Genomic DNA, 144,179 nt, shown 5'->3' with positions numbered 1-144,179 from the left:
TTATCCATATGCCCTATGGGTGACAGTACCTTTAAAGTCCAGCAAGCGATTAATTGTCCCTTCCACCCTGATGAAGTAAATATAGAAAATTATGCCCAGGGCAACTGAACAATGCATTATTATGGTCTTCGCCTACAACCCAATTTCCTAGAAAATTTAAATAATAATAAAAAAAGTAGAAAAGCAGATCAGGCAAATGGGACCAAACAGTAATAACCTGGAAGGCAGCATAGGCATCATTTTGGTGACATACGCCACTACAGCAAGGGAAGCAGAGATCAGGCTGGGAACCATCTTAGCACAGGGCTTCGTAAATATTTTCGACTTTCAGCCCTTTGGTTTCCAGAAGTTTTTATATGACTCCAGGTATGTAGATATAAAAATAAGCATAAAAAAACAAACATCTACTAATAATAACTTTATATTAAAACAATTCTTTGGTGAATCATATATATGTATATATTTATGATTTTCTAGTTTACTATAGATTAGGTGAGTTTGCATTCACAAAGTTGGATTTGCTTATTTTTACAAAAATGCTTAAATATTGGCTGAACATTCACTACTGCCGGACACAGATCATCTTCAATGCTTTCCAGGGTTAATTGATACTTTCATTTTATATTCACTGTGATGGTTTGAATATGCGTGGCCCAGTGAGTGCCACTAGTAGGAGGTAAGGAGTTGCTGGAGTAGTTGGAAGAAGTGTGTCACCGTGTGGGTGGGATTGGAGACGCTCCTCTGAGCTGCCTGGAAGCTAGTCTTCTCCCATTTGCCTTTCAGTGAAGATGTAGAACTCTCAACTCCTCCAGCCGCACATCTGTCCATATGCTGCCATGCTCCTGCCTTGATGATAACAGACTTAACCTCTGAACCTCTAAGCCAGCCCTCATTAAATGTTCCTTATAAGAGTTGTCTTGGTCATGGTGTCTGTTCACAGCAGTGAAACCCTAACTAACATTCATCACCCCTGAGAACTTCTCATTGCATAAACACAGTAGGAAATGGCAGGGATGTATTTAGGACCATTTCAGACATTCCTGAAAATTATGTCCTAATCCCAAATGAAAATTCATTTAATATTAGTTAACTATAGTTGTTTTGGTGAGATTTTTAAAGATTATCATGTATACATACTGTATTTATATCATTTATCCTTTCTTCTTCCCCCTCCAACACTACCTATATCCCCATCACCCTTTTCAAATCCATGATATCATCTTAATTATTTTTGTTACAATTATATATAAAGTACATATAATGTAAAGGATCTACTATGATCCCTTAAGTGGTGCTCATTTGCACCTGTATCTAGGGTTGATCACTTGGGACCAGATAACCTATCACAGGCTCATCTCTGGAGAAAATGGATACTCTCTCTCTCTCTCTCTCTCTCTCTCTCTCTCTCTCTCTCTCTCTCTCTCTCTCTCTCCCTGAAGCCATTGATCACCTGCAGCTTTTCATTTAGGAGTGAGGCTTGTAAGATTCTCCCATCCATGTTAGCATGTCAGTTATTGTTATTATTATGCAGATCTCGTTTAGGCAATCACAGTGTCTAGATGTCATGGATGTAGCTTCACTTTCATACATGGAAGTCACTATCTCAGAGCAGATACCCTGGTCCTCTGTCCCTTACAATCTCTCCGTGCTATCTTTCAGAGATGTTCCCTAAGCCTTAGGTGTAGGGGTTGTGTTGAAGATGCACCAAGGATAAGGATTCAGTCAGTTGTCTGCGTTTTTTTTTTACCAGTTCTGAGTTTCTCTGATACCCTTTATCTATATGCAGCAGCTCAAACAGCAGTTTTTAAAATCAAACATTCTATCGCAGTTCGGAAGATCCATTTGATGCATACTGATAGCAGAAAATGTTAAAAGTTTGGTGTCTGTAACTAAACTATATGCTTTTGTAAGACAGAAAACTTTCTGTATAAAAAAAGCATTCCGATTTATAACATTCAATACTGTCAAATCTGAGCAAAGATATTCCAGGCAGTGTTCTGTGGTGCTGTGTAGAGTAGTATGAAGTTCAGAATCAGGGCCACAGTGAAGGCACACATCGTAACTCAGGTGAACAATGCCAGAACCACCTCAGACTCATTGCATGCTTGAATGTCAATTAATTTTCATCATTGCCAAAATTTTTGCAAGCCTCACATTCAATGACAGGACCCTATTGAGACCCACAGTGTTAAGACACTAGCTAATAATGGCCAACTCAACTGCCTTTGTTTTATGCTGAAGAAAAGCAACACACGAAATGCAAATGGCTTTCCCAAATGCTGAGATGCACTATTGTGTGAAATCCAAAGTGTTTGTCTTGCTTCCTTTAATGTAAGCCTCTTAAAAACAAAACTAATTACTCCTGGGATAGTTTGAATGATAAATGTCCTTTATAGGCCTGTGTATTCAAAACCTTGGTCTCCAGTCGGTACTCTGTGAGGAAGTTCTAGAACCTTTGGAAGGCAGAGCCTTTCTGGGAGAACAACATCACTTAGTTGGCCATTGGGGGTTTTTAGTCCTGCCCAGTTTCCTTTTCCCTCTCATTTCCGGTGTGAAGATGGAGTGTATTCAGTCAAGATTCTTGTTCCTGTCACTATGGCATGCTATCTCTACCATGATGGGCTCTGGAACCATAAGCCAGAATAAACCCTTTCTTTCTTAAACTGCTTTTGGCCAGAGTGCTTTATCACAGCAAAAGAAAAGTAACGAATACAGAGGCTATACGAGGAGAGTGAGGCTGTTCCTATATAAAACCCTATCACACCGTTTCTGAGGCAATGTGGACAACTTTGGAAGTCTGCACTGGAAAAGCCATTGAATGCTGTAAGCCGGGCTTAACAGACCATTCTCATAGCAGCCTGGGAGACTGTGGAGCTGAGGATGATGCTGGCAGAGGAGACTGAGTATAAGGAGCACAGGAGCACTCTCAGATAAGCACTGGGAAACACGATTAAACATGTAGGGTTGTCTGTTCAAATGAGGAGATGTGTAAGGTCACAGAAACCACCTCACAGCCCAGCTCATAATGTTTCAGAGGGGAATAAGTACTCTATTAACAACTGGGCTAGATGACATTCCTGTGGTATTTTAGCTGAGACTCTGGCTGTGTTCTGTCCATGTCCTGGGAACCTACATGAATAAATTAAAGGGCAATGAACCAATTTCTTTGGTGGATGAAATTTCAGCATAACACTGAATGGGAGCCTACATGGTGGTGGAAACCCCAAGATGTTGAAAGTGCCAGAGTAATGAAGTATCTGACACAGAGAGCTATTAGGAGTAGAACCAGCCAAAGACAGAGGTTTTTGTCTATTCTATTCTATTCTATTCTATTCTATTCTATTCTATTCTATTCTATTCTATTCTATTCTATTCTATAGGGGATCCCAGTTAATATACTTACTGTGTTGAGTCTCAAAAGAGACTTGGACAATTGAGAGTGCCAAAGACCATGAGGACCATTAATTCTGCCTTATGAGGTATCCCTATGCCTATAATCCAGGGTCAGAATACTGTGTTTGCAGAATATCTCGAAAGTCTCATGTATTTGAACACTTGGTCCCCAGTTGTGGTCTGGCTTGATGAGGCTATAGAACCCTTAGGAAGTGGAGCCTCACCATTAGAGAGACTTGAGAGTTTCCCACTTCTTTTCTCCCTCTGCTTCCTAGCTATGGGTAAAGATATGAGCAGTTAGCTTCCTGCTCCTGCCATTGATGGATTCTATACCTCTTAAAATGTAAGCCAAAATAAATTTTTTCTTCCATATCATATAGGACAGCAGGCCAAAACCACCAGCCCTGGTTGGTATATCTCTTTTTAAAAAAATGGTTATTTAAATCATGTTCTATATAGAAACAGAACAACTACTTAGAGTATATCATTAATAAAAAATAGAATAAAAATACATGAAATAATGTGTTTGTGTTTTAAAAGTACATGTGAAGAAACTAAAATTGAGAATTAAAAGTTATTGTCTTTGAAGAAAGATCTTTAAGAGCTTTAAATTTTCCTTTCTTAAAACTACTTTGTATTATTTTATATTATCCTGACATGCACATTTACAAATTCTATTTATCATTCTGTAAAAGAATAAAAACCTTACATTATTGCACAATGATAGCTGGCGTTATCAGGAATGTGTAGAAACAGCAGGCACATATGCTCTATTTAGAATATTTAGCATAATTTACAAGTACAATTTCATAGAAGAACACAAAGTTTAGCAATCATTCTTCTGAGAAGTGACTGAAGATCTCAGAGATGTGCAAGCATTGTGAACATTTGAGCTCTAGAAAACAATGAGATGTATAAACCACATATTTCACAACAACCGCAGCAGAGTCTGGTCAATAACTTATAAGCAAATCCTTTGATGTTTTTGTGGCACCCACATGAAATGTCAGAGCAGCTGGGCTCCCTGGAAATTACCAGTAACTGATTTATTAAGTCACAAAGTAGTGAAATATGGGAAAGAAAATGCTGAAATGAAAGGAGGGAGAAACTACAACCAAGGTAAATTCTGTCCTTGAAAAAAGTCAAATATTTTCAGCAAAACAAAACAACACATACAGCAATCGTGACCACAATGACATAGAAGGCATTCACAGGACTTGATTTTATCAGAAAAGGCAGCATCCAGTGAGCATGTGCCCAACACATGCGAGGAGAAAAGACCAGAAGGTAACTATACATACGGGAACATACAACCAAGCAGGTTGCACATATCTATTTACACACGCACACACACATGCACACACACACACGCACACACACACACATCACCACCACCACCAACAACAACAACAAGAATTGAAGGAAAAGAGGCCTCACATGTGGGAGAGAGCAAGAATCACATATGGGAAGGGATGAAGGGAAAAGAGGGAAAGGGAGAGATCATGTAGTTATCTTAGAATTTCAAAAACTAAAAAACACAAATGCAAGTATATTAGAAGGAAAACAGTAAGAATAAGGGATCAATGATTCAAAACATAAAAACAGGGAAACTCCAATGTAATAAAGAGGTCAAGCTCTGAGACAAGGAAATACGATCAACCACTCTAGACATAATGACAGAGAAACGAAAAGGTCATGATAAGGCTACAGATAACTCCACAGACAAACTTGACTCATACATCAAAGACTGGTTAATTAAGACCACAATCTTCAACTCACCCCATAACAAAATGACATATCGAAAACATTCTGCACATGCCTTTAATCCTAGCTTAGAGACAGGCAATCTCTGTGAGTTTGAGAACAGGCAAGGAGGGATGCATAGTGAGTTCAGGATAGCCAGGGGTACATGGAGAAACCCAGTCTCAAAGAAAGGAAGAGGGAGAGAGAGAGAGAGAGAGAGAGAGAGAGAGAGAGAGAGAGAGAGGGGAGGGAGGGAGGGAGGGAGGGGAAAGGTAGTAGAGATAAAGAGGAAAAAGAAAATAGATGAGAGGCAAAAACACTATTGAATTAATAATTTTATCCCCACATCTCAAATATATCTCCACCCTCACAAGGTTCCATTATATAATACTATCCATCAGTTGGGGAACTAGTATCCACTATAGGGAAGCAAACCAACTCAAACTAAAAGAAAAAAAATCTGTCAGGATAAAAAGGAGGTTGTAACTTTATTTTCATGAAGTTGGTAGTACTGTGGTACAAAAAGAGGCAAAGTTCAAAAAAGGAAAAAGCAAAAAAAAAAAAAAAAAAACTGTGGCCAATGTATCTCAACATAGAAGAAAAATATCCTCAACAGCCAGGTGCGGCGCTACACACCTTTAGTCCCAGTACTTGGGAGACAGAGGCAGGTGGATCTCTGTGAATGTGAGTCCAGCCTGGTCTACACAGAGAGTTTCAGGATAGCCAGGACTATGTAGAGAGGCCTTGTCTCAAACAGACAGATAGATGATGGATGGATGGATGGATGGATGGATGGATAGATAGATAGATAGATAGATAGATAGATAGATAGATAGATAGGCAGGCAGGCAGGCAGGCAGGCAGACAGACAGACAGACAGACAGACAGACAGACAGATCTTTAACAAAATATTAACAAATACAAGTAACACATAGGCCTGGGGTGTATCTCATCAATAGACTGATTACTGAACATACAGCAAGGCCCTCCAAACTATAAAAAGAAAAAGAGGAGGAAAGGAAGGCAAAGAGAAGGAAAACGAGGAAAATGAGAAAGAGAAAGAAGAAGAGAAGGAGTAAGGAGAAGAGAAACAGTACAAGAGTTATATAACAGCTACAAACAGGGATGCAAGGTTCAGAATCACCAATGCAATCCTATAAATTTTCAGATTAAAGGAGGAAAAAAATCCTCATGAATCAGTTTATAAAAAAAAGCACTTAATTAAATGTAATACCAATTCAAAATTTGAGCAAAACCTCTTAGGGATAAAAGAACATAGTTTAGTTATTTCTTAAACTAATACTCTTACATCTAACAGGATATCTAATAGTAAAAGTCTACATTCCTTACATATAGCTCAGATCAAGCCAGAATGCCTGCTCTCGCATTCAGCATGGTGCTGGGAGTCCCAGTCAGTGTCATCACATAACACAGAATGAAGGAAAGTATTCCGAGAACTTTTGCCCTGTGGAGGACCACGCAATGTCTACCCAGCTCCTTTTAAGGTCCCAGTGACAAACTGAAGTTCAGTTCCACCAGAGTTTACCTGGGGCACCAATGACTTTATTATGCTTACCTATACAGCAAGGGGTTTTGGGTAGGAGTGTAGATAATCTTGAAGTGATCAAACCACTAAGTCTGCACCCAGGCACCACAAGCGACTTAACTAGAAGCAGCTGTACACTCTGCTGAGGGTCCAGGGCCCACCCACACACCTCCTTTTCTGTGAGAAAATCAACAGCCCACAAGCCCAGCTATGGGCACAAGTGGATGAAGATGATGGTGATTTGGCCCAAAGAGTCGTTCTGTAACAGAGGAACACTTGCAAATGTTCTGGAGATTGTTCCCCTGCTGTCCACTCAACCTAAGGAATCCTCCCCAAGATCACAGAGACACAAAAGATTAGGGCTGCATGGTACTGACAGCTAGGTTCCATAGCAACCGTGTGCCCTTCTTGGTGGAGTGTCCCAAGCATCAGCCTCCTCCCTTTCTCTCTGAGAAATCACAAATTGTGTGCCGTTTTCCCTCTTCAAGAAAATATACTTACCCCGAGGCACATGCCTGAGTGAATTTCCTGCTTTTATTTGTCCTTTTCTTTTTTTCATGTTTTAAGACCCATTGGGACTTTTATAATGGCGTGTGTATACATGCAGGGGCCACTGTATCTGGGTCTCCCCCTCCCACTCTGGTAGGTGTTGCGGGTAATGATAGCATTTTCCAAATCTATAAGCAGATATGTTTCTGACTGAATTCACACTGTTAGCTTGTGACATTTGATTTGCTGGGTTCCGCACAAAATGGTGTACAGACATTTATTTTATGCAAAAAGCTTATATGCCATGGAAGTTAGGACTACCCGCCATTGTCCACAATTCCAGAAGAGAATTCTCCAGCACTCTCAGGGGTGCATCTCTGTCCCACATGTTTTAGGAGCAGTAAGAGAAGAGCTTTGGATGCAACATATAGATAGATAGATAGATAGATAGATAGATAGATAGATAGATAGATAGATAGATAGATAGATAGATAGATAGATAGATTTATAACATATAGGATGGAAGGGCACTCAGATACATCCCATCATCTTTCAAAACAGTCTGATTTCAGCTCTGAAACTGAGTGTATTATTGATATGCTCTAAAATGAAAAATGAAGGAATTCAATCTGAATGCCATAGTGCATACCTGTAACTCTGAAACTTTGGAGCTGGGGCCAGTTAGGATCAAATAGAGACAGGGCAGGGAGAGGCTGGATAGAGGGAGGGAGGGAATTAATCCGTTATCCTAGAGCAATGCAAAAGCATCATAGTGGGTTACACTGGAACAAAGGACTTGGTCTTGGTCTAAATCTTCAAAGACCAAAACCAGAGAACCAAAAAGAAGATTCAAGTCAACTAATTTGAAATTCTCCTTTTATAAAGGAAAAAAATGTAAAGCCATTGAGGTTTAAATGATTTTATCAAAGCTATAGTCAGTGTCTGGGTCAACAAAGCCAGAGTGGATACTCACGTTACAAACCCTTTAGGATTTCCTTCAGGCTATATATTAGGTAACACTGCCAAACTAGCGTCTTTGTTTACAGAAGATATCTGATCAGGTATTATAGTCCAAATACAGAAGACACTGATACGTTACCAGCCTCCCCAACCTACTTTACCATTATGAAAAGGAAGCAATTTCCTTCAAAACAGATTCTCTTCTAAATAAAATTTCACACCCATAAGAAAAAAGTAAAACTTGCAATGTAGACTGCAGCTCATTAAAGCTAGGGAAGGACTTGAGCATTCATGGAGAAGAAAGAAGAAGGAAGGGAAGGAGGGAGGGAGGGAGGGAGGGAGGGAGGGAGGGAGGGAGGAAGGGAGCCTGAATTGGTCCTTTCCATCTGGAGGTGCTGATGTCCTCTCTGACTAACAGTAAGTCCTGTGACTCTGATCTGCAGGCAGTGAAAGGATTTGCCAAGCAAGGTAGAAAAAGGCAGAAGTAGAGAATTTATTAGCTACATGGCAATACAGGTGACGTGGGCAAGACTATCGAAATCATCTGCACAGGGGAAGTTTAAGGGCTGCTTTTATGGAGGGACATGGGGTAGACAGTCAAGTTTGTTGACGTCATCTGCCCTGAAATGACTGCAGTTGGGACTAGTGATGTGTCACTCCGCTGAGATGATGGTAATGCTCGGAGACAGACAGAAGCCCCGACACCAGCCTGCACCAAGGCAAAGCAGCCATTTTGTAAGGTGTGAACAGCCCGGCAAAGCCATTCATCCTAAAACCATGTCCATCCTAATGAGCTGGGTTAACACCGGCTATGCCATGCATCCACACAGCGGCATCTGGGTTACCTGAGGCTCGTTCTCCGAGTCCCTCCGAAATTAAGAAACGTTCTTTTAAATTACAGGCACTTGTGATGTTTCCAACACAACTAGATAAATTGGCAAGACGCGGTTATCTCTCTCATTAGGATGCAGACGGGATTTTACGGGAACATGTATAAACCTCATGCACAGATCTATGCCACCACCATTCCCCACTCCTGAATTCAGACCGTTATCCTCTGATAAGCACCTTACATTAGTGCGGCTTAAGCCAGCCAGCCTTATAACCTCAGTTGCCACGGCCAATTTCTGTTGAAGAGATGCATCGTTACAACTGGTATTTTTCCAGGCAGGGATTAAAAATTTCACGGGGAATTGCTGGGCACGCCACCCACATTCTCTTTCACTGCCAACTGGAAGTGAGTCAACCTCAGTACTTAAGTATCATTTCAGCACCCCATAAAGTACAATTAGTCCTCAGCCTCACACTGCTCGCCGGCCATATGTTCACAGAATATTAAAGATGATTTCTTCTGTTTAATCCTGGTAATCTGACCCTGTCCCACTTGACAGATATTCTTCCCTTTTTACTTCCAGCACATGTGAATTGTATGTACCCGATACTGCTTTCGAATTAGACAGCCCATACGTAACCATTGCTGTGACACAGGGTGCAATTACATGTGTCAAGGCTGCAGCTGGCTTCCTCCTCTTCCTTTTAACTGGAGAAAAAATTATCACAGGGTAATACCAGTGAGGTAAGTCTCTGCCAAGGCTTCTTGGAGAGGAAGTCTGAACTACATGCAAATGAGGCGTGCATTACAATTTTGTAAAGCAAATTGTTAGACAACTTGTGAGTTAGGCCCATTTTATTATCCACATATGTCGTGATGGTTTTATTATATTCTAGAATGCTTTACTCAGAAGTCACCTACCAGCTTAAAACTTAAAGGGAAACTCAGGTATGGTAGTATAATCCTAGCCCTCAGTGAGCTGAGGCAGAAAGATCTGGAGATCAAGGCTAGCCTGGGCTATTTAATAAGACTTATCTCAAAAAGCAGGGAAAAGAGAAACATAAATCTAAAGATAAAACCCTGTCAATAAGCTGATGTGGAAATTTGAAAATATCAACCATATTTAAAGTATCATATTCTAACAAGCGTCTATTAGTAAGATAGGCTTTCTTTACACACTACGTTCTAAAGCTTATCTTCCTGCTATATGATTTGTAAATCTTCTAATCTTTTAGATGCATTACTTTTCTTTTTAATTATTTTACTTCTTGACATTTCAAGTGTTGTCCCCCACCAGCCCCATCCCTCCTTCCCTTTGCCTCTAAGAGAATGCTCCCCCACCCACCCACCCACTCCTGCCTCACCCCTCTAGCATCCCCCTTCTCTGAGGGCATCAAGCCTACACAGGAGCAAGCACCTCCCTTCCCACTGAGGCCAGACAAGGCCATCCTCTGCTACACATGTCGTGGGGACCACGGACCAGCCCATGTAATTTTTGAACCACAGAACAAATCAGTGAGTAGATGGTGGGAGGGACATGCTGCAGATGAGGGAAAAAGAACCCAGCACGTGGCCCAGAATGAACTTCAACAATGACTCTGCACATCAATATGTGCTCTTCGGAAGCAAGATGAGCCTAGACCCAAGAGTTCTGCCTCCCGTCTAATATTGTCTATGATTATATATAGCGCACAGGCAATAGTCAACTCTGATAATGTTGTGTCAACTAACCATAGCAGACCACATGCAGGAGAACTGGGATGCAACTAGCTCTCTGCCATCTACAGCAGTTTCATGTAGGGGAATGAGGTAGGTTCTCTCCCTCGCAGTAGCACAAGCCTAGAACAATAATTAACAGAAAATAAAATCCCCACAGCAAGCACTCCCAGGCTCCCCGTATCTGTTTGGTTTGCTTCTTATAAACTGTCATTATGAGAATTTCAGTTATCCACAAAAGTTGAGGTAGACAATATTAAATAAGCGAATGCCTCTGGGCTGACATTTTCTACAGACATTGTGTTGGGAGGGTCTAGAGTCTCCTGACTTCAAGGTCTCTACAAGGTGGAGGAACCACAGAGGAAACGTGGCTCTCGTCCTGGCATCACCCACTTAATGCATAAATAACTTCACATCCCGGCCCATACATATACAGCCACCCAATTACACAAGATGGATGAAGCAAAGAAGTGCAGACCGACAGGAGCCGGATGTAGATCGCTCCTGAGAGACACAGCCAGAATACAGCAAATACAGAGGCGAATGCCAGCAGCAAACCACTGAACTGAGAATAGGTCCCCCATTGAAGGAATCAGAGAAAGAACTGGAAGAGCTTGAAGGTGCTCGAGACCCCAAAAGTACAACAATGTCAAGCAACCAGAGCTTCCAGGGACTAAGCCACTACCTAAAGACTATACATGGACTGACCCTGGACTCTGACCCCATAGGTAGCAATGAATATCCTAGTAAGAGCACCAGTGGAAGGGGAAGCCCTGGGTCCTGCTAAGACTGAACCCCCAGTGAACTAGACTATGGGGGGAGGGCGGCAATGGGGGGAGGGTTGGGAGGGGAACACCCATAAGGAAGGGGAGGGGGGAGGGGGATGTTTGTCCGGAAACCGGGAAAGGGAATAACACTTGAAATGTATATAAGAAATACTCAAGTTAATAAAAAAAAAAGAAATATGCTATAAAAAAAATAACTTCACATCCCAAGAACCAAATGTCATATTTAATGTTGTCTATTGCTGCAATGAAACACCACAACCAAAAAGCAAACCAGAGAGGAAGGGATTATTACCACATCACTGTTCATCTCCAAGTCAGGAGAGTAACTGAAGCAGAGCGGGAACCTGGAGCTGGGAGCTGATGCACAGGCCATGGAGGAGTGCTGCTCTTCATGGGTTGTTCATTCTGCTTCCTTGTAGAACCCAGGAGCCTCAGCCCAGGGATGGCACCACCGCCATGAGCTGAGTCCTCCTCCAAGGATCACTAATTGAGAAAATGTCTTATAGCTGGGTCTCATGGAGACATTTCCTCAACTTAGGTTCCTTCCTCTCCGATGACTCTAGCTTGTGTCAAGTTGACATAAAAGCCATCCAGCACACGGAAGGCATTTAGAAAAAGAGGTAGCTGGATTGCCTGACTAATCCTGATTCAGTTATTGACTGGTCAGGCCCAAGCATGTTCTAATGTGAAAAGATCTTCTTCCACTCAAAAGACAAATCATCCACGTCTGAACTCTGCCACGTCTGAATTCTCCATCCCTTTTGTATTACCGTACTCTGCTTTATACGGCATTGACTTCTGAATGAGTACTTATCTGTATGCACCTTAGGGAGTATTTGTACATTCTTCTCAAACTTGGGTCCTTCAAAGTGTTTAGGAAATATTGATTGAACCTACCATTTTGATCATTTATTATTTTCCTTATCAAATCCAAAAATCTACCTCAAGTTACAATAAAATTGTGGTTACACTGAATATATATTACATAAAAGAACCAGGGAGAAAAGTATCTTGGAGGAACACAGCTCCAAGAGAGAAGATCCAACCCATCACACACTGGCGTAGTAAGTGTCCAGCCTAAATCCTTAGCATATAAATAAAATCAGTGCTCAGGCCTGTTTTTGTCCCTCTCCAAACTTTACATTCTCATTGAAACATAAAATGGTTGTTACATAAATATTACATAAATGACAAGCATTGGCATATAAAGTTGAAGTGGGACTTACATTCCACATGTATTCCAAGATCATTTTACTCAGCAGGTGAAACTAATTCCCATACTACCATGGTTCCTTAAAAGACATTGGGGAAAAGAGACTCCATTGCCTCAAACTTTAGAACGGCATTAAGGAAGACACTGAGGCTAAATCTCAACTGGGTTTACAGAGGAAATCAAAATCAGTGGGCCCCTAAGGGCCAGCTTCTAGGATCAGTCCCACAGACAGTTGACAAACCTTTGCCACATCCATACTATCAAATAAATACAAGGATGAACAATACTCTGGTCTATACTTGAGGGGAGTGTTGGCGTTGGTCTGGTGCTGCTATAAATTCAAATGCTAAATTCTGCACCCCAAGATCTGGCTACCCCAAGATGAGCAAATTCCCAAATATGCTAGCTTTTGTTGTGATAACCTTGCTTCCCAAGGTAATTGGTTGTAGTCATTTTTATTTAACTAATGGTTTTAAATTGGGGGGGGGAGGTTTGCACAACAAAGGCTGGTGTGCATGAGAACTTGCTCATCTTGGGGCACAGAATTTAGCATTTGAATACATAGTTTCACCAGACAAACCCCAACAGGAGGGGATGTTGTCATGATTAATAACTAATGTAGACACACTGTTGCTGAGCAGGTGATCCTATATAATGTATACTATATATTTCTATATATTAGAAAGCTACATACAGAGACCCGCACTCCTGGTTTGCACCTGTGCCCAGAGCAGAGCCTCTGCTCTGGATCCCCATCCACTCAGCCCACACCCCAGTTGCAGCTCCATCCCCCCCCGGGTGTCCTGACACATCCAGGGACTCAGGTAAAACCCCTCAAACTCCACCCCAATACCTTGCATACCCTACCCAGCCAGAGACCCTCACTCCTTCCAGTTTTCACCTGTGCCCAGAACGAAGACTCTGCTCCATATCCTCACTCACTCAGCCCACGCCCAAAAGCAACATGACCCCCCCGGAGTTCTGACACATCCAGCATCACAGAATCACAGACTCACAGGAGGGACACGCTCCAGTCAGAAAAAAAGCAAGGCCAGTTAACACTAGAGATAGCCAGATGGTGAGAGGCAAGCGCAAGAACCTAAACAACAGAAACCAAGAACACTTGGCATCATCAGAACCCTGTTCTCCCGCCACAGCAAGTCCTCAATACCCCAACACTCTGGAAAAGCAAGATTCGGATTAAATTCTCATCTCATGAAGATTATAGGGAACTTTAAGAAGGACATAAATAACTCCCTTAAAGAAATACAGGAGAATACAGGTAAATAGGTAGAAGCCCTTAAAAAGAAAACACATAAATCCCTTAAAGAAATATAGGCAAACACAATCAAACAGGAGGTGAAGGAATTGAAAAAAAGCTAGGTACAGTTTCTGCTTCATGTCCATGCCCTGACATCTCTCAACAATGGACAGTGGCCTGGAACTGTTACGGAACAGGATGTAGCCATGGGTAGAGTGATTGCCTAGCCTGTGAAAGGCACTGAGGTAACTTTCACTGCTATTGGGAAAGCTTATTGAGAGGCAACACAGGGCTAAGGTAAGGCTATTTCACTGAGGTATAGTCGAAGCTTGCCTAATCAACTGAATCTTTAAAATGACCAGGCTATGGATGACAGGTTTCAGAGCACAGAACTGCTGTTCTGGTGACTCTGTTGTGAGACTCCATAGTGGCCCCACCTCAGGAGCACAACCACAGAACACAGACTGACAAAGTGACCACTGCAATAGCATGAGGTTTTTTAATCCACATACCTGGGGTTGCTCATCCACGCAGGGAGAGGAAACCCCGAACCCAAAAAGCACACAACTTTTATTCATTACAGAGGGCAGACTTTAGCAACAGGGTTAGCTGGCCTATTCTCATTGGTGGTACACAGGACAAAGGATCTGGTCAGGTACTGGCTGGCCTGCTCAAGGAGCTGTTCTTGGCTCAATTAGTCACTTTCCTCATCCAGCCCTACACCTGGCCTTGGTAAATCACTGGGAAAGGGCTAAGTGGACACATCCCTTAGAGGCAGGGGAGGGGGTGTGTAAACTGGGTTGTCAGGCAGGGTCAGGATGACATCTTGAAGGATGACATCTGTCCTCAGAATTTACCACAGGGAGGGGTAGGGGGTCTTTCTGAAAACAGATTTTTTTGTTTTGTGTTAATTAGCTTAGTCAGAATCTTGATAACCAAAACTTATTTCATATCACTGGGCATCATGACGTCAGATGTATTTCTCAAAACCTTGTTTTTACAACTTTGTTTCTCATATCTATGAAACTATGAAACTTTATTTCTTCAACTCCATGTTGCCTTTTCACCCAGAGTCCCTCATCTGTTGCTTTCTATTTTGTCTATCTGCCTTCCAAATAGGAAGCCATGCCTCAAGTAGGCACAGGTAGAGACTGCTGTGTGTATACACATGTTTCACTAACCTACTTACATCCTTTTCTGATTCTCACAAAGATATAACAGCCATTGTTAAATCTCTCATTCAAAACAAAAATGTAATTACAAATATATCAAGTACTTTAATGTGTATCAGTTCCCGTTTCAAGTACATTGTGTTGCTATGTTCATACATTCTATATACTCCAAAGCATATTTTTATCTTGCTTTAAAAGATGAAGAAAGCAGACACTTTTGGGAAGCCAGAAGAAACTACTCTCTGCCCACATTTCTGACTCTGGAGGAAAATGCCTAGTGCCATCTGGGCCCCCTGTGCACAGGGACCCAGGAGAAGGTGGGGCAGGCCCTTCTGGTTGCTGCCCTCACGGAGAGCTGAAGCTGAGCCCCGAGGAGCAACTTCAGGCCTGAGACCAGAGGTAAGACCAACTTCTCTGCTCCAGGTGACCTGCCTGGTGGACTCAGAACACACGCCCACAGGAACAGCTGAAGACCAGTAGACAGGAACGACTACACACCTGAAAGCAGAAGACTCTGTTCCCATAACTTGCTGAAAAAAAAAAAAACAGAAAAGCAAGTCTACAGCACTCCTGACACACAGGCGTATAGGACAGTCTAGCCACTGTCAGAAATAGCAGAACAAGGTAACACCAGAGACAACCTGATGGTGAGAGGCAAGTGCAGGAACCCAAGCAACAGAAACCAAGACTACATGGCATCATCGGAGCCCAATTCTCCCACCAAAGCAAACACTGAATATCCAAACACACCAGAAAAGCAAGATCTAGATTTAAAATCACATTTGATCATGATTATGGAGGACTTCAAGAAAGACATAAAGAACTCCCTTAGAGAAACACAGGAAAACACAAATAAACAAGTAGAAGCCTATAGAGAGGAAACACAAAAACCCCTGAAAGAATTCCGGGAAAACACAATCAAACAGGTGAAGGAATTAAAAATGAAAATAGAAGCAATAAAGAAAGCACAAAGGGAAACAACCCTGGATACAGAAAACCAAAGGAAGAAACAGGGAGCCATAGATACAAGCATCACCATCAGAATATAAGAGATAGAAGAGAGAATCTCAGGAGCAGAAATTTCCATAGAAATCATCGACACAACTGTCAAAGATAATGGAAAGTGGAAAAAGCTACTGGCCCAAAACATACAGGAAATCCAGGACTCAATGAGAAGACCAAACCTAAGGATAATAGGTATAGAAGAGAACAAAGATTCCCAACTGAAAGGACCAGTAAATATCTTCAACAAAATCACAGAAGAAAACTTCCCTAACCTAAAGAAAGAGATGTCCATGAACATACAAGAAGCCTACAGAACTCCAAATAGATTGGATCAGAAAAGAAACTCCTCCCATCACATAATAGCCAAAACACCAAATGCACAAAACAAAGAAAAAATATTAAAAGCAGTAAGGGAAAAAGGTCAAGTAACATATAAATGCAGACCTATCAGAATTATGCCAGACTTCTCAACAGAGACTATGAAAGCTAGAAGATCCTGAGCATATGTCATACAGACCCTAAGAGAACACAAATGCCAGACCAGCAAAGCTCTCAATTACCATAGATGGAGAAACCAAGATATTCCATGACAAAACCAAATCTACACAATATTGTTCCACAAATCCAGCCCTACAAAAGATAATAGTTGGAAATCTCAACAAACTCAAAAGAAGATATCCACACAAAGTTAATTCTTACCACTAACAACAAAAATAACAGGAAACAACTGTCACTATTTCTTAATATCTCTTAACATCAATGGACTCAATTCCCCAATAAAAAGACATAGACTAACAGGCTGAATATGCAAACAGAACCCAGCATTTTGCTGCATACAGGAAATGCACCTCAGTGACAAAGACAGACACTAACTACTACCTCAAAGGCTGGGAAAAATTTTTCCAAATAAATGTTCACAAGAAACAAGAAACAAGCTTGAATAGCCATTCTAATATTGAATAAAGTCAATATTCAATCAAAAGTTATCAAAAAAGGTAAAGAAGTACCCTTCATACTCATCAAAGGAAAAATCTACAAAGATGAACTCTCAATTCTGAATATCTATGCTCCAAATGCGAGAGTGCACACATTCATAAAAGAAACATTACTAAAGCTCAAAGCATACATTGTACAACAAAAAATAATAGTAGGAGCCTTTAACAGACCACTATCATCAATAGACACATCATGGAAATAGAAACAAAACAGAGACACAGTGAAACTAACAGATGTTATGAACTAAATGGATTTAACAGATAATAATAGAACATTTCATTAATAGAACACTTCATCCTAAAACAAAAGAATATACCTTCTTCTCAGCACCTCATAATACCTTCTCCAAAACTGACCAAATAATTGTTCACAAAACAGGCCTCAATAGATACAAAAAGATTAAGATCATCTGATGCATTCTATCAGACCACCATGGACTAAGGCTGATCTTCAATAACAACAAAAACAACAGAAAGCCAATATAGACATGGAAGTTAAACAATGATCTACTCAATAATAATTTGGACAAGGAAGAAATAAAGAAAGAAATACAAGACTTTTTAGAATTTAATGAAAATCAAGGCACAACATACCAAAACTTATAGGACACAATGAAAGTAGTGCTAAGAGGAAAATGCATAGCTCTGAGTGCCTCAAAAAGGAAATGGAGAGAGCATACACTAGTAGCTTGAGAGCACACCTAAAAGCTCCAGAACAAAAAGAAACAAATATATCCAAGAGGAGTACTTAGCAGGAAACAATCAAATTCAGGGCTGAAATCTGCAAAGTAGTAAGAAAAAGAAATATAGAAAGAATCAATAATACCAGGAACTGGTTCTTTGAGAAAAATCAACAAGATAAAACTTAGTTAGAATAACAAGAGGGCACAGAGACAGTCTCCAAATTAACAAAATCAAAAATGAAAAGGGAGACATAACAACAGAAACAGGACATTCAATAATCATCAGATCCTACTACAAAAGCCTATACCCAACAAAACTGGAAAGTATGGGGGAAATGGACAATTTTCTAGAAAGATACCAGCTACCAAAGTTAAATCAGGATTAGATAAACCATCTAAACACTCCCATAACTCCAAAAGTAATAGAAGTATCCATTAAAAGTTTCCCAACCAAAAAAAGACCAGGGTTTAGTGCAGAATTCTATCAGATCTTAAAAGAAGACCTAAAACCAATACTCTTCAAACTATTCCACAAAACAGAAACAGAAGGAACACTACCCAATTTGTTCTTTGAAGTCAAAGTTACACTTACATCTAAACCACACAAATAGCCTACAAAGAAAGAGAATTTCGGACCAATTTCCCTCATGGCTATCAATGCAAAAATACTCAATAAAATACTTGCAAACTAAATCTAAGAACATACCAAAATTATTATTCACCATGATCAAGTAGGCTTCATCCCAGGGATGCAAGGATGGTTCAGTATACGGAAATCTATTAATGTAATCCACTACATAAACAAACTCTAAGAAAAAGAACCACATGATCAAATTATTCGATGCTGAGAAAACATTTGACAAAATTCAACACTCCTTCATGAAAAAAGTCTTGGAAAGATCAGTAATTCAAGGCCCATACCTAAGCATATTAAAAACAATACACAGCAAACCAGTAACCAACATCAAACTAATTGGAGAGACACTTGAAGCAATCCCACCAAAATTAGGGGCTAGACAAGGCTGCCCACTCTCTCCCTACCTATGCGATATAGTACCTGAAGTACTAACCAGAGTAATTAGAAAACAAATGGAGGTCAAAGAAATACAAATTACAAAGGAAGAAGTGAAAATAGATGACCCCAAAACTCCACCAGAGAGCTCCTACAGCTGATAAACATCTTCAGCAAAGTGACTGGATACAAAATTAACTCAAACAAATCAGTAGTCTTCCTCTATTCAAAGAATAAACAGGCTGAGAAAGAAATTAGGGAAACAACACACTTCCCAATAGCCACAAATAATATAAAATACCTTGGTGTGACTCTAATCATGCAAGTGAAAGATCTGTATGAAAAGAACTTCAAGTCTCTGAAGAAGAAATCTAAGAAGATCTCAGAAGATGGAAAGATCTCCCATGTTCATGGACTGGCAGGATTAATACAGTAAAAATGGCTAGCTTGCTGAAAGCAATCTACAGATTGAATGAAATCCCCATCAAAATTCCAACTCAATTCTTCATAGAGTTAGAAAGAGCAACTTGCAAATTTTTTTGGAATAACAAAAAAAAAAAAAAACACCCAGGATAACAAAAACTATTCTCAACAATAAAAGAACTTCTGAAGGAATCACCATCCCTGACCTCAAGCAGTATTACAGAGCAATCATGATTAAAAAAAAAAAACTGCATGGTATTGGTACATAGACAGGCAGGTATGTCAGTGGAATATAATTGAAGACCTAGAAATGAACCCACACACCTCTTGACACTTGGTCTTTGACGAAGAAGCTAAAACTATCCATTGAGGGAAAGACAGCATTTTTAACAAATGGTGCTAGTTGAACCAGAGGTCAGCATGTAGAAGAATGCAAATTGACCCATTCTTATCTTCTTGAACAAAGCTCAAGTCCAAGTGGATCAAAGACCTCCACATAAAACCAGATACACTGAAACTAATAGAAAAGAAAGTGGGGAAGAGCCTCCAACACATGGACACTGGGGAAACTTTCCTGAACAAAATACCAATGGCGGGGTTGGGGATTTAGCTCAGTGGTAGAGCGCTTGCCTGGGAAGCGCAAGGCCCTGAGTTCGGTCCCCAGCTCCGAAAAAAAGAACCAAAAAAAAAAAAAAAAAAAAAAAAAAACACCAATGGCTTATGCTCTAAGATCAAGAATCAACACATGGGACCTCATAAAATTTCAAAGCTTCTGGAACGCAAAGCACATTGTCATTAGGACAAAATGGCAAGCAACACATGGGGGAAAGATCTTTACCAATCCTACATCGGAGAGGATATCTAATATCTAGTATATACAAAAAGTCAAGACTCCAGAGAATCAAATAACCCTATTAAAAAATGGAGTAGAGACACCCGCGGATCCCGGCCCGCAGCAGCTCTCTGCTCCCAGACCCGGTGAGAGAGAGACCCAACCGCCTGGTCAGGTGGGCACTCCTGAGGCTGCAGAGCGGAAGAGACCACCAACACTGCTCACCCCTGCCCACATCCCTGGCCCAAGAGGAAACTGTATAAGGCCTCTGGGCACCCGTGGGGGAGCGGCAGGACCCCTGCCAGAGACACCGCCGGACCCTGAAGGAAACAGACCAAATAAACAGTTCTCTGCACCCAAATCCAGTGGGAGGGAGAGCTAAACCTTCAGAGAGGCAGACAAGCCTGGGAAACCAGAAGAGACTGCTCCCTGCACACACATCTCGGACGCCAGAGGAAAAATCCAAAGACCATCTGGAACCCTGGTGCACTGAAGCTCCCGGAAGGGGCGGCACAGGTCTTCCTGGTTGCTGCCACTGCAGAGAGCCCCTGGGCAGCACCCCACGAGCAAACCTGAGCCTCGGGACCACAGGTAAGACCAAATTTTCTGCTGCAAGAAAGCTGCCTGGTGAACTCAAGACACAGGCCCACAGGAACAGCTGAAGACCTGTAGAGAGGAAAAACTACACGCCCGAAAGCAGAACACTCTGTCCCCATAACTGACTGAAAGAGAGGAAAACAGGTCTACAGCACTCCTGACACACAGGCTTATAGGACAGTCTAGCCACTGTCAGAAATAGCAGAACAAAGTAACACTAGAGATAATCTGATGGCGAGAGGCAAGCGCAGGAACCCAAGCAACAGAAACCAAGACTACATGCCATCATCGGAGCCCAATTCTCCCACCAAAACAAACATGGAATATCCAAACACACCAGAAAAGCAAGATCTAGTTTCAAAATCATATTTGATCATGATGCTGGAGGACTTCAAGAAAGACATGAACACACTTAGGGAAGCACAGGAAAACATTAATAAACAAGTAAAAGCCTACAGAGAGGAATCGCAAAAATCCCTGAAAGAATTCCAGGAAAACACAATCAAACAGTTGAAGGAATTAAAAATGGAAATAGAAGCAATCAAGAAAGAACACATGGAAACAACCCTGGACATAGAAAACCAAAAGAAGAGACAAGGAGCTGTAGATACAAGCTTCACCAACAGAATACAAGAGATGGAAGAGAGAATCTCAGGAGCAGAAGATTCCATAAAAATCATTGACTCAACTGTCAAAGATAATGTAAAGCGGAAAAAGCTACTGGTCCAAAACATACAGGAAATCCAGGACTCAATGAGAAGATCAAACCTAAGGATAATAGGTATAGAAGAGAGTGAAGACTCCCAGCTCAAAGGACCAGTAAATATCTTCAACAAAATCATAGAAGAAAACTTCCCTAACCTAAAAAAAGAGATACCCATAGACATACAAGAAGCCTACAGAATTCCAAATAGATTGGACCAGAAAAGAAACACCTCCCGTCACATAATTGTCAAAACACCAAACGCACAAAATAAAGAAAGAATATTAAAAGCAGTAAGGGAAAAAGGTCAAGTAACATATAAAGGGAGACCTATCAGAATCACACCAGACTTCTCACCAGAAACTATGAAGGCCAGAAGATCCTGGACTGATGTCATACAGACCTTAAGAGAACACAAATGCCAGCCCAGGTTACTGTATCCAGCAAAACTCTCAATTAACATTGATGGAGAAACCAAGATATTCCATGACAAAACCAAATTTACACAATATCTTTCTACAAATCCAGCACTACAAAGGATAATAAATGGTAAAGCCCAACATAAGGAGGCAAGCTATACCCTAGAAGAAGCAAGAAACTAATCGTCTTGGCAACAAAACAAAGAGAATGAAAGCACACAAACATAACCTCACATCCAAATATGAATATAACGGGAAGCAATAATCACTATTCCTTAATATCTCTCAACATCAATGGCCTCAACTCCCCAATAAAAAGACATAGATTAACAAACTGGATACGCAACGAGGACCCTGCATTCTGCTGCCTACAGGAAACACACCTCAGAGACAAAGACAGACAGTACCTCAGAGTGAAAGGCTGGAAAACAACCTTCCAAGCAAATGGTCAGAAGAAGCAAGCTGGAGTAGCCATTCTAATATCAAATAAAATCAATTTCCAACTAAAAGTCATCAAAAAAGATAAGGAAGGACACTTCATATTCATCAAAGGAAAAATCAACCAAGATGAACTCTCAATCCTAAATATCTATGCCCCAAATACAAGGGCACCTACATACCTAAAAGAAACCTTACTAAAGCTCAAAACACACATTCCACCTCACACAATAATAGTGGGAGATTTCAACACCCCACTCTCATCAATGGACAGATCATGGAAACAGAAATTAAACAGTGATGTAGACAGACTAAGAGATTCATGAGCCAAATGGACTTAACGGATATTTATAGAACATTCTATCCTAAAGCAAAAGGATATACCTTCTTCTCAGCTCCTCATGGTACTTTCTCCAAAATTGACCATATAATTGGTCAAAAAACGGGCCTCAACAGGTACAGAAAGATAGAAATAATCCCATGCGTGCTATCGGACCACCACGGCCTAAAACTGGTCTTCAATAACAATAAGGGAAGAATGCCCACATATACGTGGAAATTGAACAATGCTCTACTCAATGATAACCTGGTCAAGGAAGAAATAAAGAAAGAAATTAAAAACTTTTTAGAATTTAATGAAAATGAAGATACAACATACTCAAACTTATGGGACACAATGAAAGCTGTGCTAAGAGGAAAACTCATAGCGCTGAGTGCCTGCAGAAAGAAACAGGAAAGAGCATATGTCAGCAGCTTGACAGCACACCTAAAAGCTCTAGAACAAAAAGAAGCAAATACACCCAGGAGGAGTAGAAGGCAGGAAATAATCAAACTCAGAGCTGAAATCAACCAAGTAGAAACAAAAAGGACCATAGAAAGAATCAACAGAACCAAAAGTTGGTTCTTTGAGAAAATCAACAAGATAGATAAACCCTTAGCCAGACTAACGAGAGGACACAGAGAGTATGTCCAAATTAACAAAATCAGAAATGAAAAGGGAGACATAACTACAGATTCGGAGGAAATTCAAAAAATCATCAGATCTTACTATAAAAACCTATATTCAACAAAATTTGAAAATCTTCAGGAAATGGACAATTTCCTAGACAGATACCAGGTATCGAAGTTAAATCAGGAACAGATAAACCAGTTAAACAACCCCATAACTCCTAAGGAAATAGAAGCAGTCATTAAAGGTCTCCCAACCAAAAAGAGCCCAGGTCCAGACGGGTTTAGTGCAGAATTCTATCAAACCTTCATAGAAGACCTCATACCAATATTATCCAAACTATTCCACAAAATTGAAACAGATGGAGCCCTACCGAATTCCTTCTACGAAGCCACAATTACTCTTATACCTAAACCACACAAAGACACAACAAAGAAAGAGAACTTCAGACCAATTTCCCTTATGAATATCGACGCAAAAATACTCAATAAAATTCTGGCAAACCGAATTCAAGAGCACATCAAAACAATCATCCACCATGATCAAGTAGGCTTCATCCCAGGCATGCAGGGATGGTTTAATATACGGAAAACCATCAACGTGATCCATTATATAAACAAACTGAAAGAACAGAACCACATGATCATTTCATTAGATGCTGAGAAAGCATTTGACAAAATTCAACACCCCTTCATGATAAAAGTTCTGGAAAGAATAGGAATTCAAGGCCCATACCTAAACATAGTAAAAGCCATATACAGCAAACCAGTTGCTAACATTAAACTAAATGGAGAGAAACTTGAAGCAATCCCACTAAAATCAGGGACTAGACAAGGCTGCCCACTCTCTCCCTACTTATTCAATATAGTTCTTGAAGTTCTAGCCAGAGCAATCAGACAACAAAAGGAGATCAAAGGGATACAGATCGGAAAAGAAGAGGTCAAAATATCACTATTTGCAGATGACATGATAGTATATTTAAGTGATCCCAAAAGTTCCACCAGAGAACTACTAAAGCTGATAAACAACTTCAGCAAAGTGGCTGGGTATAAAATTAACTCAAATAAATCAGTTGCCTTCCTCTATACAAAAGAGAAACAAGCCGAGAAAGAAATTAGGGAAACGACACCCTTCATAATAGACCCAAATAATATAAAGTACCTCGGTGTGACTTTAACCAAGCAAGTAAAAGATCTGTACAATAAGAACTTCAAGACACTGAGGAAAGAAATTGAAGAAGACCTCAGAAGATGGAAAGATCTCCCATGCTCATGGATTGGCAGGATTAATATAGTAAAAATGGCCATTTTACCAAAAGCAATCTACAGATTCAATGCAATCCCCATCAAAATACCAATCCAATTCTTCAAAGAGTTAGACAGAACAATTTGCAAATTCATCTGGAATAACAAAAAACCCAGGATAACTAAAGCTATCCTCAACAGTAAAAGGACTTCAGGGGGAATCACTATCCCTGAACTCAAGCAGTATTACAGAGCAATAGTGATAAAAACTGCATGGTATTGGTACAGAGACAGACAGATAGACCAATGGAATAGAATTGAAGACCCAGAAATGAACCCACACACCTATGGTCACTTGATTTTTGACAAAGGAGCCAAAACCATCCAATGGAAAAAAGATAGCATTTTCAGCAAATGGTGCTGGTTCAACTGGAGGGCAACATGTAGAAGAATGCAGATCGATCCATGCTTATCACCCTGTACAAAGCTTAAGTCCAAGTGGATCAAGGACCTCCACATCAAACCAGACACACTCAAACTAATAGAAGAAAAACTAGGGAAGCATCTGGAACACATGGGCACTGGAAAAAATTTCCTGAACAAAACACCAATGGCTTATGCTCTAAGATCAAGAATCGACAAATGGGATCTCATAAAACTGCAAAGCTTCTGTAAGGCAAAGGACACTGTGGTTAGGACAAAACGGCAACCAACAGATTGGGAAAAGATCTTTACCAATCCTACAACAGATAGAGGCCTTATATCCAAAATATACAAAGAACTCAAGAAGTTAGACCGCAGGGAAACAAATAACCCTATTAAAAAATGGGGTTCAGAGCTAAACAAAGAATTCACAGCTGAGGAATGCCGAATAGCTGAGAAACACCTAAAGAAATGTTCAACATCTTTAGTCATAAGGGAAATGCAAATCAAAACAACCCTGAGATTTCACCTCACACCAGTGCGATTGGCTAAGATCAAAAACTCAGGTGACAGCAGATGCTGGCGAGGATGTGGAGAAAGAGGAACACTCCTCCATTGTTGGTGGGATTGCAGACTGGTAAAACCATTCTGGAAATCAGTCTGGAGGTTCCTCAGAAAATTGGACATTGAACTGCCTGAGGATCCAGCTATACCTCTCTTGGGCATATACCCAAAAGATGCCTCAACATATAAAAGAGACACGTGCTCCACTATGTTCATCGCAGCCTTATTTATAATAGCCAGAAAATGGAAAGAACCCAGATGCCCTTCAACAGAGGAATGGATACAGAAAATGTGGTACATCTACACAATGGAATATTACTCAGCTATCAAAAACAACGAGTTTATGAAATTCGTAGGCAAATGGTTGGAACTGGAAAATATCATCCTGAGTGAGCTAACCCAATCACAGAAAGACATACATGGTATGCACTCATTGATAAGTGGCTATTAGCCCAAATGCTTGAATTACCCTAGATCCCTAGAACAAACGAAACTCAAGACGGATGATCAAAATGTGAATGCTTCACTCCTTCTTTAAATGAGGAAAAAGAATACCCTTGGCAGGGAAGGGAGAGGCAAAGATTAAAACAGAGACTGAAGGAACACCCATTCAGAGCCTGCCCCACATGTGGCCCATACATATACAGCCACCCAATTAGACAAGATGGATGAAGCAAAGAAGTGCAGACCGACAGGAGCCGGATGTAGATCGCTCCTGAGAGACACAGCCAGAATACAGCAAATACAGAGGCGAATGCCAGCAGCAAACCACTGAACTGAGAATAGGTCCCCTATTGAAGGAATCAGAGAAAGAACTGGAAGAGCTTGAAGGGGCTTGAGACCCCAAAAGTACAACAATGCCAAGCAACCAGAGCTTCCAGGGACTAAGCCACTACCTAAAGACTATACATGGACTGACCCTGGACTCTGACCCCATAGGTAGCAATGAATATCCTAGTAAGAGCACCAGTGGAAGGGGAAGCCCTGGGTCCTGCTAAGACTGAACCCCCAGTGAACTAGTCTATGGGGGGAGGGCGGCAATGGGGGGAGGGTTGGGAGGGGAACACCCATAAGGAAGGGGAGGGGGGAGGGGGATGTTTGCCCGGAAACCGGGAAAGGGAATAACACTCGAAATGTATATAAGAAATACTCAAGTTAATAAAAAAAAAAAAAAATGGAGTAGAGAGCTAAACAAAGAATTCTCAACTGAGGGATACCAAATGGCTGAGAAGCACCTAAAGAAATGTTCAACATCCTTATTCATCAGGGAAATGCAAATCAAAACAACCCTAAGATTCCACCTCACACAAGTCAGAATGGCTAAGATCAAAACTCAGGTGACAACAGATGCCGATGAGCATGTGGAGAAATAGAGACACTCCTCTACTGTTGGGATTGCAAGCTGGTACAACCACTCTGAAAATCAGTCTGGAGGTTCTCCAGAAAATTTGGACATTGTACTCCCTGAGGACCTGACTATACCACATCTGGACTAAATACCCAAAAGATACTCCAACATATAACAAGGACACATGCTCCACTATGTTCATAGCAGCCTTACTTATAATAGCCAGAAGCTGGAAAGAACCCAGATATCCTTCAACAGAAGAATGGATACAGAAAATTTGGTACATTTACACAATGGCGTACTACTCAGCTATTAAAAAACAATGACTACATGAAAGTCATAGGCAAATGGATGGAACTAGAAAATATCATCCTGAGTGAGGTAACCCAGTCACAGAAAAACACCCATGGTATGCACTCACTGATAAGTGGATATTAGCCCAAAAGCTTGGAATATCTAAGAAAAAAACTTCACAGATCATATGAAGCTTAAGAAGAAGTAAGACCAAACTGTGGCTGTTTCATTCCTTTTTAAAAGGGAGAAAAAATACTAATGGGAGGAAGTACAGGGACGAAGAGTAGAGCAGTGACTCAAAAAAAGATCATCCAGACACTGCCCCACCTGGGAATCCACCCCATATGCAGCCACCAAACCCAGTCACTATTGTTGATGCCAAGAAATGCTTGCTGACAGAAGCCAGATATGGGTGTCTCCTGAGAGGTTCTGCCAGAGCCCTACTGACACAGATGAGGATATTGCAGCTAAGCATCAGACTGAGCATGGGAGGAGTTAAAGAAAAAACTGATGGAGCTGAAGGAGTTTGCAATATAGGACAATATCAACCAACCAGACCCCACCAGAGCTCCCAGGGACTAAACACACCAACCAAAGAGTATATGGAGGGGCGCATGGCTCAAGCCATATATGTAACAGAGGATGGCATTGTCTAGCATCATTAGGAAGAAAAGCCCCTTGGTCCTGAGAAGGTTCATTTCTCCAATGTAGGGTAATGCCAGGGTGTTGAGGTGGGAGTGGGTGGGTGGGAGTGGGAGCATCTTCATAGAAGCAGGGGGATGGGGAAAGGGTAAGGGAGAGGGGGAGAAATGGGATAACATTTGAAATGTAAATATATAAAATATCCAAGAAAAATAAAATTAAAAAAATAAAAATAAATAAAATAAAATAACTCAATGTCCGTCTCTCAGCTTAAGACTCTTTATACATGAATCTCTGAATATCTTCAGATGCCCTGCTCAGTGATGACTGGTTAAACACTGCTTATCCTGATGGGTAAATGCATTCCTTAATTCAAAACAAATTAGAAGAGTATAAATTAGGGCCTTACTAATGCCTACTCTATAAAGTAAGAGGAGGTGATACTTTACATCTCCAAGACAGCATTCTTTCACCAGCGTGAAGATGGTTGTCCCGTTTTGTTGTTGTTACTGTTGTTGTTTTGTTTTGGCTTTTTCTTTACCAGATTAAATAATTATATTGATTTATCCTCACCCAAATACATCTTTGGGCAGACTTTTAAATTTTTCTTTTCAATGTATTTTTTCTTCTGATGCATTTACAAGGTCCTTCTCATTTGTAAGACCTCAAACCTATAAATAAAATTATAACAATAATCTAACAATGGTTCTACAACAATGACTGCCCTTTCCTCCATCCATTGCTAACACAGTTCAGTAACTTGTATGACCATATAAAACCCTGTGATGGATTACTATTTAGAATGTCAGCAGTTACAAGTTTTTTTTTTCCCATTTTCCAAGCACAGCTAATGCATACTACTCGGTGAGGGTGGACATGTGTTCTTTGTTTATGGTCCTGGGCCTCTCCCTCCATCTGGACTTTTGTTTGGTTTTACTTTTTAACAGTTCTGTCTAATGAATGCTATCAGCAAATTCAATGCATGTGTGCTGGGTATACTTGGCGATCCTTCAGATGACTGATAAAGGCATTAAGAAAGAGTATCTGCTCATCGATCACACTGACATAACTATGCACTCAAGTCTAAAACACCATCCATGTCTACTAATGCGTGGGAGCGCACCCAGTGCTCAACTGCTGATGTGACTGTATAAAAATCTAAGGAGTAAGTTCTCGTCATTAAGACAAAATAGAAAACACAACACTGTTTTAAAAATGCCATAAAACCTCTCAATAAATAGAATAAACTCAGATTTGCTCAAGATATTTCACAAAAGAGTGTGATAAAAGTTTCACAAGGAACATGGGCCTGGAAGAAGAGTCTATAGGAAAAGTCAGAAAGAGGTAGGTAAATAGGAACTTCATTGATAAACTCCAGAAGTAGAACTAAAGGGAAGGCATGCCCTACCCCCAGTGCCCAGGATGCTGTGACATGCCAGTGACCCTGGGTAGCGAAGCAGAGGCAGGACTGGTGTTTTACTGAAACTCACCAGGTCTCATTTACAACTCTCTTTTACATAAGGCTTGAGGATTTTTTTTCCTTCTGGAAAGTTCTACCAGCCAGGGATATACCACATAGAGAGCATGCTATATATTGAAAAAAACAAAAAGGATTATCTTTCCAGACAACAATCGAAGAGTGTCTGGAGACTCTTCCCTCCCAAGGGAAAAGGCCTAAAAATACTTTCAGTCTCTAGAAACTGCCAGACTAGATCACAGAACCCACAGAAAGCCATGATAAGGGCGACCATCACTGCCGTATTGACAAAGCAGCCAGCAAACTTGGCCAGCAGCCAAAGTCACAAGGCAATTTAAAGAGGGTCTCTAATGTGAAAGGCAGAAGGCCAAAAACAAAAAAAGAATATATATAAAGGCTACAAAGGGACCAAATTCCATCACCAACATCTGCCAAAAATGGAGTGAAATAAAGACAGTCACCACAGTGAAACCTAACAGTTATTGGTTATTCAATACCAAATGGCCAGCCCTTGAAAAAGTAGTAGGCCATGTTAATCTTGAAATGTTCTTAAATTATTCATTAATTTTCTCCTGGGAGAGGCCCTTGGTCCTGTCAAGGCTCGATGCCCCAGTGTAGGGGAATGTCACGGTGGGGAGGTGGGACAGAGTAGGGAGGTGGGTGGGGGAGCACCCTTATAGAAGCAGGGGGAGGGGAGATGGGATAGCAGTTTTCTGGAGGAGAAACTGGGAAATGTCAATTAAAATATCCAATAAAGAAACAAAGAAAAAGATTAATTTTTACCTGTTATTTTTATGTTTTGCCTTCTTGGACTCTTATGCATAGCAGGCATAGAGAAACAGTAACAGCAACAGTTAGCAGAGAGGAGTGTGGTTCATTTAATTCAGAAAATAAAAGACAGTCCTTGGAAACACAAAAGTATGATTGCTGAACTGAAATTTCTGAGAGCAGTTGGAAGATGAGTTAGAAGACATTTTCCCGGGGTTGGGGATTTGGCTCAGTGGCAGAGCGCTTGCCTAGGAAGCGCAAGGCCCTGGGTTCGGTCCCCAGCTCCAAAAAAAAGAACCAAAAAAAAAAAAAAAAAAAGAAGACATTTTCCCAAAGTGTATTAAAGAGACAAAGAGTAGTAAACAAAATAAAAAGAGGGAAGATAAAATGAAACAAATACGTTTAAAAATCAGCATTCAAATAATATGAATCCATGGAAGCAAAACACAAAAACAACTGGAAAAATTATTAATGAATAATTTAAAACATGACCTACTAAGCTTTCAGGTGTGGCCAAGTGGTCTTGACCACTTGAGGATCTTTCTTTTCCCTAGAGAAGACTGTTCTCTCATTCAGCATTCTTTAGGTACCTGTAGTTCTTGGTGGAGGGGTTGAGGCTTCATATGCTGCCTCCACCCACACTGACATGTCCACTGGTTCATCCTTGGTCACCTCAAGTTTGACTTGCCATGCTGGTGACACATCATGATTGTGGCTTTTGACATTGCTAAGAGACACAATCTCACAGAAAGCTCCCTTATTCTCTGGCTCTTAAAATCTCTCCTCCCCCCTTTCAGGATAATCCTGAGTCTTAAGTACAGGGTGTTTGTAGATGTTGGGAAGAAGGAGAAGAAATGGGGGAAATCATGTAATTATATTATAGTCTCAAAATGAAAGAAAAAAATCATATTGGAAAACTGGCTTGAAAGTTCTCGGCACGATGGAACAGGTAACATGGCACAAAAGTTCAAACTCCCCAAGAAAACAGAAAACAATCAAAACGATTCCCTCCCAGATGTCCTATTTAAGGATACAGTACATGGGGGACATCATTACATTATGATCAAGGTAAGAGATGAATTGTAAAATAATGAGACTCATTTTTAAAACATGTGAGAGAATGTGTATTTTCCAAGTGCCTTGCCATTTTTCATATATGTTGGTTCCCCTGCTTAGAATCTGGGATCTTGGTCTTGTCAATACCCTCGATGCTGATAATCTGTAAGCCTTGAGGGTGAATTGTGTGGTTTTTCAGTTGGATTTCTGCAGGTAACAGGTCATCTAAATAGAAAGTTATTCATTATATTAATAGTCTATTCATTGGAGACAGGCACATCCACTGATGTACTCCACAGCTATAATAAAGATGAATCCAAAAACCACATAATAATATGAAGTAATTGCCAATTTATTTTCAATAAAATGAAGTAAATTGAGGAATTGTACGTGAGCATATCACTGTTGGGAAATGCAGGAGTGGTGAACACGTGTGTATTAAGTGAAGATAGTGTTGGAAGCAGAAGCCAAGCATGGGAAAGTTTCATCTCGTCAGAGAATCACAAGAAGAAATTACTGCTAAAAGGAAAGAAAACCTGATTGGATGAAATTAAAATTGTTTGAAGGTCAATTCAAGTCTAAATAATGCAGTAGAGAAGCCACACCGGACAGTGCTTATGGAGGAGTTGGAGAAAATTAAAAATGAGGATGATGTTATTATGAAATCAGAGCAATTCTTCGTGCAGCAACTAAAAGCTATTTGGCTTGTTAGATGGGTAGCACATACTTTATTTCGAAGAACGTGTTAGGATTCATTTCCCCTCACAGCACTGGGAATCCAATGCAGAGCCACCTCAGTTGAAACGGACGTCTTCTGTGGTTCTGCAGCCAGGCACAACCCCACAGGAAAGCTGCTTGAAGTTGCTGTTGGCTGACAGCCACGATTCCAAACTAGTCCAGGGCATCCAGCAGGCCCAGAACTTCTATTATCTACTTCGTTTATCTTTTAGGAGTTGAAGTTCAATTCAGAACCACATCCAAGATCAGTCATGCCCAGTGCCAGTGTTTGCGGGGAAGTATCACGGAAACAGTGCCGGGGGAGGACAGGAGATCACCACATCTCAGAAACTAATGTGGTGTGAGAGAAAGACCATGCACAGCTGACAGAGGGGACAGGCTGCATCCAGTCGTAGGACATGTGCACAGAATCATCTCCCTGGCCCAGTGCACTCTATTTCTTTCCACTGTGACTATTTGTTGCGTGTTTGATGCATGTGTCTGACATGTCTAGACACGCGCACTGTGAATGGACGTCTCCAAACATAAACATGTATGTCTGAAGCATCCGGGGTTTGCTCTTAGCAGCAAGGAAGTAAAATATGCCATTTGACATGGTTGATGTGAGAATCTATAATTGTCATTGAGACAAAATACACAGAGCATTAGTGGAGACAAAACCACAGCAATGGCCAGCCCCTTCTGATTTCACAGACAGAATGCCCTTTCAAACAGCAAACTGTCAAATGTATAAACCATGCAATGCATAAAAACCGGTATGCAGCTAATAGTAAACCACGATCGAAGTTTAACTGTTAAAAGAATAAACCTGCTAAATGAATAATAGCAACGGCCAAGCCGGGTATGATTTCATACTTTTCCATTGTAAACTGAAGGAATCCGTCCACATATAACAATTCCAGAGGGGAAATTCCACAGTTTTAAGATATCGTGGAGTAACAAGACAGCTTCTCCAGAGTCCTCCCCATCTAAAAGACAAACAAAGCCTGTTGATACACCATGCTCATCAGAGAAGGAGAGATCAATCTCCCCCCAAGAATTACTAAGATTTAGGTAATTAGCTGCATCCTCAAGGTACCTGCTCCACGCAGAAGCAAAACGTGGCCATGCAAGGAGACGTAAAAGGCTGAGAAGATTCCCCAGTGGGTAAAGTGTTGGCTATGCAAGCACAAGGGCCTGAGTCAGATCCGAGAACCCATGGGAAAGCCATATGTCCTTGACATATGACAGGCCTCTACCTGTCATCTCAGCATCAATCGGCTCCCTGGACAGAGAGTAGTGTAGTCAAAATACTAAGCTCCAGGCACAAGCGGACACTCTGATAGTACAATAAGATAGAGAGGGACAGGATGATACTTGGCAGTTGATCTCTACACAGACATGCATAGGCAAACACGCCCTCACCCACGCATATGCTTTCTCGAAAAAAAAGGTACACGATAACTATTTTAAATCATAAGTCAGCCAGCACATCCACTCACAAGGCAGTCAGCGAACTCTTCTACTGCTTTTGTGCCTTAAACTGCACACACTCCCTCGACAAGGCAAAATGGATACAGAACGTTGTTCCTTATGTTTTGACTCTAACGATAATAGAGCTCAACTTATGTTTAGCAGAAATTACCAATCAGGACAATAATAGAGCTCAACTTATGTTTAGCAGAAATTACCAACCAGGAGCAGTCTCACCTTCCTCCCTAGTGCTCAGTGGCATACTCCTACTATGATTTTTGAAGTTTCTTTTATGATATAAGAGTTTATTCCTATGTCCAATGTAACTTGTGCCAAAAGAGTGTGACAGAAGTTATAATGCCCTCTTCCAAACCTACATGTCAGGAAGCCTTAAATCCTGTTTCCATTTTACACCTTACGGTATCTTCCATCATCCCAAGAACTTGCTATGGGGAGCAACCGTTCTACTAGGAAGACAGTAAGAGCCATACAGAGTAGAGTGACCTCTAGCCAGTGTGGACAGATAAGAAGTAACCAAGAACAGCAAAACTGTCCAGCTGAGTTCAGCCCAGATAAATTGACTTGAAGACTTATGAAAATAATATTTTCATTGTTTACCATTTTTCTGCTCTCTAACTGGCATAGTTTGTTACATAGTAATACTTACTTGATACATTCTATCCACACTGTCTTTTCTCCTTTCCATTGGAATATTCCTCACCACCATATTGTAAGTTCATAAGCTACAAGGGTCTGCTACCAATAGAGGCTCTCCCTAAATTAAAATTTCTAGTTTTACCTAAAAATTTAAAACTTCTACTCCCTACAATTCAAGTCCTGTGTCTAAGGCTCAGGATTCATTCCAGATGATGGAGAAGAAAGGCTGTAAGAACCATGGATCAGGGAGTTTGCTGTGAGTTTGTATCTCCTACTCAAGTCAGAAGCTGTTTCTAAAAAGTCTCATCAGTATGTCTGCCTAAACATGATCATAACAAGAATAATACCAATAAGCATGTTGTCTTAGTCAGTGTTTCATTACTGTGGAGAGACACCATGACTACAGCAACTCTTTTTTTTTTCTTTTTCTTTTTTTCGGAGCTGGGGACCGAACCTAGGGCCTTGCGCTTGCTAGGCAAGCGCTCTACCACTGAGCTAAATCCCCAACCCCTACAGCAACTCTTATAAAGGAGAACATGTAACTGGGGCTGGCTTACACTTTCAGAAGTGTAGTGCACTATCCTCATGGCTAGAAGCATGGCAGCAAACAAGCTGACATGGTAGTAGGGAAAGAGTCAAGAGTTCTCCATCTTGAGCCACAGGCAGCAGGGAGAGATTGTGTGCCATACTGAGTGTAGCCTGAGCATATGTGAGACCTCAGAGACCACCTACACAGTGATACACTTCCTCCACAAGGTCACGTCCCCTAACCCTTCCAAATAGTGCTACTTCTTAGTGATCAACGATTCAAATCTATGAGCCTGTGGGTGCCATTCTTACTCAAACCACCACACATGCCAAAGTGGACAGGGCAAGTATCATGAGGGCTTAACCCTAAACAAAGAATTATAGGCAAATAAAGAATGATAAGAACAGGAGAAACAGCAGTGTTCCCCAAAAAGAGCATACCAATTGGTTATCAGATACCGAATGGTCAGTCATAACACTAACATGAGCAGGTTGTACTTATATATTTAGGAATTATATGTATAGGTATATTTAGAAATTACACATATACATATATATTTATAACAATTAATGAAAAAGAAGTCCATGAATTTGAAAGTTAAAAGAGAGAAGCATGGGAGGGCTTAGAGGGAAAGAAGAGAAGGAGGATATAATACAATTACATTAGAGTCTCAAAAAAACAAAAGAAATAGGGGTTGGGGATTTAGCTCAGTGGTAGAGCGCTTGCCTAGCAAGCACAAGGCCCTGAGTTCGGTCCCCAGCTCCGAAAAAAAGAAACAAAAGAAACAAAAGAAATAACTTTTAAAAACAAAATATAATCCAGTTTCTCCTTGCCTAATTGCTTCTTCAATCAAGTATATTGTCACAAAGGCACATGGCAACAAGATTACATTATCAGATGTTCTGTATATTCTTACTGCATGGCGCTGCACTGTAAGTCTTTGAACACATCCTCCACATGTCAGTTGTCTAAGTGGACTGAGTATCTTAGGAAAACAACTGCACTTTACATGGACTTCCAGCAGCGACCAGAAAAGTCAACCAATCCATTAGAAGAGAACTCTCAAAGGCTGAAAGAATGAGTGAAAAATAGAAACTTATACTGACCAAGAACAAAAAGAAGGGGGTTGGGGATTTAGCTCAGTGGTAGAGCAAGCACAAGGCCCTGGGTTCGGTCCCCAGCTCTGAAAAAAAAAAAGAAAAAAAAAAAAGAAGACCAATGTATCTATGTGCACATAAGGCTATTGTGGGGGAATGCACATGTATTAGTCTCATATGATAACAACAAGGAAACGTTTTCCCCTTCTAGTACACACAAATTTACCCAAGAGTTCTAGACCATGTTCTTGCTTTTCTTGCTTATAGAGGACATACTGTGAATGGCTTGTTCTCGACCATTACGCCCCAGGTCTGTGTGACAGCAATAATTAAAATATGAACAATAGTGGATCCTTGGGAGGAGTCATCAGCCACTACGGAGCCTCAGCAGGTCTGTGATGTCCTGCATGTGACCAGTCTACTCTCACTCCCAATATAATGTTCAAACTTGTCCCATATTGGTTAACCTTTTTTTTTTCTAGTTCTAAAGATTGAGCCCATAGCCTCATGCCTGCTATACAGACCCTCTAGCACTGAGCTGCACTCCCAATCCATTCAACTCTTACACTTCAGACACTTCCCATAATGTCTATTGGGTATAAATCTACCACTTAATTCTGGGATATTCAGAGAATTTATGTCCCCTGCTCGAGCTTGGGTCAGCTTCCTAATAAAAAACTAAAGCCAAGGAACTGAGACCCAGAGATTTTAGTAAATTACGTGTGGAAAGCTTTCCAATAAAAAACATAGACTAAAAGCATAATAAAGCAGGAATTCTATAAAGTTTATTAGTTTTAATACTTCCTATTAGGAATCTGAGTTTTCAGGAGATTGGACCAAATACATGATGAGAATGCACTTGCTGCACTTAAAACTTTGCTGTTTATTATTCATTTCATAACCATTTGTAAATAGTAATAATCAAGTCATATAGGCATCCTTCAAAACTCAAGTTGTACTTACTCTGGGCTAGTTACTGGTGCATAAAACTATAACATTGTAGTATTTTTAGGTATAGTAATCTCTAATCGACTGTTAAATTTTTAATTTGTCATTTTATGTATGATGATGGGGCATGTGTGCATACCGTGTATGAGGTCAGAGAGTCACTGGGTGGAGTTGCCTCTTGTTTTCCACTTTTTAAAAAGATCTATTTATTTTTATGTACATTGGTATTCTGCCTGCATGTCTGTGTGAAGGTGCCAGGTCCTCTGGAGCTGGAGTTACAGATCACTGTGAGCTGCCATGTGGGCATGGGGAATTGTACTGGGGACCTCTGGAAGAGTAGACATTGCTCTTAACCACTGAGTCATCTCTCTAGACCCTTGCCTTCCACTTTTAAGTTGGTTCCGGGTTTGAGCTCAGGCTAAAAGGCTAGTGCTTAGGCAATAAGACCCTTTACCCACTGAGCCATCTTGACAATATCTCTACTCTACTTTTGTTTAGGGAATGCAATGGACAAACTATCCTGTTACACTTCTCTAAGACTGATGACCTATTAGTGCATCTACTAGAAGTGTATTTTTCTAAGACAGTTCAGAGACCTAGAAAAACTCGATGTTCTTACCACTATCCAACACAAAATCTTAGAGCTCAAAAATTCTTGCCCATCCTAGTTGAATATAGACTGAAATTATGAACGCTGGAAGTGAGTAATTCTCCTAGACTTAGGCAAATATATAAAATAAGGAAAATTGTGGTTTTCCAAAGTAATCTTTTTCTCACTCTTCTGTCCTCATTTGATTTTTTTATGGCCTTATTATAGACTCTTCTTGGTTGAATTCATTCATGGTCCAATTAAGACAACTATCTATAATCTACATTCTCAGAACTTACATCAATACTTAATGTTCATTCAGGGCTTAGTTGTGACAAGCAACTACATGTAAGGCACAGAGGACATCACAGAAAAGAGGGCAGAAGAAGGAAGGAAGGAAGGAAGGAAGGAAGGAAGGAAGGAAGGAAGGAAGGAAGGAAGGAAGGAAGGATTATAATAGCCAGAGGTCCAGGAGGACTGAGGCAAAACACTGTCTTCTGGACATGACAGTTCAGTCATGAACTCAGTGATGTGGTTACCAGCACTGGACCTGCACAAGATCAAGCCAGTCAACATTCCAGAATGGAGGCAGGGAGGGGAATTCATGAGGCCTAAGTCCCAGCTAAGTGGCTATTGATGGTTGATGGCAGCTAGTAGGAAAGTCTGTTTTCTTTAAGGATATGGTCCTTAGTAGGTCCACCATCCTCCAGTGGATGCCCCCATAGTGTTGCATAAATGGACAGTATTCATAGGTTATTTTATAAAAAGAAGGGAACATGATTTTTAGGAAGGAGACATCAGGGTATTCTGGGAGAATCTGGAAAAGGGTGGCAATGCTAGGTGTGACCAAAATACATTGTGTGCACATAGGAAGGTCTCAAAGACTAAATTTTAAAGATAAAAATAATGACTCCTACAATCAAGAGAAATGAAAATAGTCAGAATTGTGTCTTTTGTCCAAAGACAGTATAAATTATTGAGAGTGGTTTTTCGCTATGTCTTAGGGAGTCCGGAATGATTGGAGCTCCTTTGCAGTAAACAGGATGAACAAGATATACTTCGACATTGAGAGCCTGCGAGGGTTAGAACTCATCCAAATAGACATTTCTCCCGGTGACATTACACAATGTCACAGCAGTGCCTCTTCAGTAAAATCAACTCACAACCATTCATACACTATGCCAATTGACATTTCATTTCATACAACATATATGGCCTAGCCACTCCAATCACAATCCAAAGTACCTATGATACGCTCACTACATGACAATCATCACTAAATAATGAGTACTCGTGACTTTTCCCCAAGAAACATTTAACGATTTGTACACGTCCACAGAGGATTTCAACTTCAAAACTGGAGAGAAATCTCAGGAACAAGAGAAATATCTAAACGGCATCAGAAGAAACCCAAAGCAACATCAGGTCCCAGCTCCCTCTGTTCCCTGAATTGCTCAGTCTGTCCAAGATAGGCAAAGGCAAACAAACAAATCTCCAGCTTTGTCCCTGAGAAGGAGAGCACCCATTCACCGCCAAATCTCCTACTCAAAAGAATTTAGCAATCGTTTGGTATGATGAGGATAAGCGTGCTGCTGGCTGGACCTCGGCTCCCCTAATACCTCTGCCCCTTCACTTTTGGCTCACCCAGACTTTATTCTTGGCCACATCAGAGCCTTTGGTCTGGCTTCTCACAGTGGGTGCACAATTCTGGAAGAAGGAGAGAAAATTCCAATAAAGATATGGTCAAAGCAAGATTACACTGCTTTCCCCATCCAGCTGTCATGCTGTCCCAATCCAGCATCTGTGAACAGCTGGAGGACTCTCTGAACCTTGATGTAATTTCAAATTAGAACTTGATGGGGGGTGGGAAACTTTATTGTGAAAATATGTGAGTGTCCAGACGAGTAACTATGAAGCTGACTTTAGCTCACATAGTTTACAATGTTTCCCCGGATACAAACCATTTCCCCGACTCTTGCTCTAGGGACCTCACTTGGCTTGAAAGAAAGCTACCATTCCATCTTCATGAGTTTCTTTCTAAGTTATAAATGCTTGTTACTTTCCACTCCAAACAAACAATGCCCTCACAAGCTAGTAATTATATGACTCGACACACACTTCTTTACCTCAATTCCCTTCCTCCTGGCAGACTCTTTACACGTTCCTTAAGACCTGGCCAAACGTGTGCTTTGCCTTCAGAACTCAAGGCAGCTGACTCCTTTGCCTCTGTGATTTCCTTTGCTCTATCCCTACAGCATCCCACCATGCTTAGTTTGTCTGTTTCCCTTACTTTGGTGTCTCGAAGGCAGAGATCCGATCTTACTCATCTTTGTAATCCTGGTGCTTGGGATGTTATCTCAGTAAATTCTGTTGAATATATAAAGAAGTAAGCAAATGGTTCTGCATCTATGTTAATATTCTAGAGAATTTCTTGAGGAAAGAATTTGGAAACAGTTGTACAACCACTATGGTGTTGCAACCATGAAATGGAGACCCTAGATTTAGGTCAGGCACTGGAAACGCAAACTCAGTTCTACCAGTTGCAAGTCTTATTTCCAACCACCAAGAGAATACTCAGCTGGGTTATGTGTTCTTACAGCTCACCAATAAAGCATCCATGAAACCTGAAGGGAAATCCCAAGGACCACAAGGAGCCGAGTGGTGCTGCAGACCAAATAGATGACGCACATATTCCAGAACTTAAGCATTAGCCCATATCTGAGTATATTTCTTGACACAATAGCGCAGTGACCCACAATCATTTTTCTTTTTATGCCAGCTGTTCGATCAGAAGACAAGCAAACGACAAGAAGGGGAAAATATGAACATCCGTGTATTCTGTATCTCCCCACAGGCTTTGAATCATCCCCTTCACACAGGAGGAGCTCATTAAAGGTTGAGTCATTCCCTAGCTCTTGTTCTCTCTGCCAGACCTGAGCTGACATAAAGTCCTTGGTGTGCTCCCCCTTTCACACAGTGCAGAGCAGTTCTCTCTACCTGCAATGAACCTGTAGCATCTCAGTGAATGAAGGGTATTTCCAGTGTTGAGGAAGAAACATGTGTAGACTCAGATTTGCAAAGCCCTACAAACTCAATGGCTATCACTTAACCCAGGCTTGGAGATGGAGGCCATTAAGAATTCTTTCACTCAGTTGAGATGTCCCTGAAATGTTAGCCAATGGCCTACAGAAACTATCATTCATTCCTCTCAGAACCAGAAGTATTTCCACATTTCAGAAGAAGCCTCCCAAACTAAGCGTCAGACTCATGCAAACTACAATGCTACCATTGCTGATGCCTGAGGCCTAACAGGATTTTTCTATAAAGGCCATTGAGAAAGTAAGACGTAATTTTAAACAAATAAAAAGACATCATCTTCAGTATAGTTCTGATCCATGTACAACTTTAAGAGTGTGCACTCAAATGTTATAATACTGAACATGTATTTCTAGAAATAAGTTCAAGAGGTCTATTGCACAGCATGGTGGCACGATTAGTAACAGTGGACTGCTGTCTTGACAATTTCTAAAGTTAGATATTTTTAAGTATCCACCCAATAGAAAAATGTAAATGTAGGGTATGTGAATGTTAATAAACTTCATTGTGCCACAGTGTGTTAGTGATAACTATATATGACTTTCTTTGTAAATTTAAATTAGTTTTTCTGATCATATCTTCTTCCAAATTTTATGTCCTTTGAATAAAAAAATCATAGCTGACAATTTTCTGAATTGGAAAGCTTTAACAGAGCAAACACTGGAACTTGGGTATAAATATGTAGTGCTGGGAGTATGGGAAGAGTTGATGACTTACTGTGCATGGAACAGGGAGGGATATTAATTGCGTATCTTCGTGTCAGGCGGTCCAGAAACCTAGAGCACATAGCACCCATGCTCACCTTTGAGGATGGATCAGTTACTTCTCAGACCTGTGAAATGAAGGAATGCATTTGTGCAAATGTGGCCCAGGTTCCAGCCATTGCTTATCTTCAAGCACGTTAGCTTACAGCATAGCTTGCATACATATTCTTGCTTTTATAAAACAAAGAGGAAACAAAACTCCCAACCCGACAGAGGCAGGGTGGACCCTGCAAGCAAAGGCCTGGGTGCCCTGTTTCAGTAGACATGACCGGGTAAAGCAGTCCATCCGGTTGCAGCAGAAAGTCAGAAGATTCGCAGGCCTCAGTCTCATTGATGATGATGACGGAGCTTCATTGTAATGGCACATTGCTCTCCTGCTGCCGCCTTTGTCTACTTCTCTACTGGTTCAGAATGCACACACATTGGAAAAAAAATGTATTATCTCTCCTTAACCCCAGAAACCACCAGTGTTTAAGGAAGGTATGCGTGGCCCCGCTGTTGAGCAGTGTATAAAGTGGTGTCATGGAAACCAAGAGAATGAGTTGCAAGGAGTTTCTGGGTAACCATCAAGTGCCAGGAGGACCTTCATTTCACAAGGATGACAAATGCCCGGTTTCTGTGGGAGTGAAGATGTAGAGAGTCAGACCAAAATTCACCTTTGCTAACATGGATAGCTGGCAGCATCTACCCTCTAGATCCCAGGCAAGAAGAACAAATGAAGACAGGTGCTATGAAGCAAGACACCATAAAGAATATGTAAGACTCACCCAACTTAATCCTGTTGCCAAGTGATGGTGGTTTACTAATAGAGTTGATGTACCACCTTTTAACTAAGCAGTCCCAAGGAAGTGGTCTTGTAAGCGACACAGAGACATATAATGGTGGAGAGTCAGACCTTCGGCTATCCTTACCACAGCAGGGAAAGTTCAGCTGTTGCTAACTCCACATTGCATACTGATTTATGTCGTGGAAAAGACAGAGTCAGAGAAAATGTAGCATCAATTAATACAATAAATATAAAAAAAATCATATGGCCCTATCTACCTTCTGCTAATTATTCCTTTAATATTCCCATGCTGGGAAACAGGGCTTTTCTCCAAATCATAAAAACTCACCCCTGAAAGGTATTTTTCCTCCTACTGCCATGCCTGATACTCTCTCTGCAGTCCCCTAACTTAATGTATTTACTTTCTATTAAAAGAACTCATCCCATATTATAGAAACAGTAATAGTCTGGGTCTACGGCTCCCCTCTCTGGAGATTTATAAAGGGCCAATACGAGGCTCTGGCTGTGCACAAAATTCAAAGAGGATGCATTTGTAATAGCCTTGTTCATTACTTTTTAAACAAAAACAAAACAAGAAAGTAATTCTTTCAAGAACTTAGTGGGGGGGTGGCTAAAAGGGATGGTAGGGTGGACCTGTGTGACAATGGAGAGAGAGCAGCAGATGAGGAAGTCTGAGGAGATCTGAATGCAGTACAGCACACAGCAGTGGAGAACTGATGAATGGGCTCATAGTTGGGACGTTTAGCATAGGCATCTCCTTAACAATTCTTACACCAAATTCCCACCAAACTATCTACAAAGCTACAGTCGAACATATTATAGCAGTGAAGCACAAGGAAAACTGCAGAGGCTGAGAAAAGATCTCTGGCCATGTAGGAGCTGGTGCAGCAAGACTCAGAAGCAAGCCAAGTATGGTGGCTCATGCCTGTCATCTTGGTATGCATGTGGTAGAGGCAAGAGGAGCAAGACTGAAGTTATTCTCAACTCTGTGGTACGTTAGAAAGAAGCCTGGGTTACATGAGATCCTGTGTCAGTCACCCCCTCCCTCCCTCCTAACCCTCCCAGAGGCCCAGTGATTCAACACAGTCTTGAAACCACCACACACCTGTTTGCACAAGAAGTTAGAGTAAATCCTTGTTCACAATGGACAGTAATATCAAATATCCAAAAATGATTGGTATTGATTGAAAACAAGATGATAAGGCATCTGCTGGAGAATATTGGATTTCAAGTACATACACTTCAGCTTCCTTATCCACTTGTGTGCCAGTCAACGTTGGGGTGGTTTCCTAGTTTGGTTAGAATGGATAATTTCAGAATCAACATGAAAGCATAGTGTATGTTCCAGGTACTAATTTCATTTCTCTTTTATATTTCACTTTATGTATGTGTATGTTACATATACATGTGTGCACACGGTCATGCTTGGGGACCAAATTCAAGTCTCCATGTGTGGTGGCAAGTGCCTTTATCCATTGAGCCATCTCTTCAGCACCTAATGTCAATTTTTCAGACATATACCCAGGAATAGAATCGTTGAGTATTCTTTTTTATTAATTAATTATTTTATTTATTTTCATCCCAAATGTTGTCCCCATCCTGATCCCTACTTAAAGAATTCTTCCCCCATCCCTTTTCTTTTTGCTTCTGGGAGGGTGCCTCTCTGAGCATCGCCCCTTCCTGGGGCATCAAATCTCTACAGTATTAGGTATATCCTCTCCCACTGAGGCCAGACAAGGCTGTTCTCTGCTACATATATGCCAGGGAGCCTTGGACTGGCCCATGTATGCTCTTTGGTTAGTGGCTTAGTCTCTGGAAACTCTCAAGGGTCCAGAGTAAGTTGACACTGTTGGTCTTCCTATGGGGTTGCCATCACCTTCAGTTCCTTCAATCCTTCCCCCAACTCTTCCATACGGGTCCCCTACCTCAGTCCAGTGCTTAGCTGTGAGTATCTGCATCTGTTGGCTACTGGTAGAGCCTCTCTTAAGGTCAGCCATGCTAGGCTCCTGTCTGCAAACACAACATAGTATCAGTAATAGTGTCAGGGATTGGGACTCACCGATGGGATGGATCCCAAGTTGGGCCTGTTACCACTGATAGGATAGAACCCAAGTTGGGCCAATCACTGGTCATCCATTCCTTCATTCTCTGCTCCATTTTTGTCCCTGCATTTCTTTTAAATGGGAACAATTTTCGGTAGAAAATTTTGTAGGTGTGTAGGTGTCCCCATCCCTCTGCTGAGGGTCCTGTCGAACTAAAGGAGGTGGTCTCTTCTGCTAAGGTCACCTAAATTGAGTCCTGAGAGCCTCCCTGATCCCAGGTGTTATAGGGTTTTATTGCTATGAACAGACACTATGACCAAGTCAACTCTTCTAAGGACAACATTTAATTGGGGCTGGCTTGCAGGTTCAGAGGCTCAGTCCATTATCAAGGCAGGAGCATAGAGGCAACAAGGCAGCCATGGTGCAGGAGGAGCTGAGAGTTCTATATCTTCATCTGAAGGCTGTTAGCAGAATACTGGCTTGCAGGTACTAGGATGAGGGTCTTAAAGTCCACACCCACAGTGACACACCTACTCCAACAAGGCCACACTTACTCCAACAGGACCACACCTTCTACTAGTGCTACTCCCTGTGCTACATATACAAACCATCATACCACGTCTCTTGGACTTTCTAGAAGTCTCCCCCCAGTCCCCGCCACTCCCCAAAACTGCATATTTCCATTCATTCTCCTGGCCCACTAGGCCTTTCTCCTTTCTCCCCCCATACCTGATCCTGCTTCCCCCTTTCCCCTCCCTTCCCATCTCCTACCAGGTCCCTCCTTCCCTCTGCCTCCCATGACTATTTTGTTCCCCCTAAGTGAGATGGAGGCATCCTTACTTGGACCTTCCTTCTTGTTTAACTTCTTAATGTCTGTGGTGCATATCATGGGTATTCTGTATTTTATGGCTAATATCCACCTATCAGTGAGTAAATACCATGAATGTCCTTTTGGGTTTGGGTTACATCACTCTGGATGATATTCTGAAGTTCCATCCATATGCCTGCAAAATTCATGATGTCTTTGTTTTTAATAGCTAAATAGTATTCCATTGTGTGGATGTACCACATTTTCTGTATCCTCCCTGCAGACTATTTGATAACTCTTTGGAAGACAAAAAAACTACATGAATAGCACATCAAAGAAGATGCATTCAAGTACATAAAGCAAGTGGAGAAAATGTTTTACCTTCATAAATGAACTACGCATTTCCTTCTTCAATAAATTATTTAAATGTATATCTCTAAGACAGGTATAATGTACTTGCCTAAAATCCCGCAATTGGGGGCGGGGGGGAAGCAAGAGGATTGTCATCAGTTCTGAGGACAATACTTGTTACATGATGAGGAAAGGGAAGTTGAGAGAGTAAGGAAAGTTAATTTATCTTATAGGGTTGCCTTTATAGTTAGAATGTAATTTTTAATTATGGTTTCAGAAGGCATAATGGTGATAAGAAAACTATATGTGTATCTCTTTTCTAGTCACTCCAGAAAATTAACAACCCAACTCTTATCTCTGCATAAAAAGACAGGAAATAATAGTTACAAGGAACGAGACAAACCAAAGGGTGCACATGGACAATATGTCAGTATTACTGTCATATATGAAGTCATACACAGATGGCTAGTGGTACAAGTCCTGTCTGATGAATGACTGTGGGGGAAAAGCTTTAAGTAGTGTCTACTAAAGTCTAAAACAGTTTAGAAAAGAAATAGTTGCTATTTTTAAAAGTCTGAATAAATACTGTTTTGAAATAATAGTGTATTTTTCTACTGTAGATTAAAATGAAACTACAACAAAATTAAGTAAATTTAGGGGTCTGGGTTGATGACTCAGTAGTTAAGAACACTGGCTTCTCTTCCAAAGTTTAGATTCCCAGCATCCATATGGTCACAGATAACTGTACTCTAGTTCCAGGGGACTCAGTGCTCACTTCTGACCTCCAGGGTGCCAGAACATAGATGGTGCACATACTTATGTGCAGGCAAAAATACTGATTTGCATAAACATAAAAATAAATCATTTTTTAAAAATAAGTTGTATCCAAACCATAGATTTATAAAGAAGATTCAACAAAATTAATATCACATAAATCTACCACTCCTTGTTTTCTATCTTTTTTTTAAAGATTTATTTATTGCATTGGACCCGTTACAGATGGTTGTGAACCACCATGAGGTTGCTGGGAATTGAACTCAGGACCTCTGGAAGAGCAATCAGTGCTCTTAACCACTGATCCATCTCTCCAGTCCATCTTTGTTTTCTAGATTGAAGACAACAAGAAGTACTAGCTCTAAGGGCTGATACTAATGAGGGATTCCAGTAACACAGGATAAATAAAGTAACCAGATTCGATTGTTATGACTTATGACCAGAATTCCTTCTTTGCAAATGGACATAGAATATTTATGACTATAAGCTATAACTCAGGAGACTTAATTCAAAAGGCAAAAATTACACAGATCTTACTAAGTAACCACATTATTTAAAAGTAATGAAATAGAAAATAAGTAGAAATAACTTTGAAAACTTTTGACTTAGCTCCTAAGAGGATCAACAGAGATAAAAGGAGGTCAAGAGAGTGATAGGAGTGTGTGTGTGTGTGTGTGTGTGTGTGTGTGTGTGTGTGTGTGCGCGTAAACATGATTGATGGGTGTGTAGGCCTGATTGAAACATACTGTGTGCATGTATAAGAAACAGCACAGTGAAATCTACTACTGTGTAACTAACAGATACCAACAGAAGAGGTCTTAAAAGCAAGCTCCTTGAAATAGAAGTAGAAATAATATCATTTCCAATGACTCAAAGGAAAACCAAATACTTAAATATCAATCCAAGAAAACAGAAATATGATCTGTGTGCTGAAAACCACATATTACCATCGAAAGGGAGATTATGGCCACAGAAAGAAGTCTGACTCCAAAACATGCCAGTGTGTAATAATAACAATGCTAATTTTACCCAACCTAATCTATTGGTTCAGTGGAATTCCTAGACAAAACTAGTATCTCAAAATGTATATGAAAAGAAAGAAAAAAATAGAACTCTGCACTAGTCAAGGACCTCACATGACAAGACACCCAAAGCCTAATCCTTCAGTGACTTGAAGTGCCAGGGTAGAGTGATGCCTAGCGGGGCTACCCCTTCTCAGAGGGGAGGAGAGGGAGTTGTATGAGAGGGAAAGAGAGGTTGCAATGGGGATGTAAACTGAACGTTCTCTCCATTGTCTGGGTATCATAGCCAACGGAACAAAGCCAACAGAAGCAAAGCTGCTCACTCCTTCAAAGCCAGTAGGTAGAAAAGGAGAGTCAGAAAGAGGAGCCAGGGACAAGGTACAGCCTTTACAGTCTTGTCCCCAACTAGGCCACTACCTCCACAGCATCTGCCACTTCTGAAGGCCATTAAGCTACAAGCCCATCATTTGACATAGCCAATCACTTGCTGAAAGTGCCAACAGCTGGGGACCAAGCCTTCAGGGCATGAGTTTTTGAGGGACACTATACTTTTGTCTTGTTTTGTTTTCATCATTTATTATATGGAGAATGAGATAGCCTCATACATGTAGGTCATCACTAGACAGCAGTTGGGCTTTAAAATGGGCACATAGTTGTGGGGTTTTTTTTTATCTTTATTAAATTGGGTATTTCTTATTTACATTTCAAATGTTATTCCCTTTCCCGGGTTCCAGGCCAACATCCAGGCTAACCCCACCCCCTCCCCTTCTACATGAGTGTTCCCCTCCCCATCCTCCCCCCAACAATCTCGTTCACTGGGGGTTCAGTCTTAGCAGGACCAAGGGCTTCCCCTTCCACTGGTGCTCTTACTAGGCTATTCATTGCTACCTATGCAGTTGGAGCCCAGGGTCAGTCCATGTATAGTCTTTAGGTAGTGGCACATCCAGTTCCTGTCGGCCTGCACTTCTTTGCTTCATCCATCTTATCTAGTTTGGTGGCTGTATATGTATGGGCTACATGTAGGGCAGGCTTTGAATGGGCGTTCCTTCAGCCTCTGTTCTAAACGTTGCCTCCCTATCCCCTCCTAAAGGTATTCTTGTTTTGAGGGACACTATACTATATTAAACCGTAGCAAAACCCAAGTACTTGGGAACTAAAGAACAAATTTGAAGGATCGCATTATCTCAGGTTAAGACTTCTACATGAATTGCAATAATTAGAGAAACCAAGGGAGGCAATGGTGATGAGATAAAGCTGTAAGGTGTTGGTTAGCATGCCCCAAGCAGAAGCTCTAAGGTGCTTGGCACCTCTCGGTTTGTTACTAATGTCTCTGCTGTCTGACATAAAAAGACGGTGTGCTGGGGAAACCATGGTAGAACATGGGCAAACCCATGGTCCAGCCTACATATAAGCTCTCTCCACATACTTCATAGCAGCACACACATCCACACACCTCCAATACCTCCAACACCTCCCCACACCTCCCCACACCTCCCCACACACCTCCACATAGCTGCAGCACCTCCACATACTTCCACACAGCTCCACACACCTCCATCACCTCCACACTCTTTGACATTCGTGAACAGAAAGAACAGAAGCCACTTGATAAGCCAGAAACTTGAGGGACAAGGAAGGGTTTGCATGCATCAGTGTTCCAGTGATTCAGTGCTCCAGCGCTGCAGTGCTCCAGTGTTCCAGTACTACAGTGATTCAGTACTACAGTGCTGCAGTGCTACAGCGCTACAGTGCTCCAGTGCTCCAGTGCTCCAGTGCTCCAGTGCTCCATGCTCCAGTGCTCTATGCTCCAGTGCTCCATGCTCCAGTGCTCCAGTGCTGCAGTGCTCCAGTGCTGCAGTGCTCCAGCGCTGCAGTGCTCCAGTGTTCCAGTACTACAGTGATTCAGTGCTACAGCGCTACAGTGCTCCAGTGCTCCAATGCTCCAGTGTTCCAGTGCTGCAGTGCTCCAGTGCTCCATGCTCCAGTGCTCCATGCTCCAGTGCTCCATGCTCCAGTGCTCCAGTGCTCCAGTGCTGCAGTGCTCCAGTGCTCCAGTGCTCCAATGTTGCAGTGTTCCAGTGCTCCAGTGCTCCAGTGCTCCAGTGCTCCAGTGTTCCAGTGTTCCAGTGCTCCAGTGCTCCAGTGCTCCAGTGAGACTAATTTAGAGGATCTGGAGCAGAAACAATACATATGCGGACAAGAACATTGGATTCCATTTTAAATTAGATCTGAAGATTCTGAAGAGTTTGAACCCAAAAACAAAACAACTTACTTGTTTTGTTTTGTCTTGTTTTTTTACAACAGCATAACTCTTCAACGGGAGTCTCTTCACTGGATGGAAGACCATCACAAATCACCTCTCTGGTCATGTAAATTGGAAAAGTTTTGGGGGCGACTTAGTCCAAGATGCTGTCAGGAAAGGAAATGAGAAATGGTGGGACTAGGGAAGAGAAAATGTATAACAGGATTTGCTGGCAGAGTGGACCTTAGGAAAAGGTCCAGCTGAAATGTGAGTGTGACAAACCTGACACTTTAGCTTTGTTTTTTTACCACTTTTGATTTAATGGCCCCCAACTATAAAAGTACAATTTCAAAAGGAGTGTCCTAACACAGACACTATTTTCAGAAGGGGAGTGCAGCCACCCTGAAACTCGTGGGAAGCCATTATCAACCTTGGTATTTGCTCGTTTTGAAAGTTCAAGAGGTAGGAAGTGTGGTGTCTCCCTAAAAAGCAATTTATTTATGGGAGCAAACTCAACTTAATAAAATAGCCCTAAACTGAAGCACATTGTCACTGCCACAATGAGACAGATGGGTTTCTAGAGACTGTCGCTTGTTTACAGGCTTTTATTCCAGACTGTGTCGACTCAGCTGTGGAAAGTATGATAAAAATTCAAGAGTTGTGAAGATATATTTGGGTTTCCTCCTAGACAGTTGCAGACATCTGTGCTTATAAAACGGGTCTCACAGTACCTCCCTCTAGAGACAGACACCTCTGAGTTCTCTCTAGAAACACTACAGCTGCCTTTCTCTAAGTGAAACACTTGCAAAGGAATCTAGAGTAGCAGAAAGGCACTATTATAAAAATACCCATGGCAAACAGTGGGAATGTGTTCGCCATCAATCGTGGCTTTTGGAAGTCAAAACCTATTATTCTCAGTGTCTGTTTCCAGTGCCTCTGCAGCTACCAATAAACACGGAAGGCCATTCTGGGGGGAGAAAAATATTATGGCACAAAATTTTAATCTGTGGTCCCTAAGAAAGCCTCAGCAAGTGGAAAAAATAGTTTTTCTTTGCTAGTATTTAAAATTGTTTTGAGGGGAAAGACTTTAATATAAAAACTTACTAAGACAATGAACTGCAGTGCACATGGAAAGGTATTTTTAGAGCAATTAGCACAGTAGACTGAGTACTTGGATTGGAATATGGCCTCATTGCCCAGTTCTGGGATGATTTTGACAAGGTATTGAATCATCATGCATTATTTTTCTCCCGTGTAAAATGAGGACAACAATAGTGCCTAACACAGAGGGTTGACACAGAATTGACAAAATGTTAGCCACTATTGTGATATGATGATGATGGTGGTGATGATGATGATGATGATGGTGATGATGATGATGATGTAGGACTAAAACAGAAAGTGAGGGCTGGGGAGATGGCTCAGTGGTGAAGAACAATTGCTGGTCTTCCAGAGGCACCATGTTTGAACCCCAGTATCCATATGGAGGCTCGCAGCCATCATGGAGCCTGGTTTTAAGGGATCTGACACTCTCTTCTGGCCTCCACAGTCACCATGCATGCTTGTTGCGCACAGAAATTCATTCAGGCAAAATACTCACATGCATAACCTTAAAACCAAATGAACAAAATGCAGGAAGGAGGGCAAAACAGAGTGTGAGAAGGAGAAAGAAGGGATGTGAGTTTAGTCAACTCACCCATTAACTTTCAGCTCCTAACTGAAGCCTAAGTCATCAGTGGTGGCACTACCCAAAGGCCCTAACAGTTCTCTATGACTTCCTTCTAAAGCGTGAAGAGCAGTAGGCATCCATAATTGTTAAGTTGAGAAATAATTTGGCTCCCTGCAACATCACATTGCTCCAGGAGCCAGCACTCTCCTTAAAGCAAACTTAGTAGATTCCTAGTCACAGCAAATAGGTCAAAGGCACTTGAGAGCATTAAAGATGGCTGATACCTAGCTTATGAACCAAAGAACTGAAATCAAATATGTATCACTATAAAACCTACTACCTAATACAAAAATCAGTCATTAATAGTAAGACTGCACTCTGTTCTTAATTCCATTTCTTCTGTCTTGAATGGAATTGTGGTGTTAAAATCATTTTCCTTCAACACCCAACCAAATAAAACAATTTACAACCCTAAAACCCAGTGACTCTTATAAGAATTCCAATGCTGTGAGCCCCTTTTAGAACTCCAAGGGCTGTCAACATGGTTTTCTTGCCAAGAAAAACTTCAGCTGGAGGAAAACTCTGGTATTCTCTAGAAAGATGGAGCACCTGTGATGCTTGGCAATCCACATTCGGCAGCCTTGGTAAAGAGAGAGGTAGCCAGGGACGCTGGAATGCTTTGCCATGCAGATTGTCCTATGCTCAGATCAAAGGCTTAGCCAACAACCATGAAAGAATCCTTTCTGATACTGTGACTGCTCAACTCCATCTCAGCCAAAGACTTGAATCGCCACTTTTTTGAGAGATATATCTTTATAAGAAAGAAAGAAAGAAAGAAAGAAAGAAAGAAAGAAAGAAAGAAAGAGGGTGGAGAGAGAGAGAGAGAGAGAAGAAATAAAAATGAAGAAAACAGAGTGCTTATATTTCTTTCCTAGTATACAGATATATGCTAGCATTCCAGGGAACACATCAATGCACTTGATTCAACTCCAGAGGAAGAGAGAAAAACAAAGGCTCTCTCAGAATAATTTGAAAGGGTGATATTCGTCCATCACTAGCTTAGTTGCCCAATGTTTGTTTTTGGCCATGCGCATGAGAGGTAAATCTAACCCAGACCTAACTACAGAAATATCAGGAGTGGCTTTTGGCCAACATGCCATAGAAGGTTTTCCCAGGGAGCCGCCGAGATTGACAAATCATTCTCAATGGCTCTGCAGGCATCCCTAACAAGAGTCAGAAGCCATGTTGCCCCTGCTGATGGTCTCCTTGGTGTCTTGGACTTAAGCAGTGAAATGGGTGTTTGAATCAATCCTTACTGTGACATCAGCAGTGTTGCCTTGAGAATGAAGGCTATTGGCCAGCCAGAGCAAGTCAGAAGAAGCTTCATTCAGTCCCCCTCTGTCAATATCAGCATCTTGTAACTGGGAAGGCAACATTTAGCAGGTTGTTTTCATGTGCATAAGTCCATCCATTGGAAAATCGTGCCTTTAAACAGAACCAAGTATTCGTAATCAGTCTGAAGTCTGAGAGGCTTTCTGTGTTGCTAATTTAAAGTCTGTTTTGCTGAACCAAACAGCACCACTCTACCACTCTTTTTTTTTCCTTTATTAACTTAAGTATTTCTTATTTACATTTCGATTGTTATTCCCTTTCCCGGTTTCTGGACCAACATCCCCCAACCCCTCCCCCTCCCCTTCTATATGGGTGTTCCCCTCCCCATCCTCCCCCCATTACCGCTCTCCCCCCCAACAATCACGTTCACTGGGGGTTCAGTCTTGGCAGGACCAAGGGCTTCCCCTTCCACTGGTGCTCTTACTAGGCTATTCATTGCTACCTATGGGGACAGAGTCCAGGGTCAGTCTATGTATAGTCTTTAGGTAGTGGCTTAGTCCCTGGAAGCTCTGGTTGGTTGACATTGTTGTTCATATGGGGTCTCGGGCCCCTTCAAGCTCTTCCAGTCCTTTCTCTGATTCCTTCAACGGGGGTCCCATTCTCAGTTCAGTGGTTTGAACAGCACAACTCTTAGTTTGAAGATATACTACTGGGTCCAAGTGTGGTGGTGCAGGACTTTAAGCCCAGCACTTAAGAGGCAGAGACAGAAAGATCTCTGTGAGTCTGAGGATGGTCTGATTCGCATAGTGACTTCCAGACTAGCCAAAGTTATATAGTGAGACTCTCTTTTAAAAAAAAAATCAAAACAAAGGGAAAGAAAACTATAAAAATATATGACTAGAGATGGTTCATTTTCAGTTATTTTGTACAATTTGTCCTTATTCCCCCATCTCCACCCAGTTCCTAATGTTTATGTGATCCTTCTGGGTCCCAGAGGAATGCACTTGGCCATAAACTTCTTCAAAGCTATTGAGTGGCTGTGAATATCGACTTTCTGCTCAAACGACCTTTATAAAAGCATATGTCTTCCTAGACTCTGTATCTAGACTACATAAGGGAATGAAGGGCCAAAATAGTGAGGGCATCATAGAAAAATTGATTGATTGTCTTAGATGAGGAAAAGAACAATAATTAGAATGTTGTTGAATCCTGAAATTCCCTAGGACACCACACTTGCTAACCATTCAATTTTTTTTCAATGTGCAGGATGTTTTGCCATGCCATAGAGTAGCTAGGAATAGCCAGTGCTCTTTACTGATGATCTGTTCCAACTCCTATTGCTCTTTGTGTGTTTGTTTTTTGTTTTTTGGTTTTTTTTTTTTGTTTTTGTTTTTTGTTTTTTTAAGACAGATATTCTGCATGTCGTTCTGGGTGTTCTGGAACTCTCAAGGTAGACCAGGCTGGCATCAAACTAGGAGATCTTCCTGCCTCTGCCTCTGCCTCTGCCTCTGCCTCTGCCTCTGCCTCTGCCTCTGCCTCTGCCTCTGCCTCTGCCTCTGCCTCTGCCTCTGCCCCTGCCCCTGCCCCTGCCCCTGCCCCTGCCCCTGCCCCTGCCCCTGCCCCTGCCCCTGCCGAGTGCTGGGACTAAAGATGTGTGCCACTATCCCAACTATCATCCCAACTGAGGCCACCAAAATATTTAATCCAGAATTGTTCCTGTCTAAAGGAAACTTGGACAAAAAATGGAGCAGAGGCTGAAGGAAAGGCCATCCAGAGACTGCCCCAGTTAGGGATCCATCTCATCTACACACACCAAACCTCAACACTATTGCTGATGCCAAGATGTCTTGTAGACAAGAGCCTGGATGGCTATCTTCTGAGAGGCTCTGACAGCACCTGACTAATACAGATGCAGGTACTCATAGCCAACAATTGTACTGAGCCCAGGGACCCCAACAGAATTGTTAAGGGAAGAACTGAAGGAGCTGAAGGGGATTCTAACCCCACAGGAACCCCTCATAGCACCCAGGGACAAAACCACCAACCAAAGAGTATACATGGGCAGGTCCACAGCTCCCACTACAGACGTAGCAGAAGATTGCCTTATCTGGCATCAGTGGGAGGGGAGTCACTTGGTCCTGTGGAAGCTTGAAGCCCCAGAGAAGGGTGGGTGCTAGAGGGATGAGGCAGAGAGTAGGTGGTGGGTGGGGGTGCACCCTCTTAGAGGCAAAGGAGAGGGGGAGGGGTGGGGTTTCATGGAGGGGAGACCGGGAAGGGGGAAATGTAAACAAATAAAATAATTTTTAAAAAGGCATGCTGCATCTTCTTTATTAGCAGCTATCCCGTTAGTGATCTTCATGATACTCTCAGCATGACAGGCATCATATAAAGAACACACTTACGCTATTATCCTTAGATAATACAAATACTTTTACCCAAAATGGGTGCTTACAAGCACATCAGAGTAATTAAGGTCTTATCAAGACCCAGATTGGGTGTTAATATTTTTAATATTTTAAGCCACTTTTGAAGGTTCAAAAAGGCATTGTAAATACTATCCTCCAAAACAAAGAAGCATGAACTCACTGCATCTGTGATCTAATTTGCGTTCTTCCAGATACTGGTGACTACTCCTGACAGTGTATGTCCCTGGATAAGTGTGTGAGGTTCCTGACAGTATCTGTATATACCCCTGCATACCCATGACTCCTCCTGACCAGGTCTATACTGAGCATCTTCTCATCTTCATCCTGGCTTTCCTGTATTTGAGAGTAGACAAATAACTGTAAAAGATAAAAAAAAAAAAAGAATTCCACCTAATGAATGCATTAAGGAAGAATTATCATTTTGTAACTACTGATGACATATTTTAGCAAAGATCACCAGTGGACACAACCATTGACAAAAGTGACCATAAGAAATTTTTAACAGAATATTAAACGACTGCCTGACAGATGGATCAGTCTTAGTGCGTAAAAGTGAGACAACCAGATGTGGAACCATAACTTTGTGTTTGAAAGTTGCATGATTAAAAATGGCCGGTGCACAGAATTGATATGTCTTGTGGTTGGTTGTGATTGTCAATTTTAGAGGATTAGAAACTGAAAGGGAAACAAATCTCCGAGCTTGTCTATGAGGGCGTTTCTAGATGAGGTTAATTGAAAAAAGAAAGTGTTCCCTAACAGGGTGCATCACATTTCTTGGGCTGTCTGACTGTGACTGCCATTGACCAGCTACCTCAGGCTCCTGCTGCCATAACTTCCCCACAAGGAAAGAGTGTACCTTCAACTGTGGGCCAAACAAGCCTCTTCTTTGTCAAATATTTGTTATAGCACCCAGAATAGTAACTAAAACAATGCACACCTCATATTCATGTATACCAAAAAAAGTCCCCTTCATCATGAGAAAGCTGTACGTGCCTTTTTGTTTTTTTAATGTGCATTGGTGGTTTCCCTGCAAGTGTATCTGTGTGAAGATGTCAGAACTCTTGGACCTTGAACCAGGCAATGATAAGTGAGAACTGTTGTGTGGGAACTGGGAATTGAACCTGGGTCCTCTGGAGGGGTCCTAACCAATGAGCCACCTCTCCAGTCCCAGGATCATAAACTATTATGAAAGAAGTGGAGTTTTGATCCCAGTATGAATTGGACTGGAGTTGGCTCCTATTTCTGATAATGAGGAACTACATGTTTCACTGACCTATCAACAGCTAAATGAACCAGACCCTATTAAAACTGTGAGCAATCAGACAACATTTACCAAGTATTTGCTCCGCTGGTAAATGTACCGTGCACTTCACTCTAATTTCAATAGTAATTATTGCAACAAAATGGATATTGATATATCAAGTTTTCCCTAATCCAACTAGGAAAAATGTTAGCTAATTTGCTCAAGGTTCTGAAGCTAAAAAAGGCACAAAATGAATTCAAAGTTATCAGTCATACTACAAAAATCATATTCTTACGTTTCTATCAAGGTTAGCAAGTATGTGTTCTCGAAGTGGTCTATGAGGATCCATCATTTCAAGAAAGAAAATTATGTAAACTTGACCTGTGTGTCCCATTCCCATGTTTGGCGAACTCAGTATACAGTTTAGGATAAAAAGTCATGGCTTCTACTATTATGGTTAAAAATGTAGGATTTGCTTTCCCGAGTTCCACTGGGTTGTACTGTGCACTAGTAGATGACATACTTGACCCAGATTTGTGGATCAAAGGCCAAGACATACAGGAGAAACAAACATGTAAAATTCTCTCTGGCATAGTTATTGTTCCATCAAGATGATTGTCATGAGTTATCATATGGCTAGACTATCCAACATTCAGTGCAGACTGATCCATTGGGAATGCATGCCCTGCACTAGAAGAATGGTATCAGCTCTCTGGGAAGGGAATTGGAGGTAGCACCCCTGTGAATGCTGCTTCTTCTACCAATCAGTTGACAATGTTATTACTTTACTAACGGCCATTCGATAAACTATTTCCTATCAAAAAGCCAGACAAATTTCTTATAAATGGATATATTAGCTGATTTAGCTGGGGGAACAAACAATTGATGAAGTACTAGGATTACTACTTCAAATAACATTTTAAATGACATTTATTTCTATTTTATGTGTATTGGTGTTTTATCTGCATGTACATCTGTCTCTGCAAAGGTTTTAAATGCCCTGGAGCTGAAGTTACAGACAATTGCAAGTTGCCATGTGCATGCTGGGTCCTCTGGAAGAGCAGTTGGTGCTTTTAACCACTGAGCCAACTCTCCAGCCCTTAAATAATATTGTTTAAATTAAGAAAACACAGGTCTCTCTGCTCCCAAACCCCGTGGGAGAGAGACCTCACCGCCTGGTCAGGTGAGCACTCCTGAGGCTGCAGAGCGGAGGAGATCACCAACACTGCCCACCCCTGCCCACATCCCTGGCCCAAGAGGCAACTGTATAAGGCCTCTGGGTTCCCGTAGGGGAGGGCCTAGGAGCGGCAGGACCCCTGCGCCTGAGACACCGCCTGAACCTGAAGGAAACAGACCGGATAAACAGTTCTCTGCACCCAAATCCCGTGGGAGGGAGAGCTGAACCTTCAGAGAGGCGGGCGCGCCTGGGAGGCCAGAAGAGACTGCACTCTGCACACATCCAGACGCCAGAGGAAAACACCAAACGCCATCTGGAACCCTGGTGCACGGAGGCTCCCGGAAAGAGCGGCGCAGATCTTCCCGGTTGCTGCCGCCTGGGAGAGGACTTAGGCAGTACCCCACGAGCAAACTTGAGCCTTGGAACCACAGGTAGGACCAACTTTTCCCCTGCAAGAGACCTGCCTGGTGAACTCAAGACACAGGCCCACAGGAACAGCTGAAGACCTGTAGAGAGGAAAAACTACACGCCCGAAAGCAGAACACTCTGTCCTCATAACTGGCTGAAAGAAAACAGGAAAACAGGTCTACAGCACTCCTGACACACAGGCTTATAGGACAGTCTAGCCACTGTCAGAAATAGCAGAACAAAGTAACACTAGAGATAATCTGATGGCGAGAGGCAAGCGCAGGAACCCAAGCAACAGAAACCAAGACTACATGGCACCATCGGAGCCCAATTCTCCCACCAAAACAAACATAGAATATCCAAACACACCAGAAAAGCAAGATCTAGTTTCAAAATTGTATTTGATCATGATGCTGGAGGACTTCAAGAAAGACGTGGAGAACTCCCTTAGAGAACAAGTACAAGCCTACAGAGAGGAATCGCAAAAATGCCTGAAAGAATTCCAGGAAAACATAAATAAACAAGTAGAAACCCATAGAGAGGAGACACAAAAATCCCTGAAAGAATTCCAGGAAAACACAATCAAACAGTTGAAGGAATTAAAAATGGAAATAGAAGCAATCAAGAAAGAACACATGGAAACAACCCTGGACATAGAAAATCAAAAGAAAAGACAAGGAGCTGTAGATACAAGCTTCACCAACAGAATACAAGAGATGGAAGAGAGAATCTCAGGAGCAGAAGATTCCATAGAAATCATTGACTCAACTGTCAAAGATAATGTAAAGCAGAAAAAGCTACTGGTCCAAAACATACAGGAAATCCAGGACTCAATGAGAAGATCAAACCTAAGGATAATAGGTATAGAAGAGAGTGAAGACTCCCAGCTCAAAGGACCAGTAAATATCTTCAACAAAATCATAGAAGAAAACTTCCCTAACCTAAAAAAAGAGATACCCATAGGCATACAAGAAGCCTACAGAACTCCAAATAGATTGGACCAGAAAAGAAACACCTCCCGTCACATAATAGTCAAAACACCAAACGCACAAAATAAAGAAAGAATATTAAAAGCAGTAAGGGAAAAATGTCAAATAACATATAAAGGCAGACCTATCAGAATCACACCAGACTTTTCGCCAGAAACTATGAAGGCCAGAAGATCCTGGACAGATGTCATACAGACCCTAAGAGAACACAAATGCCAGCCCAGGTTACTGTATCCAGCAAAACTCTCAATTAACATAGATGGAGAAACTAAGATATTCCATGACAAAACCAAATTTACACAATATCTTTCTACAAATCCAGCACTACAAAGGATAATAAATGGTAAAGCCCAACATAAGGAGGCAAGCTATACCCTAGAAGAAGCAAGAAACTAATCGTCTTGGCAACAAAACAAAGAGAATGAAAGCACACAAACATAACCTCACATCCAAATATGAATATAACAGGAAGCAATAATCACTATTCCTTAATATCTCTCAACATCAATGGCCTCAACTCCCCAATAAAAAGACATAGATTAACAAACTGGATACGCAATGAGGACCCTGCATTCTGCTGCCTACAGGAAACACACCTCAGAGACAAAGACAGACACTACCTCAGAGTGAAAGGCTGGAAAACATCTTTCCAAGCAAATGGTCAGAAGAAGCAAGCTGGAGTAGCCATTCTAATATCAAATAAAATCAATTTTCAATTAAAAGTCATCAAAAAAGATAAGGAAGGACACTTCATATTCATCAAAGGAAAAATCCACCAAGATGAACTCTCAATCCTCATCTTCGATTGGTTTATATACAAGTGTGCAATTTCTAGGCTTGAAAGTAAAATGATGCTATCTGGTGCTGGATAGAGGAGCCTTATTTTTTATTATGGCAGCTTGCTATTTTTGTAACATGGTGATTTGGTTGAACACAATAAAGTACAGTAGTAACTGATCTCCCCTTCTTCCTGGATGAGTGAGGAGATGATTAAATGTTGATGTCAGCATCCTTGAGCATATTCAGATGAGCTTCTGCTTCTGTTGAAAAGGATGCTGTGTTTGATTGTGATCCGAAGCTTTGAAGCCTACTTGGCATCTCCTTCCTTGGAGGTCTCACTGTTTAAACATAACAGATTTGATAGCTTGTTGGTAAGGTGAGGTCCAGCTTGTCTCCACTAGGTCATCTTCATGTGAATCCGGTGGTTATACGGTTTTGTTCTAGGGATATTTCATTTTTTTAATAACGGTTTTAGCTGACATTCATGGAGAGAATGAATCCTTAGAACTGTGCCACTAGTGAAAGGAAATCCTGTCTAGAGTATGTTTCTTTACAAAGCTGTGTCACACCATCCTTTGGGCCCTCTGCTGGAAAAGTAGAATCAAGTCTCAAATAATGCCTTTTAAATTGTATCCTCTAGTATTATAGATGTAGGACAGTACTGTATCATACCTCTGTGGATGTAAAATAGCTTGTACCTGCTTTATGATACGTAGTAGTGACCGTGCTTTATCAGAGCTGTTTTTAATGATGTTGCTCAGAATGTTTTCTTTCCAGATGATGATTGAGAAGCTAATTTAAAAAAAAAAATGGTGCCAGGTACCACAAGAGTAACAGAACTGTGCTGTTTTCTCGGGTTTTGTTTTTTTACTTTTTTTTTTTTTAATGGAGTGTGCTGGATGTCTCTACAGTTTTGTTCAGATGACTGCAGAACCTGGAAAAGCTGTTGCTGCTGTTGATGCATAACACACTGCTATTATTGGTCTTTTTATATAAATATAAATATATATATATACAGATATATAATTTGAATTTTTTGAAACTTTACCTGTGCTGTCAACTTTCGAAAAAAGTATCCCCGTTTACTGTGTTGAGTTGGCACTGTACAGAAATTAACAGCCATATTGGTCTAGAAATGTTGAACTTAAGTTTTTTCCATTTGTACAGGGGTAACGCACTGTATTAAATATGTAAGGTCTTATCTACGTGAGTTTGATTACAAAAACTAATAAAGTATTCTCTAAATTTAAAAAAAAAAAGAAAACACAGGTGACCTTTTCAGTGGTGACAACCTCCCTAAGAGAACATGCCTCTCGAAAAGGATCTCCTTCATGCCTCTCCAAAAGAGGAGAAGAGGAAACACAAGGAAAAGCACCTGGTGCAGAGTCCGAATTCGCCATGCACCAACGGAAGTCTTGTGTGTTGGCTGCTCTACTGTACTCTGTCAGCCTACAGTGGAAAAGCAAGGCTGACAGAAGGACGCTCCTTCAGGAGGAAACAGCACTGAAAGGTCCTGATTCAGGATGAGTGGGAACCTTCCCAATAAACAGATTTTGAACAAAAAAGAAAGAAAAAAGAAAGAAAAGAAAACACAGGTAATCTCTAAATATGGAGGGGTCTTCATGGATGTAAACTGAAGAGATATTTTTCCATCAAATTAGTTCTACAATTTGAAGAACAATGATAAATCATAAGTTTTAAAACATTTTAACCTTTTTGGAGCCCTACACGAACATGTTTTATATCTATAAATGTTTTATGTTTTTTTTTCTTTTCTTTTTTTTTTTCAGAGCTGGGGACCGGACCCAGGGCCTTGTGCTTGCTAGGCAAGCGCTCTACCACTGAGCTAAATCCCCAACCCCTATAAATGTTTTATATTCTATAACACCAAATCAATAAAATAGCAAAGAATGTGAAGAAAAAACTCTGAAAAGAGAAAATATGGATGAATACTTGGGAAATCCACAAGTTCCATGGAATTTTCATACATTTATAGAGCCAATACCATGTGCTGTCTCAGGAGATCGCATGCTTGAGTGAGGAACTGTATGCCAGTGACTTCAATCTGCTCAGCTCAGTGCTGGTCTAAAGCTACCTTCGTCCTCACAGTCACCAGGTACATCTTTCCCTCTTCTTAATTTTCTCTTGCTTGAAAATATGGTGCAAAGAATTTGTGATCAGGTAAGAACTCAAAATGCTAAACACAAAAAACAAGCAGTTGCGAGTGATAATTCATGGCCAGGGTAAAACCTACAAGAATAATCAAGCAGGATGTATCAAACTATAGAGTAAGTGAGCAACAAGCAGGAAACGAGACAATAAGTTATCTCCGATGTAAGCCTAAAAGAAGTCAGTTTCAGGGGTAAACTAGACAGACATGCTTCTCTGATAAATCTTTATGACTTGTTTGCTCAGACTCCAAAATCACTCAGAGGAAATTGCGCTGACTGAAATTCAGTTTTCCCCATGGTTCTATAACCCCCGCATCCAATTGCAGATATCTGCCCTGTTGTTGTAGTCATTTATATCACAAATAAAAATGCTCCTTGATCACTAGGTTGTGTTTCTAAAATGACAAATTTATGTTTATGGGATAGTTTCATTGCAAAGGAAGGTCCAGGCCATGCTGTCCTTAAAACTAGGAGACGTCAAAGAGAAGATTCTCAAGGCAGCTCAAGGCAGCACGCAGGCGAGGTACCATCAGTTTCATGGCTTTATTTCTTAATTTTTATATTGCACTTAGTGTGTGTGTGTGTGTGTGTGTGTGTGTGTGTGTGTGTGTCTGTGTCTGTGTCTGTGTCTGTATGTCTCTGTGTGAGTGTCTGTGTGTCTGTGTTTGTGTGTGTGTCTGTGTCTGTATGTCTCTGTGTGTGTGTCTGTGTGTGTGTCTGTCTCTGTGTGTGTGTGTGTTTGTGTGTGTGTCTGTGTCTGTATGTCTCTGTGTGAGTGTCTGTGTGTCTGTGTCTGTGTGTGTGTCTGTGTCTGTGTCTATATGTCTCTGTGTGTGTGTCTGTGTGTGTGTCTCTCTCTCTCTGTGTGTGTTTGTGTGTGTGTGTGTGTGTGTGTGTTCGCATATATATGGAAGTCAGTTCTCTCCTTCCCCCTGTGGGTCCTGAGGATAACACACTAGTCTCACCAGGATTGACACCAGATGCCTTTAACTTCTAAGCCGTCTCCCCGGCCTCCATTATTTTTAGTGTTACTCAGTCCTTAAGAGTTTTCCATTCAGAAGATCAATCGGTTGTTTTAATCTACCCAAGGGTATGTAACTTTGTAATGCTCTTGGTTTCATCTTTAAAGTAAATAATGAGAGTTACAAAAGTAGTTAAAATGTGTTCAATCCCTAGGACAATAATTTTAAAATTGCTCCAAAGACTTTCAGAGAGCACTATATCAATACCATTTTCCCTATTGACTACATCACCTCTCATAAATTGGCTAAGGTTGATACACAAAAAACAGTAGTTCCATTGTGCTGACTAAGTCTGTGTGTAGCCAGATAACTTTTAATCTGAAACTAATCACCTCTGCCACCTTCAGTGGCAGAAGGAGACAGTGGGTGGGCTTAAGGACTGGGGAGATGCTTAAAACCAGTGTGTGAATACCATAGGACTGACATCTGCCACCCAGATTATTGTAGTACCCTTTCTACGGCATTCTTTACTCGGCCTTATTCTGGCTAATTAATGAATCCCTATGACTCGTCACATTTCTACATCCATTTCTTGGCTTTCCACTCCATGCACTAGCTAAATCATTTAGACAATGCCTATAAAGACATTATTACTTCTTGCACTACGTCATTCTCACAATGTAGTTGTTGTCTAGCTTTGGTGTGTTGGCTGCATGGATAAATCATGCTCCCGTGTACCTCCTCTTCTGCTTCACTCCACGGAATTAGCTAAAGTCTGAACGTCTTGTTCCCTTCAAAGCCCATGTGGTGTATATTCAGAACTTTGTCCTCATGAATGGATAAGCATTATAATACAAGGGGCTGTGTTTCTCTGTCACTCTTCTGTCATGGGAGGGACAGTGCTTCACCCCTGATGAAGAGGCAGCCTTCAGTGTGTCTTTGTGAAAGGGAAATCATAAAAAGCCAGATGTCAGCACCTCGATCCTGGCTCCAAAACTGGGGAGACGGATGTGTGCTCTTCAGAAGCCACCCTGTGTGTGGTTCTGGTATGAGTACAGGCAGCTAAGACAATACCTGAAAACCCCCCACTCCATCCCTCATTGCTCCTTTTATGCTCCTATGTGGCCCTCAGTGCTGCTCAGGTGGGAGCAGAGGATTCCCACCTTTGGTCATGGATTTTCAGACTCTTATTAATCCCCCCACCACCACCGCACACGTGCCTCTTGTGCAGCCTTGTGAACTATTAATCAGAAAAGTTACTCTAGAGGAATGTTTGACTGTGTATGTTTAAAATCCCCAGCCCAGCTACTTCAACTGCACTCAGGAACCATCGAGATAAACGTAATTCTGATCTGCCACTCTGATCTACTGAATCAGAGCGTCTTGAGCTGATAAATGCTGAGACGCAAGAAACCGCTGTCTTAAGTTGCTTTGTTCATCTTGTATTTCAAAGGCCTAGAGCCAAGTAAATAACAATCAAATGCTTCCTAAAGTGACTTTAACTTGTAAGCATGTACCGGTAAGGCCACAATTGGCTGCTTGGATGGCTTCCTCAGACAAGTTCCTGTCTTAGTACCTGTACTATTTCTATGATAAACACCATGACCAAGTCAACCTACAGAAGGGTTCCAGAATGACGACAGTCCATCACTGTCACTGTGGGGTAGAGTGGCAGCAGGCAGGCATAGAGACTGGCGCAGTAAGCTGGGAGCTCACATCTTAAACCAAAACTGTGACCAGAAATCTGAATATAAATTCAAAAGAATGTGTGGCTACTCAGCCATAGTCTACCTCCAATGCTAACAAGGCCACATCTTCGAACAGCACCACCAACTAGGGATCAATCATTCAAAAGACTTGGGGGGGAGGGGCGCAGTTCTCATTTAAACCATTGCAGTTCCCCAAAGGAGAAAGAAAAGGAAAAAGACTAACCAAAACTAAAAACTAGATAGTAACACTAGACTCATCTATTTTGGAAATGAAAATCATAATTTAATAACTTTATTTCTTAAAAATAATCTTCATAAGAATGTTTACAGAATACGTCCAAAAAGCGTGAGAGTCTCTGCCAGAGCTGGGAGAATTCTGTTTTCTTTTCAAAACATTCATCTCAAAACCATAAATTTGTGTGAGGGTCACAAAGATGGTGGCTGAAAGCATCCATCACAAAAACTTGGGAGAGTACTATTGTAATCATGGCTTCTCTTTAATATAAAACGTGTGTGCCTCTGCTATAAATAGACATTGAACATCTTGCAAATACGCATGAGCCTCTGACTTTGTATCTCCCAACAGTGCTGCTTCTATCGGAAATAGCAGTATTAAATGAGGGAAATTAATTAATCCTCTTCTGGCTGAGTCATCACTGCCAAGTTATCTGACTGGACCTCTCAAAAGAGCTTAAAGGAATTGGAAGCAATTTCAGCATCGTCTGCAGCAGAGAATTTAGGCAGTCCCATCCCCTGTACTATATAAAGCATGGAAGAGTAAACAGGAACCTGGTGTTCTTGGCCATTGCTTCTGGAATTTTGTTTGTTTATGATTTACACACACACACACGCACACACACACACACACAGCAAAAGAGAGACAGATAGACAGACAGAGACAGAGAGAACATCCTAAACAATTCTTAATTGATAACATCCTAATAATATAAATCAATATTTCAATATTTTAATAGGTCTCTTTGTAAAAAATAAAAATCAGAGGGGAAAAACATAGCCATGACTTACAAAATAAGGAAAAACTCGCATCTCTTTTGGGTAAGAGTGCCCCTTTTCTACATTAGCATTAAAGAAAACTCCTCTGCAGTACAATGTCTGAGCTAAGAGTCTCTGTATTCCTCTGCCTTTTTTATCCACTAACTAGAGAGGAGAGTTATGCTCATTTTCAGGTACATGCACCATGGACAAAGTTTTGATAAGGGAAGAGACACGGCCTCATAAATTTTGTCTAAAGCCTAAAAACTAAAAACTAAAGCAATAGTCAATGTATTCAGAGAAAGAAGCCTCCAAGGTTTCTGCATTGCCTAATGAGTACTTAACTACAAATAAATCAATACTCAAAGGTTTCAGCCTGCCCATCTAAATTGCTAAAATCCTTAGCTGCCTAATGTGAACAATAGTATTCATGGCGGGCAACCTAACAGGAACTCACGTACCTGACAGATGCTATTACAGAACAAGCAAAGCTGAGTCTATGAGGCAAATGTAGAGATTCCCAACAGGAAAAAATGTTGCAGCTCCTGTAAAACCAGGGAACCAGGAGTGGCAAAGCCAAACCTAAGAGCCAAGATGTACAGTAGCAAGAGGCAGTTCCATGCCTCTGCTGCCCCAAGGAAGCTGGAGTGGTGAAAAGCTAACCCTTATAAAGCAGAACTTCAATGAGACATGCCCATTGCCAGAGGTCTCTCTCCAAACCAAGCAAACGAGAAGGTACCCAGGATTTTGTGCTCCATCTCCCAAAAACACCTGCTCCAAAACTAATCAGACACATTTCCCTAGTGAACTCCAAGTCAGAATGAATGGAGGCCAACCCAGGAAATAGATCCAAGAGCAGATAGACAAACGACTACCTCATTTAGCATTTGTTTGTAAGGCTCTTTAAGACATTAAAATACGATAGACTTTAATTGTCTCACTTAGGAACACTGGCCAAATATTAGCTGTTTCTATAAATAAACTGTCCCTAACTTAAAATAAAGACCATTCTAAAACCATTCTTACTGTGTGGTCATGGAGAAACATATGAGGGCAGTCTGCATATAGCCTCATAAAGGCACAACACATAGTATAGCTATTACATCTCTCTGGGAAGGCGCACTTGAGTCACCTAACTGCACATTAGAATGTATCCCCTATGCATAAGAAGCTAGCTTTATCACCTGCAAATGTGTGATCTTAAAGTAGTTATGCACATCTTCTTGAAGGTAGAAGGTGGGAATATCATCCTTTAATGACATTTAATAATTATAATAATTCTGATGTCATAATATGGTGGAGGGAGATGGTCAGGACTCCTACCCACAGCTGAGGTGCTGTTGACAAGTAATGGCTGTTGAAAGAGGGAGACTCAGGTTTTCTTCAGGGAGGAAGCCCAGGAGAAACATGGTTTTTCTTAAGCCAACATTGAAGATTAAGGGATTAATCGTGGCAATGACTCAAAGCTGGGTAAAATACATTGTGTAAGGACGGGTAGAGGGTATTAAAGGAGCAGACTCAGGATGAGCAGTCCAGACCAGTCTGATCTGTGGGGAGTTCAAGAGCTAATTCCAGGAGTTAGCCTCACCCTAGGTCCAGGACTACATTGGCTTCCAGAATACAAAGATACAGGTATGTGCCTGCCTAGCAAGAATGAGTGGGCCAGTAGAGTGCTCTGAGTGGGTGATGCTGGTGAACTTCTATGTGCATAGAACAGAAGTACACCAGTCATAAAAGAACAGTCACCATTGTATAATACAGATTACACATAAGGATAATAATGATGAAGCATCGATCTTTTCCTTATCAGTTCCTAATAAAATTCCCAAGCATTATAAATTCTTTTTGTGTAAAATGTCTCCTTGATAAGAGATGTTTTCGTTTCTCTGTTACCCAACAGTGGGCATTCCATTGCAGACACGGACAATGCGAGGACTGGGTGGAGTTTCAGAGGTCATCTTGATTCTCCTGCACCCTCTTTGCATCTCTATCCTAACATACCAGACAGATGAGATAGCCAGAGAACAGGATTTCACAACTTCACTTGGGAGCCCATTCCAACAGCCTATTGGGTCAGCCAGTTTTTCTCTTCCATGTTATCATGAGGGGCAATATTTTGTTCCTTCTAGAGAAGAAAAAAAAATCTAAGCACTTGAATATAAAATTACTTTTTTAAAAATATTTAAACTACGGAGGTTGAACTTTTACTAGCATTCTCAACATATTGCTTTAAAAGAAATAACCTCCCTTCTTGCCCATGTCTCTGTGACTGTCACCATTGGAACTCTGCCTACAAACCTTCTTGCTCTGATGAACTTGAAAATCAAATAACTGGCACTGGTGGCATTGGGATTGCACTAAGAATGTCTGTGTTAAGCATCCTCCCCAATGTCTGGAAGAGGGTAAGTTCTTATGTGTGTATTGTTTGGACAATCTCTTCTTATTCTGTGTATTCTATATCTTCTTCTATAGCTCTATAGAATAGCAATCATCATTTCTTTTGATGAGTAAAATTAATAGCATGTTTGAAGATCATTTTATTTTCCCCTAAGACACAAAAGCAAAAGCCAACAGGATTTGAGTTTTCCTCCTTTTTCTTCCTTCTTTCTTTCCTTCCTTCCTTATTTATTTAGTTATTTAGTTATTTATTTTAAAGGTAGAGGTCCTCTGTGTAATAGCCCTTGCTGTACTAGAACTCTCTTTGTTTTTTTATCATCTATTTTAGTTATGAGGTGCATGCCTTCATTATATTTTAAATTTTATGTAATAGTTTAATTTTTTATTAGATATATTTCTTTACCTACATTTCAAATGGTATTCCCTTTCCTGGTTTCCTGTCCATAAGCCTGCATCCCCACCCCCTCCCCCATGTGGGTGTTCCCCCCATCCACCTCCCTTACCACTCCCCCCATATTCCCCTGCACTGGGGGTCCAACCTTGGCAGGACCAAGGGCTTCCCCTTCCACTGGTGCCCCAACAAGGCTATTCTCTGCTACCTATGCAGTTGGAGCCCTGGGTCAGTCCATGTATCGTCTTTCGGTAGTGGTTTAGTCCCTGAAAGCTCTGGTTGGTTGGCATTGTACAGAGATCCACCTGCTTCTGCCTCCAAGTGCTGGGATCGAAGGTGTGTGCCACCACCGCCCAGCTAAAGTTGATTTTCAAACCCATAAACTGAACACAGGTGGAAGCTTGAACCTTATTTATGACCACATTTAGAAAAGTCTCCACGCTGCTTATTTTCCCAGATGAAGCTGGCTAATCCATCTTTTCTTTCCTCCACCAGAGACCAGTCTGGCTTTGTGATCTTGGAAGCCTAAACAAATCCTCCCCCTTTAATTGGAGTTTTAATGGATTCCACACAGTATGTACTATAACTTCTTTTTCACTGGTTCATACAGTATCTTTAAATGCATTTTAATATATTTAAGTTTTCTAGATCAGGCCCTTTCTAGCAAGAAGTAATTTCAGTTTAATTATCTTAAACATAACAATAGCTTTACAAATTAGGTTTTGGGTGCATATGTTCTATAAATTGATGAACCAAATGTACAACTTCAATATTTTCAGTAAAAATTACATAAAGTAATACAAAAAGGTAAAATATTGTTTCAGAAATTCTACATCAGTGACAATGCTTAGAAACCATTATTCTATTTTTCCTGTTTCTTTACTATATTGAATGATATACGGAGATTATAAGTTACAATATAGCACATTTTATGTTAATTATTGCTTACATTTTGATGAAGCCCTTTAGTATCCATAAGTTACTTTTAGTGTTACTATAATACAATACTTAACAAAAGCAACTTAAGGGAGTTCATTTTGGCTCACAGTTCAAAGGTGCAGTCCATCATGGAGGAGAAGTCATGGGGAAGCTTAAGGCACTTGGTCAGATAGCACCCTAGTTAGGAAGGAGAGAGTGCTGGTGTTTATATCACCCATGAAGATGATACCACCCCCAATAAAGGGTAGGTCTTCTTCCTCAATCCAATCTGTCTGTAGACACCCTAATAAACACCTCATAGGTATGTTTCCACAGCAATTCTAAATTCAGTCAAGTTGATAATGGAAATTTACCATCATAATATGAGTCCCCCAGAACAGGAAGTGAACTGGGTAACAGGTCATTAGAACTGATACTGTAAAAGGGCCCCAGACCTTAGTAGACCCTGAGAACTTGGCACAATTGACTCCATGATAGAAGTACCATTTCAGGCTGTAAAACTCAGCTCCTAGATGAGCGCCACTGCCAAAACTAAAACAAAGACCTAATCCATCAAAATCCGCAGCGTTCTGAGAAAATCTCTAAATGGACTAACCTTGCTGTTTGGTTTCTGTGGTTCTACTTTCTGATTAACTATTCTTTGTAACTGAAGTATGTCTATCCAGGACATAGCTTTTGTGCTTAAAACTCATCCTGAGAAAGGCCCAAGCTGTACTGGAATCCCAACACCCAGCGTAGTCAGAGTAGCTAATAAAGATTTCCTACTAGCTTACACCATGTCCAACATGTCTTATCTGATGAATACCCTACAACATTTCCATTACTGGGGCCAGGAACCTGTGGATAGATAGGTCATTGTCTCTAAGGGAGAACCTTCTATTACTGTTCTGTTAGATGGACATACCATTAAAATGATTCCTAATGACTTACTGCTTTACCTACATCGCTCAGTCTTCATCAGTGAATCTTCTTTCAGTAGATGGCAAGGAACACAGAGTCCCACAACTCTGCAAAGGGAATAAGAGACTATGGAGTGCTCAGCCCTAATGCAACATCTGTAGCACACATTTTCCCTACATGGTTCAGGATCATCACAGAAGAGAGGGCAGAAAGACTGTAGGAGTCAGAGGTGGGGGATGACCACAGGAAACAACGTTTTCAGGCACAATAGGCAGCTGCACTTAGGAACTCACAGCAGTTACGACAGCATGCACAAGACCTAAGCAAGCACAGGCCAGACAAAATCCCAGCATGGAGTGAGTATGTGTCGAAGAAGTTCACCCCCAAGGAGCTAACACCTTTTGATAGCTGCTGGGAAAGGAAGAGTCAATTTTCTTTAAGGGTGTGACCTCTGGTAGGTCAATCGTGTTTTCTCAAAGGTGCCATTCCCTGGAGTATTTGAGCAACACAAATTGAACTTGGGTTTTAAAACTACAGAGAGAGCTAGGTAGGTGGGAGCGAATCTAAGAGAATTTGGGGGGAGGCTGAACAAGATCAAAATACATTATGTAAAATTTTGAAGAATTAGTGAAATATTATTTTACCAGAAAATTCAAACAATAAAGTAGTTGCCTACTATAAGATGATTGCTATTGCTTTTTTAAAAAAAGCAAAGAAATGAGAGTTACATAGTATTTGCGATAAATAAAACAAAAAATAAATCTCTACATGCAAAACAGGTGATCGACATTTTTAAAAGTATTAACTGAGTTCGTTGCAGTTCTTCAATAATAAAAGATGGCGTTGTGACCAACCACTGAAGGTGAAGATATCATGATGATCCTTTTCAGGAGTACAAGTGCAATGTCACCTCAAAGAGCAGCAAAAGGAGCTGAGCACTGTGGTGCACACCTTTAATCCCAGGATTCAGGAGGCAGAAGCAGGAGGATCTCTCTGAATTCAAGGTCAGTGTGGTCTGCATAGTGAGTCTCAGAACAGAATAGCCAGAACTACATAATGAGATTCTGATGATGATGGTGGTGGTGGTGGTGATGATGGTGGTGGTGGTGATGATGGTGGTGGTGATGATGGTGGTGGTGATGATGGTGGTAGTGTTGGTAGTGATGGCGGTGATGGTGATGATGGTGATGATGATGATAATGTGAACTTGGTTTATATTTATTTATTTAATTCTGTGTGTACTTGTATCTGAACATACCACAGCATGTGTGGGAGTCTGTTTTCTTCTACCACCATGTTGGTTCTTGGTGGTCAAGCTTTAGGTCACCAGGTTCGGCAACAAGAGTCTTTACCTGCAAATGTGCTTATGCTTAGTTTTTCACATCTTCATCATAGGGGGACAACTAAAGACATACAAGCACCAGGAACACAAATACAGAGACCTACATTTGTGCCGAAATCCCGAGGGCAAAGGAGAACCAGCGCCTGGCAAATAGTTTGCAAAGCACACAGAAGACAATGCCAGGAGCCTAGTGTGCAGCTCAGGCGGGAAAGTGCCTGCCTAGCATGCACAGCCCTGGCTTTGATTCCCAGCATTGCACTCACTGTGCATGGTCCTCACACCTGTAATCCCAGAATGTGGGCGGTGGAGACAGGAGGATCAGAAGTTCAAGGTTACCCTCCACTACATATTCAAGACCGACCTAGGACATAGGAGGCCCTGTCAAAAAAAAGAAGAAAGGGACGGAAGGGGAAAGGAAAGGAAAAAGGAAAGGAAAATGGAAAGACAATGGAAGGGGAGGGGAAGGGAAGGGAGGGGAGGGGGAGGGAAGGGAAGGGGAAGGGAAGGGAAAGACCAAATGTAAACTAACACTGAGGCAAAGTTACAAATAATCTAGCTATTCGCTGGTTCTAATGTAAGAAAAACCAGAATCTTTCAGCTTCATCATGACAAACACATTAGTTTTGTCTGCATTAGTTATTCAGCAAATGCACAAGATTTAGCTTAAAGCTAGAGATCAATAAAAGCAATGCTGCAGCCCTCACCCTCCAGGCCCTGGGCGAACACCTGACGCGCAGCTTCTCATTCATTTCCGCCAGGGCTCAGCTCACCTTCTTACTGGTCAAGGGGAAAGGTACTAAGACAAGGCTTTTCAAAGCTCATTTGAAATAAATGCATTCTGCTTTAAGGACCCAGACGCAAATCAGGTGATAGCAACATGGATGGTGTATACTGTTCTGGTTAACGGTATTGTTCTAGTACTCTGAGAATGGGCGGTAGGGACTGAAGAGATGGCCCAATGGTTTACAGCACAGGCCTCTCTTCCAATGGACTTGAGCTGAGTTCCCAGTACCCACACAGCAGCTTAAAAGCATCTAGAACTCCAGTTACTGAGCCTCTAACATCCTCTTCTGGACCTGTATGTACCTGGCCCACATACTGTGCATGCATATATATATATATATATATATATATATATATATATATATATATATATATATATATGAAGGCAAAACATCCATGTACATAAATAAGAAAATTTAAAGGACCAAGCTAAGAGACTAACATTCCAAAACTCACAAAGGATGGTACGGAGTGACCTCACTGTCCCACGAGGCCCTCACTGTCATCTCCCTGGCAGCGTAATCAATGGCCCCATTTGGTGGGTATTTAGTAAGAGAGGCTGCACTGTACTGGTCCTAGTCACTGGGAATACAGCAGAAAAAAATTAATTTCTGCCCCAGAGCTTGTGCTCTGTTAAGGAGAAACACAGGTAAACAAATAAATCAAGAATCTTTCGGGGAGTGGTAGGTATGGAGATTTCTAATAAATAACACCTTTTGGCAGTTGTTCCAAGAAAACTGAAGAATAGGCAAAAGGGTAAGATGGATGTGCATCAAAATATCACCTTTATGGTCAGAACAGATTAAGCTAGAATATGTGTCTGGTGAATAATTAAGCCCATAATCCCACACTCCCAAATCGGACAGACTTTCTCACCCAGTCATATGCAGGCCTAGACAAGAGGGTATCTCCTGTGGGAGAACTGCCCAGCTTACCATACAGGAAGACAGAATAGTCAGAGGGCAGCTGCTTTCTAAGGGAGAAACAGGGTGATAGATGCCCAGACGTGCATGGCTTATTCTTCCCCATGCTTCAAATCTATAAAGTCATACCTTTCCCCTAGGTATGCTATGAACAAAGGATTACAGAGATGCCATTAGTGGTACATTAATATAACTCCCTTGAGGTGGAAGAAGAGGGCATCCACATTTAAAAACTCATCTCTACCAGCTTTTCCAGCACTCCCCATATCTTTGTATGTTTTGTCTGTCCATCGGTGTTAACTATAAGTTGCCATCACAGATGCTGCTATCCTCTAGGACTGCACATAGGCAGTGTACAAGGACATTCTGCCTTCCTAGTCATTCCCTAGACACTACCACCACTTAGGGATGCACTCTGAGGCTAACCGTAAGAGGTGTGGCATCTGTTCTCAGGGGACTCTACAAAATGGGTTGGAACAGTGCAGTAACTGAAATAGTTAGCCTTGATTGTCCTCCTGGTTGGGTTGGCAATCCTGGGAAATTAATAAGTGCACAGCTGTGGTTGTATGTCTGTGAGGCTTTGTGACTGGTGGACAAGGAAGGCCCTGGCATAAGGAACATGCAGTCCCCTCATGAGTCAAAATTTGAATATATGGTGTGAGTTGGTGGATCCACAGAAGGTGCTGTCTGCTTAGAGGAAGTAGGTCACTGTGGACATATCCATCTCCCTGCTGGCCCAGTCTACGCCTGGTGCCATGTTGTGATCCTCTCTTCCCTGCCAGGCCCTCCTTGTCATGGTGGACTGAAGTTTTTGAAACTTGGGGATAAATGACGGTCTTTTCCTTTTCTGTATTTCTTTAAATCTGTTGTTTGTTTTTTATTCACTTATTTATGTATGTATCTAAGTGTGTGTGCATGCTCATGCACATCTACGTGCTACAGTACATGAGGGGAGGTCAGAGAACAACATGGCAGGAGTCAATTCTCTCCTACCATGTGGGTCTCAGGGATCGAACTCTGATCTTCAGGCTTGATGACAGGTACCATTACTAACCCGGCCTCCTGCAGTTCAGACACCTTCCTTCTCAGAGGCGTATGCCAGATATTCTATCAATAAGAGATGAGAAAGCTAAATAACCCAAAAATCACAGAAACTCCAAAGTTACTCTGTCCAGAGGCTGGTCACTTCCTATACTGTCCCACTGCCCCACTATAATAATCTGTATTTATTAGAAATTCTTTAATAAGTATACAATTTAGGACAATTATTAATGACAACATATGCATGTCTCACAATTAAGATATAAACTATATTGTCATATCATTTCAGAGAAAATCTACAAACTACAAATCTTAATCCTCTGTGATTTAATGATTGAAAGCATTTGAATTTAGTAGAGCCGAGCACTCTTGTCTGGGAACATCTATTGATGGTGTAATAATCATCCGCCAAGGGCAAATATGGCGTGACCTAAGGTGTGAAGCCCCTTCCTAAACTACAGAATTACAACTTCCCCAAGCAAGTCCCTTGAATCAGCTATATGCTGCCATTTAATAAACCCCAGGCCAGGCAACCTGCCCTTGAGAAGTATATGCCAACTCTAGGGATGTGTACATAGTCCTTTTCTTAACCAATCAATCTATATCATCCATCCATCTATTCATCTATCTATCATCCATCTATCATTCATCCACCCACTCATCCACCCATCCATCCACCAATTCATCCATCCATCCATCTATCTACCATCTGTTTATCTGTCATCTATCATTATGTATCTATCATCTATGTATTTATTATATACCTACCATCTATCATATATATCACCTATATATCTATCGTCTACTTGTCATTTATCATCTATATATCTATCACCTGTCTCTAATCCCCCCAATTATCTCTCCCCTCCCCCTCTCTGTCCCCCAACCGTAGTGTAAGCAGCCTTGCCTTGTCACATGCTCTCTGCCACACTGCTCTGCCCATCCTAAGGCCTAGCATTGGAACCACCTGAGCTCTGATGGTCGATACCCCAAGCCCAAACTAATCTTTTCTCTCTTTCACTTATTTCTCTGAGGTATCTTGTTACAGTGAAGAAGAACGAACACCTCCCTGAATTCCAGTTGTTTCTCAAAGCATCAGACACGGAGGTTTCAAATGAGTAACACTCCTTTTCTATTTATTCTCAAGTGGCAGCATGCACAGAGCCTCCTTGTTGATATGGGCTAAAGAAGACCTGACTGAAAAGCAAAAATAAGTTATTAAATAAACTGATGACCTTAGGATTGAAACAAACTTACGTGGTAGAGACAGCACTGACACAAAACATGGCCCTTTGTTGTAAGAAACAGACCTTCAAAGGGAAAAGAAATTCTAAGCAAGCCAGGAGCTCTCAGGATATTCTTGGCAAATTTACCAAACAGCTAACTGGTCTACTTCTCTGGGGTGAAGGAAACAACAGTTTTACTCCAATTCCCCTTCCATTGAAGGAAAGTCCAGTTACAGTCAGTGGCTGTAGCAGGCTACAGGAAGTCTAACAGAGAAATACGATGTAGGGACATAGATAAAGGATGTGGATAAACCGCTTCTTGGATCAGAGGCTCAAGGGAGTCATGGAGTCTGAGTGAGAAAGCTCTGTGAACAGAAAGAACAGGTACATTTAAGGTCCTGAGGGAAAGGGCTGTTTGCTATGACAGAGCCCCTGTTCTAAATGGGGGCAGGCAGGGAACATTTGGAGGCATTAGCAATGGTCATAGCTCAGGAATCTGCTGAAAGGAGATGAGATTATGCCACCAGACATCCAAGCACTGGGTCTCTCCTCTAAGATAAAGTGCATGCCAGTGGCACCTAGACTGGAAACCCTACGTTAGAAACACAGAGAGGTCAGTAATGAGAGGACTAGTCAGTGAATGAGAGAACAAAGAGGAAGTGAAGGCTAAGACCATTGGAGCCCTTGCAGTGCACACACGAACTTTGGATTCCACTCTGAAGAACATGTGAGATCATGGGTTTAGTTCCTGAAGAGGGGGAAATAATCCAATCGCATGTTTTTGTGTGGATGGGTATGCCAGTGTGTGTGTGTGTGTGTGTGTGTGTGTGTGTGTCTGTGTGTCTGTGTGTCTGTGTGTCTGTGTGTGTCTGTATATGTGTGTGTATGTGTTACATATATGCATGCATGCATTTGCTCACATGTGTGTGCCTGCACCTGTGAGGCCATGGGTAGATCCCTCAATGATTCTCTGCACCATTATTTGAGACAGTGTCTCTCACTGACCATTGCTAGGGCTCACCCATTGGCAAGACCGGCTGGCTAAGAAGCTCCAGGATCCTGCTGTCTCTGCCTCTCCAGCCCTGAGAAAGCAGGTGCATGAAGCTATACCTGGCTTTTTACAGTGTTGGGGATCTGAACTCAGATCCTCATGATACATATATAGCAAGTACTTGATCAACTAAACCATCACCCCGGTCCCTCTTTTCCATTTCTAATTGTGACTATTTAGGTCTCTTCTACATTTTCTTAGCTAGTGTGTCCATTTCACATTTTATCAAACACAACTTTCATTCCTTGGACTGTTTGGTTTATTTTTTTTCTCCCCTGAAACCCGTGTTCCTTTCATTCTGCCAGTCTTGGATTTGGTTTTCTCCTCGTTCCTAAGTCTGTCCTCAATTGGAATCTTTGCCTCTTTCTGTGTTAGTGCCCTGTACTCTTCTTAAGGTCTGATAAGTTAGATAAAATGACTAACGCCCTTCAATGACATGCCCATTAAATCTTAGTTGTCCTGTATTTTATCAAATACATTTATTACTTTGAACATTCCTATGTAAATACTAGAGTCGGTCCCCAAAGAGCTCGAAAGGTGATGGCTGTTTTTATTTGGTATCTGTTACTGTTGTTCTTTAGAGGTTTTGGGGAGGGAGTATGGTATATATCACTGACTTTAAAAGAGTTATTTTTAATATTTGATGGTTCTAAAAACAAATCAGGATGTGTTTTGTTACTGAGATAATGATCGCTGTTCTTCAGTTCACCTTTGCTTTTAAAATATACAAGAACAGTGGGGAATCAAATAATCGAATGCGTCTTAAATGTATGATTTCAGTTAAGACCATGTGCTAGAGGATTTTCTACATGTAATAGTTTTTTGCTTCCCATATTCCGAAAATTTAATTTGGAGATCGAGTTTTCAACTTACTCCCTTTTCTTTAGACACAAAGCCATCACCCCCTGATGGATGGACCTCTCTCGCCACTGCCTGGCTAGGCTGTGAGTGACAGGTAGCAGAGACATTACTACCAGCCCCTTGAGCTCCCTCTGCATTCCTCCTTGTTCTAATGTCCCAGAAGGCATGTGAATGGAGGCACTTTAGTGGTTTCTCTATTAAACACTGTGGGAGGAAACTACTTGCTGTCCTGACCCTACCCTAGTTAACAGTAGCACAATGTCAGATCTTTAATAAAACTAGCAGGCCCTCTCTCACCAGAGCATAGCCCAGCACCCATATCACTAGTTAAATACCAATCATCTCCCCTGCCTGGCCCCACATGCCCCCCATAGGAAGATCCTGTATCTGCCTTCCAGATGTCTCCAGAGCACCTTCCTGCTTCTGTGCCAGCGTCTTCTGCCGCATCTCTACCTATTGCTCTCCTCCACCCTAGACCTGTACAGTTAATGCTCAACACAAAACCACAGGGTTTCTGTGTCAAGGGAGTTGCTCACCGTTTTTCCCCCTGGCACAGCATTTTATAGCTTCATTAGTGAAGCTCAAAGGTCGCTGTGGTTTCAGTGGCTTACGACCTCTGAGTCAGAGATCTTAATTGACAGGATGTAGAGCCAGGGTTTGAACGGTAGGACTTGAAATCCCAAAAGTAGACATAAGACTTGTTCCCTGAATAAAGGTCTCCTCATGCAGGGAGGAGACATAGGTTTGGAGAATGCAAAGGAAAACAGAGGGATGGATTAGCCTGAGATGGACAGCTCTTACCTCCCACATGTGTGCCTCTAGCTCTCAGTGCCTGAACTGTGCCTAGAGACTAGGACTTGCCAGGGCCTCAGGTTGATTATATCTAGTGTCCCCAAATAGTCCCTAGCAAACACTCCAAATTTTTATTTAGTATTTAACAAATTCATTCTAATGCCTATCTTGTTTGGTCAAGGTGTACTATTTAGAATTACAACAGAAAGGGCTTAGCCACTCACTGTTTACTGTGAACCTTTCTTTGAGCAGAGCTTCAGGAAAATGCTTAAACTTCAAACATTACCTAGGAAGGGTAAAAAACACAACACACCACCACTGACCCTACAATGACAGTTACAATTTATCAAGAGTCATTTTTAGAGAAAAGGATACAGAGAAAGCAATAAAAGGCAATGACAACTCTGGGTTATCCCAATCATTGGTCTTACTGTATCTTTGAATCACAGAATTTTTAATATGTCTAAAAGTAACACAATATGGTGGCACACACCTTTAGTCCTAGCTTTCTGAGACAGATGCAGGCAGATCTCTGGTAGTTCACAGCCAGACTAGTCTACATAGTAAATTCCAGGACAGTCAGGCTACTTAGAGAGAGACCTTGTATCAAAAGAGAAAAGAAGAGAGGGAGAGATTGGGGGGAGGGGAGGAATCGAGGGAGGGGGACAAATTTAAAAAAAAACTGAGGAGAAGCATTTAAAAAAAAGACACTAGTTTTACAAACGAACAAAGATGCTGTTAATTTCCTGTTAATTTAGTGCTGTGCCATTCAACTTCAGTCTTCAACAAAATAGCTCATCTGACCTTCCCCTCACCGTCCACTGAAAAAGCTCTCTGGGCTGTGTGTTTCCACTCGCAAAGGATACCTTATAACTGCCGATTCGGGAAAAATAGCAATCATCTCCCACATACTTTGCCTTCCTGGATTTACTTTCCTGGTCATTCAAGAGAAGGGTAGCATATGGCAACATTGTGAGCAGCATATTATGCAGGAATTGTTTTGCCTGATAGTCTCGTTAGATTGTTAATAGATGTACTTCTAACTCTTCCTGAGAAGACGTCTCACAAGACAGTCTAGGGCATTATTACTGCCAGTTGGTTAAATAAAGTTAAGCTATCCAATCCCAAGACTTTCACATAAATAGCACCTTATAAGAGAGTCTGCAAGGGAGAAATGCTGGTTCCTTGTAAGCGGTATTTGGCAAAAGTTTACATTTGTGGTGAAACTGGGAATGAAACAGGAGTACTCTGGCTTTGAGCTATGTGGAGCATAGGAAATCGATCCCAGAATCCCCTGCGATTACAAGCATACCTGAACTGGGTGGAAGAGCCCAGGCATGTAGAGACGAGCAGAGCCAGCATCAGCGTTACTGCCCACAGTTTCACGGCACCATTGTCTTCCGTTGTTGCCAGTGCCAATGTCTCTCAGAGGCAACAATCCCAAAGTTCATTGTAAACACGGTATGCTTCATTTCGGAATCTACTAACTCTATGTTCCCTCTCCAACTGCTAAATGCATCTTTTCCCCTCCCTTTAACTCTAATATGTCTTTGCATTTAGTCCAAGATTACATAAGAAAAACTTTGTCGCTAAATCCAGACATTTCTGCACATAGGAAAGGGGGTGAAATTTGAAACTGTAAATCTCACCTCTTACTTGATTTAGTTTCACAGCTGTCTAGAGGATCGTAAGGGCCAAGCTACAAGTATTTACTTCCTGCACTGCCAAACCATTCCTCTATATTTGTTAGAGGAATGGTGCAATCTACATTAGTTAATGATTCAAATATGAACTATATAAAAACCTTAAAAATATTGCTGAGATGGTTCAGCTCTATTTGTTTTCATTTTTATTGGTTATTTTATCTATTTGCATTTCAAATGTTTTCCCCCTTCCTAGTTTCCCCTCCGCAAATCCCTTATCCCCTCCCCCTTCCCCTGCTTCTATGAGAGTGCTCCCCCCTCCCACCCATTCCCACCTCACCACCCTAGCATTCCCCTAAGCTGGGGCACTGAGCCTCCACAGGACCAAGGGTCTCACCTCCCATTGATTTCAGACAAGGCCATCCTCTGCTACATATGCAGCTGGAGCCATGGGTCCCTCCATGTATATTCTTTGGCTGGTGGTTTGGTCCCTGGGAGTTCTGATGGGGTCTGGTTGGTTGATATTGTTGTTCTTCCTATGGAGTTGCAAACCCCTTTTCAGCTCTATTTTTTAAAAAACCAAATATAAAATGTCAGGGCTGGAGATGTAAGTCCTCCATAGCATCAACAAATCCCCCAGCACTGTGTAAACCAAGGTGTGGTGGTATAGGTGCCCATAATATCACATTCATGTAAAGGCAGGAAAATCACAAGTTTTCTTTAGCTACATAACAAGCTTGAGTCCAACCAGAGCTCCAGGAGACCCCCGTCTCAGCAATAAAATAATAAAATAAAATACAGCTCTGAAGTTAGACTATCAAATGCTTGTAATTATTCACTTTGTACATGTTCATTTAAATTTCACAGATATTGTTTTCTCTATTTATCATCCATACACTAACTATATGCTTTTAGCAACTATCCGTTGTTTTACATATCAAAGAAAGTGTATTATTATCAGCACAAAAATGAGTGGTTTTTGAAGACTTTTGCATTTGATTCATATCTCTTTTAGCTTAGTTTAGCTTGGTTTCTTTCCCAGTCTCCACATGAGCTCAGCTCGTGTGTCCTGCTCAAGGCAGTATTTTTGCCATTTTAATTTGACTAGCCCACTACTATTAGAATAGATTAGACAGAACAATTATTCCTCATAGCAGCACAGTTGAGCAAACCTTCAGTTGGCTGTTTTTTGCTCTCTGCGATGCAAATGCTGGCTCTTCAGCTCTATGGTGTGAGGATTGGGGGAAGGGGGCCACACAGGAACAGCAACCTTGGATGTTTTCCCAGTCGTTAATCTAGAGAAAAACCATGCAAAAAATACTTTTAAATCTGTGTCGTGTATATGTGTATTTTGCCTGCACATATTTATGTGCACATATGTGTGACTGCTGCCTGCAGAAGTCAGAAGAGAGAATTGGATCCCCTAGAACAGCGTGGCCACAAAGAGGGTGCCGGAAGACCTTTGGTCTGCTGCTGCCAGAGCAGCCAGTTCTCATAACCACTGAGCACCTCTCTGGCCCCAAGAAAACAGTTTTCCCCGTTGTCCAGAATCTTCCCCTATCGGTTCTATCTCGCTTTTGCCTCTCTCAGTGACAAACCATTTTTCTGCTTTCCCATACCTAGCAGACACTCAACGAGCAGGACAGAGACAAGAACCAACACAACTTCCCGGATGTGTCCATGTGTCCTCTATAAAACATGGTCTAAATGCTCTCCTCCTGTTCTCACTGGTCACACAATACCTGAGCTCTCTAATCTCAGGTACCTGACAACCACGCTGAATGCACACAAAAGAGTCAACCTCTAGGACTCTTTTGTTTTCACAGGGCAGAGATAATGTTTGTTCTTTAATTTAGTCCCAAACCAGTGATCCCACCATCCCACTAGTGTGTGATGCAATGACTCTAAATCGGTGACTCACGGGACTGTGTTCTCTGCCAGTAAGTTTTAAAGTAACTTTTATTATCAATGCATTAGTCGTGCAAATTAGTGGGGTTCGCTTTGATATTCCCAGGCACTTGGCAAACATTGACCACACCCATCCATCCTTCATTTACACTCACCCTTCCTGCCCACGTCTATACCCCTTGCAATCATTCCTGTGCTTTCGAGTCAGTGTGTTTTGCTTGATTGCTACTGTTGCATTTTTCTATATCCATGTATGAGAGGAAGCATGTGATATGTGTTCTTCTGCATGTATCTAGTTTGCATATGCTAGGCCCAGAAAGTGGCACTATTAGAAGGTGTGGCCTTCTTGGAGGAAGTGTGTCACTGTGGAGGTGGACTTGGAGACCCTCCTCCTAGCTGCCTGAGGATACTCAGTCTGTCCCTGGCTTCCTTTAGGTGAAGATGTAGAACTCTCAGCTCCTCCTGCACCATGCCTGCCTGGATGCTGCCATGTTCCTGCCTTGATGATAATGGACTGAATCTCTGAACCTGTAAGCCAGCCCCAGTTAAATATTGTCCTTTATAAAACTTGCATTGATCATGGTGTCTGTTCACAGCAATAAAATCCTAAAATACTATGAGACCCTCCAGTTCCAGCCATTCTTACAGGACTTCCTAATTCTTTTTTTTTAAAATCTTTATTAACTTTAATATTTCTTATTTATATTTCGATTGTTATTCCACTTCCCGGTTTCCGGGCCAACATCCCCCTAACCCCTCCCCCCAACAATCACGTTCACTGGGGGTTCAGTCATTTCAATTTATGCATACATCATTTATTTCTTTATCCATTCATCAGCTTGGGGATCTGTGGTGCCGAGTTCTGCCTCTCCTCTGGCAGTGTCTAGACACCACCCATACACCGGCTGGGGAAAGTCAAGAGGAGTGGTTCCGGGTAGGGTCTGCAGTCCATGTTTCCTTCAGGAGCATCAGATTGACATTGTCTGCTGGGCTGGAAGGGGAAAACAGAGTCTGCAACTAATGCTGTGTTTCTGGGTCTCCTCTCAGGGTGTCCAAGAGTGGTCAGTATACCAGTCCAGAGAAGACAGGGTTAAATCCCAAACTGGGGTCTAAGATCAGATTCTGGTTGGGAGCAAGTGTGGGTAAGAAGGGGGTTTCTTCAAGAATCTTAGTGTTAGATTGGCTCTTTCTGACAAGGATTCCTCATGAACGATCCCTACTGAAGCAGCTCTCTGAGATTATCTTAGCTTCTTAGTAATTCTTTATTGGGGGATACACTTTATTTAGGGTGCAGCAAGGGTTATATAGATGTTTTAGGGGGAAGGGCATGGGAATATTCGGGTAGGGAAGGCCACTGGCTGAAGGCTAAGGATGCCTCCTTAGCATGGAGAGGCGCTGCAGGTAGGGAGTACATGACTGACGGCTCACCATCACCTAGTTGGTGGTCTTAGTTACACATCTCATAGCAAGCATGTAAATAGGGAGTTAGCTCTACTGCAGGTCTCAAAATTCTGATATTTCTGGGGTTTGCGCATGCCCTTCCCCACCAGTCCCATGCCCATGGTGGCACTGTCTCCATGTCCTACAGGGATCCTGGGCTAATTTCTGTGTCTTGACCATTCTGAGTAGCAAGGCAAACAATGTGGGCATGCACATAGCTTTGTGTGTGTCAATTCTTTCCCTTTGGATCATGAATGCTAGGAGGGAACGGGGCTTCTCACTTAGATCCAGAAAACTAGGTGACTCTGTGTCACTTGCTAACATTATCTCTTGCAGTCCTCCAGGACTCATCTAAGGTAAAGTACTATTTACCCATTTTAGACACAAGGAAACTGAGAATGTCTCCCAGCAAAAAGAAAAAAGAAAAGAAAAAAAAAAGACTAACTGGAAAGAATACAGAAAAGACGAGGGATGGCTGTGCCCCAGTCACAGGCTGCCATACTCTGGTCCTTTGAGGGGTCCTAGTGAGTACGAATGGCGGGCATGGAAACAATGATGGCAGTTTGAAGATAAATAGAAACAACAATAGAGGCAGAAGTAGGAACAACAGCATGGGGGAAATACTCGATTTTGCTAGACTAGGCACAGAAAGGGAAAGTATAGCCGTGTGTTTTGTTTTGCAAAACACTTAATACCTACTAATAAACAAATGTCAACCCCTAAACGTATATCTTATTTATTCAGAAAAATTAGCTTTTCTCACTATTAAGCATCCAGCATCAAAGTAAACTCTGTTCTAGAAAAGTCTTTACGACCAATTCTATAGTAAGTATAGACACATTGCTCTAGAGCAGTTACCGGAAGCTGCTGTAAGATACTATGGAATAAGTGTGGATAGCAGACAGTCCTGTTCAAATAGACTTGAAGGTCATCACGTGCCAACTCTGAGCCCTGGGATCAATCTGAAAGTAAAACACTGTCTGGTTCTTCAACTGATAAAACTCTCTGCAACTCTCTTTCCTGAGCTCGTTCCACCTAGAGTTCAACCCCGCTGACCTGTTTCAGAGCCAAAGTGGTTTACATAAGGAAATGCCAAGAAATGAGTGTCAAGGAAGAAAAGTGAGCAGCCAGCAGCCCCACAGTCGGCATTTTATAGATGAATAGACAGTCCCCATCAAAGAGATTGTGTCTAACAGTGACAATATGGATGGGAGGATGTGGCATAACAGGATATCACATGCTGCATTAGAAGAAGTACATGATATTCTATGAGGCCAAAGAATAGATCTCTAATTGATGTCATTAGAGGGCCCAAAACTGCCAATTAGTAATTGACTTTGAAACAGTTCATCAGAGACAACGCAACACTAAGAATATTCCCTTTAGTTTATATGACTCTCTAAAGTCAGCAATTGTCTATGAAATTCAGATTTTAAAGATCACTAGTAGATGCTATTTCAGAAAGGCCACTCTTATTTTTGGGGACCAGAGATATGGCTCAGCAGTTGAGAGCACTTATTGGCTCTAGCAGAGGACCTGGGTTTAATTCCCAATACCTACATCTGTAACTCTAATATCAAAAAAATCCAATGCCCTCTTCTGACCTCGGCAGCTACACTATGGCATACACACATCCAGGCAAAGCACTCGTACACATAAAATAACAAATAATTTTTAAAGTCATGTGTGGTCTAATGTAGGACAGCAGACATGGCAGTTGGAATGCTACCACAGGAATCATCCTTGCAATGTGGTAGTCAGAGATTCCCAGTGAAGCAATGGGATCTCATCAAGCTTATTTAACAAGTGTCAATTGTTGCATTCTGTCATCAAAAGCACATTTACCTAAAAAACATCTAAGCTTATAGCATTTTTGTTCTGAGCAATCCTTTCATTATAACTCAGGAACTGGGTTGTATGGGGGAGGACTTAGTGTAAGTTCTTACAAAAAGTGTCGCCAACAGTCTAACCCTCCTTACCCTACTTTCAATTTAAAACTTCTATGTGACATTGAACAAAATCTTATGCATCTAAGAACTTCTAATCATCCTTTCATTTCTGGTGATGGCAACTTATGAGGACTAGAGGAAGAGAGTTCTAAAAATATAGATTGTATGCTTGCACTTTTAAGAAAGTGAAAACTACTACTCCAGGGGAGCCTAGTGGTTTTCCACTTCCTGAAATGATATTACTATTATTCCAAAGAAAGGGTGAGTAACATGGAAAAGAAAACCAATGAGTTATGTGACAAATAGACCATGTAAAAGATTATATTTTCTTTATTTAAATCTAAAATTTCAACCAGTCCCTTAGTGTCTGAGTCATCTATAATCTAAAGCTTATAAGAGATAAGAAATCACTAGGCCAACAGAGTGAGTTCCAAGACAGCCAAGGCTACACAGAGAAACCTTGTTTCAAAAAAAAAAAAAAAAAGAGGAGGGGGAGGAGGGGGAGGAGGGGCAGGGAGAGGAGGAGGTCATATAACATTTTCCAATGTTGCTTCTAATTTCTTTGGTTTTAATGTAATTGACACTATAATTATGAATACAGCCAATAACTGCTTTTATCTGTTGAATCTTTCCAGCTAATTGATAAGTCTACAGGTAATCCCAGGGATCCTCCAGTGCAAACACTAATTGTAAAGTATCTAATAGGACCAGTTACTATATTGACTATATTTGGGGACAAATTTCTCACTTTGAAACTTCTTTCGCTCTAGACCCTTAAAAGGTCAATCTTCTTGAAATCTTTATCAATCCTGTCTTTTCCAAAAGAAGAAGTCATTTTAAAAAAAAGAAGAAGAAGAAGAATCATGGCATCCTCATCTTCCCAATCTTAACCCAGACACCTCAGTCATGACCTTGATGGGACACAGAAAAGCAATTCTTAGGCTAAGGCTCTTGGATGAATACAATTTAGCTTTAAAAGTCTCGTTATTGCTGCTCGGGAATTTAGGAGCCTTGTGTCATTATAAGCAAACATGTCACGTCTGTCATTTCATAATGAAACATTTCTTTTAAAAGACGTTGATGTCGGGACAGCTTGGGAACTCTGCAGATACAGAAAATAGAATAATGAGGTAAGCCATGGCATCCTCAGGGAAGATGCCTTACACAGGCATGATTTACATTGCTGGGCTATGTAGATGTTTGGACCCCGGAGGACAGGGGACATGAATATTCATTGTGCTTACCCGTAAATGTGAGCATCTGTTTCATTTTTCTCTTGTTCTTTCAAATAGTTTGCTCTGAGTATTGCTTTGGGATTAAAGACCATTGCCCAATGAACAAGTATGAACTTGCATAGGCTCCTTATAAGGGTCTACTTATTAAAAGTAGTTTTGTGTGTTTATTATACAATTCCTTAAGATACTCAAGACTTGCTGGAGTCAATAGCAACAAGTGAACAAGGTAGGAAGGCTGTCGGTGGGACAGATTAATATTAATCTGACTGGAGAAGGGAGGGAGAGCAGCACAAGGCTGAATGGGGACATTAATTAAAGAGATCGTTGGAAAGTGTCATTTAGGGTGGAAGATGTGACCCTCTGCCAACATGACCAACATCTGTGCAAAGGGGAGAGGCTTTTTCATGCAATCTAATCTAAAAACCAGAAGCCATTTAACTTCCAAAATTAGTGCACTTTTTTCTTATGCAAATGAAACATGGGTTTTTCTAATTCTGTTGTCCTCTGTAAGATAAAACCTACCGGATAGATCGTATTCTGGTACCTATTCATTAACAGGGAGGATAAGAGTCGCATGTTATGACATTCTATTTTCTTCTACATGATACTTCAGAAGTTAATATATGACCATTTTGCTGGAACGTGGCACCCATATATTTAGTCAAACATGATTCTGGTTGCTTTGATGGTATGTTTGGGGGAGGGGAGGAGATTAGCATTTAAAAGTTAAAGTTTTGGGTAAAGCCGATGATTCTCCAAAGCGTGACTAGTCTCCAATCAGAAAGCTCTATGCAATGAAGCCTGACCAGCCCTCGGGCAGCAGAGATTTGGGCAAAAGATGATGTGTCTGTCCCTTCTTTAGTTGTAACTTTTCCTTCCCTCCCTGGACCATGGTTTACCCTGCATGCAGTCATCAAGGAAGACCCAGTGTTGGGCATGATAAAATCACCCTCCTTAAACCTCGAGTGTTAAAAGCCAGGTCCGGGTAAGGAAGGGGAAGACCATGGACTGACACTTAGCTGGTGTGCATTCGAGTGCTGAGCCTGTGCTCTGACATCCAGCAAAGCCCAGCACCATCCCCATCCCCATCGTTTCCCAAGCTTAACAACTTGGAATGTCTTTTTAATAAGCAAAGTATGAGATCAGGTGAATCCAGAAGCTGCGGCAAGATTTCTTTAAAGATGCTTCTTCACGTATATGTCTATGGATGGAAATTAGATGCAAATGGTTTAAATAATATGAAGGAAGATGACAGGAGACTCCGATAATGAAAGTTTAAATATACTATTTAAATCAAAAGCACGAGAACATGAAGTAACCGAGGCAACGTTTATAAAACGGATGCAACCATTTTCCCGTGTTTTCAGGGGGGAAAGCTCCATGTTAAATTAGTGCTGTTAATGTAGCTACTAGTAAGATCAGAGGGCCTCCCCCGCTCACAGTCAGGCACCTATAAAACCAGGGACTAGGCCGACAGGACTCTCGTTACTGACCAAAGAAATAAGACATGAGTCAACACTCTGACCCTGGGAGGAGATCCTGAACTGTCCAGAAAGTCATTAATTGTCTCTTTGGTGATTCTAGATCTCATCAAGTTGACAATTAATCACAAAGCACACGTATACAGCATGCTTTAATTCATTTCCTCCAGGTGTTAACACAAATAGAAAGCGACCTTGGACGGTCATGGGGACCTTGAATTGAACTCTCCAAGGTAGATCTTAGGCACTTGACACACAAAACATCACTATTAAGCCTCAACCCATACTTTCATATTCATCCCCAAGACCTAAATAACTTAAAACGTCCCACAGTCTTTTTAAATTCTTACATATTAAAATTTCAATCCCTTTAAAATATCCAATCTCTTAAAACTCAAAGTCTTTTTACAACTTAAAGTCTCTTAACTGTGGGCTCCCCTAAAATACTTTCTTTCTTCAAGAGCGAAAAATATCAGGGCACAGTTACAATTAAAAGCAAAGTCAAACTCTAACCGTCCAATGACTGGGATCCACTCATGACCTTCTAGGCTCCTCCAAGGGCTTGGGTCACTTCACCTCTGCCCTTTGTAGCCCACACCTTGACTTCTGGGCTCCAGATCCCTGTTCTCCACTGCTGCTGCTACTCTTGGTGGTCATCTCATGGTACTGGCATCTCCAAAACACTGCTGTCTTCCATTGCAGTTAGGCTTCACCAATAGCCTCTCACAGGCTCTCTTTATGGTGCCAAGTCTCAACTCCTTTGCATGACCCCTTCAGTCCTGGGCCATCAATTGCAACTGAGGCTGCACCTTCACCAATGGCCTTCCATGGCCTCTCACAGGACCCAGCCTCAGCTGCTCTTCATAACCCCTTCATGCCTTCAAAACTAGCACCACATGGGTGATTCTTACACATTAGTACCAAACCCAGTCACAGCATGAGGTACAACCTTGGCTATCTCTGGAACACCTTGTGCTCTCAGGAAACACTTCCCAGAAGATTTCACCTCAATGATGCTGGTCTCTTCTTAATCACCGCTAATTTCTTAGCTCCAGCTAACCAGCATCAATAGTCCCACTAATGCAAAGGTTTTTCTTTAGTAGTTCTGGTATCTTGTTAATCACAGCTGATTCTTCATCCCCAGCTAACCAAAACCACAGAGTCTTCATGATCAAAATAGCAACTGCCCTGATAAGAGTGTTTAATCTTCCCTCTGAAATTTCCTCCATCTTCTGCACTGTTCTCAGCATTATCTTGCAAGCTCCTACAGAACATCCCACAGAGCTCTTAACATCTCAATGGCTCTTCTAGCTCAAAGTCCCAAAGTCCTTCCACTTTCCTCCGAAAAACATGGTCAGGTTGTCACGGGAATACCCACTATGCTGGTACCAATTTGTCTTAGTAAGGTTTTCTATTCCTGTACAAACATCAGGACCAAGAAGCAAGGTGGGGAGGAAAGGGTTTATTCAGCTTACACCTCCACATTGCTCTTCATCATCAATGGAAGTCAGGACTGGAACTCAAGCACGTCAGGAAGCATGAGCTGATGCAGAGGCCATGAAGGGATGTTACTTACTATGTTGTTCAGCTTGCTTTCGTATAAAACCAAGGACTACCAGCCCAGCGATGGCACCACCCACGGGGGGCCCTCCCCACCTTGATTACTAATTGAGAAAATGCTTTCCATCTGGATCTCATGGAGGCATTTCCTCAAGGGAGGCTCTTTTCTCTGTGATAACTCTATCTTGTGTCTTGCTGACTCACAAAACCAGCCAGTACAGCAACTAATGAGTCCCCCAAGGGTTTAATGTGAGTTGTTACCAAATAATGTTGTTGAGGGTTTTTGGTCTTAACTTAGTTTCTTAAGACAGAATCTCATACCACGTGATGTGCGCCATCAAACCTGTCACAGATGAAAGGCATACAGTACAACATTCTTGTATTGTGTATTATCACCCAACCCTCCTTCACCCTCCCGTGCTTCCCCTCTCTTCACCTTCACCCCAAAACAACACATGGTTACCCTCTTCTTTCAGCCTCCCCCCCCACCTCTACTTTTAGGTCTTTTTTTTATTTTTTTCCACATATAGGAAGAAGTGTGAAATACTTGTCTTTTGTCTGATTAATTTTTTTTACTGTCCTCCAGTAACATCCATACTCCTGTAACAGGATTTTATTACTTATGACTTAATAACACTGTTACAAGCAGTACTATATTTATCCATTCACTAGCTGATGGACATAGACTAATGTCATAGGTTGTTATTGTTACTACAATAAACGTGAATGTGCCTGTAACTCTGTCACATGCTGACTTTGATCCCTTCACGTGTATACACAAGAGTAGGACAGCTGGGTGTGTTCACTGATGCTATTTTACTGGCACTATGGTATGTTATAGTCAGTGGATGTTTTGACCTTCGTTTTTGAAGTACAAAAGAGTTTTTCTTTATCTCTCATCATTCACAAATGCTACCAACCACTACTTGGGTGGATGTCTTTCTCCTGGGTCTAGCCTCCAGTCCTGTGAGCTGTTCAAATATGCAGTCTCAAAACTAGACTGAGCTGAGCTTTTAAAGCAGGGTTCATCTAGAATTTACCTCTCATTTCTCCTGTGCCTACTTCCTCCCCACTTCTGCACACCTCTATCCAGATCGTGTAGTCTCTACCCAGCTCTGGGTTCTATATGTGACATTATTTCTTGTCACTAGCTGGTGTGTCGACAGAGACTACCCCATGCATGGTAGACTTTAAGTCATATCTTGAAGCTACAGAAAGTCTTTTCCCTGCGCGTCTCGGCTCTTTTGTGCACTCTCACAATTCAAGCATCCACCCTATTCTTCCCAATACTTCTTTTCTATGTTCCCATGGCACACATTTTGATGACGCAACTTCTCTCTTGGGCAATGGTAGTTAAAGGCAAAAGTTTGAGCCTATGATGAAAAGGCATCCTCCACCATAGCTCTGGGCCACCAGTACTCATTACTCGAGGACCCCTCAGTATCTGCCTTACCCATGCCTCAGGACCTCCTAGTACCTAAGCCTTTCCCAATACTTCAAAGCCTCCAAGTATCCAGGATTTACCTATAACCCAGGGCCTTGGAATCAGCACAGTCTGGCCCTAGAGAGTTAAGTCTCTACAGGTTGGAATAGAAGAAAGGGAGGTTGCCCTCTAATCATTAAAGTTCTAGAATCACCAGCACTTGTTTAACACAGAACACTGGCATGGGGTGATGCAATTACCAGCCTAAGAGCCAGTGCTTGGGGCTGCAGGCTTGGGCCTACGGGCTTGGGCCTATGGGCTTGCAGAGTATACTTTGGGAAATGCACACCAGCACCATTTAAGAAGCACCCTTAATGCAAGCTGACTTGTCTAGTGAAGAGAAAAGTCAGAGTGCAGGTTTTGATTGTGCTCCATGTTTCAAAACAACCAAGAACAAAACCACCGAGAAGGAAGTAAAAGCAACATCAACATGTCTTAAGTTTATGTGATCTTATCCGCATTATTTTTTAACATCGAAAACACTTTGGAAGTCAAGTGAAGCCATACGCGAATTGAATACTCAAAAGAGGGAAAAGCTGGCGTAAGGGAGCTCAAGCCTTGCCAAACTGAAGGAATGTTACTGAAGATTCCTTACATAAATGTTCCCTGGCCTTGGAGTGCACTAACAGGTCTTAAAAGTTGCCTTAGCCAAAGCAAATTCCCGTAGCAAATAAAGTTTTTGAGTGAATGCATCAAATTTTTCTCTTCTGCTGCTAAAGAGTAGTCGCTAGCTACCAGGTATCTTCCCAATCAGCAAGCTCGGGAGTTCAGGGTGTTCCATAGGTGACTCACCATCTACAAGACAGATTGATCTGCCCTAGTTCTAGAAGGGAAACCGAGGTCAATAAGCCACGAGGCAAACAGCTTAAGTACTCGTCCCAACATCAACACCAGAAGCAAACTCTGTTCAGAATACTTTCTGGTCTTATAACCCTAGGTTCGTGGATTTTAAGACAGCAGGACATTGTTTTTGCGCTGCTTTAGATTTCTGATAGATTAAGATTAGCAGGCTGAAAGACTAGTCATCGAATGTTCTGGAATTGAGTAGGGTACTTTTGAGGGAGGGGGTTTGGGTATTGTGATTGTTGTCACCCTTTTGTTATTGTTGATGTTTTGAGTTGGCAAGGGTGGTTTTGGGGTTATTGAGATGGTACCTCATGTTGCCCGGGTTGGCCTTAAACTCCTGGTTCTCTTGCCTCAAGCTCTAGAGTGCTAAGATTGAGGACATAGAGTACCACTTCTGGCTTTTATTACTTATTTATTTATGATTTATTTGAGGAAAGGTATGCCTTTGTACCTGAGCTGCTGTCGAACTACCAACCTCCTACTTCAGCTCCCTGGGTGCAGGGACAGCAGTTGAGCAGAATGGCACCTGGGTGTAAGGAAGTTGCCATCCATGTTCTGGCCGTGTGTTTAACAAGTATTGACATGACCTGAATGTCCTTCTAGAACTAGTGTTGGGATTGAATTCCCACTGTAGTGGTGTTGGGAAGAGAGAGTTTTGGAAGGTCATGAGGCTATGCGGGCTCCACACTCACAGATGGGATTTGTGCTGTTAGAAAGAGCAACGTCTCTCGCTCTCTCATCTTCTACCACATGATTAGAGGATGGAAGAAGGTCTTCCCTCCAGATCAACACCTTGGCCTTGTATTTCCAAGCATCCTCAACTGTGAGGCAATAAAATTTTGTCCTTTATAAATTACCTACTGGTGGGGATTTCAGCCACACAAATAGACTAAGGTGGTCACTGTCTCATCTCCAACTATCTATTCCACACCCCCCTTCCTTCTCTCCCACAGGCAGTGTGCTCGCATAAATAATTACTCATTAGTTACGAAAGAATAAGAGCAACTTTATTTCGCTTGCCTGAATCTAACGATGGTGTTCCTTACAATAACTTAAAGATCCCTACAGGGCTGGAGAGATGGCTCAGCCATTAAAGGCTGGGCTCACAACCAAAAGATCCATAGCAAAGGTACAAAGTCGATACTTAGATGACGTTGCTGCTAAAGAAAATTACTGGGGACACCACCGGAACCTGAAGGAAACAGACCGGATGAACAGTTCTCTGCACCCAAATCCCGTGGGAGGGAGAGCCAAACCATCAGAGAGGCAGACACGCCTGGGAAGCCGGAAGAGACTGCACTCTGCGCACATCCAGATGCCAGAGGAAAGCACCAAACGCCATCTGGAACCCTGGTGCACGGAGGCTCCCGGAAAGAGCAGCGCAGATCTTCCCGGTTGCTGCCGCCACGGAGAGGACTTGGGCAGTACCCCACGAGCAGACTTGAGCCTTGGAACCACAGGTAGGACCAACTTTTCCCCTGCAAGAAACCTGCCTGGTGAACTCAGGACACACAGAGGCAAAATTCCTCTAGGACCGGGCACTTCCTGTGTTTACCGGAAGTCCCACACCCGCAGATCCCGGCCCGCAGCAGCTCTCTGCTCCCAAACCCCGTGGGAGAGAGACCTCACCGCCTGGTCAGGTGGGCACTCCTGAGGCTGCAGAGCGGAGGAGACCACCAACACTGCCCACCCCTGCCCACATCCCTGGCCCAAGAGGCAACTGTATAAGGCCTCTGGGTTCCCGTAGGGGAGGGCCCAGGAGCGGCAGGACCCCTGCGCCTGAGACACCGCCGGAACCTGAAGGAAACAGACCAGATAAACAGTTCTCTGCACCCAAATCCCGTGGGAGGGAGTGCTAAACCTACAGAGAGGCAGACACGCCTGGGAAACCAGAAGAGACTGCACTCTGCACACACATCTCGGACGCCAGAGGAAAACACCAAACGCCATCTGGAACCCTAGTGCACGGAAGCTCCCGGAAAGGGCAGCACATATCTTCCTGGTTGCTGCCGCTGCAGAGAGCTCCTGGGCAGCACCCCTCGAGCAAACTTGAGCCTCGGGACCACAGGTAAGACCAACTTTTCCCCTGCAAGAAACCTGCCTGGTGAACTCAAGACACAGGCCCACAGGAACAGCTGAAGACCTGTAGAGAGGAAAAACTACACGCCCGAAAGCAGAACACTCTGTCCCCATAACTGGCTGAAAGAAAACAGGAAAACAGGTCTACAGCACTCCTGACACACAGGCTTATAGGACAGTCTAGCCACTGTCAGAAATAGCAGAACAAAGTAACACTAGAGATAATCTGATGGCGAGAGGCAAGCGCAGGAACCCAAGCAACAGAAACCAAGACTACATGGCATCATCGGAGCCCAATTCTCCCACCAAAACAAACATGGAATATCCAAACACACCAGAAAAGCAAGATCTAGTTTCAAAATCATATTTGATCATGATGCTGGAGGACTTCAAGAAAGACGTGGAGAACTCCCTTAGAGAATAAGTAGAAGCCTACAGAGAGGAATCGCAAAACTGCCTGAAAGAATTCCAGGAAAACATAAATAAACAAGTAGAAACCCATAGAGAGGAGACACAAAAATCCCTGAAAGAATTCCAGGAAAACACAATCAAACAGTTGAAGGAATTAAAAATGGAAATAGAAGCAATCAAGAAAGAACACATGAAAACAACCCTGGACATAGAAAATCAAAAGAAGAGACAAGGAGCTGTAGATACAAGCTTCATCAACAGAATACAAGAGATGGAAGGGAGAATCTCGGGAGCAGAAGATTCCATAGAAATCATTGATTCAACTGTCAAAGATAATGTAAAGCAGAAAAAGCTACTGGTCCAAAACATACAGGAAATCCAGGACTCAATGAGAAGATCAAACCTAAGGATAATAGGTATAGAAGAGAGTGAAGACTCCCAGCTCAAAGGACCAGTAAATATCTTCAACAAAATCATAGAAGAAAACTTCCCTAACCTAAAAAAAGAGATGCCCACAGGCATACAAGAAGCCTACAGAACTCCAAATGGATTGGACCAGAAAAGAAACACCTCCCGTCACATAATAGTCAAAACACCAAACGCACAAAATAAAGAAAGAATATTAAAAGCAGTAAGGGAAAAAGGTCAAGTAACATATAAAGGCAGACCTATCAGAATCACACCAGACTTTTCGCCAGAAACTATGAAGGCCAGAAGATCCTGGACAGACGTCATACAGACCCTAAGAGAACACAAATGCCAGCCCAGGTTACTGTATCCTGCAAAACTCTCAATCAACATAGATGGAGAAACCAAGATATTCCATGACAAAACCAAATTTACACAATATCTTTCTACAAATCCAGCACTACAAAGGATAATAAAGGGTAAAGCCCAACATAAGGAGGCAAGCTATACCCTAGAAGAAGCAAGAAACTAATCGTCTTGGCAACAAAACAAAGAGAAGAAAAGCACACAAACATAACCTCACATCCAAATATGAATATAACAGGAAGCAATAATCACTATTCCTTAATATCTCTCAACATCAATGGCCTCAACTCCCCCAATAAAAAGACATAGATTAACAAACTGGATATGCAACGAGGACCCTGCATTCTGCTGCCTACAGGAAACACACCTCAGAGACAAAGACAGACACTACCTCAGAGTGAAAGGCTGGAAAACAACTTTCCAAGCAAATGGTCAAAAGAAGCAAGCTGGAGTAGCCATTCTAATATCAAATAAAATCAATTTTCAATTAAAAGTCATCAAAAAAGATAAGGAAGGACACTTCATATTCATCAAAGGAAAAATCCACCAAGATGAACTCTCAATCCTAAATATCTATGCCCCAAATACAAGGGCACCTACATATGTAAAAGAAACCTTACTAAAGCTCAAAACACACATTGCACCTCACACAATAATAGTGGGAGATTTCAACACCCCACTCTCATCAATGGACAGATCATGGAAACAGAAATTAAACAGAGACGTAGACAGACTAAGAGAAGTCATGAGCCAAATGGACTTAACAGATATTTATAGAACATTCTATCCTAAAGCAAAAGGATATACCTTCTTCTCAGCTCCTCATGGTACTTTCTCCAAAATTGACCATATAGTTGGTCAAAAAAAGGGCCTCAACAGGTACAGAAAGATAGAAATAATCCCATGCGTGCTATCAGACCACCACGGCCTAAAACTGGTCTTCAATAACAATAAGGGAAGAATGCCCACATATACGTGGAAATTGAACAATGCTCTACTCAATGATAACCTAGTCAAGGAAGAAATAAAGAAAGAAATTAAAAACTTTTTAGAATTTAATGAAAATGAAGGTACAACATACCCAAACTTATGGGACACAATGAAAGCTCTGCTAAGAGGAAAACTCATAGCGCTGTGTGCCTGCAGAAAGAAACAGGAAAGAGCATATGTCAGCAGCTTGACAGCACACCTAAAAGCTCTAGAGCAAAAAGAAGCAAATACACCCAGGAGGAGTAGAAGGCAGGAAATAATCAAACTCAGAGCTGAAATCAACCAAGTAGAAACAAAAAGGACCATAGAAAGAATCAACAGAACCAAAAGTTGGTTCTTTGAGAAAATCAACAAGATAGATAAACCCTTAGCCAGACTAACGAGAGGACCCAGAGAGTGTGTCCAAATTAACAAAATCAGAAATGAAAAGGGAGACATAACTACAGATTCAGAGGAAATTCAAAAAATCATCAGATCTTACTATAAAAGCCTATATTCAACAAAACTTGAAAATCTACAGGAAATGGACAATTTCCTAGACAAATACCAGGTACCGAAGAAGTTAAATCAGGAACAGATAAACCAGTTAAACAACCCCATAACTCCTAAGGAAATAGAAGCAGTCATTAAAGGTCTCCCAACCAAAAAGAGCCCAGGTCCAGACGGGTTTAGTGCAGAATTCTATCAAACCTTCATAGAAGACCTCATACCAATATTATCCAAACTATTCCACAAAATTGAAACAGATGGATCACTCCCGAATTCCTTCTATGCAGCCACAATTACTCTTATAACTAAACCACACAAAGACCCAACAAAGAAAGAGAACTTCAGACCAATTTCCCTTATGAATATTGACGCAAAAATACTCAACAAAATTCTGGCAAACCGAATCCAAGAGCACATCAAAACAATCATCCACCATGATCAAGTAGGCTTCATCCCAGGCATGCAGGGATGGTTTAATATACGGAAAACCATCAACGTGATCCATTATATAAACAAACTGAAAGAACAGAACCACATGATCATTTCATTAGATGCTGAGAAAGCATTTGACAAAATTCAACACCCCTTCATGATAAAAGTCCTGGAAAGAATAGGAATTGAAGGCCCATACCTAAACATAGTAAAAGCCATATACAGCAAACCAGTTGCTAACATTAAACTAAATGGAGAGAAACTTGAAGCAATCCCACTAAAATCAGGGACTAGACAAGGCTGCCCACTCTCTCCCTACTTATTCAATATAGTTCTTGAAGTTCTAGCCAGAGCAATCAGACAACAAAAGGAGATCAAAGGGATACAGATCGGAAAAGAAGAGGTCAAAATATCACTATTTGCAGATGACATGATAGTATATTTAAGTGATCCCAAAAGTTCCACCAGAGAACTACTAAAGCTGATAAACAACTTCAGCAAAGTGGCTGGGTATAAAATTAACTCAAATAAATCAGTTGCCTTCCTCTATAGAAAAGAGAAACAAGCCGAGAAAGAAATTAGGGAAACGACACCCTTCATAATAGACCCAAATAATATAAAGTACCTCGGTGTGACTTTAACCAAGCAAGTAAAAGATCTGTACAATAAGAACTTCAAGACTCTGAAGAAAGAAATTGAAGAAGACCTCAGAAGATGGAAAGATCTCCCATGCTCATGGATTGGCAGGATTAATATAGTAAAAATGGCCATTTTACCAAAAGCGATCTACAGATTCCACGCAATCCCCATCAAAATAACAATCCAATTCTTCAAAGAGCTAGACAGAACAATTTGCAAATTCATCTGGAATAACAAAAAACCCAGGATAGCTAAAACTATCCTCAACAATAAAAGGACTTCAGGGGGAATCACTATCCCTGAACTCAAGCAGTATTACAGAGCAATAGTGATAAAAACTGCATGGTATTGGTACAGAGACAGACAGATAGACCAATGGAATAGAATTGAAGACCCAGAAATGAACCCACATACCTATGGTCACTTGATTTTTGACAAAGGAGCCAAAACCATCCAATGGAAAAAAGATAGCATTTTCAGCAAATAGTGCTGGTTCAACTGGAGGTCAACATGGAGAAGAATGCAGATTGATCCATGCTCATCACCCTGTACAAAGCTTAAGTCCAAGTGGATCAAGGACCTCCACATCAAACCTGATACACTCAAACTAATAGAAGAAAAACTAGGGAAGCATCTGGAACACATGGGCACTGGAAAAAATTTCCTGAACAAAACACCAATGGCTTATGCTCTAAGATCAAAAATCGACAAATGGGATCTCATAAAACTGCAAAGCTTCTGTAAGGCAAAGGACACTGTGGTTAGGACAAATCGGCAACCAACAGATTGGGAAAAGATCTTTACCAATCCTACAACAGATAGAGGCCTTATATCCAAAATATACAAAGAACTCAAGAAGTTAGACCGCAGGGAGACAAATAACCCTATTAAAAAATGGGGTTCAGAGCTAAACAAAGAATTAACAGCTGAGGAATGCCGAATGGCTGAGAAACACCTAAAGAAATGTTCAACATCTTTAGTCATAAGGGAAATGCAAATCAAAACAACCCTGAGATTTCACCTCACACCAGTGAGAATGGCTAAGATCAAAAACTCAGGTGACAGCAGATGCTGGCGAGGATGCGGAGAAAGAGGAACACTCCTCCATTGTTGGTGGGATTGCAGACTGGTACAACCATTCTGGAAATCAGTCTGGAGGTTCCTCAGAAAATTGGACATTGAACTGCCTGAGGATCCAGCTATACCTCTCTTGGGCATATACCCAAAAGATGCCCCAACATATAAAAAAGACACGTGCTCCACTATGTTCATCGCAGCCTTATTTATAATAGCCAGAAGCTGGAAAGAACCCAGATGCCCTTCAACAGAGGAATGGATACAGAAAATGTGGTACATCTACACAATGGAATATTACTCAGCTATCAAAAACAACGGCTTTATGAAATTCGTAGGCAAATGGTTGGAACTGGAAAATATCATCCTGAGTGAGATAACCCAATCACAGAAAGACATACATGGTATGCACTCACTGATAAGTGGCTATTAGCCCAAATGCTTGAATTACCCTAGATGCCTAGAACAAACGAAACTCAAGACGGATGATCAAAATGTGAATGCTTCACTCCTTCTCTAAAAGGGGAACAAGAATACCCTAGACAGGGAAGAGAGAGGCAAAGATTAAAACAGAGACTGAAGGAACTACCATTCAGAGTCTGCCCCACATGTGGCCCATACATATACAGCCACCCAATTAGACAAGATGGATGAAGCAAAGAAGTGCTGACCGACAGGAGCCGGATGTAGATCGCTCCTGAGAGACACAGCCAGAATACAGCAAATACAGAGGCGAATGCCAGCAGCAAACCACTGAACTGAGAATAGGACCCCCGTTGAAGGAATCAGAGAAAGAACTGGAAGAGCTTGAAGGGGCTAGAGACCCCATATGTACAACAATGCCAAGCAACCAGAGCTTCCAGGGACTAAGCCACTACCTAAAGACTATACATGGACTGACCCTGGACTCTGACTTCATAGGTAGCAATGAATATCCTAGTAAGAGCACCAGTGGAAGGGGAAGCCCTGGGTCCTGCTAAGACTGAACCCCCAGTGAACTAGACTGTTGGGGGGAGGGCGGCAATGGGGGGAGGGTTGGGAGGGGAACACCCATAAGGAAGGGGAGGGGGAGGGGGATGTTTGCCCGGAAACCAAAGAATTATTATTAAGTATTAAATAAATTTTTAAAAAAAAGAAAAAAAAAGAAAATTACTGGGCCTATGTCAGAGGGCCCTTGACATCTCAGAGGGACCCAGGCAGACTACTGTCTGTGATCAAAGTTGTAGGATCTCTAGTTAGCACACACTGGAACCATCACGAGTCCAGATATTTAGGTAATGTGGTCCTGTGACACCTGAAAATATGAGAGCCATGACAGGAGGCCTCCAGCATTCTCATAACTGCATAGCCTCAGCATACAAGATCCCCCATACTGGAAAAATGATACAGAAAGATACTTAGGCTAAAAAGGCCAGTAACCTCAAATTCACAAAATATCCCTCTGTGGAAACAAAGTGCAAAGAGGTTAATAGTTGACAAGAATCCAGCCCCTTAAACTGCCACGATGACTTCCTGTAGACGAGAACATGTCTACCATGTGCCTGGAGAACTCTGGAGAATCCATAATGCAGTGACAGCTGAGCCCTGTGGCACAGGAAGGCAAAGTCTTGATGTCACATAGTTCAGACAACAACATGCAAATCCATCTGAATGCAAAAGAAAGTAATTTTATTAAAATATACTTTAAACAGTTCTTAAAAAGTGTTATTTGTTAGGGCAACTGCATTCTCAAATGATACCTTCAGTAAGTTAATGTCAGACCCTCCAATAAAGTAATTAGGCTCTGAAGACTAAAGTTTCTAAGATGTGGGGTGTGTGTGTGTGTGTGTGTGTGTGTGTGTGTGTGTGTGTGTGTGTGTGTTTAAAACACAATAGCAAAGCAGAAAAGATAGGAGATAGAGGTTTGCTTAAGGCTTATAAAAGATGACTTTGTGTGCTACGGATCTACAGTAGTGGCAAAAGAAGGGTTCAACAGACCCTGATTAACTACAAGATCTCACCAACCATTGGCTCTGTTTATAGTTATATTTTCCATTGTCAGCATTCTTTAAAAGGCCTGAAAGGAATTTTAGCTCCCGACTCACCACAGCATGCGGGCGGGCTGGGGCAGTGCTATAAAGACCCTACCATGACACCTGACTGAGGATAACAACACTAGTATCTGGAGCTATGAATGTGGAATTATTGATCTCTTTCTCTCTGAAAAGGAAGCACTGGGAAGCGTTTCTGTCTCCCTTTCTGTGATGTACTCAAGCTGTCCTCTCTCAGTTGGGACTTTAATCTCTGTTGTGCTTGGAATGGAAGAAGTCCCCATCCACTCTGCTCAAACACTTGGTTCCCCAGCAGGTGGCGCTGTTTGGAAAGATTGTGAAATCTTTAGAGGATGGAACCTGGCGACAGAAAGTCTGTCAGTGGGGATAGGCTTCAAGGTTTTATAGTCTGGTCCTACTTCTTTGTACTCTGACTGTGGACTACTAGTACAGCACAGTAGGCAGCCACATACTTCATTGCACGTGACTTATCCTCCATGGTGCACCATGTCCCCCCTATAACTGTAAGCCAAGATAAGCCCTTTCTCCCTTAAGTCACTTTGGTTAGGGTTTTGTTACAGCAGCAAAAAAAAGAAAGAAAAAAGAAAAGAAGAGAAACTAATATGCCCTCCCTTCCTTAACTCCTACTTCTTCTTTAGCCCACACGCCTGCAAACTACTAAGGAAACTGTTTTCCCATCTGTAATCAGCTACTCACCAAAGTCCTTAGTGCAGATACCCCTTGTTCAATGAATATGCAGACCACCTCTACCAGCTGTCTGATGGTGTCTCTCTCCTCTGTACTCCCACAACATTCTGGAGTCAGCTTTCTTAAGCCACGGACCTCTTGAAGATCCTATCTCTTAATGACACCAGAGTACACCAGTGCCTGGTACTTAGGCAAAACGTTCATAATCGAAATAATTAGACACCCATCGCATCTACCGGAGCCGTTCTTCTCCCCACACACATCTTTCCCCAATCACCACTGTGAAGTCTGTTCCTTCTAACACATGAAGGGAAACACTGACACCCTGACCTCATTTGGCTTCCTCAAAATGCACGCTGAAACAAAGATTCTCTCTTTACATTAAAAGCTTTGTTCTTTGACAACTCCATACATCTATCCATGCATATACAGCACATTTGATTGTTTTCACACGCACCCAACGAGCTCCTGTCTCCTCTCTTCCACCGATCCCCTTCTGTTTCCCATGAGCCTCTGCCGCCTCCCTTCCGCTGATCTCATTCTGTTTCCCAAGTCCCTCTCCTATTTGCATGCCTTTTTTGTTTGAAATGTTTGCTTTCTTTATTTGTGTGTTGGGGAGAATAACTAGAGCTGTCATCATGAGCATGGGTGGGATTACTTACTGGGGCATGAACATGTTATCCGTGGTTGTACCATTGAGTAAACTGACTCCTGCACTCGCAACAACCAGTGAACTATCATCTCAGGGAGGACTGGAGCCTCGTGAAACCCATTAGAGATGGGATGTTGATGACTCCATCTTATATAGGTCTTATGCAGTCACAATGGCCATGTCTTGTTCAGAAGAGAGAACCGAGAAGGATGCCTTCATTTTTTAACTGCAGGGTCTCGGTGTGTGGCCCTGACTAGTCTAATACTCTCTGAAGAACAGGCTGGCTGCAAACTTGCAGAGATCCTCCTGTTGGCCTCCCAGGTTGGGACTGCAAGCCTGTGCCAGCATGCCTAGCAGTCATTCTTAATGAAAGCAGTTTGAGAGATGATGCACAAAATATCAGAAGTCAAATAGAGGAAGTGAGTCCAGGAAGGGCAGACAGTAATAAAGGGAGTGTTGTCCCATAGCTAGGTAGGGCCAATTCGTGAGGGAAAATAGTATTATAGGAAATATCCTCATTGGAAGATTCAACATAGCCAAGAAAGGTCTCTACTGGCTCTGGACACTTAGTAGTTATGGCTTCTCTTAGAGAATGTCCTTCCCTGTCCCTTCCAGCTGCCAGGTGCCCAGGTAGCAGCAGTTTTGGTAATGACACCAGATAGAGACAAACAGATCAGTCCTGTCCGTGAAAACACAAGATGGACTCTATAAACAGCCAATGTAGCCTCAGCAACCCACATTTCGGGCACTGGCCAGCCGTTTATGGGGCAGCATCGCCAGCGGAAAGGCTTCGATTTTAACTCAGAGCAGGAGAAAACAGATTTTAAAAGGCAAAAAGCACTTGTCAGAGACAGCAAGCCAACACTAACAGAGTAAAGGTGCTTTTACGCACAGCTAATGCCTACTGTGAACCAGTAAAATACTTAATGGCATTATCTGGAAAAGAGCATTGTCACAGTCACAGGGGTACATCTACTCTTTCAATGATCCATCCGAAGATTCCAATCTTCTTATCTTTGAAAAGATCTTACATTCCCTGGACATTTACTCTGCATCAGGGGGCAAAGCTGACACATTTAATCCTCCCCTCTACCCTACGAACTTATCACTGCTATTACATCCTTTTCAGATGGGAAAACCGAAGGCCAAATGAGTTGAAGAATTGAGCCAAAGTGATGTGCTTTCAGTAAGTACTTGGAACTTAGACCCTGGGGTGGTTAGGTTTAATTGTCAAGGTGACACAATCTAAAATTACCTAGGAATAAAATTTTACTGAAGGATTATCTAGATTAGGTTGGCCTATAAGCATGTGTGTATGGAATTGTCTTGATTAACTAAAGTGGAACCACCCAGCCACTGTGGGCGGTACTACTCTCTAGGAAGAGAATTCTTTTAAGAGTGGAGAAAAGGAGCCAAGCATGTTGGCACATCCTCTAATCCTAGGAAGACAAAAGCAGATAGATGTCTGTGAGCTTGAGGCCAGCCTGACCTACATATTGAATTCTAGGACAACCAGAGCTACATAGTGAGACCCTGTCTTTAAATAAATAGAAAGGAAGGAAGGGAGGAAGGAAGGAAGGAAGCCAATAGAGTGGAAAGAGGCGCTGGTCTGAGAAGAGCACCTATTCGCTCTTTCTTTGCTCTTAACTGCAGATGCAGATGTACCTGGTTGCTTCAGTTCTCACCAACCTGACTCCCTTGCACATGCGGACTGTACCCTGGAATTGGACGCTAACATTAACAGCTTCACCATAATGAACTTTTGTCAAGTTATTAATCACCTCAAAGGAACCAAAACGGACACACTCTAACCAACCCTTTGTGATTCTAATAGCATCCCCTTTCTTATACCCAATAAGGGCATCGTCATGCCCTAAATAAAATGCAGACCCCACTGTCCAGTGGTTTTAATATATTTTTCTTCAAATATCACCTTGTTTAAGCTGAACTATCTCCATTTCTTTAGCTGTTCATCATGTATGTTTCTCATTTTCCTCTTTATGGAAACTTTTTTTTCTTCCAAACTCCCTAATTTTCCTAAACATGTCAAAGTGTGACGTGTACAGATTGTATCTTTTTCTGGCAAGTCCATGGGCCACAGACCAGTGCTGCAAACTGCTGAACACTTGCTTCTGAATCCTGAATTCAGTTACTAAAATAAAACTATAATGAAATTTGCTCCCAGCTCCCGGCTCCCAGCTCCCGGCTCCCAGCTCGAAATACTTACTGCATGTGAGACATTAGGTAACTCTGGAGCAGAGCAGCGTCCTTGCAGCCTTCGGAATAACCAAATAGAACTCCGGCATTAAAAATATTATGATTCTACTCATAAAATGGGCCAGCAAGAAAATTCTTCAATGACCACATCCAAAGAAAATGATGTCTTGAATCTGATTTGTGTTTGCAAACTTGTGGTGAGCGCTTTCAACACAGAGCATTTCCCCAGACTTCTAAAACTGCCAATATTTCTCTTGACTTTACTTTGCCTCTGCGCCATTAAAGCCATGGCCTCTGACACACATAGGAGCTGAGGTTTGATCTCATTTTCCCTCTTGGAGTCAAGCATTGCTGCTCTTCGTGGATCTTCACTTCCCAGACCCTGAAATGTGGATGTATACTATGAAAAGTCATTATTGTTGATGGGCCATTTTTCCAGCTCCCTATATTGTAACTGGAATATAGGTGGTTTGGAAGGGAAGAGTGTAAATATGAGTACAACCCATTCCTTTCTGAGCTGAAGAAGAAGCAAAATGGCTTCTTGCTCCTTTGTGGCCTGATGGACTCTGTGCATATATTGACTTTTTTAATGCATTCCTCTAAATCTACTTCACACACACACACACACACACACACACACACACACACACACACACACAATGATGGTGGTGGTGGTGGTGATGATGATGATAGGGAGAACAGAAGGAGGAAGAGGTGGTGATGATGAAGGAGGAACTCTGTGGCCATGACTGAATAGAGGTACCCTGAAGATGACTCTGCCATAGAGAAGAAACAGGGCAACAAAGGAAAAAGTATTTGAGGAGAGAGATTAAGAGAGAATTCTGAAAATCAATAAGGGAATGGGACCTCTAAAGATCGGGAGATTGGTGCTATTGCTGCTGAGAATAAAATAAATGAAAGTCCCCACAGCTCCAGCCACAGAAGGACTCCACAGTTGTTACAGGCTTTCAGTCCGTTTGGGGACCCAGCATGTTTGAATGACTTCTGCACCGAGAAGGAACTCACATTGGATCTTCCTCAAACACCAGAGCCTGAGCTGCTAGACACCCATTACTAAACATTAATCCTGCTTTCGAGGCTAGCAGCCCCTAGCCTCTGCTGACACAGTGATGACTATTGAACCATTGCATCCCTTACTGAGTAGAACACAGTCCACCTACTCCCAGCAACCTGCATTTCTAGAATTAATGACTGCCATACCCACAAGCAAAAAATCTACCCATACTGCCATTTCCATAGGCAGGGGCCAAGGGAGATCGATTCCCAAGTCTGCCATCTTGAAACTGTTCCCACCCACCACTGCCACGTCTTAGCTTCCTTTGCACCTATCAGAAGCTGCGAAGGGGCCCAGCCAATCCACAGCTCCAAAAATATGACTACCAGTGACACTAGAGGAGACTGACAGCACCAACCCAGCAAGAATTAAGGGAAGCAACCTCCAAACCCCAGCCCTCAGCCTTGAGACTGTAGCTGCAGGCATTAAAAGTCCCAGCATCATCCAAGTTTATCCCCAGAGATGAAAAAATGCCAAATTCCTGTTTGCAATTCCAGAACCGTGGCTAGTGATGGCACAGTCATATCCCTGTACAGCCTGTACCATGTTCTCATACTAGCATTCCTATCAACATCCTACATCTCCAGGACAACAGCTACCAAGGCCATGGGTACCAGCACCACTATGCCCCACCCATGAGGCTTAGTGAAGGTCTCCTCTATATCCTACATGAGAAGAGCAACAGCAATAGACATGCTCACGTGAACAAGGCAAGGGCATGAGGGATCAGCCCTATCCAAAGAACTGAGGCAACTAAGGAATGCCAGGGGTCAGGGGAAGAGTCTTCCCCAGGGAAGAGCACATCAGCAGAAGCTACTACTAAGGAGACCATAACAACCACAAGCTACAAGGTTATGGGGGAATCCCTGTCCCACTATTCAGCCAATAAGAGACTACTATCCAGAATATACTAATGAATTCCAAAACTTGAACCCCAAAATATCCAGCTTGTATAGAATGGCGGTGCCTAGAGAGATGACTCACTGGCTAAGAACATGTGCTGCTCTCACAGAGGACTTGAGTTCAATTCCCAGCACCCACATCTGGCAGCTGACAACTATCTGTAGCTTCAGCACCAGGGGATCTAATAACCTGTTCTGGCCTCCACAGGCAACACACACACACACACACACTCACACACACACACACACACACACACACACTCACACACACTCTCACACATACACATACACACAGGCACATACACATGCACACACACATGTACATACACACATACACACATGTATACACATACATGCACACATACTCACATGCATGCACACACTCACACACATGCACACACACTCACATACACACACACACATAAATAAAAAGTAAAAATAGTAAGCTAAAGAACTAAATATCCACTTCTAAAACAATACGTATCAATAGGTGTCTGTACAATACTTCATCTTACTCAATATTACACAGGTACAAAAAAACCACAGTAGGACATCTAACCCCACATATAGAATGGCTATCACACACACACACACACACACACACACACACATGCAAACTCACACACATGCACACACACTCTCACACATGCACATACACACAAGCACATACACATGCACACATATTCACATACATGCACACACTCACACACATGCTCACACACATGCACACACACACATGAACACTTACACACACATGCATACACACTCACAGACATGCACACATACTCACATACATGCCCACACTCACACACATGCACACACACACTCACACACATGCACACACACTCACATACACACACTGCTGGTGAAAATGGAAACAAAGGGACACTGTTACACAGTGGGGATGTAAGTTAGTACACCCATTATGGAAGACAGCATGGATACTCCTCCATGAAGAGTTACCATCCAGCAGTTCTACCTCTGGAACTCACAAAGGATGTAAAATTATTATGCAAAAATACTCACAGTCTCAATTCATTGCTATTCACAATATCCAAATTTTTAGGCCAACTACTTATCCAGCAACAGGAGAATGCAAAGAAATGAAATGTGTGTGCACACCGAAATACTATTCATCCCTAAACAGGAGTGAACTCCTTCACATTGCAGCAACATACAGTTTGAGTGCCTCATGCCAAGCAAAGAAACTCAATGCAGAAAGACAAATATCACACATTCTTGCTCATTTGTGGAAAATAAAGGGTGCATTTCATAGGAGACTGCAATGGAATCGTGGTCATGGGAGACTGGGAAGGACAGAGGAGAGGAAGGATGGAAAGAAGCCATATAAAGAGCACAAAACAGACAGGAGGAGCTGGTGAGCTCTTTAAAACACATTGAGGGAACTACTAATTAAAACAATCTGCTACACTTCGAAATGACTAAAGAATGTGAGATTCCCAACACATGAAAGTTACCAGTGTTTGGAGATGTGAGAATGCTTACTGTCCTAATTTGATGATTATCTATAATGTAACTCATCAAAGCTATCGAAGAGAACTGATGAAGATGCACAAATATCATGTCTCAGCTTGAAATATTAATTAAACAAGCAAATATTGTTGTACAGCTTTCCCAAGCATTCTGGACTGTGTTCCATTCAACATTGATTGGGTTAAAGGCTTGACTAGCACCATTTTGTTCAGGCTGCACAGTAACCCATGAGCACAGGCATACCACACACACACACACAAACACACACACACACACACACACACACACATAAACACCACACACACACATAAACATATACACATATGTACTCACATGCGTGTACACTTTGCATCTGTTACCCTTAGAGTGGCACAGGTCAGTCAATTTTACCGCCATGAAAATCCAATGAAATACAAATCCAGGGTCTCTCATGCTGATGGTGCCTGGAGAACTTGTGATTGATGTCAAACTACTGTACATAAAGCTTTGGTGTAAGCTTAACCCTTCATCTACCAGTCAAAGCAAGCACAAAAAAAGGGAGTTTTTAAGCCAAAAAGAAAGCGTACAGGCAATGGTCTGTTGTGGTTTTAAAGTAAGCAAGGATTTGAGGGGTGAGAAAAAGAAGCCAGATATCTTTCAATTATACTGTTACTATTATTTGAATAATAGTATCTGACTGTCTATTTGTTCCTTATATCATACTTGACGCCTAACTTTCCAGTTTCCGCAGAAGAAATTCAGAAGGAAAAATAACCACTGTTGCTCTATTCCCGGCTACAAAAATCCAGAAAAGTCAGACAGAAATCAAAACATGACAGGAAGGCCTGACATCTTAAGGAATTTCTGGGGCTAAGTCACCTGCCCTCCCACCACTCTATCTTGTCCAGCGAGCACTTTGGCAGAGCCGACAGTGTTTGCTTCTCCCCTTTAGCAGGGACCACACACTCCTTCCTCAGTTGCCAGCCTCTTCCTCTGTAGCTCCCTCTGCTCTCAGAACACAGATATTGCTCCATCTCTGAGCCAAGACCACTTTTCCCCAAACCTCGGATGCAGGCCAACTTGGAAGACGGCCTGATCAAGTCAAGCTGAGCTTTGGTGAAGCAAGAAGGGGAAGACAAGAAATGAAAAGAGGACATTGGAAATGGATGACCCAGTAAAGGAGCTAAGAGTGCTGGGTGGGAGAATATTTTCAGACTCGCTCTTGATCATAGCCTAAATCCATCAAGTTGTTCTGTGAGGAATACGTTGTCAAGATCACTATATTGTTGAGCATGGCAGTGCAGACCTTTAATCCCAGCACTCAGAAGGCAGAGGCAGGTAGATCTCCATGTTGAAGCCAGCTTGGTCTACATTATAGTTTCAGGCCAGCCATAGCTACAAAGCAAGACCCTGTCTCAAACACACACACACACACACACACACACACACACACACACACACACCTCATCACATTCATTATGGTTCCATGTTCTCTCTATGGATTGAAATACCATAGGACCAGGCGATACTTCGGGAGTAGAATGTAAAGCCTGCTCATTTACCTGAGGAGGTTCCACGGTGGTGGACAATAACAACCGACCTGTTCTTAGACCAAGTCAAGAAGAGATTGATATTTCTCACAATTAACTCACAATTAATAGTATTCCTCGCTTGCTGTATGATAAAATTGGGAAAGGGAGATTTAAAGACACACCCATTCACTTCCAAACCCAAGGAAATCAATTATCAAGGAGAAAAAAAGTCAACACTTGCACATTGTCAGCCATGTTTGAGGGGTCAAATCTGTGTCCTGTGCTCAACCTACCCAGACAGGGTAAAAAAACAAATGTAACTCCACACCTACCTAGTAACTCTAGTCCTTCCTGTAAACGAAAAGCCATGAGCAGAAGCTCCCTGGCTGAATTAGTTGGAATATGAAAGTGCAGGTCAGGATGGGGAGTGTGAGTAAAATAGAAAGAAGAAAGATTGTAGTTTGTCGTTACAAGGGCACAACTACAAACAATTTGGAGCCACAGATTCCATATCTGTGCTCTCTACCATCCCCAGGGCACTTCTGCTGCCCACATTGTTCAAAATGTTCTTCATTTACGATACTGAGAAGAAATGGAGGACAGACACTTACGAGGGGGCAATCCTTTCATAATTCAGAAAATGCATGTATGGTTTCTGGGGTGGGAGAGACCTTTTAGTCAGTGGAGTAACCACTGATTAAGGTGTCCACGCTCCTGTTAGCGTGGTCTGCAAGGTGGTCATGTAGCCATTGTCTGAAAAGCTGGCACCTTTGTTCACCCATGTGACAGCTAAAAGCAATGATCTTGTTAGTTCTGTGGGAACTGAAACAGAGGGCATTTGGATAAAATCAACATGAGAGACCAATGTCAGGTTCCAGAGGGCTTGAGTACCAGGCCCCTAGACATAGGCCCAGGATGACTCACTGGTTCCCCAGGAAACCCCCTTTCTCGGTCTTCTCCGTCCTTGAGCCAAGTCTTCCTTCCTTGAGAAAGTGTCCATATGTGATACACACAAATACTCTGGCTTCTGGAGCTCACACAAGAGCAAGACAATGCCTTGATCTCATGATAAAATGGGAGAGTTTTTGTATTGTGCAAAGTCCTGTGTTTTCAATTTGCTTTGATTTTGGTTGTATTCAGCCTCATGCTTAGGGCCTCACATAATAATAGTGGTCTTTTTCTTCCCTAAATCCCATTTTGCAGGATTTCCCAATCTGTGTCACTGAAGAATATTTGCATCAGACTTTGTTTCCATTAACATATAGAGATGATACTTAATAATGGACTTTGTTATGACCTTTTCATACATGTACATAATGTACCACATACACCATTATTCTCTCTTGTCCTATCCAACTCCCATAGGTCCCTGTCTTCCTTCCATGTTCCCCTCTGTCTACTGTCACAGCATCCTTTTTGAGTATCTGTGTTTCTGTGTGACCCAGTTTCTTTAGGGATGTTTATAGGAGCATTGGTGAGTGTTCTCTAACAAGGGCATGGGCACCTTAACCAGGGGTTACTCCACTGACTAAAAGGTCTCTCCCACCCCAGCAACCATTAGCTGAATACAAACCCTCCTCCTTGCCATGACAAGGTGTTGGTAGTCTCATCTTGAGAGGAGCATGTGTAGATAATTGCAAACTCTGTGATTTCTCCATTGGGCATTAACCTACATAGGTTGAGAAGATCGGTTACTGGGTTACATGAGAAATACTAAATTATACAAAGGTAAAGAGATGTCTCTGCTGTGGACACTATAAATGTAGCCACAAAGGCCAGGTCAGAGGGCTGGTCCTTCAGCTATTGTCTTTACTAAAGTTACTTGATTTTAAAAGTCTGGATGCGGGTTTTATAAATGTTTAGGGATTTGGCATATTCTGCCAAATAAAATCTGAAGGTCCCATTCTTTATTTTCCAATCACCCACATCAGCATTTTTCTTTTTATTTATGAGTCAAATGCTTATTTGGGCATTAAATACAATGAGAAAGAGGAAATGTTTTGGCAATGTTAATTAATTAATGCAATGAAGAGTTTAGTGTGCCTCTTCTGGTCTGAACCAGGGCCCTGAGCAGACCTTGGGCACTGGCTCTGCACCCACTCCTACAAGACCTGGAGGGAGCCCATCTCCCAGGTGCTTTAACACGCCCAGGATCAGAGGTGCTCTGAAACACCCCGAATTACAGGATCACAGAGGAAGCTCGACTCCCAGGAGATCGGACACAACCAGGAGCACTGGACCTCTGACACACTCAAGATCACAGTTGAGGCCACAACATCTTTCCCAACACCCAACGTAACTGGGACCCCACCCTCTCACCCCCCACCCCCGAAGAAACTAGGGAAACACAAACCCCTGCCCAGCTAGGGGTGTGGTTTCCTTCCAGCTTGCACCTGTGCCCTTAGCAAACCTAGGGCTCTGGCTCCCCACCCACTTCTGCAACACCCTGAGAAAGCTTGACTCCCAGGAGCTGTGACATGACAGGATCTCAGGAGCTTGGTCACACCAGGATTTCAGGATCCCAGAGGCAGCTTGACTCCCAGGAGCTCTGACAAACCAGGATCTCAGGATCCCAGAATCCCAGAATCATAGGATTCCAGAGACAGCTGGATTCTGAGGGGTTCTGACACAGCCAGGATCACAGGAGGGACAGGCTCCAGTCAGAGACAGCAAGAGCAGATAGCACTAGAGATAACCAGCTGTCAAGAGGCAAGTGCAAGAACATAAGAAACAGAAACCAAGTCTACCTGGCACAATCAGAACCCAGTTCTCCTATTACAGCACATCCTGGATACCCCATCACATTGGGAAAGCAAGATTTGGATTTAAAATCACATCTCATGATGATGATACAGGACTTAAGGAAGGACATAAATAACTCCCTTAAAGAAACACAGAAGAACACAGGTAAACAGGCAGAAGTCCTTAAAGGGGAAACACAAAAATCCCTTAAAGAATTACAGGAAAAGACAATCAAACAGGGGAAGGAGTTGAACAAAACCATCCAGGATCTAAAAATGGAAATAGAAACAATAAAGAAATCACAAATGGAGACAACCCTGGAGATAGAAAACCTAGAAAAGAGATCAGGAGTCATAGATGCAAGCATCACCAACAGAATACAAGAGATCAGAGAATCTCAGGTGCAGAAGATACCATAGAAAACATCATTGACACAACAGCCAAAGTGCAAAATGCAAAAAACAAAAAAACAAAAAAAACGTAACCCAAAACATTCATGCAACTCAGGACACAATGAGAAGACCAAACCTATGGGAAAACTTCCCTAAGGAAAAGAGACGCCCGTGAACAAACAAGAAGCCTACAGAACTCCAAATAGATTGGACCAGAAAAGAAACTCCTCCTGTCTGTCACATAATAATCAAAAATCACAAATGCACAAAGGAAAGAAAGAATATTAAAAGCAGTAAGGGAAAAGGGCAAGTAACATGTAAAGGCAGACCTATCATAATTATATCAGACTTCTCACCAGAGACTATGAAAGCCAGAAGATCCTGAGCAGATGTCATACAGACATCTAAGAGAACAAAAATGCCAGCCCAGGCTACTATATGTAGCAAAACTCTCAATTACCATAGATGGAGAAACCAAGATATTCCATTACAAAACCAAATTTACAAAATATCTTTCTACAAATCCAGCCCTACCAAGGATAATAGATAGAAAACTCTGACATAAGTGAGGAAACTACACCCTAGGAAAAACAAGAAAGTAATCTTCTTTCAACAAGTCCAAAAGAAGATAGCCACACAAACGTAATTCCACCACTAACAACAACAACAAAACAAAAAACAAAAACAGGAAACAACAATCACTTTCCTAAATATCTCTTAACATCAATGGATTTGATTCACCAATCAAAAGACATAGACTAACAAACTGGATACATTAACAGGACCCAGAATTTTGCTGCATACAGGAAATGCATCTCAGTGACAAAGACAGACACTACCTCAGAATAAAAGACTGGAAAAAATTTTTCCAAGCAAATGGTCCCAACAAACAAGCTGGAATAGCCATTGTAATATCGACTAAAATCAACTTTTAACCAAAAGTTATCAAAAAAAGATAAGGAAGGACACTTTATACACATCAAAGGACAAAATTTACCAAGATGAACTCTCAACTCTGAACATCTATGCTCCAAAGGTAAGGGTACACACATTCATAAAAGAAACTTTACTAAAGCTCAAAGCACACATAGCACCTCACAAAATAATAGTGGGAGACTTCAATACCCCACTCTCATCAATGGACAGATCATGGAAACAGAAAATAAACAGAGACACAGTGAAACTAACAAAGTTATGACCCAAATGGATTTAACAGTTATCTATAAAGCATTTCATCCTAAAAACAAAAGAATATACCTTCTTCTCAGCACCTCACAGTACCTTCTCCAAAATTGACCATATAATCAGTCACAAAACAGGCAAGAAGATTGAAATAATCCCATGCATCCTATCAGATCACCATGGACTAAAGCTGGTCTTCAATAACAACAAAAACAGCAGAAAACCCACATAGACATGGAAGCTGAACAATGCTCTACTCAGTGATAACTTGGTCAAGAAAGAAATTAAAGACTTTTTAGAATTTAATGAAACTGAAGGCACAATATATCAAACCATATGGGACACAATGAAAGCAGTGCTAAGAGGAAAACCTCATAGCTCTGAGTGCCTCCAAAAAGAAACTGGAGAGAGCATACACTAGAAGCTTGACAGCACACCTGAAAGCTCTGGAACAAAAAGAAGCAAATACACCCAGGAGGAGTAGAAGGCAGGAAATAATCAAACTCAGGGCTGAAATCAACCAAGTAGAAACAACAAGAACTATACAAAGAATTAACAAAACCAGGAGCTGGTTCTTTGAGAAAATCAACATGATAGATAAACCCTTACCCAGACTAATCAGGAGTTACAGAGACAGTATCCAAATTAACAAAATCAGAAATGAAAAGCGAGACATAACAACAGAAACTGAGGAAATTCAAAAATTATCAGATCCTACTACAAAAGCCTATACTAAACAAAACTCAAAAATCTGGGTGAAATGGACAATTTTCTAGACAGATACCAGATAGCAAAGTTAAATTAGGATCACATAAACCATTAAAACAGTCCCATAATCCCTAAAGTAATAAAAGCAGTCATTAAAAGTCTCCCAACCAAAAAAAAAAAAAAAAAAAGCCTAGGACAAGATGGGTCCAGTGCAGAATTCTATCAGACCTTCAAAGAAGACCTAATACCAATACTCTTCAAACTATTCCACAAAATAGAACCAGAGAGAACACTGCCCTATTTGTTGTATGAAACCACAATTATGTTTATACCTAAACCACACAAAGACCCAACAAAGATAGAGAACTTAAGACCAATTTCACTTATGGATATCAATGCAAAAGTACTCAATTAAATTCATGAAAACTGAATCCAAGAACACATCAAAACAATCATTCACCACGATTGTGTAAGCCTCATCCCAGGGATGGAAGGATGGTTCAATATATGGAAATTCATCAACGTAATCCACTATATAAACAAATTCAAAGAAAAAATCACATGATCATCTCATTAATTGCTGAGAAAGCATTTGACAAAATTAAACACCCCTTCATGATAAAACTCTTGGAAAGATCAGGAATTCAAGGCCCATACCTAAGCATAGTAAAAAGCAATACACAGCCAACCAGAAGCCTACATCAAACTAAAGGGAGAGAAACTTGAAGCAATCCCACTAAAATCAGGGACCAGACAAGCTTCTCACTCTCTCCCTACCTATTCAATATAGTACTTGAAGTCCTAGCCAGAGCAATTAGAAAACAAAAGGATGTCGAAGAGATACAAATTAGAAAGGGAGAAGTCACTATTTGAAGATGATATGCTAGTATACTTAAGTGACCCCAAAAATTCAATCAGAGAACTCGTACAGCTGATAAACAACATCAGCAAAGTGGCTGGATGTAAAATTAACTCAAACAAATCAGTAGCCTTCCTCTACTCAAAGGATGAACAGACTGAGAAAGAAATTAGTGAAATAACACTGTTCACAATAATCACAAATAACTTCAAATACCTTGGTGTGACACTAACCAAGCAAGTGAAAGATCTGTGTGACAAGAACTTCAAGTCTCTGAAAGAGAGAAATCAAAGAAGATCTCAGAAGATGGAAAGACCTACCATGCTCATAGATTGACAGGATTAATATAGTAAAAATGGCCATCTTGCCGAAAGCAATCTACAGATTCAATGCAATCCCCATCAAAATTACAACTCTATTTTTTACAGTGTTAGAAAGAGCAATGCTCAAATTCATTTGGAATAACAAAAAACCCAGGAGAATGAATATTCTCAACAATAAAAATCTTCTATGGAAATCAACATCCCTGACCTCAAGCTGTATTGCAAAACAATCATGGTAAAAAACTGAATGGTATTGATACCGAGACAGGCAGGTAGATAAATGGAATAGAATTCATTTCAAAAATGAACCCACACACCTATGGTCACTTGATCTTTGACAAGGAGCTAAAACCATCCATTGGAAAAAGACAGCATTTTCAACAAATGATACTGGTTCAACTGGCAGTCAGCATGTAAAAGAATACAAATTGACCCCTCTATCTTGTTGTACAAAGCTCAAATCCAAGTGGATCAAGGACCCTCCACATAAAACCAGATACAGTGAAACTAATAGAAGAGAAAGTGCATAAGAGCCTCGAACACATGGACACAGGGGAAAATTTCCTGAACAGAACACCAATGGTTTATGCTCTAAGATCAAAAATCGACAAATGGGACATCATAAAATTGCAAAGCTTCTGTAAGGCAAAGAACACTGTCATTAGGATAAAATGGCAACCAACATATTGGGAAAAGATCTTTACCAATCATACATCTGATAGAGGGCTAATATCCAATATATACAAAAAACTCAAGAAGCTAGACTCCAGAGAACCAAATAACCCTATTAAAAAATGGGGTACAGAGCTAAATAAAGAATTCTCAACTGAGTAATATCGAATGACCAAGAAGCACCTAAAGAGATGTTCAACATCCTTAGTCATCAGAGAAATGCAAATCAAAACAACCCTGAGATTCCACCTCACACCAGTCAGAATGGCTAAGATCAAAAACTCAGGTGACAGCAGATGCTGGTGAGGATGTGGAGAAAGAGGAACACTCCTCCATTGTTGGTTAGATTGCCAACTGGTACAACCACTCTGGAAATTAGTTGGAGGTTCCTCAGAAAATTGGACATAGTGCTACTTGAGGATCCAGCTATACCACTCCTGGGTATATGTCCAAAAGATGTTCCAACATATAACAAGGACACATGATCCACTATGTTCATAGCAGCCTTATTTATAATAGCCAGAAGCTGTAAAGAACCCAGATGTCCTTCAACAGAGGAACGGATACAGAAAATGTGGTACATTTACACAATGGAGTACATTTACACAATGGAGTACATTTACACAATGGAGTACTACTCAGCTATCAAAAACAATGACTTCATGAAATTCATAGGCAAATGGACAGAACTAGAAAGTATCATCCTGAGTGAGGTAACCCAGTCACAAAAGAACACACATGATATGTACTCGCTGATAAGTGGATATTAGCCCAAAAGCTCGGAATACCCAGACCACATGAAGCTCAAGAAGGAGAAAGACCAAAGTGTGGATGCTTTAGTCCTTCTCAGAAGGGGGAACAAAACATTCACAGGAGCAAATATGGAGAGACAAAGTGTGGAGCAGAGACTGAAGGAAAAGCCATCCAGAGACTGCCACACATGGGGATCCATCCCACATGCAGTCACCAAACGCAGACACTATTGGGGATGGCAAGAGGTGCATGCTGACAGGAGCCTGATATAGCTGTATCCTGAGAGGCTCTGCCAGAGCCTGACAAATACAGAGGCAGATGCTCACAGCCAACCATTGAACTGAGAACAGGGTCCCCAATGGAGGAGTTAGAGAAAAGACTGAAGAAGTTGAAGGGCTTTGCATCCCCATAGGAAAAACAACAATATCAACCAACCAGACACCTCAGAGTTCCCAGGGACTAAACCATCAACCAAAGAGTACACATGGAGGGACCCATAGCTCCACCTCCATATTTAGCAGAGGATGGCATTGTCGGGCATCAGTTGTTAGAGAGGCCCTTGGTTCTGTGAAGGCTGAGTGCCCCAGTGTAGGTGAATGCCAGGGCGGGGAGGTAGGAAGGAAGGGGTGGGTGGGTGAGGAAGCACCCTTACGGAGGCAGCCCGTGGGGAAATGGGATAAGACATTTCCAGAGGGGAAACCGGTTAGAAATGTAGATTAAGAAAATATTCAATATGCTTCACTCCTTCTTTAAATGAGGAAAAAGAATACCCTTGGCAGGGAAGAGAGAGGCAAAGATTAAACAGAGACTGAAGGAACACCCATTCAGAGCCTGCCCCACATGTGGCCCATACATATACAGCAACCCAATTAGACAAGATGGATGAAGCAAAGAAGTGCAGACCGACAGGAGCCGGATGTAGATCGCTCCTGAGAGACACAGCCAGAATACAGCAAATACAGAGGCGAATGCCAGCAGCAAACCACTGAACTGAGAATAGGTCCCCCGTTGAAGGAATCAGAGAAAGAACTGGAAGAGCTTGAAGGGGCTCGAGACCCCAAAAGTACAACAATGTCAAGCAACCAGAGCTTCCAGGGACTAAGCCACTACCTAAAGACTATACATGGACTGACCCTGGACTCTGACCCCATAGGTAGCAATGAATATCCTAGTAAGAGCACCAGTGGAAGGGGAAGCCCTGGGTCCTGCTAAGACTGAACCCCCAGTGAACTAGACTATGGGGGGAGGGCGGCAATGGGGGGAGGGTTGGGAGGGGAACACCCATAAGGAAGGGGAGGGGGGAGGGGGATGTTTGCCCGGAAACTGGGAAAGGGAATAACACTTGAAATGTATATAAGAAATACTCAAGTTAATAATAAAAAAAAAAAAAAAAAAAAAAAACTTTGGAAGACATCAAAAAAAAAAAGAAAATATTCAATAAAAGAATGAAAAAAAAGAGTTTAGTGTGTATCACTACACCCCATAGGTCCCATGTACCCCATGATAGTCATTGCCCAGTGGGGTAGGCAGTGTGTATTTAGCAGCCTAGAGCTTATGCAGTCATAGACTCAGCCCCTGAACATGCTACCTGGCTTCTGGATCCCCCTGGCTCTGTGCAATGATGGAGGCCTGAGATGAAGACCACTTAGGTCCATGATGCCTCTGAGGCCGTGTGTGATGTGTTAGTTAGTGGTCCTGATATAGCCAGGGACCAAGTTGATGTCCATGGCTCACATTGCCATCAAATGCCATTAGGATGTTTGTGGTCTATATTGTGGATTGAAGCCATATTAATATCTGTGGGCCATGCTGCCATGGGGAGCCACATTGATATGAGTGGCCTGCGATGCTACCTGAGGCCATGGTCATGTCTGTGGTTCTGGATGTCTCCGAGGGCCTTGCTTGGGGCCATATTCGTGACCTGTGCTGTTGTCAGAAACCATGTGGAAGCTCATTATCTATGCTTCAATGACCATAAAGAGCAAGGAGACCACGTGGGCCATAAAATGGTGATGATCGTAGATGCACAGTTGAGAGAGGAGGACATGGAAGGCTTCTTTGACAACTCCGACCCTTACTCCCATCCCTCTCCCAAAAAGTCACACCATAAAAAGAAAACCATCAAAACAAACTCTTAAAATTTGTGATTCGGATACTAAAGTGAAGTTTTCCACAACTGATGGCTTCTGGTAGGGGTTCGGGCCAAGAAGGACCTGATTTTCTTTAGAGGGCTGGCCACTGGGAATTTGACCATGCTCCATTGAGCATATGGACAACACAAACTGGACTTGTTTCTATTATTATTTGGGGTGGGGGAGTCACAAGGAGGTGGACATGGAAAGACTGGGATGTGAGAGTGATCAGGGCGTATGATCTGAAATTCCCAAGGAATCAATAAAAATATTATTTATGGGGGAAATGGAAGTAACCAGACCACTGGGTTAATGGCCCCACCAGTATGTTTCTTTCCCCCCATTCCTACCTGACCATCTCTTATCTTTGCTATGGAGCAGCAGTTTCAAGTTAACCAAGTTAACTGGTTAATTCCAACTGCTCTCCAGGCACAAACAACACAGAAGATAGAACAAAGGAACAGAACCTAGGGATTTCTCCAGTAGTTTCATTGACTGAAATTTCAGGGACCTCCTACTAACTCCAGGCAAGTTTAAAAATATATTTTAGCTGGGCCCATGGATGGTGTGAGCAGAGATAAATGTTTTGAGACAAGCTCTCACTGGGTAGCCCTGGTTGGACTAGAACTTCGTAGACTATCCATAGTTGAAGCTGACCTTGAACTCACAGGGATCCGGACCCTGCCTCTGCCTTGAGATTGCTGGAATTAAAGGCATGCACCACCAAGTTGAATTTCTTCAATACGAAAAATATCTGAGTGGATTTCAACATGTGATACACGTTGTCTTGTGCAGGTTCCTCCCTTATCTGCAAGGGTCAGAGAAACCTACGGTTAATAGCAATCATATTTTGGCTGGGCGATGGTGGTGCATGCCTTTAATCCCAGCAATTGGGAGGCAGAGGCAGGCTGACCTCTGAGTTTGAAGCCAGCATCATCTACAGAGTGAGCTTCAAGACTGTACCAGGAAACCCTGTCTCAGAAAAGCAAAAATAAAGAAAAATAGTAATCCTGTTTCTCGAGTACATTTATTTCCTTCTAGCTCACTTCCTACTTATCACACTTCCAACCCAAAAAAAGACGAGTGCAGTTTCCTTCACAGCTTACTTCTGTCATGAAACTCCTACTTCTTTATACAGCAGTAAAATAAGTGTGTGAAGGAGTGCCATGAAAGATTTGAAGTCTCCATCTTTTTTTTCCGTTAAAAAAAAAAAAAACAAAAAAAAAAAAACAAAAAAAACGGCAGCTTGCTTCTGTTTCTGTTCGAACTGTTGCCAGCAAAAGCAATTGTTCACCCCGGCAGAGATCCAACCCACCACAGCCTGATAGAGTGTGGATAGAACACCATTTATCATACCCTGACACCTATTTTCTTATGCTCACAGAGCTGGCTGACAACCTTGACCTTTTTTACAGCTGTGGACTTGATACTTCACGGCATTAACTTCTGTCCATCTTCAAAGCACATAAAAATACAGGTAAGAGCTGATAATGCGGACCAGTGTTCCCTTACAGTCATGGCCATTTACTTGAGTGTGTGTGTTCATTGGCATATATGGTGGCCACTGCCTTCTTATGCTACGGAAGAACAAACAGACTTCTCACTGAGGTCTTAATGTTCTCCTGGACTCCTCTGTACCCCCCAAAAGGCACTTCCACTCCTTCTTTTTCTTGGCCTATTTTTTTTGAGAAATATATTTTAACTATCAATATTGTACCTTCCTCTCCTCCTCCCTCTCCTCCTCCTTCTCCTCCTCCTTCTCCTCCTCCTCCCTCTCCTCCTCCTCTTCCTTCTCCCTCTCTCTCCCCTCCTTCCCTCTCTATCTCCCTCCCTCCCTCCCTCCCTCCCTCCCTCCCTCTCCCTCCCTCCCTCCCTCTGATACATGATATTAATACCTGGTATTAAGCTTAGAACTTGTTATGTAGCACAGGTTAGCCTTCAACTAGGAGCAACTCTCCTGCCTACTCCTTTTCCTGATGGCTGTATGACAGACAAACATCTCCATGTCCGACTACTCTACACACCATCTCCTTTTCTTTCAAGCTGGCTGGGAAGATGAGACAAGCTATGTCTTCTTTTTATCCTTTCTTTTCTGTGTGTCGTTTGTTTTTGTTTGGTTTCCTGACGTAGGGCCTTCCTGTGTATCCTAGTCTAACCTGGAGCTCTTTATGTGTCCCCCGCTAGCCTAGACCTAGAGATCCTCCCACTCCACTCCACATCCGCTGCCCCATCTGGCATTAGTAGGTGGAACCTGTGCTGGGTAGCTCAATTTGACCAGATTCTTATTTCTATGGAGCTCAAGATGAGTGCGTCCTCTCCAAAGGCAATGCTATTGACAACTATCCATGGAGAATACTTCAAAGTACCGTTGAACAAAAACAATCTAATTCAAATGACCTATAAAAGTGCTTGCCTAACAAGCCACCTTGTAAACATTCTGTTTATACCCATAATCACGTGCGACTGTCAACACTGGACAGAGGGGCTTGATTTTGTGATGGGCGGAAGTTACTGCAAAGACATACAAGTGCTCAGAGTAAAAACAATAAATGCTTATCCCCAAATGGGATTTTTATAGCAACCCCCAAATGCTCAGGGAACATCCTGCAAGAGGAGTCACGAAGTCCATGGGAGGGAACAGAATGCTATAAAGCTCTCTTCTAGGCACGGCCTAGCTCTTGGCTTCCTGGATTTTCAGCAGCTGTGATTACAAGCACAAGATCTGCACAAGATTAGGCCTGTCAATTAAAGGGGGAGAGCCTTCCCTCCCTGAAGATAGACATGCAGTTAATAGGGGCAGGGAAAGAGAGCGACATTTTCTTCAGTAGGGTAGCCATTGGTAATGTGTCAATGCTATTACAATGAACATTTCACCTGTGCTTCTGCAAATGCACAAATGACCCTCGTTAAATTCAGTGGCCACTAAAAAGGAGGAAGGAGAGAATAAGACAAAGGGGCGGGGGAGGAGGAAGGCAGAGGGAAGACAAAGGAGGTGCAGGAGAAAAGGAGGAGAAACCAGACAATGAGAGAGGTACTGGTTGGGAGGAAGAAAGGCACAGGTCGAGGTGGCAAAGCCCAGAAAAGAGCTTCAAGTGTACATGATCAAAATAGTTCATATGCATGTATAAAATACCATAAAAGCCTACTAATGTCTATAACTAATACATGTAAATCAGAACTAAAAGCGAAAAAGTGCTTTCTTCCCAGTGCTCAACCACAGAGAAAATGGTTTCGTGCACCAAATCTGATGTATTACCACACTGCCATGTAAAATGATACTGAAAGCACTTTAACAAAATGAGGAAACCTTTATACTTTATTAAGAAGATGACAACTTGAAAAATATGGAGTTGTTAACAAACGAAACTGGCGAGTGGTGTTTTATTAAATGTAGCGGTGTGGAGGGCCGGTGATATCTTTTGCTTTTGATTGTGGTTGTTTGAGACAATGTTTCACTGTGTAGCTCTGACGGCTTAAACTCCCATGTAGACCAGGCCGTCCGGGACCAGCCTCTGCTTCCCAAGTGGGATTAAAGTTGTGTCATCATTGTTTTAATTCCTTAAATTTTCTGTATTGTTCGACTGTTCTTTACTGTCCGTCCTACAATTGGGGCAATTTTACAAAGACGGCAAATAGAGTTTTTAATGAGGAAATCGTCTTGCTTTCAGCACCTTCTGTCTTTACTTTCAATTTGCTTTGTTCTCTTTGCACACTCAGGCAAGCAGAAATGACAGCCAGGGACAGGGGACCCAGCCGCAGCTGAGCATGGTACTCCACAGTTGTGCCCAGCACTTGCCTGGGTCCCGCACAAATAACTGTCTGCTTAGGAGACAAAGTGTTCTTTGTTCTTCCCCAGGACTGCTGCTACGTCCTTCCAACAACCCCACAGACTTACAGACCTTTTGCCACCCACGACTCGAGAATAATTTCTTCTTGCCATTGGCTCTTAGAACATGTGGCTGGACCATCATTTCTTAAACTGCGGTGTGAACCTTAAGTTCCCATGGCTCTTGGTACTGAAAGTGGCATCCCTTTGATGAGCTGTATCCCAGTCGTCCCTCGGTGTGAACGGTGCCAGTCATGGCTCACTCTGTCCTCCTGGTTACCTTTGTCTGAATTAAACTCGCAGGGAGGGTTTTTTTTTTCCAACCTTTTGTAGCGAGGTTAGAAGGGGAAGGGGTGGGTTTCATTGGACACTGAGAGGGAGGTTCCTGTAACACCCACGTAAAGGGGATGAGGGAAAGCCAAAGCAAGCAGAGGGATTTAACACCGGCTGGAACCCAACCAGGAAAGAAGTTAACACCCTAGGCTTTCCATGAACTTCCCTACCAGGAGTCATTGGCCAGAGGGGCCTTCACGACCAGAAATTATTGCAACCTGGTTTCAAGCTGGCTGGAAAGATGACACAAGCTATGCCTAACAGGAGAGATTCATCGATTCATGAACGACCACATTTCAACAGTTCGAGCTTACTTTGTGGGTGTAAATGCATTAGTAAAACCCAAAACCACAAACCTAGGAGCAATAGAAAAATAAAATTAAAAAAAGAGCCCTGGATAGAAAGCTTTACTTTCGGAATTATCCTCATTTTCCTCTGAGCAGCTGGGAGGATGAAAATAAAGACGCCACGGGAAACCTCATAAACCCGGGGCTCTGGAAGGACTGGGTCACACTCTGCTGGGAAGGAAGGCATGGTTCCCAGGTCCACTGAGAATTTGCTTTCTGTGATGTTTTGGGAAGTAAATCCAGGGAGAAACATCCTTCTCAACCCTCATCCGGAATCATTCACCTCAGCTTCAAGGTCTCTCAGACACAGCCATCATTAAACTACCTTTGAACCAAAAATGTAGGCTTAGTAGACCTTCTCCTTCAAAACAGCTGGCCAAGCAGGAGGAATACGCCAGGAACCCCAATTTTCATGACTTGGAACTTTAAAGTAAATAAACATCTAGGAAAAGTTCAAGGCCCTTAGTCAACTCTCTGACTACGAGTTATCAATTTCTTTCCTCAAGAATTGTTACTTTTCCCTCGTTGTGAGTTAATTGTGTTCCTCCCTCTCAAATCCATCGGTTGGGTTTCTAAATGCTAACACTTTGCTTAGGTAAAGGGTTGTTACAGATATGGATGGTAAAGATGAAGTCATACTATATGATATAATGATATAAAGATGATGTCTGTTATAATAACTGGAGTCTTCATAAAAACAGGAAATTTGGGCACAGTGAAAAGTGAAAACAGAGACCTTTGATGACAAAAGCAGAAATTGGGGTGAAGCACCCTCAAACCAAGATTACAAAGGACCGTGAGGAAATATCAGAAACCAGAAGAGATAAGTATTCTCTCCTACAGGAGGAAGAATAACCTGCTGGCATCCTGATTTCAAGTTTTTAGTCTCGGGAATGTTCCAGGCCCAAAACACATCTGTGTCTTTCCAGACCATCAGAATTGATGTAACAATAAATAGAGTATATGAGGTTTGGGGCAGCAGTGTTGAGTAGTTCTGGTTCTCTTGAAAGCTGAGAAAGGAAAACAAATTATCTGGTTCTAATATTTTTTAAGTTATTACATGTATTTAGTTGTGTCTATGCATGTATGTATGTGTTGGGCACATGTGTGTCACAGAGCATGACATGTGGAGGTCAAAGAACAATTTGCGGGAGTTGGTTCCCTCATCCCTCCATGTGTGTAGTCAGATTTGGCAAAGATCACCTTTACTCGCTAACCATCTCTCTAGCACCCCAATACTACCTATTAATATCAATTCCCAGGTCCTACATAACTTCTCAGGTTATATATCACACATTAACCATATTAACAATCACCTATATTATGTTTATATGTATGAATTATGTGTGTATGTATATACATACGTGTGTATGTATGCATGTATATATGAGCATATGCATGTATGCATGCATGTATCAGAGTGACTATAAATGGGTAAAGAGCCTAAAGCAGAGTTCAGAGAGTTCCTAAAATGTACTAAGTACCCAAAGGAGATTGAAACAACGTCTCTGTGGAAATAAAATAGCAAATTCTCCTGCAATTTTGCTGGCTTCCTCTGTGCAGCCAAGACACAGGTCAGGGTTGAATTGGGCCTGGGCGTCAAGTTGAGACCATGGAGACCCACAGAGGCAGAGGTCGTGGCTGGGCCAGAAGGAAGACTGAGCAGACAAATAGATGGTGAGTCCAGAGGGACAAATGGGCAAGTGGGTGGGTGACAGCCTAAGTCACCAACAGTGAGCACAGAGTTGAGCTAAAAACCTGGGACAGGAGGGAGTCCCCTGCTCATCAGTTCCAAAACATGCACTGGTTGGTCAGAGGAGAGGTCAGTGCTAAGCGTCCTCCTCTTGATGGGGTCCAGGTGAGGGAGCTACACCACTCTTCTTGGACTGGCATGTGGCATGAGTTCTCAAGCCTGCTTCTCCTGGTATGACATTAGCACACCTGTGTGCTCAGATGGTTCTTTAGTAAGTGTACAGGATACCCTTTTACTTTGAGGAATAAGTTGGTTGTCAGTCCGGACCCCAAGGGTTTGTGTGCCTACCAAGAAACGCAGTCATCAAATAGGCTCAAAAGGCCCCTTGTAAAATGGAGTCTCTCAAGGTACCACACGGCCAACACAAAACAAAACAAACGCCTGTTTTACACACAATGGAGTGACTTAGAGCACGATACATCCTGATTTTAACACCTTTCTGCGACTGTACTATAATACATTTCTGTTAGTTATTTGTCTCTTAATCTTTGTTATTTTGTTCTAGCCGTGTGTTATAGGCCAGCCCAGCTGTTGGCCATCATGGAAAAGCTGTGACTTGGGACCTATCATCATAGTAATTGAAGTCAGCCTACTAGCAAGGTGGCAGCTAGCTCTAAAAAGATGCTAAGGGGACTGGAAAAATTCCCCCTCACCACCTGACTTCCCAATTGTACTTGATCTTGAGAGATAAAAGACTGGTAAAGGCAGGATTCTATGAGGCAGCTTCTATGAATTAATTATCTACCATGCAAAGGGTTTGTGTCCACCCCTACTCCTGATAAAACCCCACACCTGTAAGTCAACATGATAAACCCATCAGGTCATCCAGCTTATCCAGCTAGGCTTCTTGAAATTGTTGTTTCGGTTTGTCATTGATGCCCTATGTGAGGTCATTAAACTTTTGTTCCCATAACCCCTGAGAAAAGTAACTAAAGACAGCCTAGGAAGCTACCATGGTAACTGCCTTGGTTACAGTGTCATTTCTGTGAAGTGACACCATGACCAGGGCAACTCTTATAAAGGACAGCATTTAATTGGGGCTGGCTTGCAGTTTCAGAAGTTCAGTCCACTGTCATCATGAAAGCCTGGCAGTGGGACATGATGCTAGAGGAGACAAGAGTTCTACATCTGGATCCAAAGGCAGCCAGGAGGAGACTGTCTTCCACGGGCAGCCAGGAAAAAGATCTCTTCCTGGGAGGAGCTTAAGCATAGCACCTCAAAGCCCACCCACACAGGGACGCACTTCCTCCAACAAGGCCATGCCTACTACAAGGTCACACCTCCTGATAGTGCCACTTCCCATGGGCCAAGCATATTCAAACCACCATAGTGACCTACTGCTGAAATTAGTTTAATGATCTGTCCTCAGACATTGTTGGAACAAATGGAGGAAGGTGACAAGTTGATAACTTACTTCAATTGAAAATAAACTTCAATGCTTGAGAGAAACTTCAACAAGACTTCTCAAATAACTAACTAATGAGGGAGCTCGTAATATATAAAAAGAAAAGTCCAAAAGGGAATGGAAATACAGATGCAAGGCTACAAATACCAAGTGAAGTGTCTGTGACACTCAGGGAGAGCCAAGTGTAAGCCAGTCTCCGTGGCACAGACTTCGAATCTCTGCACTTGGGGAGGGAGGGTGCCTGCCCCGCCTCCTCGTAGGTTCTAGGAATCCACCATCCATCCTCATGTTTGCCTGGCAAGTGTTTCACCCAGTGAGCCATCTCTCGAGCTCATTTCTACTCTTTACTTCCTTATTTGCACTTATGAATAGGACTACAGTAATCTGCGGATACGTCCTCACTCATTCTCTGACTGGCTTCAAACAATCCCGAAGAAAAAGTAAACGTGACAAACACTGTTAAATATCAGGAGCTTTATGCACACTGAACCCCAGTGATGTAGGATGACTTTTGATCTTCTTTCTTTTTAGATTTATTTATTATATATGAGTACACTGTCGCTATCCTCAGACACACCAGAAGAGGGCATCAGATCCCATTACAGATGGTTGTGAACCACCATGTGGTTGGCTGGGAATTGAACTCAGAACCTCTGGAAGAGCAGTCGGTGCTCTTAACCACTGACCCATCTCTCCAGCCTGCTTTTAACCGATGTGTGTTATGTATATGAGTGTTTTGCCTGCTTGCATTCAAGTACATAGAGGCCAGAAGAGGCCATCGTGATCCCTGAAACTGAAATCATAGATGCCTATTAGTTCCCATGTGAATGCTGGGAATTGAAGCCAGCTCCTTGAAAAGAACAGCTACTGAGGGTGGAGTGATGGCTCAGCCTTTAAGAAAACTGACTGCTCGGGGTTGGGGATTTAGCTCAGTGGTAGAGTGCTTGCCTAGGAAGCACAAGGCCCTGGGTTCGGTCCCCAGCTCTGAAAAAAAGAACCAAAAAAAAAAAAAAAAAAAAAAAGAAAACTGACTGCTCTTTTTTGCTCTTTTTTACATGAATGTTGCCCAAAGAGGGAGTCATTTACTTGACTAGAGTTAACCCAGAAAAACAGGTCTGAGGTTGCTTTTGTTCTGTGACTCAAATATAATTAATTTATGCAGTGTGTGGGTTCTTAATATGGCCACTGAGAGGCCATAGAGACATCCTGGCCCACATTTCCTGCTCAAAGAGCTCAACGGACCCAGGAAGATGGAGAAGCATAATCCAGTCAGAATCTGGCAGAGAGGAAATGAGATTCTTGTCTTGCAAGGATTTGGGTAAAAAAAAACTTTAAGAGTTTGTAAGTAGAAGCTGGCTACAGGGTGAGGCCCTCTGTCAAAATAAACAGAACGAAAACAAAGAAAAGAGTAACTCAAGCAAGAGAGTAATTGATTTAGGAGGCGGCCACCTTTACAGGCCAAAAATGTTCTATTTTCTTTCCTGGTTGTTGTTGCTTTGTTTTGTTTTGTTCTGAAATCTTTTACTAGTTGTATAGTGGAATGCACCAAACTCTTCACTTGAGTTCCAGTTGAAACCTTTTCCAAGTAATACTTTCATAGCATTTTTGTTTTCTATGCTGTAAAACAAACCCAAGACCTTAGTGCATGCCAGGCAAGTGCTCTACCACTATGCTACATCCTACTCCTTCAAACAGTGCCTTCAAATGAATACAACGAGAGACTAGTTTCGGTGGTTGTCTTCATTGGGGTTGTAGTGCTGTGAAGAGACACTGTGACCATGTCAACTCTTATAAAGGGAAACATTTAATTGGGGCTCGTTTACAGTTTCAGAGGTCTAGTCCATGATCATCATGGCAGGAAGCATGGTGGTGCTAGAGAAGGAGCTGAGAGTTCAACATCTTGATCCACAGACTATGTGACACTCTGAGCATACCTTGAGCTTATATGAGACCTCAAAGCCTGCCTATACAGTGATACTCTTCCTCCAACAAGGCCACAACTACTCCAACAAGGCCACACCTCCTAATAGTGGCATTCAAACACGTGAGTCTATGGAGACCATTCCTATTCAAACCACCAGAGTGGTCAAATGGAAATTTAGAAAAAAATTAAATTAAAAATATTAGAATAATGGGCTGGAGAGATGGCTCAGAGGTTAAGAGCACTGACTGCTCTTCCAGAGGTCCTGAGTTCAATTCCCAGCAACCACATGGTGGCTCACAATCATCTGTAATGGGATTCGATGCCCTCTTCTGGTATGTCTGAAGATAGCAACCAGTGTATTCATATGAATAAATAAATAAATCTTAAAAAAAAGAAAAAAGAACAGCCAGTGCTCTTAGCCATATCTTTTTCTGCGTGGCAGTATTACCAAAAACATAGTGAAGAGATACAAGAAGTAAAATGAATGGAGAAAAGAACAGGTAAAATTGCTTTAAATCAAGTTGCATCCAGATGTGCTCATCTGATGGAAAACAAAAGCTTTCAACAAGAACTATAGGGCAGATGATAGCAACTGTGAGGAGTGGGCACTGATGGTCCATTGGGTAAAGTACTTGCTGCACAAGTATGAAGACCAGAGTTCAAATCCCTAGCACCCACCTAGAAGCCCTACCTGTAAGCCCAGCCTGGGGAGACTAAGACAGGAAGTCTCTGGAGTAAACTGTCTAGAAGATTAGCTGAGCCAGTGAATTCTGGATTCAAGTGAGCTAGGACACACACATGCACACACACACACACACACACACACACACACACACACAAGGGGGTGGGGAGAAAGAGATCTCCCCACACCCATGGCAGCATGCTCACACACAAGAACATAACACCACACAGACATATTCATGTAAACAAAACAAAACTATTAAGAGTCACAGATGCTGCCTCTTCCTCTCAAAGATCTGTGCTTAGTGGATCAATGCATGAGCCCAGTGCATGTGATTCTTGACTCTGGCTTCCTGGTGAAGCATGTTTCCTGCTCTGAGCCATCCTTAATTTGGATCCATGTGTCTTCCCTCTGTTTAGGTCAAGTGTGAGAAAGAATCGTCATTTAATCACTATATATTTAATAGAATGTAATAAAAATGCATATATCATAAGGTCATGCCACACTCAGGTCTAGAAAGGAAAAATGCTGCTTCTTCTTTAACATTGACCTAATCCCTTACGCCAAGGAAGGATGGCTCCATCTCTTCCTACTTAAAAGTGTGCTCTATCCTTGTAGGCTACCTGCTCTGCCAGTCTCCTCTGCCGTCTAGTGCCTGGTTGGATGAGAGAAAGCATGCAATTTCATCAGAGACAAGAGAACTTCAGAGCCTCACACGTGTGTCTTTTTCTTCTCTTGATACCTTGGAAGCAGTTGGATCAGTTTGGTCCTTGTTCATTTTCCAACAATGTCTATTGACAAGTGATTGGTCATCCCTAACCTTGTAGGAGCACCAAGTAAAAACAACTGCCAAAGCCAGTGAAGTGAACCTAGCCACAGATTATCCCCAGGAGTTCCGTGTTGCTGCCTCTCTGTCCCAAGCCCATGTCTCCAGAACTTTTATTTACCTCTGTTTCCATTTGATTTCTGTTGCTGCGATAAATATCACAACCCGAAACAACTTAGGAGAGAAAGGGATTTATTTGCCATATAGAAGGAAACCAGGGTCAGAACCAAAACAAAAATGGTAAAGGAATGCTGTTCGCTGGCTTGCTTCCCCAACATGCTTGGCCATTGTGGTGGTTTGAAGGAAAATGGCCGCCATAGGCTCCTAGGAAGCGGCACTATTTGGAGGAGGAGTGTTGGAGTGGGTGTGGCCACGTTGGAGGAACCTTGACAGTGGTAGTGGCCTAGGGGTTTCAGAAGCCCAAATCAGGCACAACAGCTCACTCTCTTTTCCTGCTGCCTGCTGATCCCAGTGTAGAACTCTCAGCGGCTTCTCCAACACCATGTCTACCTACGTGCCTCCCTGCTTCCCGACCGCAATGGACTAAACCTCTGAGTGTACGCCAGCCCCAATTCAATGCTTTCTTTGTAATAGTCGCTGTGGCTATGGTGTCACTTTATAGCAGTAGAGCACTGACTAAGACAGCCATCTTTCTAACGTGGGCCAGGCCCACCTGTCCAGACATGGCCCCGTCCACAGTGGGCTCCATCTTCCCACATCAATTAGCAATTAATAAAATGCTCCCACAGTCTGATGGAAGCAATTCCTCCACTGAGATTCTGCCGTCACAATTTCACACACACACACACACACACACACACACACACACACACACACACACACACACACACACAGGTTTGAATCAAATTGATGAAAAAAAAAAAAAACTATGACACCCTCTCATCTCCTTAAAACGTCCTCAAGTTCCTGTTCACTCCTGTTTCTTTTCCTCCCTCACATGTGAGGTGTGACTCAAGCCCAAAGCGGTGTGTTTGAGACAGACCAGATCTATGCTGATACTTTTAAGGGCTCCCTGGAGACTGAGGCCCACAAGAGTAGGACAGCACTGAAGCTACCTGGCCTACTTGCCCCTCTCTTCAAACCCTGCTTTCATCAGCTTTACACTGACATCATTGGACCCACCCGATACAATCCTTCACAGACTTCTGTAGGCCTTTCCCTCCCATGCTAGCTAGTTGGGCACACCATTAACAAGACACTACTTCACATATCCACGGGGCAATGAGGTAGCGGTCCCCTCTGCATATCCTTCACATGAATGTATGTAAGGTCTGCCATTAATGCTTCTGTCCCAAAACGCCAGCCTCTTTCCATGAACGCAGCCATTCAGATTGTCATCTTTAAGCTGTTTCTTCAGACCGTGAGCCCATTGTTTTCATTAACAGTCTTTCTTCCTATAGATACCTGTGTCTTGGCAATGATGTATCTTTTTGTCTTCTGTGCTAGCTAATTTTATGTCAACTTGACACAAGCTACAGTTCTCTGAAAGGAGGGACCATTGAGAAAATGTCTTCATAAGATCTGGCTGTAAGGTATTTTATTCATTAGTGATTGGTCGGGGAAGGCCAAGCCCATTGTGGGTGGTCCATCCCTGGGCTGGAGATCCTGGGTTCTATAAGAAAACAGGCTGAGCAAGCCACAGTGAGCAAGCCAGTAAGCAGCACCCCTCCATGACCTCTGCGAGATCTCCTGTCACCGGGTTCCTGCCCTGCTTAATTTATTGTCCTTACTCCCTTTGATGATTAACAGTGATTTGTAAGTGTAAGCCAAATAAACCCTTTCCTCCACAGGATGCTTTGGGAAATGGTGTTTTATCACAGCATTAGTAACCCTAACTAAGACATCTTCCTTCTGTGCCATTTGTCTCTTAGCCTTGTCTGTGAAGTCGTAGACTGAGCAGACATTCTTGATTGTGATATAGTTAGAGCCAATAACATCTCTCCTGATGATTTTTTTAATTCTTTTATGAAAGGTCTTGTGCCATCCCTTGGTCACAGAAATATTTTTCTTCTATTGGCTTTATGGTTTTTAACATTCCGTGATGTCCTAACCAATACACCAGAGTTGCCTAGAGAGTAGGAATCCAAATTTGTTAGGCTTCATTGGGCAAGAATTTCTCCAGCATCACCAGAATATACAGTCTGTTGTCTTTTTGAACATACACCTTTATCTGGAAGGTATCTATTAAGTGCCATGCACACACAGGACAGTTCTGAGTTTTCATTCCCGGTGACTTATTTGCTCTTGCTGGGAATTGAACTCAGGACCTCTAGAAGATCAGTCAGTACTCTTAACCTCTGAGCCACCTTCCCAACCTGACATATTTGCTCCTTAAATAATCGTGTTTATCTATGTTATCACCCAGCACATTTAGTATATGACCTGGCAAATTCTTTCTCTGTGCTTTTCAAATATGAATTAGTTGTCGATAGATTTCTACCTTTTCTAGACATATTTTAGAGTCTTTTAAGATCTATAGAAAACTCGAAATGTTTAACTGGGAATATATTAAATTTGTTTAGTTTGAGGAATATTAACATCTTTATTTATTCTTCAAATCGTACGTGCTTTTGTGCAGATGCAAAAGGGCCAGAAGGCAATGCCTGTCTTTAATTTCTCTCTACCTTACAGTCTTTGAGTGAGAGTCTTTCGCTGAGCCTAGAGCTTACGTATGGGCTAAGCTGACTGGACAGTGACCCGCCCAGGATCCTCTTTCCTTGTGTCCCAGCCCTGAGACTACTAGTTTGCCAGAAATCTCAACTCTGGTCTGAGCCAGCCCCTCAGCTTCAAACATTCTACCTTTTGAGCGGACATTTCAAATGTTCCTCCAGAAAGGTAACAGTCTCTTCTTCATGGGACTGTCTCCAAGATGTCTTCATTTGGGGTGATACTATGAAAAGCATCTCAGCTAGGCGTAGTATTTGTACCTCCACTCCCAGGATTCAGTGGGATGAAGCATGGGATCTGGAGTCCAAGGCCAGCCTGAGCTATAAAACCCACTATGTAGCTGAGGCTAGCCTTACACATCACATTAATTCACATGTGCCTGTCTCTAGCTCTGAAATGTTGGGATGACAGGGTAAATGACCAGACCTAGCTGTTAACCGTTATTGTCTTTAAAAAGACGTTCCTTCTGATCTCTGACATCGTCACGTCAAAGTCTGTTGCCGGTCTCTCCGGCACTGAGTTCGTCGTCTCTCCTCTGCTCCTTCGTTTCAAGCCTTTCCCTTACTGTTTTCTCCTTCAGTGCTGGGGAGGTTAAGGAAGCTGAGCCCAGGTGTGGATTTGTTTGTTATGTTGTCCTTGGCACCCACCACAAATCCAGACTCCTGAGGGATGGTGATTAACCGCCTCCGAGGAGTTCAGCTGAACCAAGGAGCCACCGTCCTAGTCTGGAAAGTTGAGTGTTTATCCTTAGCTCCCACACTGAAAGACGATATGACTTGACCTGCATGGTCGTCACTCTTGGCTCTTAGCAAGGTTCAATAAAAGCAAAATGTGTGTGGCTTCTTGTGGCCTTGGAACCAGAGTTCAAAACGTCATGTCGCAAAACTATGAAGAGAGTGGCCCTCAAATTCCCTACCTCCACCCCTGGGAGTTAATCCCTCGGTCCTTCCCCTCCCTGGCCCTGAGAATCGGGGTGTGGCTTTTCTTCTCCTTTCCTTCTCATTTCCTTCCACCATCACCAGCACTTGGCCCAGCCATGACACCTTTCCCCTAAGGTTAGACCGACTTCTTGGTTCCACCCACGCTTTCCCTGCAGCTTAAAACCTGTTTTCAAGTTTCACACTTTCTAAAAACAAAAAACCTTTCCCCTGTTCTCCCCTGGCCCTTGAGTTCACCATGGCTCTTTCTCATCCCCCTGCGCAAAGCTCCTGCGGGAGGGAGGCTTGTGCCTCCTCACCCACCCTGCGCGTCTCTTCCATCATCCAACAGAGCCCAGCTGGACTCTGGCTACTTCTCCTCCGTTTACTGAAACTTCTCCAGGCAGGGCTGCTAATGACTTCCTGACCTCCAAAAACAGCAGAGTCTTTTCAGGACAAATCCTGTTTTGGTGTTCTTAAGCTTTGGACCTGTTTGCTAATTCACCCTTAACTTCAGGGTTACCGGTAACTCAGAGTTCTATTTCCAAGGATTGCTCTTCCTTGGATAGCTTCTCCCTCTGTACTATGGTCTATCTACACACACACACACACACACACTCACACACACACTCACACACATACACACTCACACATACACACACTCACACATACACACTCACACACACACTCACACACACATATACACACACTTACACAATGTACTCACACACACACTCACACTCACACATACACACACATGCACACACTCACACACACATAGTCACACATACACACACTCACACACACACTCACACATACACACTCACACACACACATAGACACATACTCACACATACACACACTTACACACACATACACACACTCACACACACATACACACACTCACACACATACACACACACTCACACACACACTCACACATACACACACTCACACACACATACACACACACATACTGACACTCACACATACACACTCACACACACTCACACACACTCACACACACACTCACACACACATACTGACACTCACACATACACACACTCACACACACACTCACACACACATACTGACACTCACACATACACACACACTCACACACACACATACACACATACACACACTCACACACACACATACACACATACTCACACATACACACACTCACACACACATACACACACACACACTCACACACACATACACATACTCACACACTCACACACACATACACACACACTCACACACATACACACACACTCACACACACATACACACACACACTCACACACACATACACACACACACTCACACACACACATACACACACACACTCTTTAAGTGAGGGGAGCCAATGGAGTACCCCAACCCCTCCACTCACCTCTGTTTCCGTGTGCCTCCAGCTAGCACCCAGAGGCTGTAAGCTCTGACATACCTCTCTCTGAGCACCGCCTCACTCTGAGTTCTAGGTCCAGTTTTTAACCATGTAAACTGACATATTTACCTGGACCCCACCCCTCCCCCAATCCCAAAATCAATGTATCCAAACAATTCCTTTTTCCTCTTATATTTTATCTTTCTTTTTCATTCCCCATTTTGGTAAGTTGCATTGTCCAGAGTTAAATAGAGCAGAGTAACACTCTACTCCAGTGGCTGTCCACTAGAATTTTCTGTGACACTAGAAATGCCTTCTCTTAACTGTGTGACAGTGCTGGCTGTGACCCAGCAGCACCTCCAAGCTCTTGCAAACTGTACCGCCTAAAACATTGCTTCTCTGCCCCATGAGTTTCTGCACACATTAAAACCAAGGAAAATGACGTCTCATACACTTTCTGTAACACACAGCAGCTACTCCATCCCAGCGTTCAGCACTGTGGCCTGCCTTGGTTTGTCTATTGTCTCCCACTCTGCCAGAACAGAAACCATTTTCATTCCTATGCGTTTAAGCATGTATTCTAAACAGTTCCTTACCCTAGGGCTGAAGACAGCACATACTTGAATCACAGAACAGAGACCTATCAAACTGGTATGGACTGATCTGGAAGCTTCGTCCCTCCTGGCTAGCTTTGATAGTTCCACAGTGTTGCCACCACAACTTTTGTTTTATAAAATGGCAGCGGTGCAGTATGGTGGGAAAGAGTACCTCAGCAGCCTGGCCAAGTGTCCCCCTGAACAATCAAGCCATGAGACAGACCTAATATAAGGAAGGTTTACTGGTAGGAAGGAAAGGGAACTTGGGGGAGGGGTAGAGGCAGAGAAAGGAGGACGAAGAAAAGAACAGAAAGAGAGAGAAGAGAAAAGAGGAAGAGAAGAGGCAGAGATGATGGGGGACGGGACATAGAGAAGCAAGCTGTTGCTGGGTAACTGTTGGGCGGAGCCTAGAGGAATTGCTAACAATAACTACTACAAAGTAAATGGCTTACACGATTGGAGCTGGCTGTCTCACTATTGGCGTCTCATGTCTTTTTGACTTGTGGCACTATACGTCTAATCTGTAACTAGGCATGGTGGTATAAACTGTAATCCCAACTACTTTGAGACTGAGGAAGGAGGATTACAAGTTCAAGGCCAGCCTTGACAACTTAGTAAGACCCTGTCTCAAAAATTAAAAGTAGGAGCTTGAGAAATGGCCCAATGGTTAATAGCCCTTGCTGCCGTTCAGAGACCTAGGTTCCCTTTCCAGCATTCACAATGAGCAGCCTGTAACCACCTACAATTCAAGCTCCAGGGGAGTCCAGTATTCCTCTAGCCTGAACTCATACACCCACATACATAGACGCACCGGCACATAGTTTTAAAGTAAAATTAAATCTTTAGAAAAATAAGGAAAGAAAGAAAGAAGGAAGGAAGGAAGGAAAGAAGGAAGGAAGGAAGAAAGAAAGAGGAAAGAAGGAAGGGAGGGAGGGAAGGACGGAGGGAGGGAGGGAGGAAGGAAGGAAGGAAGGAAGGAAGGAAGGAAGGAAGGAAGGAAGAAAAGGGACAGGGAACTGGGGCCACAGCTCAATGGTAGAGAGCCCACTTAGCACGTGTGAGGCCCTTGGTTCCATTCCCAGGACCTCGAAAGAAATAAAAAATTAAAACTCCAGCTTCCACAGAGCAGTGGCACAGTATATTTCAGGTTTTCTAATCTCTGTGTTGAATTGAAGAAACAACAGCCTGTGTGGAACAGAGGGTTTTCTATACCCAAAGAGTTGGGAACTATGGCCGTAGAAAGAAAGCAGTGAAAGATTCCAAATGCTCAGGCCACGTGAGGTTTCTCCTTTGGAACATTTCTCCCAGCCTTTGGTGTGCTTCCCCTGACACACAGGTCCCCCATTTCCCCTGGAAGTGAACGGCACGGCAGCCGCCCACCACTATGCAACATTCCTACATGTCTCGGTAAGCAACATCCTTCCCGCTTGGTCACAGTCACCTCCAATCTTCATTCCAGATGACTTTTCAATCTTGCTGGTTCCCAGCTTTTATATATTTCAACTATGAACCAATAAATCCACAACCAAATATAAGATGCAGACAGAGACCCCAGCTGGCGGAAGAACCAACATCGGCACAAGTCCTTTCTGCCTTTGCTTGCCAGCCAGACCCAAGCGTTCTCGGCCAACCCTTTCCTAACACCACAAGGAAACCAGGGGGAGTGTACAGCATAAAATGCTTTTACTGTTTAGCAGAGAACTGGCAGGTGTTGCTTCCTTGAAACTTCATCCCACCCCGGCCCCGGCCCCTGCCCCGGCCCCAGCCCCTGCCTCAGCCCCAGCCCCTGGCACAGTGAACACTCGACTACTCCATTTTTCACATTTGCCAGACCAACATCTGTGGCTTTTGTGACTTCACAATGAGAGGATCTGAATGAGTAGGTGCTAATGAAAGAGAGGACAAAGGAGAAACAGCAGCACCCAGTAAGCTTGCACCTCAAGCTTTCACACCTTCCCCCTGTCCTAAAATTAACCTGAGATGGATTCACCTCTGGCCCAGACACCAAGTGAGTTTGGCACCTACAGGGGTTAAGTGGTGATCAATTGCTAACAACCTGCTTTTCTCTGCAGACAGTGGAGGCTGTTGCATTCCTTGGCTCATTGAAAAAATCAGGTGATGCCCAAATAAACTAGAGCACATTCTTGTCTAGGGTAAGCATCCAAGAGTCAAAGAAAGGTGTTGCCAGAGGCGACTGGCCTAAGCCTCCTGCAGAAAGCCAGTCCTACCAGGAGGCTGGCATTCCAAGTCTTCCTTCAAGAAAAGGATGAGGCTTTTGGGAAAATGTCTGTAGGGCTACAGGACAAAAGCCAGAGGAAGATTTTTTTTAAGAAGAGACAGTAAGAAGATAATGAGACAATAAGATAGAGAACTTCTGTGAACTCTGCCATAAGCAACGTTTCTAGAGTTATTAACCGAGACATGAATAGGTCACATTGGGCGTTAATCAACAGGAGCATCCATTGTAGATATATTGCCTCACTATCAACACAGTGTCTTAATTGCAAATGTCTCACAGACCCACTTACGTTTGTTATGCGCCTAAAAGACTCGTTAACTTCGCATTTGTGTTTGTTTTCTTAATGTTTTATTAGTATCCATTAATCGTAAATAATGATGAGTTTAATTATGACATTTTCATACGTATTTGTGGTGGTTGTTTGAATGAGAGGTGTCCCTCATAGTCTTGGGCATTTAAACACTTGGTCCCTGATGGGGTGCCATTTGGGAAGGTTTTGGAGGTGTGGTTTTGTTGAACTATGTCATGGGAGGTGGGCTTTGAGAGCATAAGGGTCTCTCCAGTTCCCGGTTGCGCTCATGGTAAAGGATGTAAACTCCCAGAACCTTGTTCCAGTCGCTATACCTGATGCTCACTGCCATGCTTCACAGACTCTAATCCCCGTGAATCACAGCCCAGATAAACACCTCCCTTTATGAGTTGCCTTGGTCCTGGTGTTTGAGCACAACAGAAAAGTTAACCAATACAGACACACACACACACACACACACACACACACACTCCCATTGTTGGTGGTGGTTTTGAGACTGGATCTCACTATGTAGCCCAGGTTGGCTTAACATTTTTTTCTTTCACAGTGTGTGTGTGTGTGTGTGTGTGTGTGTGTGTGTGTGTGTGTGTGTGTGTGCACTCACATATGAGTCAGGACATGCATGTAGAAGTCAGAGGATAATTTGCAGGGGTTGGGGTTTTCTCCTTCTACCATGAGAGTCACAAGAATTCAACTCAGGTCTTCAGCAGCAATCACTTTTACCTGCTGTCTCAGCCTACGCAGTACCAGAATCAGAGGCTTGTGCCACCAGACCTGGCAAGAAGTCTCTTATATATAAGCATACATATCTGTGAGGCTCTCAAGGTACAAATTCTCCCCATGGCCTTCCAGGTCTTACTTCTGTGGCTCTCCATTAACTCTAACTCGACAAAAGAAAGGTGTTAGGGTCATGGAGAGAGGTGGAGGCGACACAGGTACAGGACTTGTGAACAACAGGAGGTCTTGAAGACAACGGAGGGAGTGATGGGGGGCACAGAACTCATGGACAAAGTTTTTCAAAAGAAAAGTTTCCCTCTGTCCAAAACAAGAAAAACCAAAGCAAATGAACAAGATAAGAGGAGGAAGAAGAAAGAAAAAAGGACCAAAGAACAAAAACAAACAAAAAATTGACCCCAAAAAATAAATAAAATAAAACGTGAAATATGTTTTGTATGTTTTGTGTGAGTCAGAGAGAGAGAGAGAGAGAGAGAGAGAATATGGATGGGTAGGGAGGTAGGAAGGGTTTGGGAGGAACTGTCAGTGGGGAAAGAATAGGGAGAAAATATACTGTATGAGAAAAATTAGTTAAAAGTTAATTTTAAAATTTTATGGAGAAAAAAATCTCTGGTTCATGTGTTCTTCTAAAAATCTCCTAATTTGATCTTCGGTCACGTAACCATGGCTACACTTCAGCAACAGACAAAGTCACCAAAGCCCTCGCGTTCAAAGGCACCGAGGTGATAAAGGCTAAGAAGCCCCTCTCCCTTCACAGCTGCTGGCTGACTCAGGGTTTTTAAGCGAGAAGCGTTGACTCTGTTCTTGCTTTGGGACTCTTCATAAACCCAAACTGCACTGAGGATCAGGTCACCCTGGCCGAAAGCAGGATCCCTGGATCAGAGCTGCTCTTATAACTACAACTGTCCCCATTGGCTCAGGACCAACCTCCTCAATCGGCCTCAGTCTAAGCTCTAGAAGCCCATAAAAGGTTCTCTTTTTCCATCCCCAGCCCCTTGCCACCGACAAAATAAAGTTCAAGATTAAAAAAAAAAAAAAAAACAAAACAAAACATTTAGCTCAGTGGTAGAGCACTTACCTAGGAAGCGCAAGGCCCTGGGTTCGGTCCCCAGCTCCGAAAAAAAGAACAAAAAAAAAAAAAAAAAAAAAAACTTCCATAATGACAACTGACAACAACAAATCACATGACCAATAGACTCGTAGTCCCACAAGATTATAATTGAGGTAAATGATTATTATCAGCAAGTGACATGCGACATGTTGATATCATAGTCCTGTTTTGTTTTTTTTTTGTTTTGTTTTGTTTTGTGTTTTAGTGAAAAATATGTGTAATCTAGGCTGGCACTGAACTCACGATCTTCCTGGCTCAGTGTTCCAGAGTACTAGACTTACAGAAACCCTACCACAAGGCTAGCCCAGTACATCTTGTCAATGTTGAGGAAGCACATCTCACCTGTGTTTGTGGTGACAATGGTGTAACTGTACACCCTTGTGCTGCCGTCTGTGCAAAGAACACAGATTACTACAGTTTGTAACAATAATAAAAAACTATATTTTACGTATTCACTATATTACAGTTTGTGATCATTTTACTATATACACTCTTTTTGAAGTACTATAGGGTCTGGAGAGATTGCACAGCAGTCAAAAGCACACACTGTTCTTGCAGAGGACCTGATTTGGGTGGCCAGCTCACAAACACTTGAAACTCCAGCTCTAGGGGAATCAATGCCTCTAGTCTTCTAGGGTACCTGCACTCATGTGCACACAACCATACAAACACACACACACACACACACACACACACAAATTTAAAATAATAGAATATTTTTAAGTATTATAAAAACAATCTACCGAACTGTGTGCTGTGGTTCATGCATATAATCTCAGTATTCAGGAGACAGAGGCTGGATCATTAAGACTTTGAGGCCATTATAGGCTGCATAGTGCATTTCAGGGGCTACCTAGCAAGACCCAGTGTCAAAACAAACAACAAAAAGGCAGCCTGTCATGTTATACTATCCACTGCTTTGTCTCTTGACTATTCAAGTGGCCCTGTCCAGTAACCAGCCTATACTATGTAAGGTTGCAGAAATATATTCTATGGTGTTTGCCTAAGAACTATGCCTTTCTCATATACTTGGTCAAGAGCAACACAGGGTTGTGAACATGAATTTATGTAAGAAAGAACCAAAGAACCTAAGGTTGACAAAAGGAGCTGACAAAAGTCAAGATGCAGTCCTAACCCATGCCTGAAATGACAACATCCAGAGGGTAAGGCTGTGAAGGATAAATCCTATTGTTGCCGTAGTGGGACCTGTGGCAAGGAAGTTGAACCTCATGGAGAATCCCAGGATAGCTCGCATGCCTCTGGTCTAGGGACCTCATGATAAGTCACCGGGACTTCTCTTCCCACTTTCTTCGTGTTTATAATGACCTGCAGCTGCCCACTTGACCTCACCAGATGTGGGGCTGTGGACCATGAGAGGAAGCCTGGTAAAATCAAGCTGACCTTGAAACCCGGGGGACCCAGAAGGGAAAGTAGGAGCTTCACCTACTCCCAACACCAGGCCCCTGTCACACTGCCACAGCGCCGCCCCACCCCCCACCCCCGGTAGAGAGATGTGTGGCCATTGGTCCCATAGAGGCAGCAACCCCAAACCTCTTCACATGGAGATGATGCGTTCCTAACATCTCAAACCAACCCAATCGGAAGCACCCTGCTGTCAGACCCCAACCACCCCAAAACTGTACATAAGATCCTACCCGAAGGAGTAAAGAGGTGTGCAGTCCTAGAGCCTCTGTCGCCGCCCTAAGAGCCGTAACACTGCCTGGGGAGACAACACTCTCCCGCTCTCTCAGCTCTCCCAAGGCTTTTGCACAGCCAGTGCAGCATCTGGGAGCAGCCTCAACACCAGGGTGGTAGCAACACTTCCGCTCTCTGCTGGTGCTCTTTCCCCTTCACTCGATCCCTCCTGCTAGGCCGAGTCAGATATCCCACCCCCTCTAGTACACAGACCAGCAGCCAGGTACTTAAAAAACAAAACAAAACAAAACAAAACAAACAATAATAAACCTGTTTCCTGTTTCCAAAAGAAAGTACCAACTAGTTCAATACTCTAACCATTCGACTCTCTGCAAACAGATGGCTAATTGACACTTCCTTCTCAGATGTGCCTTGCTCTCTACAAAGTTCACTCCCTGCTCTACTCTGAGGTAAAGGGGGAAACTGGGTAACAACCTCTTCATACCCAGAATCTACTGTATTTCCTACTTTCTTCATCATAGTGATCAAAACTTAACCGAGGAAGGGTTTATCACGTCTCACATTTTAGAGGAATGGAGTCCATCGTGAAGGGAAAGGAACAGCGGAAGGAGCAGCTCATAGTCCTGGCTGTGGGAACCTGGCAGACAGGAGGCAGAGAAGGGGGAAAGCCGATACTAGGCTGACTTTCTTCTTCCTCTCATTTTGATTCAGTCCAGGATCCCAGCTCACAGAATGGTACTGCCCCACTTCAGGGTGGATTTTTTTTTCTCCTCTGTTAAAGTCCTCTGGACACACCGTCACAGGCCATCAGTAAGGCCCTGTGTGATTCTTGATACAATCAAGTTGGCAATCAAAATTAAACCATTATGCCTACATAGAAGCTGGCACACATAGAAGATTCAAGGTCCCTGTGTAATGTATGTGAAGAGTCCTACAGCTCGTTTAGGGAAGAATATGTGTGTGACATATGAAACATAACCTTCCTCATATTTTCACAATCAGGGAAACCCCTGCTAGATGTCTTCATGAAGCAGAACAAGGTTATTAAAATAGAAATATTCAGATGAAGTTAAATAAGTTACAGGATATAATATATGTGGCTGGGCTTCTCTAGAGGAACAGAACCCATAGTATGGATACATGCTAAAGGGGATTTATTAGACTAGCTTACACAACATAGTCTGGTAGTCCAACATCTGTCTCACACTGGAGAAGCTGAGAATCTGGTAGTTTCCAGTCTGTGCGACTGGACATCTCAGCAATCACAGTCGTTTACCAAAAGCCTGGAAGATTCCTAGAGAGCTGCTAGACTTCAATTTATAGTAGAAGCTGTGTTGCTCCCAGAAATTATCACCCACATTTTGAGCTGATCTTTTTGGTTCATATAATCTGAACAAGAAAATCCCCTCACTGAAGTTTCCAGCAAGCTGGCCTGTTAGCTGGTTTCCAGTCCTGTCAAATTGACAGCCAAGAGCAACACCCTAATACTCAAATATCACTTCACTCTGTGATTGGTCACAACTATCCATGCTCTGTAAATGTGCCTCCAGGTTTGTTGTTGAGATCAACAAGGTCATAAGCAAAGACAGTGAGCCAGAACTCAGAATCTCCCAGCCTCTTGGAATCCACAAGTATAATTAAGCTGTTATTCCCAGATCAGGAACTCCCCCACAGACCACCAGAAACTACCAAGAATCCAACTCACATGCAAAAGTAAAGTCTTTATTGAAGCTCAAGTTCAAAGCCTCCAACCTCTCTAGCAGAATGGATAGTGTAGAAGGTCCTGAGCTGGTACAAGCCTTGCCTATTTATCATGATAGCAGGGTGAGGAACTTTCCAACATGACAATTATATGATTGATTGACATTGCTTGGTGCACTTCTATTGGCTAGTAATGATTTCAGCTTGGTATGAACAATGGTTATCTATTTTAAGACATTAGGTACTTTCCCCTTAAGAACTGATTGGTTGTTGCTAGGAGAAAAGTGGCTATTTCCCCAGGAATTGTTGATTGTTACCAGGGACAATGGCTCCTGGAACAAGTCAGGGTTTTTCCAGTCCATTCAGAGGGCAAGTTAATCATAAGACGGAGTCTGAAAGCAAACTAGAGTTTGTAATGCTAAGCTGAGCCCTCGAAGTTGGGCCCTTTGGCTAAACTGGTCTATGATTCTTGATCTTATAGGTAACAACAGATAGAAATTTATATTCGGGCTTAGAAATGACTGTAAGATGTGTAAAATGTAAAATCACAAAAATAGTTTAAGAAATAATCCAAGTAGAGGTGTCTGTGGTCAAAAAAATTGAAGCAGTCTGTACCTTTTTTAAGAGTAAAGGCCAGAAAGTTAGGGATGTCCAGCCCTGCCAACACTATAGCCATGGCTTGCCTCCCTTGCTTTCTCAGATATGCCCTTTCCTTGCAATGTCTGTAGGGGCAGTCCCTGCTACCCTGTATTTTCTTTCCCAAGCCTTACACAAGGCTACCTCATCGACCCCCTAGTGGCATTGTTTACTTCCTTTGCAATCTCTCTCTGATAGAACAAAAGCCAAGAGCAGAGACCTTCTCCTAGTGGTTCATAAGTCACTCCCATGTATCTAGTACAGGGCCATCCTCCATACAGCCATGTTTATGGTGTGCTCCGGCGAGCTCCAGAAAAGGCTCAGAGTGGGAGAGGAACTGGTCATGCCTCAGACATAGACCCTCTTTCTGACTTTATCCAGATATCCACCACATGCTGGGCTCCCTCCTTGCCTGCCTCCACACTCCAAACACTCTGAGGCCAGCCAGTTACAGAGCAAATTCCAGGACAGCCAGGGCTACAAAGAGAGAAACCCTGACTCACGAAAAGAACAACAAAGAGAGACAAACGTCCATGCAATCAAGTATGGCTTGCCTTCTCCAGCAACTGTAAAATGTACCCTCCTTTAAATACCACTTGAAACACAGCAAGTATGCCACAGGGTGCCGGGTTAAGTCTAAGTCAACACACCATAGGGAGAATTGTAGCCATGTTTACTGCTGCATTAGTTACAACAGCCAAGCCATCAAAGCAACCTAGATGTCCATCAACAGATGAATGGATAAAGAAAATGTGGCATGTGTACACATGGAATTTTTTTTTTCTCTTTCTTTTTTTCAGAGCTGGGGACCAAACCCAGGGCCTTGTGTTTGCTAGGCAAGCGCTCTACCACTGAGCTAAATCCCCAACCCCCTACACATGGAATTTAATGGGTTTTTTTTTCAATAAATTCATGGCACTTGCAAAA

The 144,179-nt window shown here is 42.2% G+C and overlaps 2 long non-coding RNA genes across 2 annotated transcripts; one reads left to right on the top strand and one right to left on the bottom strand.

Annotated features, from left to right (window-relative positions):
• Window positions 1-79,426: 79,426 nt before the first annotated feature.
• On the bottom strand, window positions 79,427-142,700 carry LOC134481731 (uncharacterized). Its single transcript, XR_010057490.1, has 3 exons — window positions 142,621-142,700; window positions 80,202-80,324; window positions 79,427-79,593 (listed from the first exon to the last, which is right to left on the bottom strand). It is a non-coding gene; the product is annotated as an uncharacterized LOC134481731 (long non-coding RNA).
• LOC134481730 (uncharacterized) lies at window positions 136,768-138,577 on the top strand. The gene is made up of 2 exons (XR_010057489.1): window positions 136,768-136,872; window positions 138,266-138,577. It is a non-coding gene; the product is annotated as an uncharacterized LOC134481730 (long non-coding RNA).
• Window positions 142,701-144,179: the final 1,479 nt, after the last annotated feature.

Source organism: Rattus norvegicus, chromosome 14 (genome assembly GCF_036323735.1).
Source record: "Rattus norvegicus strain BN/NHsdMcwi chromosome 14, GRCr8, whole genome shotgun sequence".
NCBI lineage: Eukaryota > Metazoa > Chordata > Mammalia > Rodentia > Muridae > Rattus > Rattus norvegicus.
The sequence above is the reverse complement of the archived record's forward strand: the minus strand, read 5'-3'. Positions and strand labels throughout refer to the sequence as shown.